General features: G+C 43.0%; 2 protein-coding genes across 5 annotated transcripts; one reads left to right on the top strand and one right to left on the bottom strand.

The window, feature by feature from the left end:
• The first annotated feature begins 8,047 nt into the window (after positions 1–8,047).
• LOC147619647 (uncharacterized) lies at positions 8,048–11,674 on the top strand. Its single transcript, XM_086773332.1, has 2 exons — positions 8,048–11,009; positions 11,100–11,674. Exons 1-2 carry the CDS (start codon positions 8,228–8,230, stop codon positions 11,501–11,503), a joined length of 3,186 nt encoding a protein of 1,061 aa, XP_086629458.1. The 5' UTR covers positions 8,048–8,227; the 3' UTR covers positions 11,504–11,674.
• Positions 11,675–64,517: 52,843 nt separating this feature from the next.
• Positions 64,518–135,586, bottom strand: LOC147619646 (PH, RCC1 and FYVE domains-containing protein 1-like). Of its 4 annotated transcripts, none has more exons than XM_086773329.1 (10): positions 134,420–135,586; positions 133,884–134,312; positions 119,949–120,035; positions 119,706–119,795; positions 119,488–119,568; positions 119,094–119,291; positions 116,726–118,852; positions 81,908–82,054; positions 65,390–65,853; positions 64,518–65,290 (listed from the first exon to the last, which is right to left on the bottom strand). In XM_086773329.1, the coding sequence occupies exons 2-10, from the start codon at positions 133,929–133,931 to the stop codon at positions 65,122–65,124; spliced, it is 3,411 nt and encodes a 1,136-aa protein (XP_086629455.1). In that variant the 5' UTR covers positions 133,932–134,312; positions 134,420–135,586; the 3' UTR covers positions 64,518–65,121. The 4 variants fall into 4 exon arrangements, with proteins under 4 accessions (XP_086629455.1, XP_086629456.1, XP_086629457.1 ...); XM_086773330.1 differs by having other exon boundaries at positions 133,884–134,317; positions 134,420–135,465; XM_086773331.1 differs by lacking the exon at positions 134,420–135,586 and having other exon boundaries at positions 133,884–134,326.
• Positions 135,587–144,179: the final 8,593 nt, after the last annotated feature.

The raw sequence follows: 144,179 nt of genomic DNA, 5'->3' as shown, positions 1-144,179 counted from the left end.
CTGGCCATTCTGGTGCTTGTGGGCGCAAAGGTGGTGAAAATGATACGTGGCCAACAACAATGCCATAGAGGTACTTCCCCCCTTGACCTGTGTACGAAGGTTGCCAAAACTTCACATATAGATACATTTCTCAACCATAGAAATAAAGTGCATAAAGTATGTAAAAACCTCTAACTTTTCTCTCAATGGATACACACCCATGTGTGCCTAGAGTATTTATTAATAAAAGTCACAAAGTAGAGATATCCCCCAATCGATGGTGTCCACATAGAACCACATACATCAATATATATAAGTTATAATTTGTGGACAGCCCTTGCTAATTCATCTTTTGGGAATCATCCCCCAATCGATGGTTTCTGCGTAGGACTTACAATATGTATAATTTGTAATTTGTGGATAGCCCTTGCTAATCCATCTTTTGGGAATCATCCCCCAATCGATGGTGTCCACATAGGACTTATACATCAATATGTATAAGTTGTAATTTCTACTGGACAACCTTTGCTAATCCATATTTTGAGAATCATCTTCCCCAAAATGTGCCCCTCACATACATGTTTGATAGGGGCCTCAAGCTTTCATAACTCTAACACCATCTCGTGCATTTTAACGTGTAATAAATTGCCAAAATTCAAGTGACCAATGCGGGCATGCCATAGCTCCATGTCACTCATAGATGTATGGTAATAATTAAATAAGCATTATGTGCCAATCTTTCATACTTGCCAAACTTGTAAAGCCCATCTCTTAGAGTACCACATATAACCACAAATTTAACCACTAGGCATTCCTTAGCATTGGGGTAGAGACTAATAAGACAACTTCCTTTTAATGCCAGAACAAACAAGACTTCTAAGAGAGTGATTATCCCACCATTTGCAACAGTAATAATGAGCATAAACTTACTAACTTCTTTCACTAGATATGAGGAATCATTTGCACATGTGATTATGTGTCCTTGAGGAATAGACCCAAGGAAGGAAAACAAATCATACTGAGAAATAGTGTGCTTGTTAGCACCACTATTAAAATACCAAACATGCTCATATATCACTGACATATCAGCATACTTGAGAAGTAATGTGCTTGCTTGCTTGCTTGAGAAGACTCAAGGAAGGAAAATAAATCATGCTTAAGAAGTAATGTGCTTGCTAGCACCACTATCAAAATACCAAACATGCTGATATGTCACTGTGACATGCATACATCATAGACAAGGGTTAGTGACTCTTGCTTGAGAAGGCTCAAGGAAGGAAAACAAATCATACTTGAGAAGTAATTTTCTTGCTATAGCACCACTATCAAAATACCAAACATGTTGATATGTCACTGACATGCATAGATCATAGACAAGGGTCGTAATTAATTAAAATGTGAAATGAATGCCCAATCATCATGTGTATAGTTTACTAGACTACTTCTTTTCACTTTGTGTGTGCTGATGCATCAGCCACAGCTATGCCTACCTCTTTCTTTTTCTTCTTCTTCTCTAGTCCTTTTTACATTTATTGATATAATGACATGTCTTTCTTCTTAGGCTTATTAACCCCCCTTCTTGGTATCCTTGCCATAAAATTGGGTTATAATGACATGTCTTTCTTCTTAGGCTTATTAACCCCCCTTCTTGGTATCCTTGCCATAAAACTCGGTTAATTCTACCTTTGGCTTATAGCCACCATGATAAATGGCTTTGCCTTTACCTTTTTGACTGGTGGTGTGAATGCCTGATCTCCCACACATGTACCGCTATAGCTTTGCCGCCGAGACTGTTTTCCTTATTGTAAGAGCACTGCTACAAGAAACTCATTAAACATAAGGGCATTAGGGTTACCCTTTATCATAATCCTCGAGATTGTTTTCCTTATTGTAAGAGCACTGCTACAAGAAACTCATCAAACATAAGGGCATTAGGGTTACCCTTTATCATAATCCAATGTGTGGATGCAAATCCCTAGTAAGAGCACTACTACTAGAAGAAACTCATCAAATGTAAGGGCATTAGGGTTACCCTTTATCATAATCTGATGTGTGGATGCAAATCCCTAGTATGAACCCTGTAAAGCTATAAGACAGTAGACACCAGTGAATTTTATGGGGATAGATCTCATCAATATATGCAAGAGCTGCTCCCTGAGATCTTTAATCTTTGTGAGGACCTCATTAATATCTTCTCCACCCCATGGCCATGGCTCTAAGGGCTACCATTCATCAAGGTACACTACACACCCCCTCATTCAAATGCTTGGACTATAACTTCTCGCATAAGTAGGCCACTCATGCCTCATCACGCACATGGTAAAACACATGAAGAGCATCCCAAGCTTGCTTTACAGTTTTGCATGAGCGAATATATGAGGAATAATTTTTCTTTTTATGGAAAGTGCCACCAATGCATGTGCTAGTGCTTCCCTACCATCCCACTCATGCCTCATCATGCACATGGTAAAACACATGAAGAGCATCCCAAGCTTGCTTTACAGTTTTGCATGAGAGAATGTATGAGGAATAATGCTCCTTTTTATGGAAAGTGCCACCCAATGAATGTGCTAGTGTTTCCCTGCCATCCCACGTGGATTGTTTCATTGTGGGAAATGAAGAGCCAAATGCCACAGTTATATTACATCTAAACTAGTATCACCATTCAAAGTATTTATATTATCATGTGCTGATGAGATAGGGTGAGCTTCAATGACAATAATAACATTTCAAAAGCTCTTTAACAAACTAATCTAGGATGTATCATAGAGAGACACAACGGGTAGTTTGTCCCATTAAGCTTATCCTCAAGAAAAGCATCCTAAATACATAAGTGCTTGCCATTTCAGCAACCTATAAATATAACGAATCTTTGACACAAAATGCAAATATCCCAAATACCTATAGATACTGTCAATTCAAAAAATCTAAATATCCCAGCTACATCTGTAGGTACTATCAATTCACATTGAGTGCGACCAAGATGGCTACTAGTATATTGTTGATGATGATGAAGGAAACCTACAAAGTGTATAAAAAATGATGGAGTGTAGAGTGTAGAAATATTGCTAGTAGCAAGAATGTAAAAATTGATGAAAATGATGACGATGCTATCAAAGATGTTGATAATAAGCTTAAAGATGTGATGTTGATGATGATGTAGCCATGTCTGCATGCCAAATGTTGCCACAGTGCAAAATCCCCAAAATTGAACAAAGACAGTTCAAACTATCACTCCTCTGACATGTCTGTGTAAACCTTGCAACATGCAAATGAGCCTTGAAATGTGCTGAGAACGTCTCAAAATGCATAAAAGTTTTACTAACGTAGTTAATAAAAGTTTTACTAACGTAGTTAACTTCACATTGTAGAGGAGGGTATATCTTCTCCACCTAAGAGGATAGCTCAATCTGAGCAGCTGAAGGAGAAGTTAAAGGGTGAGGGCCAAGAGAACTTGCTCTATTACCAATTGTTGGAGTAAAGACAAAGGAAGCATCACACACATAGAGATGCAACAAGCAAGGAGAGATAGAGAGAAGAATAACACTTAAAGTAGATTGATGAGAATGAGTAAAGAACATGTGAAGTGACATAGTAAGGTCACTTACACACACCCGAGGGAAAAAACCTCCTAAGGAGGGAAAAGTGCCCCTGCCCATTATTGGCCTACATCCACATATCACTACCATATAAATGACTATAAGGTTTTCCAAAATAAGTTTCATGAGTGGATAAGTGAGTGGGTTTGACTAACCACTTAAGGTTCCTTGTGATGGATTAAAAGTATGTTAATCCCATGAGATGTATTTGGCTTGGCAGCAATAAGTTAAATAATATGCTTAAAAATTTCTATTAAGGAATAAACTTGGGAATGTTGTCTACCCTAATGAAGTTGGTAGGGCTACTATGGGTAGTGCCTTTTTGTGTGACTTGGTTTTCACACACCAATGATCCTTACTAGAGAAATAAGCTAGTTGATTTGCCCCCACGAAAAGTGACCTTGGGTAATTTACTCAAGGATTAACAATTAAGAACTCAAGTATGATTGGATCAACTTGGGTATTGAGACTCAAAGGTTTCTACCAAACTATGGGATGTTGAAAGCTATCATCAAGTTTCTACCAAACTATGGGTTGTTGAAAGCTATCATCAAGTTTCTACCAAAATATGGGTTGTTTGAAAGCTATCATCAAGTTTATACCAAACTATGGATTGGAACAACTTGGTATTATGACTCAAAGGTTTCTACCAACCTTGGAATGTTGAAAGATATCATCAAGTTAGATATCATATATTATTGGATTATCTTGGGTATTGTGCCTCAAAGGTTTCTACCAAACTATGGGTTATTGAAAGCTATCATGAAGTTAGAGAGTATGTATGATGACTTGCGAAGTCAAAGAACATGTATGAAAACTTGCAAAGGAGTCAATGATAGATGATTCAAAGCTAGACCTTACACTTTTCATAATTTGGGCTATGCTAATGATTTTGTAAAGCATGATTACACAGTTAACACTGCAACATTGTTGTTGGGTTTGATATCTGTACACATAGACTCCTCAATTATGTAAGGCAACACTTTAAAAAGTAAACTATAAACTTATGATATTGAATGAGGTGTGGATAAATTTGTAGATATCCATCCAATTTACTTCACTCCTTTGGAGATGAGATCTTAAGGGGGGAAGTATTATAACACATAATCAGTTGGTTATTTGAGCTATTTAAGAGTGCTAAACAATTATCCCATATGTGTAAGGAAAAAATAGCATCAAAGTCTTATATAAGCATGAGGAGGGGTCAAAACATGACCTTATGTTGGCTTGGATCTAGATTGGTCACTAATACCTTGTGTTGTGTTGGCTTGGATATAGATTAGCCCTGGATTGTCAAGCTTCTAGGATGGTACTAGACTAGAATGGGACACATGTGGTGGTAGGATGTACGTGAGGTGGTCCAAAGATCACAAGGCCTTATGCTAAGGTGGTGTATTCGTTTATCTCTCCTAAGATCAAGGAGGGTGGCTTCGAGAAGTGATGCTATGGTTGGGAGATGAGTTGTGCTGACTACTTTTTTCTGGCTTTGAGAAGTGATCCTATGGTTGGGAGGTGAGTCCCTACTGACTATTGCCTACTATATACGTGCATGTGTGTGTGTGCTAGGATAATCATAGAACAACACAGCGATATTACACACATACAAGTAGAAGGGTATATTAATTTAAAAAAGTTGCATAATTATATTTACAAGAGGGGTTTTTTAAACCATTAAAAAAAACCATAGGTTTATGAAGAAAAAGGGGTCATTTGATTCACAAAAGTATGTAAGTGTAAGGGGTTTTTTAAATACTCCATGAATGCACGTGATACATAGGATTTCTTCATAGTACACCCTTCAAGTGTGTGTGTGTGTGTGCGTGCGTGCTAGGATAATCACAGGACAATATCATGGAGATATCACATGCATACGAGTATATACACATTTGCATGGAAAACTTTCCATTTTTCTGTTTTATACTCATTAGCTTTGTGGCACACTAATAAGAAACAAAACAAGGATGCATAATAGTTTTGACCCAAAAAACAAGTTTCAAAACTACCATAAGGATATGATGTGTAAATCCTTAACTTGCACAAATCTTTTTGCATCACTCTCTTTTTTAACTACACAAAAAGTTGGCACTATCACATGAGTAGTTTTTGACATGCTTTCTAAAGTCGTAGGTTGATTTGAAACTACCATCTCCCACACCACCACTCATAAAGGACTTATACTATTACTAGTGTTGTTGTTACTATGGCCAACATATCTTCTTTAAAACATGAAACCATGATTTCTTTGTTTTCCTCAAATAATGAAAGTCTCTAGATATGGCTTCACATCAAGGTTTTTGATTTGCTTTTGTAAATGGAAGGCCTTAGTGGTATGCTTTTGGTCAAATCAAAATGAGGTAGCTAGCACATCTTTTTTATAAAACATCTAAAAAGAAATTTGCTTTTTATGAAGTATCGATTTCACACACACACACACACAAACCCACCCCTTTGCATAGAGGGGTGTGTGTGTGTGTGTGTACCATTAGAAGATTGGAATTCACTTGCATTTGTTTTAATGCATAGAAGGTTTGAATTCCCCATAAAAGTTTGAATTCACTTGCATTTGTTTTAATGCATAGAAGGTTTGAATTCCCCATAATCACATTGTTCATGTTTTGCTTATGTGTTGTGGTTGACCAAGTGATTTGTGTATTTAGCCTAGCATTTACCTCACACACGTCTCATGAATGAGCATTTTTTCTTGGATGATAACTAGGTGATAAGTTATAGTAACTTTTCCTTGGATAAAAACTAGGTGATAAGTTATAGTGAGTAATTTTTTAAACCCTTTGCAAAGGATACAACCTATGATTTTGTGAAATATTGCTAATTCTGAGATACATTAAAGAGTCACCTCTTAGAAACTTAAAAGTGCATGCTTTGTCATATATCTAGTACTGAAAGCATAGATACTTGATGGTGGATTCTCTCTTCTATTGTGTAGATGCCCAAATCTTTATTATTCCCATGTGCCTCTACTATCTAGAGTCTCTTCATAGGGATTTGTATATAAATGGGAGGCCTTCAATTAGCATTCTACCACTTTTTAATTTATTGTCACAATAAAAATTAGTTAATTCGTCCTTAGGCTTGCACATTGGTGAGAAGTTAAGTTTTTCTTTAGAATAACAATAATAATAGGTTAAACTATACCTTGGCTCATGTATTAGTAATAAGTTAATAAATTCCTTGGGCTTGTAGAATGGTAGTGAGTGAAGCCATTTCTTGTGTTGACATTGTTGATAAGTTATTACACTCCTTGGGTTTGCACCAATGCTTGAAAGAAAAACCAAATGTATAGTGTTATTTTCTTAGTTGAAATTAGAAAATCCAAGTTGGAATTTAACATAATAGATTCTCCTTTTTTGGGTTTTCAACTAAACAAACATAGGTCTCCCACAACACTAACCTATGGTGCTTTAAAATAAATTTGGTCCACTTTGGCAAGAAAAACAAAATGTTGGTGATAAAGAAGACTTAAAGACAAATGCCACATAGCCAAAGTCCCATAAATCTAGAAAAGATTCCCTACCCTCTTTTCAACATGACTATAAGAATTTTTTAAAAAAACTTTGCAAGTGAAAAAACAACTTGCATCATTCTCTATGACTTGTGTGCTGCACATTCTCAATCAAATGTAACTCTGGGAGTCTACAAGAAGGTGGCCTAAATGATCTTAAACTATTTCTTGGGCTTGATGTAGTGGAGTGCATCCTACATGGTGCCAATGTAACCAACTCTTTTCACATATTGTAGCTTTTGGTATAGTGATAGAGCTTGTGAGGTGATACCTCCACAATTTTAACATTAGTTATTATTATTTTACACATACAGAAGAGATTAATTAAGGGCTTTTACACATTTAATTTACAAAACCTAGGCTCTCATCATGTTTTATGCATGAGTGACTTCATGTCCACAAGCTTGGAACAGGAAGATCTCTGCTAGTTTTTGGGATTTTTTACACTTTTCAACGCAAAACCTGCTTTCATTGCACATTACCCATAGAATCCGAGCTTTTAACGCGTTTTATGCGTGGGCGCAGGAGAGATCTTTCCCAAGTTTGGAATTCTCTTCACTTTTCAACACAGAACCTATTGCTACAAAATGAAGTTTGGTCAAGCTTTTCCTAATTGTGCCAAAATTCTGGGCTTTCTCTCGCACTTAAACGATGGTATGGGGCGACAACCATCTTCGATAGTGGCAAACACTCTAACGAACGATGGTGCGAGTTCGAATCTCCCCCTCCCCTCGTGGCTCCACAAGGATGGGTTGGTGTGAGAAATGACTTTTCGCCAAAAAAAAAAAAAAGAACTTGCAGGGCACAAATTCACTTGCGGCGTGGGAAAGCCCTTGAGTGACGCTGTGGAGATCATAATTCAGTGGCTTTGGATTTCGGAAACGTGTGCAAATGCACAATGTGGTAGTTCGAAGTGTTGTTAAAAGTTGCAACTCGTCGGCAAGACTCCAATCATCCTAAACATCTTTAACGCAGCAGTCGCGCGTCGTTGAAGTGACAACAAAGACTTTGCAGTCTTCGGGCGTCTGGCCCACCACCACCACCGTTCATCTCCCCCCTTCCCCCTCTCTCTCTCTCTGCAACCAAATGCAGTATCGCATTTCTCTCCTTCTACAACACAGTAGCAAACATGTCAATGGTGTCTCCTTGCTTGACTATGCAAGCCCAGATCACACTGTTCCCTTCCCTCCTTTTCCTTCTCCTCTCTCTCGCCAGTCCCACTGTCTCTACCTCTAGTCTAATCAGCTCTGCCGACCAGCAAGCCCACCTCTTGCTAACGTTTAAGGCCAACCTGTCGGATGCGTCTCGCTTGCTCGACAATTGGAAGCTCAGCAACAGTAGCAGCCATGTCGATGAGCTCTCCCCCTGCTCATGGACCGGCATCGTTTGCAGTAACAACAACAGCACTGTGCAAGGCCTCAACTTCTCCAATTTTGGGCTGCAAGGCCCCATCGATTACTCGCTCCTCTGCCGCCTTCCCAATCTCACCTTCATCGACTTCAACTACAACAACTTCGCCGGCACCTTCCCTGAAGCGCTTCTCAATTGCAGTGCGCTGCAAAGTCTGCGCCTGTCCGCGAACCTCTTCGTGGGGAAGCTGCCGGAATCCATCGACCGAATGATCGCCCTGCGCGACCTCGATCTCTCCTTGAACAACTTCTCCGGATCCATCCCGGCATCATTTGGGCGGCTTCCGGAGCTTGTAAATCTGAACCTCGTAAACAATCTCCTGAATGGCACAATCCCCTTCCAGCTGGGCAACCTGAGCAAGCTGCAGACCTTGAGTCTCGCTCACAATCCTTTCGCGGAGGGAATCGTCCCGGCGGAACTCGGAAACCTGACGAAGCTCACCTACTTGTGGTTGGCCGAATGCAACCTTCAGGACACCATCCCAAGTACCCTTGGCAACCTCCTCGACCTCTCCAACCTGGATTTGTCCTACAACATGCTGACAGGAAACATTCCAGCCAGTCTTTCCAATCTCAGGAAGCTGCATCAGCTTGAACTTTACGGTAACCAGCTTGAAGGCCCCATCCCTGAAAACATCGGCAACCTCACTAGGCTTGCCAATCTGGACATTTCAATGAACAAGCTCACAGGGCATCTTCCCCCCAGTATCTCCCAGCTCCAGAAGCTCAGCAGTCTTCATATCTATCAGAACCTTCTTTCTGGCACCTTTCCTGCTGGCCTCGCAACAATTCCTACTCTGGCAGGCATAACCTTCTTCAACAACAGCTTCAACGGAGTGCTGCCTCAGAATTTAGGCCTCGCTTCCAGATTAGTGATGTTCGATGTGTCTGCCAACCATTTCACGGGTCCTTTGCCGCCTCATTTGTGCTCCGGGGGTGCTTTGCAGATTCTGGTTGCCATGTACAACATGCTCGACGGTATCATTCCGGCAACGTACTCCAATTGCCCCAGCATACAACGACTGCGTCTTAACAGCAATCAACTCTCCGGCACAGTGCCTTCAGGTCTGTGGGGTTCCCCTGCTCTCTTCATCCTGCAGCTAGATGACAACAGCTTTGAGGGTGGCATTGCTTCCACCGTTAGCCATGCTCGCAATCTGTCCATTCTAAAACTCGAAAACAACCGCTTCTCCGGCAGCCTGCCGGCAGAAATTGGCAATGCGTGGAACCTCACCGTCATCTCCCTCTCTCAGAATCAGTTCTCCGGCATCATTCCCCCAGAACTTGGCGAGCTACATCATCTCTCTAATCTCTACTTGCAGTCCAACTCTTTCTCTGGCGAGATTCCTGCAGAACTCGCCTCTTGCTCTCAACTGGGCATTCTCAACCTCTCAAACAACCTACTGTCTGGCCCGATCCCCTCCTCATTAGCAAGCCTGTCTGCCATCAACTCTCTCGACTTGTCCCACAACCAGCTCACGGGAGGCATTCCGGCAGGGCTCTCGAAGCTCAGGCTAACCAATTTCAACGTTTCCTACAACCGTCTCTCAGGTCCCGTCCCGTCTGGTTTCGTCGATGGCGCCTTCGACGGAAGTTTTATCGGCAACCAAGACTTGTGCGGCGAGCAGCTGATCAGCATCAGGCCGTGCAATGCTAACAGAAAGGCCCCGTCAAAAGTCCTGCTGCGAGCGTTTCTAGCTGCCACATTTGGGGCAGCTTTCATTCTCCTTCTTGTAGGATTGGTGTGCCTCTACAGATTGCACGGACCACAGATCAAAGGCGTGATTTGGAGCAAGAGCATAAGAAGGTCCTGCGAGCTACAGAGCTCTGCAGCTAATCCATGGAGGCTCACTTCCTTCCACAAGGTGCAATTTGGCGAGCTAGACATTATGAGCGCCCTGGACAACGGAAACATGATTGGCAGTGGAGGTTCCGGCACGGTTTACAAGGCTGTGCTGAGCAACGGCCAGACAGTGGCCGTCAAGAAGCTCCGGACGAGCATCAACGGCGACGACAAGGGGTTCAAAGCGGAGGTCGCAACGCTTGGGAAAATTCGGCACAAGAATATCGTGAAGCTGCTGTGCTGCTGCTCCAACAAGGACACCAAGCTGCTGGTGTACGAATATATGTCCAACGGCAGCCTGGGCGACATGCTACACCAGGCTATTCCGTCTCGTTCTTCCGACAAAGGGCTGAAGTCCGGCTGTGCAGAGAAGGGCAATTCACACGTCACAAATTTAGTCCTGGATTGGCCCAGTCGTTACAAGATTGCCCTAGGTGCAGCGCAGGGCTTAGCATACCTGCATCATGACTGCTCTCCCCCAATAGTTCACCGGGACGTCAAGTCCAACAACATCCTTCTGGATTCCCACTTGAATGCCTACGTTGCTGACTTCGGAGTGGCCAAGGTGATGCACTACCTCGGAGCAGACAATGATCTTATTACGTGCTCTTCTGTCTTCACCGCCCGAGTGGCAGGCTCCTACGGCTATATCGCACCAGGTAAGACGCTCATCAATTGATTTTCCGGTAGTTCGATAAGCATCAAAACCTTCGAGTGAACCGAACAGGGTCTTCTTTGTCTGTCTGCAGAGCACGCCTACACTCCAAAAGTTACGGAGAAGAGCGACATTTACAGCTTTGGAGTGGTGCTGCTGGAGCTGGTGACCGGGAAGAAGCCGGTGGCGCCGGAGGTGTTCGGCGATAACACGGACATCGTGAGGTGGTTGCACAGCAGGTTGTCGGAGGCCGTGGACCCAGCAGAGGTGTTAGACCCGGGGCTCGCAGCGTGCTGGCGAGAGAGCATGGTGATGGTGCTGCGAATAGCCATGCTTTGCACGAGTGCGTTGCCGGTGAGTCGGCCCTCGATGAGGGATGTGGTGGAGATGCTGGTGGAGGCAGATCCCGCGCGTTCTTCCATAAACAAAAGCTACAGTCGCAAAGGCGCTCCGCCTGCCGCCGCAACGAAGCAGCAGCATAATAGCATAATAAGCTAGAAACCAAGAAGAAGTATGCAACACTTCCGCCTCGATCCTCGAACCAAGAAGATACGTAGTAGCTTGTAAAAGAGCACTGCACTGCCTTCAGGCTCCTACACTTGTAATGTTTTTATTGTAAATAATAAAACAATAAACAGGGGCCTACAATGAGTTTAAGAGAGAAAATCAATTACTTAATGAGAGGAAGAGGGAGACTACCAAGATCTAGTGGTGGTGAGGACAAAGTGTGAGCAATCCGCTCGGGAGCGATTATTATTGGGAGTGGATGCGTGGGTGAGTGGCCTTTTACTGCACGCGTGTGGGGTGCATGCCCCCGTACGACGAACAAGTGATGACCAAGGTGTGCATGCACACTGGCGACCCAAATGGAGAAGGCTTGGACGCAGGAGGCAGTAGAATATGCTAGTGATTGGGGGGGATGGAGAACTCTGAGGAAATCAAGCGACTGCGGGAGCAAGATGATGAGGAGAGTGAGAGAAAGAAAGCATTGCCTGATTGGGTGGCGACGAGACTTAGTGTGTGCAGACGTAGCGGGTCCAGATGAGAGAATGCAAGGTATGTATGAAGGTATCCCCAAATCTTGTTAGGAGTCAAGTTGGCCTCTTTTCCATGTTCAATGTGATTGTGTTTTGTTTTGGCAAGCCTCCTTCTAAGGTAGATATTGGTAAGTGGCTCCAAGATGAGATCTTTCACAATAGACTGGTCTCTGAGGTCTTTTACTTATATATATATATATACATATATATATTACATACATACATATATATATATATCTAACTTCGTCCTTAAGAAAACCAGTGAAATTTTTACATATTTAGTTATAAGACTAACTAGTAGCAGGACTTTTGCTAATGAAAGCTTAAAGCTTCAAGCTTCAAGCTTGTCCTTTTTTAAAGCTAGTAGCAGGATTTTCCCTTTTTTAAACCGGTTGAGAAAGGACATGATCTTGTCTCTCTTTCTCTCTCTCACACACACATTGATCTGTGTTTCACACTCTCTCTCTCTCTCTCTCTCTCTCGATCAATCAATCAAAGCAAGTGAATATTCATGGGGGGCCTTGGAGATAAAAGGTCCATTCGGTAGAGGGCTTCAAAGAAGATAGGCATAATGCACGCCTATGCCTATGAAGTGGCATGGATATAGAAGCCAGGAATGTCCAAAGAAAGGCTAGAGAAAGTGATGACGACACCGCACAAAAAGGGTGGTCGAAACCGTGTGTGTGTGGGAAGAAGAGACACTAACTCTTCCTAAAGAGGCTCGGATCTCAAGATCGCGTACATCCTCCTACGAATCTACACGGCTAGCCTCATCCTTCCACTCACTCACTTGACCCCTCCATCGGAAAACCTCTCTTTGTCTGTCGCCGCTCAAATCCAACAACCATCCTTGCGCACCGTTCGCTTCTCTTCTGTCCACATTACCATCTTTGGTAAGAATCTTGGCAAATAGAGTCACAAGCTTCTCTACACACCTCAACCTTTTTAACCCTTGTCCTTCCCCCCACAAGGCTCATCTTTCATGCCCTCTGCCGCGTTAATGTTCATGTAACGGCTCACAAACCACCAAGCCATTTTTTACTATACGTTTCTCTCAATTTTGAATCTATGAGAATTTTGGTCAACACAAATTAAAAATATGTATGGTTTTACTTTTGTCTTTCTCTTTCGAAATTGAGAGAGACTATTCTTTTCGAAGAGTAGAGTCATTTAGTCTCATTAGTAAGCGAGGTGTGGTAAATTCCACTATGGTAGCTAGATTTAGCCCTTGGCTTTGAAGGGCTAAAATCCAAACTTGTCAATGAATAATCAATCTCAAAGCTACCCACCAAAACAAACCCCCCCCCCCCATCCAACCCAAGATCCTCTTATATTAAAAAAAACAACAATTGTAATGTCTCAAACTTGAAAAACATTTCAAATTTAAATATAGCTACATATTTTTCAAAAAGAACTTGAGAAACATTTTTTATCTCAATAGTATTCTCTAAATATGAAAATTAATTTTTTATAAAGAGATAATACTTTTGCAAAAGTTATATGTCCTTTTATATTTAAGAAAAACAATTATAATATTTAAAACTTGAGAAATGTTGTTTTTTTAATGTTTGTCACAAACCACGAGAGAAAAAACAAATTAAAAGATAATTTCTTACAAAAACTATATTTTAAAAATAAAGAAACTATATATATTATTCATTCTCACTCAATCTTTGAGGCCTCCTTTCCTTCAATGACTTCCACATGTCAAATATTCTATCCCAATTTATATCTTCAAGTTTCTCATCGACATAAACATAAGCCTATCCAAGGTCTTCAAGCAAATACAAGGTCTATCATGACTCTCTCTCGCACATGACAGAGCTAGTAGGTAGTAGAAGAACAATTTGCCAAAGCTTAAATAGCGTTAGAAACATCTGTCTCCACACTCTAGTTCATTGCCACATTGAGTGCACGTATCAAAGAGACCTTTGGTTGGATAAGCTTCTAATAAGCTTCCAACAAAGTGTGGTAATTCTCTCACATTCATCTTTATCTACAAGTGCGGATGACCCATTGGTTGTTATGTCAATATGCTCATCTTGAAACTTCAATATCAGTTTCTTTTAATAGATCAGCTATCTAAAAAGTGGATAAGAAATTGAACTTGAAAGTTTGTCCCTTGAGAATACAAAGCCACATTCTTCTCTTTCCAATGTGAAAGAAGAGCAAGCATTATCTTCATTAATGTACTTATTACCTTTCCTCCTCTTGACAACCATTGGACACCATGAATTTACAACACTTGATAGTGCTTTAACTCAAATGCATCAAATGCTTCAAGAAGCTCTTCTCACGTTAAAGGAGACTCTCCCAACCATTCCCTTATCTTGTTGGCAAACTTATCTAAATACACAAACTCAATGAAGTTCTCATAATCATCCTTCACGAGGTTTTCATAATGGGCAATATAATACACACCAACAAGATGTGGGACAAGTCCTTTTATTTTAGCACAATGAAACCTTTGTTTACACCAACCATAGCACTTGTACCATCTGAGGCAAACCCAACCATCTTTTGCTCTTTCAATTGCATATGTTCTAGTAATTGTTTAATTCCCACAAGCATAGGTTGAGTTTTTCCATCATGTATTGAATAAGGTGGAAATATTTAGTTTTACTTTCACCATAGCCACCAGTAGATAGATACGTAATGTATATAATTAGATGTTTTTCATAACTGCGCGTCTATGCTCTCATCTACCATTAAGAGAAATTTGGACTTGCATAATAAAGAAGATATCTTGCCTCAAGGAAATGTCCTAACTATTAAGTTAGTGTAAGATGAGTACTCATTAGATGATGGCATATTTGGTGTGCACATAAATACGTGAATGTGACACATTTCTTTAAATGAATCTAAAGACATATCTTGTTTTACCACAAACTACAAATTTGCATCACACTTACTATGCAACTCTTCTTTGCATCTATAATTAGATCTACATGTTTTTAATAACCTTAGATGTCACTCTTTTTTACCAATTAAGTCTCTCTTCCACCTTTTTGTGTGGTTCAGAATTATGATGTACTTCCAAGGCTTATTTTACTACCCTTGTCCCCAAAAGTAGTGTTCACTTTTAGTTTTGAACACACTTACATTTTATTCATTCACTACCCTCATCATTAATGAGAGCATAAGCCCAAGAAAATGTCATTTTCCAAATAAGAAGAAAGTTTCTTACATAAATATCCCTTCATTTTCTAGCATTTTCTAATTCATTTTCATTTTCATTATTATTATTAACCAAAATTTCATCACCAAAAATAGAATTAAGATCAATGGAAGCTTCCCTTGCAATTTTTGTTGTTGCTCCGAAAGTAGCATGGTTGCCTTTTGTCCTTTTTTTGACCTTCCCATTTTCTTACAAAAATAAATATTTTTTTAGCTTCAAATTTTTAACCATAAATGATTAATTCTTAAAAGATAAAATATATTCATTTAGAAAAACATACTAAGAGAGGCAATATGTGAATCCTCACTTAGGATGCTTGCTACATTGCTATCAAACTCCTTTGTTATTAGGTTTAATAAAAAAAGATTGAGCTTTCTTTGGATAATGCACGTTGGAAGACGAGAAAAATGTAAACCTTGGAAAAACAATTAAACTATCTATTATTGTTTAAGACTTAGATTTTAGTGGCACGAGGTACCTTAGACAAGTGAAGTTTCTTAAAGAAAAAAAACAAACGAAGTATCTTAGCTAAAAACAAAAACCAACGAAGTACGTTAGAATGAAGTTTTTTAAAAGGAAAAAATTAAATGAAGTATCTTAGCTTGAAAAATGGCTTAAGCCCACACTTAACTTGCATGGTGGTGGTGGTGGAAGCTGTAGCTCTAGGTCCTAGGAGTCGACTTGATGTGGTGCTTGAGTGAGGGAGTCACCTGTGGACTCCAGATGACTATAGCCTGTGGACCCGGCACCATCGACTCCTCACTTCAACTGGCTAGCTTGGGGAGGTCTACTATAGAAAAATCGTATACATCACGTGCGTTTAAGCCCTATATATTAAATCCCAAAATCATATAGATAAGGGATTTAATATATAGGGCTTAAACGCACGTGATGTATATGATTTTTATATAGTAGACCTCCCCGAGCTAGCTGGTTCAAGTGAGGAGTCCCACAGGCTACAATTATCTGGAGTCCACACGTGACTCCCTCCATTAGGGGGCATTTGAACATATTTTGGGCCTTTTGCTAATGAAAGTAAATAGGAATAGAAGATTGTGCACATTTGGTCTCCTTTGAATATAGGGAGGGAGACTAGGCTGTAGGGAGGGGGACTAGGCTCTCAGTACTAATAATTACACTTGTCCCTCTAAAAAGGTAGGGGGTTTAGGGTAGGTATGGTCCCACCATTTTTGTGGCTCAAAAAATCCTTAAAATTTTAAAATTTTTGAGATTTCCCCAAAACTCACTTTTCCCCCCAAAAACCCATCTCAAATTTCATTGTAGTCAAAAATTTCATTTTCAATTCCGCTTTTCCTCTTGAGCGTCCAAATTAAACTCGTCCTCCCCCTTCCTCTTCCATCTCTATCTCATTTGCCCAACCCTAATGAAACCATCAAGCCTGAAACCCTAATTTGCATAGCATCTTTGTGTTTTCTTTCTCTATCTCATTTGCCCAACCCTAATCTTACTACTATAGCTTCACAATTGATATGGGTGCACCACGAAGAAGACCAAAAGATGAGATTGAGGAGATCTCACTGTACAATAAGAGGGATGATGATGGTGCTTAGGTGAGAGAGGCATTTCGCAAGGGTGCTTAGGTTTTCCTGCAGCCTACTGCTATTGGTCCACACCGAGTTCGACGATGAGATATGATGAGAGGCATTTTGCAAGGGTGTGGACCAATAGCAGCCTATTGCTATTGGTCCGCACCGAGTTCGACGATGAGATATGATGAAGCTTCATTGGAAGGGTCATTTAGAGGGATTCAAAAAATCAAGCAATGGAGACTTGGTGGCCATTGTACAACATGTGTACACAGCACGAGACATACATCTCCGTAAACAAACTCGATTCCCATGCAACTATAAGTATCATAGGGAAGGAAGGAGGCTTGTGATATTACGATAGCTACATCTTTCATGTTTAATGATCTTATTTTTGGGTTGTAGATATTTTTCCTTCCAACTTGATAGAGGAGCAACCATTACGAAGCCTTACCAAAACATTTCAAGCACTCCATGCAAACATTGGTGAGGCATTGTTTTCTTATAAAACCAGTGTAGACCTTCTTAAGGAAAATATCTTCTTTTATCAGCACTCCTATGTGGTGCCAATGCATGATAGTGGGTTTGGTAAGCTAGATATCATCACATCTCCTCTCCTCTCTTTTGTTGAATGGCCAACTCTTGATGCTTGGACGGTTATGGTTCTGAAATCAAAGATGCTTTTGTGACATACAAGGATCTTTGAAGTTTACAAAGCTGTCTCGATCTATGGATCTCAGTTGGGTATGTCCAATTCATATTTTTTTAAGATGTTCAATCAATTTATTGTTGAAATGTAGAGAGAAAGAGACGAGACAAGAGACACATCATGTACGCTCCCAAAGACTGATTCATATTGAGGACAAGATACATATATATAGGTGAGACCAAGTTAGGTAGAGTGAGCCATATATAGAGCTCCAACACCCCTACTCAAACAAGGGTCTCTAGCTATGGATGAAAAAACCCTTGGGGAGTACAAGGGAAAAACCCAAGCCCCTATACAAATGTGAAAATATGAACCAGAAGTAATGATGTCATGTTGGAGCTCTATATATGGCTCACTCTACCTAACTTGGTCTCACCTATATATATGTATCTTGTCCTCAATATGAATCGGTCTTTGGGAGCGTACATGATGTGTCTCTTGTCTCGTCTCTTTCTCTCTACATTTCAACATGGTATCAGAGCAGAAAGAATGTACCGACGAGCTGCTTTATCACGCCTCTGCCAATCCATATAAGCAAGACGCCATGCATCAAAAACAGGGCCTTCCATGATAAGATTGTCAGAATCCGGAATAGTAGGCTAAGACGGACATAGAGAATCGCCAATAACAACATTTGAAAGCTCATCGCCTTCAAGAATTAACAGCATCTTTGCTTTCCAACCGGGAAACCCTTGGCCTTGAAAAGAAGGAATAGAACGTTGGCCAGAAGGAAAACCATTGACGAGAACAGTCATAGCCATATCTATCTGCGAGAAGACGTATAAGATAAAATCACAAAATCTGCACACCATAGACAAGGACGACCGCAAGAGATAAGAGATGTCAATAAGAAAAGAGTCCTCAAAATAGCGAGACGTGGGACGCAAGATTCATTGATAGACGCTTGATGAAAAAGCTAGATTGGTCGTTTTGCTAAAAATAGCAAAATAATAAGAGACGCTTGACGAAAAAGCTAGATTTGGCGGTTTGCTAAAGACGCTTGACAAAGAAGCTAGATTTGGCAGTTTGCTAAAGACGCTTGACGAAGAAGCTAGATTTGGCGGTTTGCTAAAGACGCTTGACGAAGACGAAACCTATGTGCTCACACAAAGAACCTGTTTGCTTATTCAAAGAACCTGTTTTGCTGTTACAGATGCAGTTTGCCTGAACTGTCATAACTTTTGACTCACAACTCCGTTTAACAAACTTTTTTGATAGGATTCACCAGCACAATATAATCTACGCACCTGCACTGGTTTTGGTTTTAAGGACGCGATTAAGAAACAACTCTAATTACAACAAGTTAAGCTATAAAATCATGTAGATAGCACATAATCAAAGAACAATCTTGTAAGACATGAAATTATAATCATGAATTTAATAAGAAGACATAGATGCTTCCCTTATAGATGCTCTGATACTATGTTGAAATGTAGAGAGAAAGAGACGAGACAAGAGACACATCATGTACGCTCCCAAAGACTGATTCATATTGAGGACAAGATACATATATATAGGTGAGACCAAGTTAGGTAGAGTGAGCCATATATAGAGCTCCAACATTTACTTTCTCACAAACACTTACCATGTTTGTGTGCAAGAAAGTACTAGGTGATGACATGGTTGTCTTGCTTGGAGAGCAGTGGGACATTGTAGAGGGGCAGCATAAGGATGATACATTCAAGTGCAAAATAATAGAGTCCAATGTTACATTTTGGTATCTTAAAGCTCGTGCTACCTTATACACTTGCTTTTATTACGAACGGTGGATGAAGAAAAATAGTAGTTGGGTCCCATTGCAAGCAGATGAATAAGTTGGGTCCCATTGCAAGCAGATGAATAAGTTGGGTCCCATTGCAAGCAGATGAATAAGTTGTTTTGCCTCTTGACATATGCATTAGGTTTCCCAATGGTGTGGTGAAAATTATAAGTGCAAGCAGGCATTGGAGCCTACTAAATATTAGGGAGCACCTCAATATCATGGGAAGTGAAGATATAAGTGGGGAACAGTTCAAGGTGAAGAATAGAAAGATTCAAATGCGAATGGAGTCAAAGACCTTGGTAGATCTGATTGGGAATATGATTGTATAAGCATGACTTAATAAGAAAGCTTTAGAGTTTTTTATGAAGTCTATTTACTCTTTGGATTTTGTAAATGTACGTATGTAATTCATCAATGAAAAGTTTTGTCTTGTAATTGCTGTGTCTTTGTAAATTTTTAGGTTGTTTTTAAGAATTATAATATTCAGACCTCTTTTTATGAATCCCTTTAGAGTTCTAATATTTTCCTTTTAGAGATGTACTCGAGTCATGATATGACAATTATGGCACAATATCTCAAAACCATTACAAACTCAAGTACAAATGTGTTGAGTACATACACATCCACATTTACATCCATGCATCCACATCCACATCCTCATTCACATCCATACATCCACATTCATGCATCCACATCTACATGCATACATCCATACATACCCATCCTCATTCACATCCATACATCCACATTCATGTATCCACATCTACATGCATACATCCATACACACATCCACATTTATATCCATGCATCCACATCCACATCCTCGTTCACATCCATACATCCACATTCATGCATCCACATCCACATCCTCGTTCACATCCATACATCCACATTCATGCATCCACATCTACATGCATACATCCATACATACCCATCCACATTCACATCCATATTCTCACCCTATCACAACCCATATACATCTTATCCCATCACATATACTTCTTAGCTCATCCCATACACATCCTATCACTTCTTAACTCATCTTATCACATCCTAACTCATCTCATATGCATCTTATCACATCTTATCACTTCCCATATCTTTTATGCATACCTCTATGCATGAAATTTAATTATGCTAAAAGTAACACTTTTATAATAAAATAATCATCTTTTATGCATACCTCTATGCATGAAATTCAATTAAACTAAAAGTAACACTTTTATAATTAATATTCATCTCTTATGCATACCTCTATGCATGAAATTCAATTATGCTAACAGTAACACTTTTATAATAAAATAATCATCTCTTATGCATACCTCTATGCATGAAATTCAATTATGCTAAAAGTAACACTTTTATAATAAAATATTCATCTCTTATGCATACCTCTATGCATGAAATTCAATTATGCTAAAAGTAACACTTTTATAATAAAATAATCATCTTTTATGCATACCTCTATGTATGAAATTCAATTATGCTAAAAGTAACACTTTTATAATAAAATATTCATTTCTTATGCATACCTCTATGCATGAAATTCAATTATGCTAAAAGTAAAATATTCATCTCTTATGCATACCTCTATGCATGAAATTCAATTATGCTAAAAGTAAAATATTCATCTCTTATGTATACCTCTATGCATGAATTTCAATTATGCTAAAAGTAACTCTTTTATAATAAAATATTCATCTCTTATGCATACCTCTATACATGAAATTCAATTATGCTAAAAGTAACACTTTTATAATAAAATATTCATCTCTTATGCATACCTCTATGCATGAAATTCAATTATGCTAAAAGTAAAATATTCATCTCTTATGCATACCTCTATGCATGAATTTCAATTATGCTAAAAGTAACTATTTTATAATAAAATATTCATCTCTTATGCATACCTCTATGCATGAAATTTAATTATGCTAAAAGTAAAATATTCATCTCTTATGCATACCTCTATGCATGAAATTCAATTATGCTAAAAGTAAAATATTAATCTCTTATGCATACCTCTATGCATGAATTTCAATTATGCTAAAAGTAACTATTTTATAATAAAATATTCATCTCTTATGCATACCTCTATGCATGAAATTCAATTATGCTAAAAGTAACTCTTTTATAATAAAAGTAACACTTTTATAATAAAATATTAATCTCTTATGCATACCTCTATGCATGAAATTCAATTATGCTAAAAGTAACACTTTTATAATAAAATATTAATCTCTTATGCATACCTCTATGCATGAAATTCAATTATGCTAAAAGTAACACTTTTATAATAAAATATTCATCTCTTATGCATACCTCTATGCATGAAATTCAATTATGCTAAAAGTAACTCTTTTATAATAAAATATTCATCTTTTATGCATACCTCTATGTATGAAATTCAATTATGCTAAAAGTAACTCTTTTATAATAAAATAAAAGATGAATTTTTTTTTACTAATTTCTAAAAATTTTGCCATAACCTCCTTTGTATGGCTGGCCATTTTTTTAATTTTCTACATCTTTAAAACTAATTACAAGTACACCAATATTGAATTTATCTTAAAGTAAATATATTTTTTTCACTTAATTGAGATAAACATTTTAAAAATTTGACATTAATCACTTAACCAGAATGGTTGGTTTTGTTAGAGAAGAGAGGGGAATGCCTTTTGTAATGAGGCCTAACATTATAGAGAGGACATAAAGCATAAAAACCATTTAAAACCATAAAAATCCATAAAATAATTGAAAGAAAGAAGAATCACCAACTTACTAATGACTTTGATAGCTTTCCTTTGGCTTGATGGTTTGAGGGTTCAACTCTTGTTTGGACAAGAGTGGCCACCAATCTTTGGAAGAGGGAAATGTGAAAAACTAATGAATTATTAACAAATTCATAGTTCTTGGCTTGGGTGGAGTAGAGTAACAATGCATTAAGCATTGTTAATTTTCAACAAGGGGGAGGCTTCTATTTATAGGAAAAATTGAGCTCCTAACCAAACAAACTAATTCTAGAATTTTCCAAATCAGTTTGGTTGAATTTGGATTAAATTTGGATCTAGTTTGGTTTCTTTTTGATTCGGTTTGATTCCCTTTTGATTTGGTTTTGTTCAAGAGAGAGGAGAGATAAAAATATCACATTATTTTTGAGTTTAAAACTCATTCAAGTATGTGAAATATGCACCTCCTTTAATGGACTCCCCTTCGTTACATATGTGTCAAAATGGAATGATTATACCCAATATATCTCATATTTTTAATATTGCTCATAGTTCTTTACTAATAAACCTTGTACATTTTCAACTCTTCATCTTATGTGAGCATTTACTCAATTTTGGATACCCAAAATATCTCATATTTTTAATATTGCTTATAGTTTTTTACTAATAAACCTTGTACATTTTCAACTCTTCATCTTATGTGAGCATTTACTCATTTTTGAATACTCAATTTATCTCATTTTTTGACATTACTCATAGTTTTTTACTAATAAACCTTGTACATATTCAACTCTTCATCTTATGTGAGCATTTACTCATTTTTGGGTATCTTCTTTTACAAATTGGATTTATCTCCTCCCGACGCATGGATTGATGTTATTGGCCCATAGGAACCTTAATTGGACCATAATTCAAAAATTTTTGAAAATCTAGACCCTTAGGTTAAGGTCCTTTATACCTATTTCCAATTAATTCTAATTGCACATTGGAAAGTTCTTTTTGAATTTCTGTTTCAGGGGAACTTATTTTAATAAGATGAGATAATTTTTCTATCTAAAATATTCAAAATCTGAATATTCTCTCTCTAAAATATTTTCTCTCTCTAAGTCAAAACATGTAGAGACTAGATCTCTTATATTTCTGAAGAGGGAATTGATTACAGGGGAAGATAGAGGTTGGGGGAGGAATCTTACAAAAATGCTTCTTGCTCGTCGGAGACGAGTCGCGACACTAGTCTTTGGAAAATTTGAGTGGTCCCATACGGTCTATGTTTTTTTCTTTTGTTAAATTTCTTTACGTTACTTTTTGGTGATTGGTGACATTGAAGGGTGTACCCTTCTTTTTATATTTTGTAGGGTCAGCACCTTTGTGGCTGGGAAGGTTAATTTAAAGGTACCCTGGTCGGCACCTTTCTAGCTGGAAAGGTGAATCTTGCAGGAAGGTAGGATTTTTCAAGGTAATGTTTTTACGGGAAGGGTAAAAATTCCCAAGAGGGGCACGTTCTCCTGCACACTGACGTGCTTGCGGACCTCCCGTCAATGCAGGTACGTGTTCTGCAGCGGACGAAAATCCGGGCGGCGTAGCCAGTGGGGCGAGTCCGCCCATGTGCCGTCTTCTGCCGTAGGCTTCAGCCCAATCCACGCATGTCACCCTAGTCCGCCCTCTCTGCAGGTCGCCCATTTCGACCCCCGCCAAGCTCGCCCTACATGTCGGAGGGGGGGCTCGCATTCTCTGAGTAGGAGCACTGTCTCCCATCTATAAAATTTTGAGTGAATTTTTCGAGTTGAACTTAATATATGTTTAAGTAAATCTTTTTATTGACCTTAATAAATCTTTTGTAGCCAATAATCAGACTTCATAAATTAAGTGTAAAAATTTATTTTATATTTTTATTAAGTGTAAATAACTGAGATATTGCTATAAAAACCCAGCAAAAATGTGTTATGCTATAGCTGGATTTGGAAAAAGCCTATGATAGAGATGATAGAGTGCATTGGTTTTTTGTGGTTAGAGTGATGGAGAAGTTAGGGTTTGGACCTAGAATAGTCAATTGTATCTACACTCTCACTTGGAGAAGCCACTCTAATCTTTTGCTAATGGGAGAGTTATTGGTGGTTTTGTTATTGATAGACGTGTTAGGCAAGGATGCCCTCTCTGCCCCTCTTCTGTTTGCCATTACCTCTCACCCATTGATTGTTGCCTTGGAAGATTATTGCTCAATAGGTATTGTTGTTGGGCTAAGATTGAGATTCATTGAACAACTAGTCATTCAATGCTTTGCTGATGACTCTTTGTTGTTTCTGAAGGCTGATAATCCAAATAGGAGACAAGCTCTAAACATTATTTAGGAATTTGCAGATGCTTTTGGTTCAAAGAACAATATCCAGAAGTGTAGGATTATTAGTTTGTCAGAGCATATTAATGATTTTGATTTGCATAGGTGGGGGTGTGAGGTTGTTAAAAGAGGGCAAATTGTGGGAGTTCCTTTTGGGGTTGATGTTACAAATAAGCAGTTGGTGGATTGGGCTTTAGACAAATTTTAGCAAAAATAAAGAAGTGGGAAGGGGTTCGAATTCCTTTTCATGATAGAGTGGTGATTTGTAATACAGTATTGAATGCATATATAATGTTTCTATGCCCTGTGGTTGAGTTTGGTAAAAGTCATTGGAAGAGACTCTTGAGCCTTATAAGGGATTTATGTGGAGAAATGGTAAAGGCTCTAGGAAGGGTATATCTTGGTTGGCCTTATAAGGGATTTGTAATACAGTGCTGAATGCATATATAATGTTTCTATGCCCTGTGGTTGAGTTTGGTAAAAGTCATTGGAAGAGACTCTTGAGCCTTATAAGGGATTTATGTGGAGAAATGGTAAAGGCTCTAGGAAGGGTATATCTTGGTTGGCCTTGGATAAAGTGTCTATGCCAAAGAGTGAAGGGGGGACTAGTATTGTGCATTTATCCACTCAAACTTCAACAAGGGTGACTCCATTTCTTCCAAAATGTCTGTCTCAAGAAGAAACATGGACTGTTATGGTCAGAGAATTGGTGGAGGCCTCTTTGGTTTTATCAAAAGGGACTTGGCAGGGTTTGGGATGGAAGGAAAAATTGTTTTCTTATGCTCCTCTAAAAGTGACTGCTTCTTCCTTTTGCAAGAGGCTTAGCAGTAATTGGAAATATGTGCTGAGGTTAATGGCTTGGGATGGGGGTACAGGGTTTCAGGGAATTCATTATTTAGCTTAAATATTTGGTTGTCTCATAAATATAATCCACCACTAGGCTTGTTGGATATTTATTCTGCAAGGAGGTTGAATAATAGGGGTTTAAGAAGGTTGGTGGATTGTTGGGATGAAACAGGGGTGGGGTGGAAAGAACTTGATCAATTACATCAGGAATATAATTTATCTTCAAGGGAAAAGGATCTCTTGAGATAGGTCATGATTCAGATTCAGGGGGGTGGTTCTCTACTGCCTTTGATGAATCGTGGTGGATCAAGGATTGGGCTTGGGTGAATGGTGCCAAATTGATGAAAGGAACAACTAGGGCTTTGTATGCAAAACTAAGGAAAGGGCATTTGAATGTGGACTATTGTAACAAAATTTGGAAGGTGAGCTGGAGCCCTGGCTGTTGAAAAAAGTAATGGAAAGAACTGTGGGAGTGTCCTATTCATGTTAAGTTTTAGGTGTTCTTGTGGGGAGTCTGCATGTGGGCTCTTTCTATTGGAGTGAAGCTTGTGTAGAAGAACTTCACTAATGGGTGTTGTCCCAGATGTAGTTCTACTTTAGAGGATGACAAACATGCTTTTTGGAACTGCCCAGCCATCAGATGGGCATGAGAAAAAATAATGAAATGGGTGGAACATGGATTAGGGTTTTAGACATAGTGGGGGGACTGGATTCTGGGCAAATGGGATGTTAGTGCTAAGGGTGCAGATTTGCTATTCAATATAATCAGAGCTTGCGGTTTATGGAAAATTTGGATCTCCAGGAATTATATTATGTTTTAGAATGTATTGGAAGTTGGCGTGGATGTGACAGGAATGATGTATATGTGTAGATCTATGATCTCTGTAAACGGGTTAGAGATTGATGGTCTGGATTTGATGTTACAAAGAATGCAGAATGGTATCAACTAACTATTGATCTGGCTTGGATCCCGTCTTGCATACTAGGGAAACCTAATTTGTAGTTGGTTTGATGCAAATTTCTTTAGAGGTGAAGCCCAAGCAAGTGAAGCTTGGTCCCAAGATTAAAAGATGGTACTTGAAAGAGAAGCAGATAGACCATACTTTTTGTGGCTTTCATAGAGAATCCAGTGGGGGATAAGACCCACTATTAAGATCTGGTCAAGGAAGGGTGATCTGGTGGAAGAATAGACTCCTAGAGGGTGCACTACTAAAACATTAATGGAGGCCTCTATTTTGTTGAATTATCATGTGTCTTAGGAACAATCTTCTTTTGTTAATGGAGGAGGATAGATCGAATGTGTTATGTGAATTGCTAAACAAAAGTGATTAGAGATGTAAGGGTAAGGATATGATGTTGACTTTTGGTATTTTGATGTAAAAAGCTTTTTTTTCCTGATTAATATATATATTTACTTGTTCCAAAAAAAGATTTGAGTGGTCCCCATATGGTCTATGTTTTTTTCTTTTATTAAATTTCTTTACGTTACTTTTTTGAAAGGTGACATTGAAGGGTGTACCTTTCTTTTTATATTTTGTAGCGTCAACACCTTTCTGGCTGGGAAGGTTAATTTGGCACCTTCTAGCTGGGAAGGTTATTCTTGCAGGAAGGTAGGATTTTTCAAGGTAATGCTTTTACTACCCTTGTCAGAAGGGTAAAAATACGCTCACGCTCACGCTTCCTCAAAATTCGCACGGGCACTGTTCTCCTGCAAACTTACGTCCCGTCAATGCAGGTACGTGTTCTGCAGTCTGCCAGAGCGGGCGAAAATCCGGGCCGCGAAGCCAGTGGGGCGATTCCGCCCATGTGCCGTCTTCTGCCGTAGGCTTCAGCCCAATCCACGCATGTCACCCTAGTCCGCCCTCTCTGTAGGTCGCCCATCTTGACCCCCGCCAAGCTCGCCCTCCATGTCGGAGGGGGGGCCACGCATTCTATGAGGAGGAGCTCGACGTTCTGGGCGAAGGGAAGCAGGGCCCAGTTCCCTGCCAGCTCCTTGATGTCCTCCCGCCTCTGTCACCCTCACCCCCGCCAAGCTCGCCCTACATGTCGGAGGGGGCACGCGTTCTTTGAGGAGGAGCTCGGCGTTCTGGCCCAGTTAGCGGCCGGCTTGTACTCCACGAGGCCCTGCGGAGAAGGGCGTCGGCACGAGTGCGCCGGGGGGTCTTGCTGTATGATACGCCAACAACCAGGGCAACCACAGTGTCGTCCTTGTGAGGACGAAGAGGTGCGTAGATAATTAATAGATGATTAGTAGATAATATAGGAAGAGAGAAGATAATAGGCAGTGTCGATAGCAATGAAGCAATCACAAGACAGTGATAGCAATGAAGCAAAGTTTTGACTTTTGCGGTTTCTTCCGAGCGAAACGCAGTTACGCGAAAAAAAAACAGAGAGCCGTTGACGCCGGTTTGCTGGCAATGGTTTGCTGCTGCTCGCGACGGCCTGAGCTCCTTCTCTCTCGCCCCTCTGCAAGTGCTGCCCTGCCCAGAGGCTTGCAGCCCCTGTGTGCTTCCTGCCTTACTTTCCACAGTCTCCCCCCTCCCCCCCCAGGTGCATGGGCACCGAGTGGAGGGGAGCCCCTACACTGCTCAGAGAATAGGGATCCAGCTCTGGGAGTAAGGCTTCTCAGCCTGCAAAGTTCACTCAAGCTGCCTTTCAGCAGTTCTTACAATGGCCCCCCAGCCATGGATGGCAACAGAGAAACCATGCTGAAGTATGAGTAGGTGTTAGAAGACTTCATGGACACCAAAAAACAGCTAGAAGATTCCACAGCCCGAGTGGAAGAGCTAAATCTGATGTTGTTGCAAAAATAAGTCGAAGAAGAGGCTCAAATCAACAAGCAAGCTCCAGCTAAGGTAATGGACACATCAGGTAAACCCCCTTTCACTAATCCTATAGTTTGTCTTCCTCCTGAGCTGGTTCATTCGTTGGAAACTCATTACACAGCCCGTTGTTTAGTTGGATTAATGTTTGGGCCAAGACCACCAGTAGATTTCCTTAGGGGGTGGATCAAAGATAACTGGATTTCCATTGGTATCGAGATTGAGATCATCCAAGCCCTCCCAAATGGATACTACCTCTTTCTATTCAAGGACCCAAATATGGCCCTTAAGGTCCTAGGTTCAGGGCAATGGATGTATAGGAACATCCCATTCTGTTTTTTCAGTTGGTCAAAGAACTTTAACCCTCAAGGTCCTAAACCCTCGGCTTACTCGGTGTGGGTGGAGTTTCCTAACATGCCCTTCTACTTGTACCCGTGGCTAAAAAAAATTCTCTCCCCTATAGGAAAAGTGCTAGGCATGAGACCCAAGAATGATTACAACCCGGCTTGGCATCCTCAGGTCCTTGTGGAAGTGGATCTAGATAGACCCCTTATTGATGAGATTGAAATCAATTGCGGTGAGTACAACATCCAGCAAAGCATCCTATACAAACACCTACCCAACGGATGCTTCCATTGTGGAAAGCAAGGACATGTTATCAGAGAGTGTCCTTCAAAATACCCCAATTTGAATGCCACTAGTGTCCCTAATCTTCCCCTAGCCATCAACCAAGCTCAGCATACTGGAATGAATAAAAATACTACGATGCCTTCTCCCCTTGTTTCCTCTACATCAAAAGAAAAGGAAGAAAAGTTTACTGTGTCCAATAGGAAGAAGACCTTTAGACAGAATAGGGCGGGAAACCAGGGGACATTTGCCAACTCCTTTGCCTTATTAGATAGCATATCTGACCCGGATGATTCGGTTGGCTCCCAAGAGATTAGTCAATCCACGCCATTGGATAGATCTAGAATTCTGGCCGAAACTAATCAAATGGACCATGACCAAGTGTTCTTGCCTCGCACTATGACAGCTGGCCCATTGGGAGATGAGCAAGATAGGGTTGAGTAGTCTTTGTCTGATACAGAAAATGGCTTGTCCAAAGAAATGGAGATAGTCAAGGAATTGAAAAGAATGCATGCTCAGGGATTTGGAGGAGTGGCTGTGGGGATATATGTGGACCATCAGAATGATCTGAAAGACGTGAGGATTGATACGTTTGATCAATGGGCTGCATTTGAAATGACAACCTTCTCCTTCATTGGGATTTATGCAAGAGGTCCTTAGGTGAGCAGAATCAGAACTTGGGGTACTCTGAGAAGCGTCCCGGATCCTATCATTCTAATGGGAGACTTCAATATGGTAGAATCCAGAAATGACAGATTAAGAGGGCTGGGACAAGTCATTAAAGGGGTTGAGCTCCTAGCTTAGCAGCGCACTGCGGATCACTTTGAGCTATGTGACGTGGGGAATAGGGGAGACTTCACGTGGCAAAACTATGCCCATGGGGAATTGACCAAGAAAGCAAGATTGGATAGAGGATACATTAGCAAAACACTCGGGAACTCCTACATCAGATGTGAATGTAGAACTAACATTTCTACTTGCCTCTCTGATCATTACCCCGTGATATTAGTGTTGGACAACCATGACAAAAAGGTCTCTAATCAATGGTTCCACACGGATCCTGCCCTATTCAAAATGCCTATTGTTCAGGAGGAAGTCAAAAGAATCTGGACTGAATTCTTCAGCTGTGGCATTACCCTGGCGAGGGCTTGGAGTCTGGCCATCAAATCCACCCAAGCTCTTTTGATCTGCATTAGGAAAGAGGTAACCAGAATAAGGAAAAACAGAAGAAATCTGCTATATCTGAAACTAAAAGAACTGGAAACTGCAGCCAATAAGGAAGATGCGGATATTCAAGAAGCCGTTCTTGGCACAAGGGCTGAAATTAGGAGAGAAGAGGAGGTAACCCAGAAGCAGGCCCTTCTTTTCTTTAGAGATTGGTGGGTTGGAAAAGCTGACCTTCCCACACCTGAGATGTTCAAAATGCTAAAAGTTAAACAATGTAAGGATTGAATTCCTACACTGCATGATCCCAACTATCTGGATAGCACCTCTGAGGAAGGGAAAAGATCAAGAGTCTTCCAGTACTTTAACAATATATTTAGTAAAGGAGGAGGGGTGACCAATGACCAACTCAAATGCATAGCTCTCATAGGGCAGGCCAGGAAGCCAACCATACCTGACACACTTGCTAAAGAGCTAGAAAACAATATCTCCAAGGAAGAGATTGGCAAGGCCATAGACTGCCTAAAGGTGAGGAAAAGCCTGGGGATTGATGGCATGCCCGTTGAATTCTACAAGATGTTCAAGGATCTCTTGCTGTCTCCCTTACTGGCGGTGTGGCGGCAGGAGGCTGTCTCTTTCGGGGCGTTGCCTCGCCCGATCAATGAAGGATGGATAAAACTTATCCATAAGAAAGGGGAGAAGAATGAATTGAGCAATTGGAGACCAATTACCATGTTAAACTGTGCCTACAAAATATTTGCCAAGGCCCTTGCGCAGCTGAGACTGTCTAGTCATCTAAAGAATTGGATCAGACAGGAGCAGAAGGGATTCATCAAAGGAAGGTACATTCTGGATGCCATTATCACCTTGTGGGAGGGTATGGAGTATGCAAAAGAATCTGAACAGGACTACATCTTCTTCAAAATTGACTTTGACAAAGCCTATGATAGGCTCGATTGGCATTATGTTCTAGAATCCCTTAAACACATGGGTGCAGGTCAGTACTTCATCCAGATGGTGAGTACTCTTTTTGGGAATGCTACGGCTAGGGTGAACGTCAATGGTGTGCTCTCTGATGCGTTCTCCCTGACCAAATCTATCAGACAAGGCTGCCCACTAGCACCCCTCCTCTATGCTATTGCTGTAGATGGTCTGAACTGGCTGATTAAAGATAGGATGGACAAAGGGGAAATGATTGGTATCTCTCTGCCCAACAATAAACAGCTATGCACCCAAATGTTTGCTGATGATACTAATGCCATGGTTGCCAATACTAAGATAAGCATAAAGTGCTTTTGGGAGTGCTTGGACATTTACTGCAGGGCTTCTGGATCAGTCATTAACCATAAAAAAACAGGTATCAGGTCCCTTATTGACAAGCTGCCTGATTGGCTGATTCAAGCTGGCTGCAAAGTCCTGGAAGAGGGAGTAATTTTCAGATTATCAGGTCCCTTATTGACAAGCTGGCTGCAAAGTCCTGGAAGAGGGAGTAATTTTTAGATTATTGGGCATTCCCATGGGATTCAAGGTCACCCTAAAGCAAAGATGTGGTGCTCCTGCACCTGCAAACCCTAATCGAAAGTCACCTCTGAGGGGGTTTGTTGGAAGAAACTCAGAGATAGGTCGAGCAAGTCATGGAAGAGGGCAATATGTAGGAGGGTATCTCCTTGGTAGTAGGAGGGCTGCCAGAAAGAGTGCTTTGCCTGTGCCCAAAGCTTCGGTCTCTCTCAATGATAGTGATGGTCAAGAAAGCTGGGACCTCAGACTAGAAGGTACCCTTTTTGGAAATGAAAGGCAACAACAGGAGGTTTTTGGTGGGTTTGGAAATAAAGGTTCATCCATGGCAGGTCAGGAATTAGAACACAAGCACACCCTAGACCGTAATGATGATGAGTTCTCGTTGATCACTAGGAAGCTGGAACAATTCCAACTTAAACAATTCCCCAAATGGAAGAGGCTCCCCCCGCTCACAATTATGGCGAGCAAATACTTGGTGAAACCGGCTGGCAGCCAATTGGTCCATTCCCTTTGGTCCGCCTAGTATGCTATCAAGACTGACCTTATCCTGTCTAAGAAGCCTAGCTACACATAGGGGGTACACGGGAGAGACTCTATCTGGTGGCCAAGCATTCCCCTCCCCCCAAATGATAATGCCCAAGCTGAAGCGGCTTTGAGATTGCATAGGAAAGGAATATGCTGTTGGTGGGATATTTGGGACAAAGACATCAATGCTTGGATGTCCAGAGCTGATCTGATCAGAGATTATAATGTCTCATATGCAGAATTAGACCTTTAAATTGGGATAAGAATCAGATCATGGCACCAATCGAACACTTGGCTGCTTTCGATTAAAGATATGCCAGCGCACAAAGCTTTCCAATGGAAGAATCAAAAAGGACTTCTCCCTATTCCTCCCAAACAGAGGTCGGATCCTATCCATTGTACACTAAACAAGATATGGGGAATCCTTTTGGACAGAGCGCAATGGTATTTTCTGTTTGACAAGCTATGGAATAAGTATGTGGAACCAAAAAAAGCATGCCTAGCTTGGTTGGTCATCTGCAAAGCTATTTGGACCTAGCTTAAAGCCTTCAGACTTAACATAGGGGATGGGAAGCAAGGAGGTGGAGGATGACCTGCACATTTTCATGCATTGCCCTATTGCAAAGGAATGTTTCGAGTCATTGGCCAAATGCATTCAGCTATGGAATGGCTACACCCTTGGCTGGAAAAACTTGTTACTTGGAGAAGGCATCGGGTGGAACTATGGGCTGTCCTGAGAACCGAAATGTTATGGTGCTTATGGTTAAATAGACTTGATTCCATTTTTAATAGCATGCATACTAACAATTTCAGGCCAAAAGAGAACTTGATTCATGTAGGTGAAAGATGCATACAAAGAAGGTTGAAAGACATGGACTCCAAGCTTCATCGGCTCTGCTGTGCAGAAAAAAGCTAAAAGAAAACAAGTGGATCAGATAACACAGTAAATTCAAGAATTGTGGAAGATGAGAGAGGCCGTCATCTCTAAGGATGTGTTGCTCATCAAAGCACTCTATGCCTTTTGAAAGGCACACTCATGAAAAGAGGGAAAAGCTGGTGTCACAGCTAGAGAAACTGATCAATTAAGTCAAAGGCAAGCTTAGGGCTTGCGGAACTGTATGTCATGTGCATAGTCACTGGTCTCATTAGAGTTCTCAACATGTTGTAACCTGTCTCTTTCTAACTTCTTAATATAAACAGCCAATTTTTTGAAAAAAAGATAATAGGCAGTGTCTCCCATCTGCAAAATAAAATTTTGAGTGAATTTTTCGAGTTGAACTTAATATAAATTTAAGTAAATTTTTTTAATTGACCTTAATGAATCTTCTGTAGCCAATAATTAGACCTCATAAATTAAGGGTAAATATTTATTTTATATATCTTATTTATAAATTTAATGTTCTTTACATAAAGAGATGAAATGATTTTAAGAGTTTCTGAATATTTTTCTTTCAATGAAAGTGATATACATTACTTGCATTAATTTGGGAAATCGCCATGTGGCTACCATGTGGGAGCTCCTCGAGAAGGTTGACGAGCAGCATCATGAGCTTTGTGCATTGCTGCTTCGTCACGTCGAAATGGTCTTCTTTCATCCCCTTTGTCGTCGTTGTCTCTTTCCGTCAAGGCAAAGCGTCGCATTGTGACAATGTGCCGATTCTTCCTTCCCTTATAAATCTATGCCCTCCTTCCTTTGTAAAACTCTGTTCGTTAGGTTCCGTTGTCTCATTTCAGCAAAGACCTTCTTACTCGCCATTCTTTTCTCTCTCTGTCTGTCGATCCCAACACAGCTCTGTGGAGGGTTTGCCTGGTAGCCTTTTTAAAGCTTCGAGGTTGTATGAACCATGAAATAAGCGTTGGAAGCGTGAAACCTAAGGCCATCACATCGTCGTCTAGGCCTGCACCATTTTGATGCTCGGCAATACGAAACGCAAGAGCTCCATTTTCCCAAATGGCTAGAGAGAGAGAGACAGAGAGAGAGAGAGAGAGAGAGAGAGAGAGAGAGAGTAGAATTACTTTTTTAAAAATAATTTTCATTTTGTTTTAAATAAAAACATTGAAAACAGTATAAATGAGAGAGAGAGAGAGAGAGAGAGTAATGTTTTTTAATTTTGTTTTAAATGGGAAAAATATTTTGTTTGTTTTTTTGTTTTGAAAGCTAGAGACATAGAGAGAGCTCCACCCACTTCCGATCGCCACAACATGTACATCATGTAGTACTATATTCCAATGTATTTCTAGGGCATGTTGGAGAGAGAGAGAGAGAGAGAGAGAGAGAGAGACACTAGAATTAGTTGTCTATAAAATATTTTTCATTCTATTTTGAAATAGAAAAATAAAAAAAAGCCTTTTTCACGGGGGGAATGAGAGAGAGAGAGAGAGAGAGAGAGAGAGAGAGAGAGAAATTAGTTTTTTTAAAATGTTTTTCATTTTGTTTAAATGGAAAATATAAGAAAGAGTCTAAATGAGAGAGAGAGAGAGAGAGAGAGAGAGAGGGAAGAGTAGAATTAGTTTTTTTAAATGTTTTAAATTTTATTTTAAATGAAAAAAATGATTTGTTTTGTTTGCCCGAGAGAGAGAGAGAGAGAGAGAGAGAGAGAGAGAGAGAGAGAGAGAGAGGGGGAGAGGGAGAGAGAAGAATTAGTTTTTATAATTTGAGTGAATTTTTTTAGTTAAACATAAAATTATAAATAAATCTTCTATAACCAATAATTAGATTTTATAAAAGGTAAAGATTGTGTTATCAAAGGTTCTTTGGAAGTGGAGACTAAGGGCATTGGTATAGTCGCTTCAAAGTCTCAACGTGGGATGATAGGAGGAATGTATTGTACACTCAAGCAATTGTGTGTGCATATAGGCGTGTTGTTTTTTTAAGAGTAAGAAAAGCTACAAGGTCGACAAACTACATTTTGTACATTTTCAAAGATGAAGGAGAAGGTTATTCCAACTTCAGAGAGCTTAGTTCATTTAATCAACAATACGAACAGTCGTGTATCTAATGTGGAGGGGGTTTTAGGTGACCTTGATAACCACTTGACAAATGAATGTGGTGAAAGTAGCATTGTGAGAAATTCAATCGCTACTATTGTAACCTCCACAAAGAGATTGTTGAAATTCATGTTTTGGTTTAGTAGAGGAATGGGGGTTTTGTAGTGTTAGTTGTCGAAAGACACTATTGCTATTATAAAGGGCAACGAGATAAGTTAGGAGCTAGGGAGAAAAACATTTAAGTCTTAAAGTGTCTTTAAATAGACTTGGGACTCTAATCACAAAAATGCATTATAGTGTGTATTTCCACCCAAAGCCTTAATACCCACATCATGTGAGTTAACCAATGTGAAATACTTGAAGGTTAAGATAAATATTAAGAAACCAAGCCCATTAGAAAACCCAAATCTTACTATTATGCATATGCTAAAGGGTTTGAACTTTCAGAATTTGTATGCAACAATATGCACTTGTATGAGGAGGGAGACTTCTAGAGTTCTTGCATAATCATAACGGGGAGGTTCTTTTCTGCTGCATGATTATTTAACCAAGATTTTGTAAATCAATAGGCAGTGCCCTTGAGCTATAAGCCAAGCAATAAGACCTTTCTCAATAGATTGTAAGGGTCACACTGATAAGTTTGACAGGAAAGGCTTTCACACTTGGAAAACCAAGGTGAAGTTTGTACTAATGAACAAGGGACTCTAGAACAGAGCCAATGGGAAAGATAAGAAGTTAACAACCAGGTGGGAAAGTGAAAATTTATGGCTCACTAAAAATGAAAAAGCATTTGCAATAATAACCCTAGGTTTGAGTGACACATACATATATCACATCACTAAGGCTAAGAGTGCACATGAGGCTTAAAACAACCTTGACAACATTTTTGGGGCAAAAGGGAAACATTCAAAGATAAGAGTAAAAATCCATTTATATGATCTTAAAATGAAACCATCTGATAGCCTCCTAGAGCACATTAATTACATAAAGAGCCTCATGGCTCAACTTACAATTATTGGTGCACCATTGGAAGATGCCATAGCGGTACTTCTTGGAAGACACCATAGTGGTACTTCTCAAAAGTATGCCCAATGAGGAATATTCACATCTTGTGTCTCTTTTAAAAAACTTACCAAAACCTAAGCTTGATGGTGTGGAGACAACATTACTTGAAGAGTACAAGAGGTTGCAAGAGAGCAAATAATAATCCACAACTTTGATGAGGCACTCTACACAAAGAAGAAGTTCTTCACCAAAGGCACCTCTAGAAAGAACTTCAATAAGGGCTACATCGACTGAAACAGGAAGACTGTGGGTTTTGTGGAAAGAATAGCCACACTGAAGAACATTGCTTCTTAAAGAACAAGGTTCAAGCTCTCCTTGTAGGAGAAGAAGAAGAAGCTGATGAAGACCATGAGAAGGTGGCCTCACATGAGGCAAATTTCATTGAAATGATTGGACTTTCTAAGCACTAGTGACAATGGCCCTCAACATTGGCTACCCCATAGTGTGGGACCTCACTTTGTTTATTTTGTACTAGGAGGAAACATACTACTTTCACTCCCATAGTGTGGAACTTGGGTAGCTAACCACTAGGCATAGGAATATTTGTTAAGGCGGGATTTGTTGGGACATTATTCAGCAAAGGTTCCTAGCCTTACATGTGATTAAGGGCCATTGTCTAAGGTTATAACTCTTGTAAAATTATCTCATAATTGTAGGTGCCTTATGCAAGTGGGTTCATGGAGATTCTCATGCGTATATTCTAGCTTATAAGGTTAACTAACATCCTAAATCAAAGGAGGATCATGTGGGAGATGGATGACCTCATCTATATGATGTGTTAGCTTTGTAACCTCAACCTATTTAAGAGGAATTTCATGAATGCGAATTGATCTCGAGTTTATTTCTTTCATCTTGCTTTATCAATTATGTGATTAAGCTCTTATTAATCTAATCATACTTATTTATGATATGCTTGAAGCTATGGTGATTATCATCTTTAACACACCCTAGATATAACTTTGTTATTGCTTCATAATCAATAGAAAGTTAAAGTATGCAAAAGTATCCCGTTCTGTAGAAATTATGGTAGCATCAAAGGTGCTTTAATGCATCCTCTTTAAACAATTTCTTTAAATGCTATAAGGATAAGATATGCCAAATTGCTCAAGAGAGAAGTAATCTTAAGAGAAAAATTGCATGTGTTTTGTCGAGAAAATATTATCAATACAAGGGGCTAGCTCTAGATAATGTTTCTTACTAATGTTAATGCATGGGAGTTATACTAGGAATATTGGGGATAGGGCATCAAGGTGTTATCAAGGATTCAAAACTTCTCTTTATAATTGATTATAAGCTCCACTTTACACACAGAATTGGGTTACATTCAATAGACGTTGTTGGGATTAATATATATCTTATTTATCAATTGATTATTAGGATTCATATTTATCGATTGCATTACATTGAATAGATGTTGTTGGGCTTAGTATATCTCTTATTATCAATTGATTATTCCCTTTTACACATAGAATTATGTTACATTGAATAGATGCTATTGGGCTTAATATATCTCTTATTTATCAATACTTCATTTTTACACCTTGGGTGGCCAATATCTCATAATGTACAACTTTTATAGTGCCTTTTCATGACACTTATTAATGTACTCAATTGGAGGAGCATACTTGTTAATCCAAAATAGGATTAACGTCCCCCCTACCTGCTGATGCAGGTTCTGTCCTTTAGAACCTGTTACCAAGGTCGAAAGACCTGGTCACCGAACTCATGACGATAAAAGTTTTGGCATGATTGAAGCTTTTTGAGGTGTGATCGCCAGAACCTTGTGTCCACCATGTCCTCAAATATGACATGCATGGAAGACATCGTAGGCGATGATAGTACATCATCATGCCCCTGTCAGATGGACCTTGATTCATGTCAAATTGTAATTGTTCAGCTTCATATCCATCATATGGCTCTTTGGGTTGATCAATCAGGACCACGAGCAATTTTAAGAATCTAACACTGGCCACTATTGCTAGGGTCGAGATACGATGCCATGCATGTATCCAAGTTAGCATCTGTTTTCTTTGCTCCCTTATGTTTGTAAAGGTTGCTGGCATGAAGATTGGGAAGTTATAACAGACATGTGAGTTGCGCTACTTGGTCTCTTGAAACTCCAACGGAGTCCATCTTCTCTTTAGTGGCATGTACGATGGGTCAACTCGTTGAGTTGGTGGCGCACACATATAGACATGGTTGGATTTTGGAATTGTTAAGAATTCCTTTCTCCAATTTGGCTGTATTCCAAAATCCTCTAACTTGGGATGTGAATCATTTGTGATGATTGTTGCATAGCCCCCTCATGTGTGGAATGGGTGAGCTTTCCTCCACCTACGAAAGCAATAAATGATCATGAATGTAACTACTCAGATTTCTAGCAGGTCGGCCAATTATGGATTGGCTAATTTTGTTCATAGTGCCACGTTAGACCACAATGTACCCTCTCGAGCCAAAGGTAGTAGTTCTTCTAAATCTGGGGGTGAGGTGCTCGTAGAGGGTACGGTACATAATGTTGTTTTGTTGGCATGACCTCAGAGTAGGTCTCGGGTAGAATCCTTCGAGTCGGCTCAAATGGTGTTATTTGCATTAACACCTTGAACATTAGCTTTGGCTTTAGTAGTGGATTGCCAGCTCGAATGAGGCCTTCATACTCTGCACTAGACAATGACTCCAAAATTGTATCATCAGTAAAGCTTCAATATTCTTGGGGGAGAGTATGGTGTACCTCCTGAGTTTTCCATGGGGGAGACGGGTGAGGTGCCAGTATCTCCTCAGGGGCGAGATGGTTAGTGGGAAAATCTATATGTTGAGGAATGAGAGTAGAAATGATGCAGTTGGCTTGAGACTTTTAGTAGGCGGGGCATCAGGATATGGATTAAGTAGTTTACTAGCAACATTAGAATATATTGGGTAAGTGGAGATGGAAGATGAAGTTGGTATCTCTTCCTGGCCATGGCCTGAGCTGGGGGGTGGGTGGCTAGGTTTGTGGGATTTCATAAAATCTCATAGTTTAGGGATATCCTCAGGACATGTTAGGATATTCAATATGGGGCATCAGGATATGGATTAAGTAGTTTACTAGCAACATTAGAATATATTGGGTAAGTGGAGATGGAAGATGAAGTTGGTATCTCTTCCTGGCCATGGCCTGAGCTGGGGGGTGGGTGGCTAGGTTTATGGGATTTCATAAAATCTCATAGTTTAGGGATATCCTCAGGACATGTTAGGATATTCAATATGGCCTGAGCTGGATGGCCTGAGCTGGGGGGTGGGTGGCTAGGTTTGTGGGATTTCATAAAATCTCATAGTTTAGGGATATCCTCAGGACATTTTAGGATATTCAATATGGGTGGCTAGGTTTGTGGGATTTCATAAAATCTCATAGTTTAGGGATATCCTCAGGACATGTTAGGATATTCAATATGGGTGGTATCAAAAGTGTAAAGGACATTGCTTAACATGGATTCTAAATGTTTTTAGATATTATGGTATAGTTTTAGAATATCGAAGGGCGATATAAAAGAAGACTCAGATAAGTTTAAGTGCTGGTGAGTATTGTAGACTTCTAGCCACCCATGGCTTATAATCCATTGATAACTTAGTGCTACCACCTCGTAGTTGGCTGGTGTTTCGAGATATTATCTGGAACAAACATGTCTAATTTTTTGACACTGTTATCCAGGATTTCAGAGTTTCGTAGTACCCGAAACCAACTATGAAGGTTTAACACAATAGGGTGCAATGGATAAAAGTAAATATCCTGTGGATTAGTTAATACTATATCTCCCCGCAAAATTCCCATTATGATAGTGGGGTCAGCATCATGCTCAGTATTTTGCTTAATGAGGGTTAGTTCACCTAGGCCTAGGTCCTCAGACAGATTTATATCATATTGAAGCAAGGAGAGGGTTAGTGTAGACAAAAATAGAGTAAGGAGTTTGAGGAGGGGCACGAGGGGTTACTGGCAAACTAACCTATCTCCGAGGCTCGCTCAAGACCTATCTCCGAGGCTCGCTCAAGGAGTAGGCACATTCCATACATAGGCTCTTGTCTTTGACTGTGGTCCTGTATGGCCAATTGGTGTTCCAATTCTTGTAGATGGGAGTCATTAGCTGAGGAGGTTTGATATGGCTGTTTCACGGACCATCTGTGCAGCATCCAACTCCTCGAAGCGCCTCGTTGCTTCCTCCTGTTGGGCACGTCTGGCGATAGCCTCTCTTTCTTGAGCTTCTGTGATTCTCTTTTGGCAGTCATTCTTTGACTGTCTTGTAACTGTTGGGTGACTTGTTCCATTGCCTCTTGGTGTGCTATCACCATTCTTTGCATCTCAACTTGATTGGCACTAATGGTATCATTAAGGGCTCTCACCTTCTCTGCATGTACCTTGTTTGTCTGTTCCCTTGTTGTTGCAAGTGAGTAGCCCCGCTTTCTGCTTCCTACAGACTTAAGGATAACTGCTGGATCTATCTTTGTAGCTCCTCTCCTTTGGCCAGGGACGTATGCTGGAGCTCTTGTACACCTACTGGGCATGAATGGCTATTAGCTCGTGGTTGTGGGTAACTTCCTTCTGGAGTTGCTCCTTAGCCTGCTATAGCTTCACCTTAAGATCCGTATTCTATTTAATTCTTTGGACAATAGTTTGGCTGAGAACCAAATTATTGTTTTCTAGTGCTTTGTACACCTGGCCTCTTGCTCCTTGATGGCCTTTAAACTCTTCATGATTACATTTCGATGTGTGGCCTCTGTTGCTGTCAAGTGTTCTTTTAAGGTTTGTACTTGTGTGTTGGACTCTTGAACTTGCTTCCAAAGTGTAGCATTATGATCATGAAGCATATGTGTAGTGAGGAGATGGCAGCGCCATACTCGTTTCTCTTGCTCCCAAAGTGTTGTACTTGTGCCTGCTGCCCCTTCTAGTCCAACATGCGGTAGGTTCAGTAGCCCATTCAAGCCTTCCATAGTTTCTTGCATGAACTATTTATAGTCTATATTCTGTAAGAATGACAGTTGTGGTATTCTTTCTTCATCCTCCAGACGCCTTCTTTTGCTTGGACTGGATGTATCTTCATCTCTTGGTCTTTTCCCTGTATCAAGTGGCATTGCTATTTCAAGCTCTTGAGATTCTTCAGCTGGCACTGCTTTTGTTGCTGTCTCTGTAGGTGTGTCTGTCATAGTAGAATCCTTGAGCGGAGACAGGTTTTTGAATATTAGTTGAGTTAGGCCTTGAGGAGGATTCATCTACTATGTACATTTTTGTGTGGCCTCATTGACAGTGGGTTCTTGCAGTTCCGATATACTTCCTGGTATGATTTAATCTCTTGTGAGAGCTAAGCCTCAATCGGTTGTGTTTCCTCAGCCACGTCTGGAATGATGCCCCTCATCTTTCTTTCCTTTTTCTTTTTTCTTCCTTTCTTGATCTTCTTCATTATGGCTTTTGTTTTCTTGAGGATAGCTTGCCCCTCTTGCATCTCTGTAGTAGTCAGCACTGGTTGCTCCGGAAGGAGTGCCAATTGCATCTGCTCTCCTGGTTCGGGCTCTGGAAGGGTCCTCTACACCACATGGTTTAGGAATTGTGTCATGAGGTATGGGTTGCATATCTTGGATTGATGGGCTTTGAGATAGTTCTCCATTTCCCGGTGTATGTAGTATGCCCAGTCCTCCTCCTTCTCTTCATGCACTTTTGTGATTCTGTTCAGTGGTACCTTGTTGTGGTAGTCCACTGGCTTCACCTGCATGATTAAAGACATTGCCTTGCATGCCTTCTCTTTTGCTTCATCTCTGATGTTCTCATATTCAGCTCCATTGGAATTATAGGCGCTCTTCTTTAGCATAGCATCCAGGGGCATCTTGTCAAAGGCATGGGCGTGTATCTTGACTGGTGGTGGGAGCTGTAGAGCTTCACGGATTAGATCTTCCGTGATCAGGACCTGCTCTGTTGTGCCATTGGCCTTCGTTTTACTGTACCTTGCTTGGTGGCTTCGTCATATGTTTTGATGTACTCGACACAAATCTCTCTGTCGATATTCTTAGGAAGAATTTGTTCCATTCTGCCGAGGCCCCCACCTCCAGTTTGTCCTTTGCTTCTGCCTCTTCCAAAATTTGGAGGCACTCTAGGTTGTGGTACTGTAGTGCCACCTTTCCATGTGCCATATGGATCTCCTTTGCTGATGATGGAACCATGGAAGGCTTGGGAATATGGGCCCATGTAATTCATCTTTGGTCCCCGTGTTGGCCTCTTCTTCTGGCTCACCGGGGAGCCCATAGCACTGGCCTGTGTTACCACGGGGGTCTCTGCGGCTTCGGGGTCCAAGGTCGACATGTGTACATGTAAAGAAGATCAGTCTCTAGACTGGTGGGGTAGGTACCACTCCCTGTTTTTTTTAATGAATGGCAAGAAGGTTAATCGTGATGAGAAGGGTGTTAGTGGTGTGAGCAATAAACAAGGTGTGTTAGTTGAAGAGGTCTATTATATAGCGTGAAGGTGAAGGTGCTCAAACCGTGAAAGTGCAGGTGTCGTTGAGGAGTAATCTTGTGAGTCGGGGAAAACCCGTGAGATGGATTTTTGTGATAAGGAAATCGGTGAGAGTTAACAGCGTGAAAGTTAAAAGCGTGAAGTGGATGTCCGTGAGATGGAAATCCGTGAGAGTTAATAGCGTGTGTTGAAATATACAAGTGAATAGGGTGTGTGCGGGAACAAGCCCTTGGCAAGAGGCTGTAAAAGAGAATCTGTAAATGTGAGAGAAGCTGTGAAAAGGTGAGAAGTATCTACTAGGAGAGAATAAAGTGTAGCATGAGGAGATTTAGGAGGTGTAGAGATATTCTGGGAAGAGGTGGAGAGAATCAAGCAAAAGAGGTGGAGTGAATCAAGGAGAAATTAGTGGAATTGGATGCTTGGATGTAAACTCTATAAATTGAGGCATTGGCCTAATGAGAATTTGCTGGTTTTTGATTACCCATGCTTACATTAAGCTATCAGTTAATTGCTCACTAATCACGTCTTAATTATCATCTAATCTCTTTGTTAATGATGTTGATTCTAGCATTTGATCCACCATAGCTCATCAAATTGCTGCAAATTTAACATGTTATCAGAGCCTACCTAGCCTAGAATCCATAGCTGCCATGACAAGAAGACTGAAGACAAGAGAAGATGTGAGGCTCCAAGAAGTGAGGAGCCATGTGAAAATCTCAGAGAGAGAGAGAGAGAGAGAGAGAGAGAGAGAGAGAGAAAACCCACAACCCAATGTAACCTGCCCCAACAGAGTAATACCACCTCTGAGCCACCGATGATGTAGGCCATGTGGTAAATGTATGTGTGAGCACTTTAGTCAAGGTCGCGGGCACTTGTAGTAGCCTTGGACACATAGAGAGAGAGAGTGTGTCAAGGACTATGAGTTTAGGGACTTGAGGCACTGGTCGTGGACTATCAAGTATGTAAGAGGGAAACTTGGTATACGGTCCAGGTGTGCTAGGATTATTCACTTGAGGGGAGGTGTGCTAGGCACTAGTCGCAGACTATCAAGTAAGAAGGAAACTTGGTATAGGGTCCAAGTGTGCTAGGACTATTCACTTGAGGGGAGGTGTTGAAATATACAAGTGAATAGGGTGTGTGCGAGAATAAGCCCTTGGTAAGAGGCTGTAAAAGAGAATTTGTAAATGTGAGAGAAGCTGTGAAAAGGTGAGAAGTATCTACTAGGAGAGAATAAAGGGTAGGATGAGGAGATTTAGCAGGTGTGGAGATATTCTGGGAAGAGGTGGAGAGAATCAAGCAAAACAGGTGGAGTGAATCAAGGAGAAATCAGTGGGATTGGATGCTTGGATGTAAACTCTATAAATTGAGGCACTGGCCTAATGAGAATTTGCTGGTTTTTGATTACCCATGCCTACACCATGTCCCTTTACTGAACTTCTTTTTTTCTCTCTTCAAGGTCCTTGTCTAGCTCCTTGATCGAAGTGGTTACTGGTATTGTTTTGGCGATATTTAACCCTTTTTTTGAGTTGTCTTCTTCCTCCACATCAATGTTTGTGCAGTTTGAGCATTGGTTTTGATTGAGTTGATTCCGCATGCTTTTACTACCCTTTCCTTTGTATTCGGGGGTGTTCGCAATGGTGGTCATTGTTGCGTACCTTGTGACTTAGGATGCTTTTTACATAGGGATTGCAGAATTGCTACCTTTTTTGCTTCATGAGTTGATGTCACTGTGTTTGGTGTTGTTATCTCCTCAATCATGGCTTGCTTTCCTATATTTATTTCACGTTGTGAAGAGATAAGATTTCACGTCGTGAACTAAAAATTAGTTCACACCGTGAAGGGTTCTAAAAATGGTTCACGCCATGAAGTGTTCTGAAATAGTTCACGTCATGAACGATTTTTTGCACGTTCATGGTTCTTAATTTTGTCAGACCTTGTGGACAGTCAAAGTGTCAGGATAAGGCTACCTATTTTTAGCAAGGTTATCCATGAATTGTGGTATTAATCGTGGTGTTGATGCCGGGATTGGTTCACGACATGAAATTGTAAAAAATAGTTCACGTCGTGAATAATTTTCGTGCAGCGTGCAGTTTCACGACGTGGGAAATTCCCACGTCGACTAATGTGATTCTGGGTGAAAAATACTTATCCAACTATTTCCAAAATGATTGTGGCATGCCTAAGGAGTGTAATATGATTTCAAGGAATAGTCAATGGCTCTTTTTTAAATTTTTTTTATGAATTTTTGAAAAGAAGAAAAAACAGGACACCCACCTGCTCGTTCACGTGGATGATTCCAGTGATGCAAATATCAAAATTAACTAGAAAAAACAGTGAAGCTCTCTTCCAAGACCACTCCACCACACAAATACACAATAAACACAACCAATTTCTCATGATTTTTTAACTTTCACACAAACCTTATCCATTCATTTCCTACACAATGCACTACTATAATGCAAAGGCAATCATGAATCTTATGCAATGGGAGCCGAAACTCCAAGAGGAAAGAATAAACAAAGGTGTTTCCCCAGCAGTGGTGCCAAAAATGTTATGGGCTACCACACCTCCAAAAGGGAACTTAATGCATTCACCTAAAGGAAGAGCAATAGAACACAACTATCATAGGTCACTTACCAATGCTTTGAACTTGAGTCCCTTGAGGCCTCCAAGCTCACTTGTTAAGTTCCACCTCCATGTTGTCACCATAGAGTCACTCGCACCGTCACATAAGGCAATCACTCTCTCTCACTCTCCCACAAAAGCATGAAACATACAAGCATAGAAGAGGCACAAATGCTAGAATGCTCTCTCTCACAAGCATAGAAGAGGCACAAATGCTAGAATACTCTCTGTCAATCTCAAGACACAAAGAAGAGCTCTCAATAGCACACAGGGGGATTGTGTCTTTTCATTTATGAGAAAATGCCTTATATACATTTGGCCCTTATTCACACTTGGGCACCCAAAACTTACTTAACTAAGGCCTTGGGTGGCCAATATCTCATAATGTACAACTTTTATAGTGCCTTTTCATGAGACTTATTAATGTCCTCAATTGGAGGAGCATACCTTTTAATCTAAAATGGGATTAACAATCATGTGGCTCAATAAGCTTGCTCGTAGCTCTTCAAAGCATGTCTATTTCAAGAGCGATCTTTTATAAAGGAGGTACGCTATGTGTTTTGTAGAAATGGTAAGTTTAGGTTCTTCAAGGCATCCAAACAATTTTCCTGAATGCTATATGGGGTAAGAGACGCCAAATCAACCCAAGAGAAAATCGATCTTAAGAGAACAAATGCATGTGTTTCTTGAGAAATTATTTCTCATTACTTGCATGTAGCTCTATATGATGTTTCTTGCACAACATTGGTAATGTGTTGATCTATGGGAGTGCATACATTGTAAAACCTTTGGTTACGACACACCCCAATGTCTCTATTCATCTACAATTACCTCAAAACCTCAACCTCAACCTCAACCTCCCACACCCCAAATGAACACAATTCAAAGGGTTGAAACTGCTCAAGAAACAATTCCATGAACTAGCGCTATAGTGCTTCTATTGTCATGGATTGCATAAAGTGGCAGGCTACACAGTTTGGAATACTTCCATGCCCACAGTCCTGACACTTTGCAACCCATATGTGAAGATAAGGCATCGATCACATATTCCAAGATTTCCCGAGGGGCGATTCGCTTCAATGCAACCTGTCTCGTAGAATACAACTCTTAACATCTTGAGTGTGCAAAACGGGCAATTGTTCATGGTACCCTTGAATGTGCTTACACACTTACAAGCCAAGGCACGAGAAATAGTATAAAAGAATACGTAAAGTACACACTTAGAAATGGGTAGAAGAGCATGTTTTAAAACAGAAACCAAAAGAGGACCCAAATCCTTCTAAACCCAAGAAAAACAAGGGCCAACAAACTGTAAACCAAGGTTAAAATAAAGGACAAGAGAAAGGAGCCTGTGGGAGGACCTAATTCCAAAAGAGAAAGGAGCTTGTTGAGGACCTAATCCCAAAAGAGCCAAAAGCTACACATGATGTGAATGCATCCACCTCAAAGGCTACCCCTGAACCCACAAAACCCACATGTGCAACACATGATACAAGAGTCCGAAACCAAGTTCGTTCTCATCACATGGGCAAACATAATGAAAACCTGATGATCCAAGAAAAGTCAAAAGATGAAATAAGTTTTAGTATGTCACTTAGTGAGAGGACAAAACAAGTTCTGACTCGTCACTCGGTGCACCTCCCAGTCCAATCAAGAAACTAGAACCCACCCAACCACCCCATATAAAAAATTATGATCACATGACATATGCAGAACGCAAAAAGCAAGCTCAACAGAGTATGCTTTAGCATTGTTGAGTGTCATATAGGATCACGGTTGTGATTGAACCTCATAATGTCAAACCTAAGAAAGCAACCAAAATATAAAAACCGGAGGAGTATCACTTCCCCTTTCAAGAGGAAGACATACTCTCTACCAAAATAAACTCATCAAGCCAAGAAGAGTCATCAGAGGAAGATTGTATGAATAATGCAATTTCAAAAGCACGTGAGGATTTTGATAAATCCCCTTACAAAATTAAATCAGCCTCTCAAATCCTCATTCTCAAATCCTCATTTGAAGGAGTGCTCTTCTCTCGTGTGGTGAAGTTAGCATAGCTTTAGCCCTTGCACCTTTAAAGATTAACCATGAGTTATACCAAGATATGAAGAGCTACATAGAATAGGACTCTACAACTTTGTAAGTTTCCAAACAAACCTCAGTTAAAGTGGTCAATGGACCCAAGGCACCATTGTACACATTGGGCACTCTTGAAAAAGCTGAGAGCCAAGAAGAGGATGAAAATTCATGGGAATATGAATCCGAAAAATGGGATCTGAAGCTGAAATATAAACTAAAACATCCATGGTTCCACTTGAGGATTCTATCATGGTATGGTTAGATTTCTTTGTGCGAAATAACATTAAGTGCAAACGTGCATTGATTAGCCCTCTAATAGTAAGTCATAACCTTGTGACAATAGATACTTGGGTATCATTGGGCCAACCCACAATCATCCCTAAAGGAAATTCTTTTACGAAAGGTGCTAATGGAGAAACCATTGAAGTTCCAGGTTGCTTTAGCTATGCTACTCAAAAAATTGGTCAATTTTTGGAATTTGACTTCCATGCAATCCCAAATTCCCTTGAATATGATGTTATCCTTGGTGGAACTTGGGTATGTGACTTGTGGTATTCAATTTGATGAATTCATGCAAACAGTCACCTTGAACACTTCTGTAGGCATTGTGAAATTGCTCTCATAGGGGGAGGAGACCTTGGAGGAGCTGAAACTCCCAACATATCTTACTCAGAGTATCCCAAGGGTTATAGTTGGATTTGAACTTTACAATAAAATCAACACACTTCAAGCACAGCTTTATCCACAACGAGAACCTCCGATCATCTCTAATCATCGATAATGTTCCAATCATCGGATTTCACCTTCTCCAATAAGCAATTCTTCCTAGAGTTCTATCCACATCCCATTTCACCTTCTCCAATTAGTGATTACCCCTAGAGTTCAATCAGCATTCAATCCTCCCATCGAAGTCTCCAATTGGTGGCAATCTGCGTGATATTTTCTAGTAGCTTTCTAGAGAGTTCAATAATAGTAACTACTGCTAACATCAGTTCAAGCTTTCTTTTGGCATCTTTCCTTCTCAAATTCGCAAGCAGTTAGGTATGGCCAACAACTTTGCAAACGATTTATTTGGTATTTTTTCTAAAGAGGATAAATTAGATGGGTTAAATTATTCCCAATGAAGTTTCATGGTTGGAAATGTCCTTATTGCCAAGGTCTTATGGGGTCATGTCAGTGTGACAACCTCGGCCCTAGCACAATTACTCCTACTACTCCTTAGAGAAGTTAGGGTCAATAGACCCAGCATCAAGTTCCTCAAATTATTACTGATCAAAGAAGATGGGTTAAATTATTCCCAATGAAGTTTCATGGTTGGAAATGTCCTTATTGCCAAGGTCTTATGGGGTCATGTCAGTGTGACAACCTCGGCCCTAGCACAATTACTCCTACTACTCAGAGAAGTTAGGGTCAATAGACCTAGCATCAAGTTCCTCAAATTATTACTGATCAAAGAAGATGAGATTCACATGATGCTTAAGCTTTGGCATTGATTACCTTTTCAGTTAAAAGAACTATTATTCCGCACATTTACTCTTGTAAAACATCCATGTTTGCTTGGAATACTCTAGAAATTATGTATCAAAAGCAAAAAATGATGCAAGGATAGCCTTTCTCAGAAGGCAACTTGATAAAGAAAATATTCAAAAGAGGGTCCATTAACAAAATAATAGGATTTGAGAGAGAAACTTCTCAATGTTGGTGGTCATTCCTAAAAAGGATCTAATTAATATCACCCTTAACTATCTAGGTTTCAATAGTTCCCTTCGTCTTTCTTTAAGAGGCAATGTAGCCCTCTTACCTATAAGGATCTTGTAAGCTTACTGTTGGCACGAGGAACAATCTCTAGAAAGAATGTCTCTGAGAGTTTTAGCAGTGATCAAGCTCTAGCACCCAAGGATAAAGGTAAGAAATTTCAGTGGAAGACTAATTCCAACAAAACTTATGACGCTAAGGGTAATTCCGAATAGCCAAAGAAGGTTACTCCTTCAGTTTTTTGTTATTAGGAATTTTAAGGGAGTGAAAGAAAGCTAGTAGAAGAAAGACTTTACTAATTAAGTGTACCAACATGGGTGTTATCAACTTGTAAGGCTCCATAAGAGGGGTTAGAAAAACTTAAATTCTTCCAACCCAAAGCAATGGAAGAAGTAATAAGAATAGTTAATATCCCATGCCACCAAGAAAGTGAAAGCCTAGCTGGAGTAGAAGGAAAAATAAAAAATTATTCACAAGATCATTCATAATGTACCATATAAGATGATCAAGACAAATAATGGTTGTCGAGATCATCTTTGAGAGTTTCTTTTTAGAATTTTTGAAATGACATTTAATGTAGGGTTTACATGTATTCCAACAAGTTTTAAGATAGTTAGGGTCCCTAGCGGAATCAAGATTGTATTCCAACAATAGCTCGAAACACCAGTTCCATTGATAATTCCATCAATTACCCATTGATCAAAAAATACGACTAGCTTACTCAAAAAGACCGTAGTTTGGTCTTAAGATTATTAGGGTCCCTAGGGGCACCGAGATTAGGGCCCTTATAGTGTAAAAACATATATATACTTTTAGTATTAGATTGTTTCAAATGGTCAACATTTTTAAGGGTGAAAAAACTGAGCTCGAAGTCCAAGTTGGAACTAAGGAAGTGAGGCACCTTTACAACATGATCTTTACATTGCATATATAATATCTTCTAAAGAGAATCCATATATTAGTCCAAGAGAGGTAGTGGTAAAAGAGGCGGGTTGGCTCATTATCTCAGGGTTCTAAAGTTGATGATTCAGCCTCAAGGAGTCTAACTCAAGATGTGTATGTGGTAACAAAAAAATGAAGGAAAAAAGTCATTAGATGCGATTGGGGGTTATTTGTAGAAGATATTATGGAAAGAGGCAGTTAAGTGGGCTACAACAAGTTTGGCTTCTGCAATAACACATTCAAGGTCCATAAGAAGATTCAGAACAAAAAGATGCTTAGGACATGGAAAGTTAAAGAACTGATAATGAAGATTTAGAATTTTAAAGATCTTGACCATCCATAGTATCCAAGGAGACAATTTGATCTAGAGCAGAGAAGAAGGGCAAGAGTTTACGCACTTACACCGTCATTTTATGACATAATGTTACCAACTCCTTGTCCCTTCTTGAGCATGGTGGGTCATTTTCTTGACAACTTAGCTAGCGATTAGCTCACTTGCCTATAGTACCCATGCAATATCACGCACTTAGTCCATTGCCTTGTACACCAAAGAAGGCATATATAATAGAATCAAACTGTGAGGATAATGAACTTAGTGACACTGAGTCTAACCCAGCATGAGTTATGGCTATCTGATTTGATGACCTGTTGTGATGATGAATTTTGAGATTTGTTATTAAGGTCCATAGGAAGCACAAAGGGAATTTCTCAATATTACAAGTACAATTCGACAAGACCGACTTCCCAACCATATAACCAACCAGGTGTATTCTAAACCCATCCTCAAATAACACTATTGTTTTCATTTTTAATCTTTTTTATAATTCTCCATTCAATGTTTGTTTGAGTGCTTGCTTTTATGATTTTGTGACTGGTCTATTACTTTTCTAGTTATTACTTGGATAACCATTAAGGATTTGGTCCAACAAGAAACAGATAATGTGAGCACTATGAACAACAGCAAGGGACAAGTTGTCAATGTCCATTGAATGCCAATACATCTTAAAAATAACTTGTATCAATGGTCAAGCTGACAAGGTGAGATCAACAAATGGAAATGGGCTGATAGAACAAATCTACAAGTGGGGGTAGCAAGGTATACATCCAACCAGACTATGAGAGTATAAGGCAACCTCTTAGCATGGCAATGTAAAAGATGTGTAATCCCACACAGATTGAGGTAGAGGAACCCTGAAATAATACCATTGATAGTCCGACCATTTCATGTAACCACGAGAAATTTAGCTCTCCCCACCGAGTTATATGTGATCTCCAAGTGAAAACTTGGAAATGGACGACTTTGTAGCTATACCTATAGCAAAAAAAAGTTGAGCGACATTGGTTGCCAAGTACATGTATCTATGTCACATACGCTGATAACAAAATCTCCGTGCTTGTATGATTTCAGCAATGCCAAACCATATCTCTATGTGGGAATAGATGTGGGTGTCCACTCACATGTATACATGGAATCTATAAGTTTCATCAACCTTGGAGAAAGATAACAACAAAAGCCAATCATTAACCAAATTAGTGGTTAGGGTAAAGTAGAGGCATGGAGATATGGTCAATGATGTGAGAAAAATATGGGTGTATCATCATGGCATGAACAAGGTGTCAACACGTGAATGTAGGATACAATAAGGATGTTAGAAATTAATACTCCACCCTCGTCATTGTGAAACAGGGTGACTAAACATGTTGCTCTATTTTGTAAGGTCATCTTCATGAGGAGTATATGTTATGTTGAGCATGCCTAGGAGCCCGTAATAGTGCATGTATAGAAACTCGGGTTGGCCATAGGTGGTTGGATGGCTAGGAGATGTCTTATGTAGAGTATTATGTATTCTTGACACCTTGCCATGTAGGATGCATGTAAGTGTAGGTTGATAGATTACATTATAGGGTAGAAGGAGACCTTCTACCCTATAATGTAATTATAGGGTAGATTACATTATAGGGTAGAAGGAGACCTTCTCGAGACACCTTGTTGACAATTTGTGGGACCCAAAATGAGCGCCAAAATGACCTCATAAGGGCTTGCAAGTTGCACCAAGACCCATGGACTTATGTGCAGTCTAATAATGTTTCAATAAAGTGATATGGTCAGTTTGGTCCATTTGGACCAATTGTAGGGTGGACATGACCACCAAGGCTGACAATATGACCAACTTTGGGTAGTATATATATATAGTTTCCTTTGGTGGCCCTTTATCATATTGAGATCATGTTGTTTAGATCTATCTTTACTATGCTAGTGTATGACATCCTCTATCTAACCCTATTGGATTCCTTATTCTTCTTTTCCTTTTTCAAAGTTGAAAGCAATTTTCAATTGCATGGCTAGGCTTCTTGTAATAATAGCAGCCCTTTAAAAAAATCACAATCCTATAATTATTTTGCCAAGAACTCCGATCATAAGAGATAATGGAGAGGCAAATGTTCTCACTAGTGCTTCTTCTGGAATGGTCAAGAAATTGACTAGACTATGTAATTTTGTAGATGTAAAATGGCTATGCCCTATCTCTCTATCGCCCAATGGAATGAAATCTTTAGTAACTTCTAGGGTTTCCACTCAAAGATATATCCACATCACTTTTATTAATAAATTGTTTATACTAGAAGATATATCTATATTACTTTTATTAATAAATTGTTTGAATGAAATCTTTGGTAACTTTTAGAGTTGTATTGGAATAAAATATTCACATCATTTTTATTAATAAAATGTTTGATTTTATAAAACTATTTTTTGTGATGTTATTTTGATATTTGAACCTATTAAGATTTATGAGTTTGAATGAAATCTTTGGTAACTTTTAGAGTTGTATTGGAATAAAATATTCACATCATTTTTATTAATAAAATGTTTGATTTTATAAAACTATTTTTTGTGATGTTATTTTGATATTTGAACCTATTAAGATTTATGAGTTTAACACTTTGAAATGTATTGATTCCTTGAAACATTATGTTTATAAACCTAATGAGGTGCCCTTAGGCCACTTTGACCTTTCATACCCTTGCATTCACTTTTATGGTTCAAACCATTTCAAAGGCATATTGATCCCTTTGGGGAACATGTCCTTACCATTGAGACTTCCATATGCTAACCACAAATTCACCACTACCAACTAGATTTGGGAAATAGGTATTAATACAATTCGTTTGCATATCACTTTTATTTGGGGAAAACCTAAGCTTTGGAGTCCTTCCTCCTCACATAGTAGATGATTTCTAGAAGTCCATATTTCCCACATCATAATACATCTTATCATACCAAAAAGGATATTGCATTCCTTATTAGAAGATCCACACTCAAGGAGCTAGTGTTACCATGTGGCTCTATATCCTATAGTAAAAAAGGCTTATTTACTAACTAGAACCCAAATTTTCCTAAGCGCCGTTGAGAGTCGGAAATTTCCTTGGGGGCTACCCTCACTTGAGAAAACTCTAAAATGCGTAAAACTTGGATATTTGAAGTTTTCGTAAAAGTGGTTGATTTGTATAATCACCTTCAATGATACATGTATACTTACACATACAAACAATAATCTTGAAAGTTCCAAGTTCAGTTTTTAAGGGGGATCTAAATAATTAAATGAGGGATTCTCTAGAGGGAATTTGTGAAGCATCATATAATGTATATATATAAATATTTATAATGTGTGTGTGTGTATACATACACATGTATGTATGTATATACATACACACACACACTTGTAGATGTATATACATACATATATACATACGTGTGTATAGAAGTCCATATTTCCCACATCATAATAGATCTTATCATACCAAAAAGGATATTGCATTCCTTGTAGAAGATCCACACTTAAGGAGCCAGTGTGACATGTGGCTCTATATCCTATAGTAAAAAAGGCTCATTTACTAACTTGGACCAGATTTTCCTAAGTGCTGTTAAGAGTTGGAAATTTCCTCGGGGGCTACCCTTACTTGAGAAAACTCTAAAGTGTGTAAAACTTGGATATTTTAAGTCTCCATAAAAGTGGTTAATTTGTATAATCACCTTCAATGATATATGTATACTTACTTGCACACACAAACAATAATCTTGACAGTTCCAAGTTCAGTTTTTAAGGGGGACCTACACAATTAAATGAAGAATTCTCTAGAGGGAATTTGTGAAGCATCATATAATGTATATATATAAATATGTATAATGTGTGTGTGTATGTGTGTATACATACACACACACATGTAGATATATATCTATAATGTATATACATACATATATACATACGTGTGTATGGAAGTCCATATTTCCCACATCATAATACATCTTATCATACCAAAAAGGATATTGCATTCCTTAGAACATCCACACTCAAGGAGCGAGTGTGATCATGTGGCTTTATATCCTATAGTAAAAAAGTCTCATTTACTAACTGGAACCCAGATTTTCCTAAGCACTACTAAGAGTTGGAAATTTCCTCGAGGGACTACCCTTACTTGAGAAAACTCTAAAGTGTGTAAAACTTAGATATTTGAAGTCTCCATTAAAGTGGTTGATTCGTATAATCACCTTCAATGATACATGTATACTTACTTGCACACACACACAATAATCTTAAAAGTTCCAAGTTCAATTTTTAAGGGGGATCTAAACAATTAAATGAATGATTCTCTAGAGGGAATTTGTGAAGCATCATATAATGTATATATATAAATATGTATAATGTGTGTGTGTGTGTGTATGTGTGTATATACATACACATGTATGCATGTATATACATACATATACATACACATGTATGTATGTATATACATACGCGTGCGCGCGCGCACACACACACACACACACGTAGATATATATCTATAATGTATATACATACCTACGTATGTACGTATGTATGTACATGCACACACATATATGTATGTATGTATACATACATAAATACATATATGTTCGTATACAAACATACATACATAAATACATACATGTTCGTATACAAACATACATACCTATATACCTATGTGCACATGTGTATGTATGTATACATACACGTACGTACATATGTACACACACACACACATACATACATAGATACATATATACACATACATAATTTTTTTCAGTAATGATTACACATGCACACATGCATGCACATGCGCGGGTGCATACACGCACACACACATATACATACATACATACATACATACGTACGTATACACACACACACACACACACACACACACACACACACACATAGGTATGTAGTAGTACATACATATATATGTATGTACTACATACATACATACATACATACATACATACATACACACACTTTTTTTTTGGGTAATATCCAGTGCAGTATATTTAGATGCTCATAAATTTACATGATGGGAGGTCTCTGAAATGGAGAGGATCCCAAAGATCAGAAACATAAAAAGAAAAGCTCTATGCAAGAAGCATCCATATCACCCTCATGGCAGGCATCATATAAGGATTGCCACAATGAGGCTCGGAAAGATTCATATGACTTGTGAATCTGCCGACCCAAGTATGCCAAATTATGCTCACTCCAGATTGTCCAAAGAGCCCAATATCTCACCCAAGAGAGAAATAGTGAGTATTGAGACAAAGACCTCATAAATCTGCCACCAAAGAGCCAGAAATGTTTCCCAAATCCGTGACTCGGGAAACGGAGCCGAAGATAATTTGAAATTCTCCTGAGGAGGATCCTAGAACACGGGCAGTGCCAAAGCAAATGAAGAACAGTCTCTGAAGGAGCCTAACATCTTAAACATGTGGATGGTGCAATGCGACAGTTAGCAAGTGTGACCCCCACTGACAATGTGCCTATCATACATCTCCAAAGAAAAAGTCTTTGTTTCAATGGCATTTTACACTTCCATATCATCCCAAGATTCTTCCGCCACCACCGTGAGAGGGGCTTCCTTATGTGCCACAGAGAATTAGCATGTTGCTGAATCCATGGAGCAGGCTGAAGAAGCCTGTAAGCTTTGATGGAGGTTAAGGTGGGAAGAGGAACAGGATGAGTGCATGTAGCAGAGGGTTGCAATTGCCAATCCGTAAGCCTGTCTGTGTCAGCCACAGGAGGAACAGGTAGAAAAGGATGTAATAAATCAGCAATTTTCTTCCATATAGACCTATGATACATTCCCAATGCATAGGAAGCAGTGGCCCGAGGAAAAGATAAGACATAGTCCTGATCATCTACCACATCATGTATGTATCTAATTCCCAATTTCATGAGATTGTATGCCGCCCGAACAGGTTCCTGTAAAGCGAGTGGAATGTCAAAGATGGCACTCCAATGAATACTTTCTTTCCTCATTGAGTTTGTCCCCGAGCAATTATCAGGAGCCCATTTGACCTTAGAAAGTACTTGTTTCCAGTCAAGTATCAGAGCAGTAGAGAAAGGACAGCCATGTATCTTCCCTACAAATCTCCCAATGACAACCTCCCAAATCAGTAATCCAATGACCATAATAAGCACAAGTCATGTTGACACACATGGATGCTAGCATACAAGTCCATGGCTGTTGCTGGCGGAAAAAAGTATGCAGCATAGTCGCCTCCCTTGCAAGTACATGATATCTTATATTGAGGACATTAAGTCCACCATGCATCCTAGGAGAGCACACCGTTTCCATCTTCATCAGTCTCAATGCTTTCACAGCAGTTTTTGTCCTCCGTAACATCTCCATAGCTTGAGACATAAAGGCTGAAATATCCCTGGAGGACCAATGCAGCAAAGGCAAATAGAACTGGACATAGGACATTATAATGGACTGTACTATTCTGAGCCTGACATGAAGAGGCCAAGTAGAAATCTTCCAGTATTCCAGTTTATGTTGAAGTCTTTGGAAGATCCATTTTAGCTGTTGCTTCCTGGTGATATGCCATCCTATGGGATATCCCAAATGCCTGACTACATCTTTGGAATGCACCACCTAACCCGGCCAAAGAATAGAATGCCAGTCACATTGTTTCAGGGGAAGTAATTTAGATTTGTCAAAATTGACATGCAATCCCGCTGCCAAGCCATACAATGAAAGAGTGGTCATAAGCATTTGAACTTCCTGGGAAGAATTCTGTGGCATAAAGAAGGAATCATCAGCATATGCTTGTGCCAAAAAAGATGCAACTCCAGGGATTTTAAGACCAGTCATCTATCCTGTGTTTGTAAGATGATCAAGATACATTAAAAGGGGATGGGTCGCAATGGCATATAAGAGAGCACTAAGAGGACAGCCCTGTCTAACTAATCGACCCAATGTCCGTTGACCGAGACAGATGACCCCCAAGAATGCACTGAGAAATAGAGCCAGAATAAAGCCAGTAAACTGCATTTGCTATCTTGAAACCAAAGCTCAACTTGGTCATGATTTGAGAGATAAAATCCCATTGAACAGTGTCAAATGCCTTAGCAATATCCACCTGCAATATAAGCACATCTTGATGCGAAGACTTAGCATATTCAATTGCAGTCAAGGCATTGGATATATTGTCATGGATTTGTCTTCGCAGTTGTCTTCGCGGCACAAACCCATACTGATGAGGATGAAGTCCTGCATCCAGTATCTTGTGAAGCCTATGCACAATCATTTTGGTAATGAGTTTGTAAACTACAGGCATCAAAGTAATAGGCCTCCAATCTGACATATGGTCACACAGATGTTTTTTGGGCACAAGTTTGACTATGCCATGCTTCCAAGAGTGCGGCAACTGATTTTCTTGCCAGGCAACATTGATCATTTGCAAGAGGACTTCTTTCAAATCATCCCAAAAAGAAATATAAAATTCCACCGTAAGGCCATCCCAGCCAGGGGACTTGTATTTGCTAAGGTGGAACAATGCATTATCAAGTTCTGTGTCAGTAAAAGGTCTCTCCAAGGTAAGAGCTTCATCCATTTCCACTATTCCAGAAACATATTGGAGAAATTCAGTCCTAGCCTCAGTCATTTGATTTGATGGGGAACTAGGATCGGAGAATAATTTTTGGAAATAATTCTAGCATTCATCTTGGAGATCAGAGAAAGAGTGTGTCCAAGAGCCATCTAGCTTCCTTACCCTTAGGCATAAGTTTTTCTTTCGAGTAGCATGCAAGCCCTGAAAAAAGGCTTTTGATGAGCAGCCCTTATCCATGAGGGGCTTCATTCTTGCCCTAATCTGCCATTTGTGCAATTTCCTCTGATCATTAACAGTCAATTTAAACTGAGCATGTGAAAGGGAATCCTTTTCTGAATTAGAGAGAGGCCTTAACTGAGAAAATTCAGTCAATTGTTGTGCTGTCCTTTTTGCCCATTTAACCTCATTCCTCCATTCAGTCATATGCCAGTTGCCATACTCCCTAATGACATTCTGCATACGAGGAGACAAAGCTGTCCCAAGCATAATTCATGTTCTCTTGGGCATGCAAAGGCAAGGGATGAATTGCAAGTCTGATCATTTGCTGGAAATAGTGATGTCAGAAATAAGCCTGATTAACATGCAATAATCTACTGGAGAGGGGTGGCAAATCATCCAGAGGCATGCCAAGCTGCAAATTCATCCACAATGGGGCATGATCTGACAAGCCCAATGAGATTTCTATAAGGAGAAGAGGGCTAAAATCTGCAAATTGTTGAGGGTAAAACAAATACCATCTATCAAGCCTTGCCTAGTATGTAGTAAGTGCATTATGATAAAAAGTATATCCAGGCACTGACCCTTGGAGAAGCACCCATAAATCTTCAGCCTGCACAGAAAGAAGCATGCTGTCCCATTTCTGCCTTTCCAATGATAGCATATGAGATCTTGAAGTGGTGTTATCTCTTGGCAGAGGGGAATTATTAAAATCTCCACAGATGAATGCATTGGATCTCCATGGACATCTGCATAAAGAATCCCATAATGAAGCCCTCATGGCAGAGGTTTGGGAAGCATAGACTGATGCAAACTCAAGAATATCACCATTGACATTACATTGTATGACCATCCATCTGCCACTGCTGTCATTGAAGGCTAAAAGAGGCTCCAGCTCATGTCTAACCAGTATGCATACACCTGAGTAGGTAGTGGTACCAGCATAATATATATCATAACCGCCAAAATAAACATGATGACCAACCATGGAGTGTTGATTATGTTCTTGCAAACAAACAATATCTGGTTGCATTTTATGTACATAATTCCATAAAAGCCTCCACTTTGAGACATTGCAGAGGCTCTGTACATTGTAGGTAAAGCACTTAAGTGTTTGAGGCATGAAAGAGGTATATACAGCAAAGTATCAGATATAAAAACAAGACATCAGAGAGGCAAAGCCTCTGCCTGCATGGGCTGCATTCCATCATGACCCATAAAGACATAGCATTATCCCCTTCTTCTGAATCACATATGGGGATGCCCTTCTTCAAAACCCCCACCCAATTTTGAAGGACAGGAGCTGAAGTAGAAGCCTGCCCTGGTAAGGGAGAAGAAGCATCCCATTGAGACGAGATTGAAGGGGGCGTTGCTTCAATACAACCACCTTCTTAGGTTGTTGAAAACCATCGTGATCAATCCCCGCAGATTCCTTCATCTTCTCTTTTCCTTTATCTTTTCCTTTTCTAGCAAGTGGCTGCACCTGATTGATTGGTTTGGCATTCTTTGCTCCATTTCTATTTGATGTCTTAGCTTGCAAATTCTCATTCTTTTCTTGTGTCTGGGGCGGCAAGGCATTGGGAGGGGGCTGATGCAGAACCATTGGGCATTCAGAGGCTAGATGCCCAAACTTGTGGTAGGCAAAACAAGGTCCTGCAAACTTGTGGTAGGCAAAACAAGCTCCTGCAAACACACCCCACTTCAATTCAAAATACTTTTTTCCCAATTGCACTCCCTCAACTTCCACTGCAAAGGAGGGGTAGGTGTATCAGTGTCCCAGAGAATGTAGAACCTGTTACGGTTTCCCATGGGGCGTGGAGGACAAATGACTTGTCCCAAAGAAGTAGCCAGGCCAGACAACTCTTCACGCATATAGTCCGGGAAGTTAACAACCTCAACCCATACTGGACAATGATGTCGTATAAGACTTTGATAATCCTTGTTTGGGGACCAGGGCATAGCATGTACCATCTGCTTCCCATAAAACAAGGGAGAGAATTCAAGAAGCCTCTGCTTGCACGAAGCATCTGATAAATGCACCTCATAAAAGCCTCTGGAAGCAAAATACACTCCCTCTACAAAGCATCCTCCAAGGATGGACTTAATCCACTGCGTGACATCACTGGCCGCTGGGATTCTTCCTGGAAAGAAAATTATAACTGCAGTTTGAGACAACTTCTTAAGAGGATTCACGAGGGACGGCAATTTCAATTTGTACATGACCTTTGGAACCGGTTGCCCCATTCCTGTCGTGACTGCTAAAAGTCATCCTTAAGGGTGTCAAAGACGTACTGAGCTTCCATAGTAAGTTCATCATCTTGTGATGCAGGCTCTGATAGGCGGCGCTTAGCATCTGTAGGTCTTTCTTTTCGAGCATATGTACAAAAATCCAAACCTGAAGCCATGATTGAAATACGACTCTCTCTCTCTCACACACACACACACATGCACACACACACTCACACACACGCAGAAGAGAGGGAAAAGGCAAAAAGAAAAGAAGGGTTGGATTTGCAGTTCACACAGTCAAATCAGGACACACACACATGAGTACGCAGGCAAGCAGCGGGCAGGTGAGAAGCGGGCAGGTTGCAAGACAGAAGCGAGCAGGTTGCAGGCCAGAAGCGAACAGGTTGTAAGACAGAAGCGAGCAGGTCGTAGGTCTCCGCCACACACACACACACACACTACACACACACACACATATGTGTGTGTGTGTGTGGATGTATGTATGTATGTATGTAGTAGTACATACATATATATGTATGTACTACTACATACATATATATGTATGTAGTATTTACTACTACATACATATATATGTATGTAGTAGTACATACATATATATGTATTTACTACTACATACATATATGTATGTATGTATGTATGTATGTATGTATGTAGTAGTACATACATATATATGTATGTACTACTACATACATATATATATGTATGTATGTATGTAGTAGATACATACATACATACATACATATATATATGTATGTATGTATGTATGTATCTACTACATACATACATACATATATATATGTATGTATATGTATGTACTACTACATACATACATACATACATACATACATATATATATATGTATGTATGATCGGTTATGACTCAATGCACTAAGGTGGCAAGGCCACATGATGTCGCCATGTGAGTGTCACCCAAGTAGCCCCTTCCCATTTCAAATGCCATCCTAAGCATGTCTTCTGCATATTCATGTGGCGGTGGAACATAAGGAATTAGTTACACAAAACCCTCTATCTTAGGGTTTGGGAATTCTTGCCCCATGGGGTTGGGTTTTGTGGTTTCCAATCTCACGTCCTCCTACGATGGCCTAGCTTTGAAGTTGCTGGCTTGCTGGCTGAGGATATGTTTTATGAATGCCTTGTGGATCCCTTTGGTTTGAGGTAGTCATGGACATTGGCTCGTTACCCTTCCCCGTGCTCCCTATTCCTTGTTCGAACAGAGAAGATTATGAACTTGGTTCCGTGGGTGAAGACGCTTCTATAATGAGTTTCTGTGAAAAGTGAGACTCTTGCTTACGCTCTGCGTGTGCTTGTTGCTGTGTGTTTTGATGGACACTTGTCCCTAATTGTATACAACAAAGGATGTTCTGATTGTCGTATAACTGTGGTTATTGGGTTGCTTATTGGTCATGGTCACTGTGGGTGTCTATGGTTTGACCACTTCTTAAGGGACCGAACCTTGGGGTGCTCGGTCCTGCTTCCACTCCTTCACTAGAGCTTTGTCCAAAGATAGGGCAGATTAGTGCTCTTTTCATGAAATTTATAACTGTGTTTACAAAGTGAGTTGGTGAACCTCGGGCTCGGAGGATGTTTGTGGCTCCTGTTTCTAGGTGTCTTATTGTTTATCCATTCATGTTTATGCTTAGTTGGCTCATCTCATCCCAAAGCTTCTTGCTAAGGAGTTTTTACCTACTTAATAGGGAAGCGCTATGTTGATTGTTGGTTGTTTGAGACCGAAGACTGGTAGGCTTGAGAAAGTCTGGTTTGATGTACTATAATCGATTGTATTGTGGTTTCCAATAATTAGTTTGAAATTGATTTCACTAATTTCAGACACATCTGTTCTTCTTAATCTATATAAAAAATGATTTCACTGTTTTTAGATACATGTGTTTTGCTCAACCTATACAAAAAATGTTTTTCTTTATTTTGAGTTTTTTTTGGGTGTTTTGAACCTCTTTTTTGTTTTGTTTTGCTGGGTTCACGTCTCAAGGTTCACGTCTTTAGACTCACTTGTCGAGGCTTATGACTATAGGTTCACGCCTTTTGTGTATAAACTAGACTCACTTACTTTGTTTTTATGAAATAGGCCTCCTTGGGACACGAACTTTGAAGAAATGGTACTTTGATTCCAAAATACTTTTTCTTAGAATTTGCAGTTGATAAAGATTGTATGATAGAAAAATCCTCCAAGGACATGAGTAGGATGTCCTTTAAGGCAATAATAATTGGGCACGGTACCTCTAGACTCATGTCTCACATGTCTAGACTCACATCTTTTTGTATGGGATCGTGCGTGGGCTCATGTCTCCACCTAAGAGTTGGTTGGGCTCATCACCTCACCCAAGAGCATGTCCCCACCCAAGAACTGGTTGGGCTCATCACCTCACCCAAGAGCATGTCCCCACCCAAGAACTGGTTTGGCTTTGTTTTTGGTGTTTTTTGGACTTGATAGGTAGTGATTAATGGTTCTAATCCTAGTTAATGTTTGCTATGCAAGTAATTAAGTATTTTTTGATGGAATTACATGCTTCCAGATACCAATTCAAATAATGCATGAAAAAATACAAAAAATTATGAAATTCATAAACTCAATTGACAATCCCACTCTAATCCACCCTATTGGAGCTTAATGCTTATGTTTTCGGAGTGGATTCCACTTCTAACACAATGAAATCTAAAGCTGTTTTTTTGGCTTAAAGCAATGAAATCTAAGCCTCTTGGGCCCCAATTTTATGCAAACCTCCAATGAAATTAGGGTTTTGCCCTTCCAATAAATGAAACTAGAAGGTCCTAATGCAAATAAACTCAAAATTAAAATAAAAAACGACTAAACACATTCAATGACTCCAAAACTAGATGTTTTTTGGAGTGTGACCTTCTACTCAACACCGGGCAATATTAGGTGATCCTAATAGCTTAAAATGGATGGATGGATGGAGCTAAGTCCTACACTAGTCCCCGACAACGGCTCCAAATATGTTCAAGTCAAGAGCTTACCTTAGCCTTGCCGAAGCATGTATCGTTGGGCCTTGCTGAAGCATGTGTCGTCGGGCCTTGCCTTCGAGCTGCAAATATGGCTTTTTGATGTGGGTTCGCTAGCTTCGTCACGTCCTCACACCAAAATGCTCCCGTGGGTCGATGGGATGAAGGGAGAGGTCTCTTTGCCTAGATGGAGGCAAATAGAGATGACAGTTCTCTCTCACAAAATGTTGGGAAAGAAGAAGCTAATGGAAGGGAAAAAACTAGTCAAGCAAGCATCCATTTGGCATGCATGAATCCACTGGCATACAAGCAAGCAAGAGTAGAGAAGAGAAAAGCTCACAAGTATTGTAGTGCAAGAGAATAATTGTGTATTGCTTATTGTAAAAAATGACTTATATATAGTTTTCACACTAGGCTAGTCAAACTTAAAAATGGTCCATCCTCTATTACTAATCTTAAGTAAATATATACATGAAGTCCTTAGACTTTCCCTATTCAACATTAAGCACAATGTAAGGTTACTTCATAGGTTTCAATGTAGCCTTACAAAGAGTAAGTTTCCATTTGAGCGGGTGAGATGGCAAAACACCTTACAGTAGGCCAAGCAGGTGAAACCATGTTAACCTGCAGAGTGGTCAACACTAGTGCTTTGATGAATCGAACTTGCATTTGTTTTTGTAGAACTATCTGCATTTTTCGTCACTAAAAATCAACTAATGCCCAAGTTTGGTAGTTGTAACTCTCCTACTGACCTGGTCTTTTAGGAGGAAAAAAAGAAGTGCTTGCTTTTTTAGCCTTATGATTTTCCAAATAACAATACAAGCGTTCTCTCATGTGAGATAAAGCTCTTGAGCTATATTGAAATAACATAGGGATCACTTTTCCATTTAACTTTTATATGTGCATGATTGGGATATGACTACAAAGAAATGTAAATTGAAATATGCACTAGTATAGCAAGAGAAATGTGTGTACAGACCCCCATCCAAGAAACAAAATCATATCTTTGGATGTGGTGGAGAGGGGGGGGCATGGGATGCGTGGGGGGTCCTCAGCCTCTGTTCCTTTTGCTTGTTATATTTAGTCCATGATCAATAAAGAAGTTGCTCCACTTCTTCTTTACTGATGAGGTGGGTTTGCTTTCTCTCACCCCAATGGCATGCATTATGAAGCATAGCGAAGGGCTTGCATAAGCCAAATCAACTGTGTGAACTAACGTTGAAACTTTTCAGTGAGGTAGTCTTTCAATGACAAGCCCATTAACAGAGAGCAAACAGAAGAAGCTATGAAGCCCTTCATCTACAGCATGCGTCTCTTTCTTTGGTTCTTTATGACCTGAAGAGCACCTCCCAACAAGCAAACGAATCACCTCTTGTTGAAATCATCTCCAAATAAATCAGATGTATAACAATGTCATCCTGGATGCAATTCCTTTGCATAGATCTTGAAGTGATAAAGATCTTTCACAAAGTACATTATTGAAACCTGATAAGATTGTATTAGGTATAACTGTATGTAGGATGTGTAAACACACCAAGTACAATGTAATTGGTGAGAAAATTTTTTGCTGATGGCAACCCTATCAAAAGGCTGAGCTTGAACTGAAGGATTGCTTTGCTATACATACTTTTATACTGTGCACTCATATTTCTTGGGGTCAACTGTCGTATACAATTACGGACATTACAGAATGCCTTTGGTTGTCTAGGATTATTGTTACACAAGGAGAGAGCTCCTGGGTTTCTTAAAAAATGTCACTGTAAAATAAGGATGAATGAGGATGTTGGCCATGCAAAGGCTGGTGCTCATTTGCCCATCATAGCCCCACTCAGCCGAGCTGTGAGGGCTTAAAAACACTGGTGGGTTTTGATTCTGTATAGCATGTAGAAGCTTCTTCACTTGCAAGATGCTAATGCAGTATCAAATCGTTATTGTGATCATTCTCTACCCAATGATGTTTGCCATCCTGAGGTGGGTCACTTTTGGCATTTAGACTTGGTGATTCTCTTGAAATTGTGGCACACTAAATGACTCTGGTAGGGTCAGAAACTGGTTCATCCTCTCCCAAGCTTGATGGTACAGAAGACCCCATGGCTGACCTCTCAACAACTCGCACATTATAGTGCTCATGAACCCTTGCCTTATTCTCTTGCCACCATAGCTCTGCTTGCTTTTCGCTGAAGCGTTTTCGACTGAAAAGTATCATGCCACCAGCTATTAGTAACTGCAATACACTCACATTGTCACTTTTATTTTGAGATATTATACAGGCCATTGAGTGACATGATTACCTGAATCTTACACGCTTGAGATCTCTCCCACCACCTGGCAAAGATACAAGTGTAATGTATACACCCTGTTCATCCTGCTCAACCCATTCTACTCCCGGTTCGCATTCACTCTCTGCTGGAATGGAGTTCCCAGTTCTTGATCGGTCTTCGTTTCTGAGATGAGTATCCAAACTATCATTTGATAACCTGTTTGGGATTGAAGTTGCAACCCCTCTTCCATAGCCATGAATTGGTCCATCGTTGACAAAAAATGGAGTGGTGCCATTGACCATAGTATTTGAAACGGCTGGAGCATCTTTATAAGTTTGATGCAGATTAGTTCCATTGATATGTGGTGATGTCAATCCATAAGGAGTTGACAAAGGCCGTGCCACAGTTGGAGCATCTGTGTGAAAACTTGATACTGTTGCTGGTCTGCTATAACGATACAATTCGCCAGGCAATCGCTCTGTCATACCCTTGAGCTGCTTGTTAAAAAGAACATCATTAGATTCACATGTCACATGAATACATGGAATTCTTTGTTTGAACATTTGTTAAAATTTTGCAAGATGGTACTAAATTATTTGCTGTAAAAGACTTTGTCAGACACTGTAGGTAATATGAGACACTTTTTAGTTCGTACACGCAGGTTGAGGTGTTTAAGCCTTCTTTTCTAAAGCAAACCTTTTAAACAGTTAAAAGAACAATTTCTGATCTGGTGGTGAACTCCTCTTCAGCAATGAAACCCAGAAGTTTGAGCATTGTTATGACAGAGTCCATGGTGTGCCTCACAACATGTACCTGCTCTAGTTTCAATGATCTATCATGGAAAGATTGTTATTTAGAGCCTCACATAAAGCTTCAATTATTATCATCTTTCTTGTTTTTTGCAATATACTTCATATGTCATTAAGTAGGAATACACAAAAAAATTTACATTAACATGACTTACAAACGAGCTGAGCAGCTTTGGTGTACTTTTCATTTGAAAGTAGACCATGTATTGCTTCTCAACAGATACATTGGACTAAAGCAGTTGATTTTATTTGAAAATCATGCAAAGGGAGAGTGCAGAAAACCTCCTAAGGAACTTAGGATCACAACACAAGACTAAGTATTTATTCAATTTTAGTCCCAACCAAGCCGGGAAGAAGCTAGAGCTATACAAAACGTAAAATTTTGGAGAAAGGAAGGAAGATAGAAAATTGTATTAAAACTGCAGTTGTTTTTTTGTTTTGTTTTTGTTTTGGGGGGAGGAAGAATGGTCCATGTGACCAAAAATTACACATACTACTGAGTAGTAGTGTTGTGGTAGTTAGATAAAAAGGCATCTCCAAATCCTAAACATCAAAAGCAGAATAAAAATTCTCCCTTGGAATGAGGGGATTGTTCATCCATCAGAGACTGGTAGAGTTACTTAGTCATTTCACAATCTCCTCTGGAAACTCAACTAGGGGTCCTGGTGCCATTGAGCATGTTTCAACTCTCATCACGATGCTTACCGAGAAGCTTGACAGGGGGACCCCTTTGCCGCCGGCCGGGCCTTGTCCTTCCCGTTGTCACTGTGGGCACCTAGAGGCAGCTAGTCATCTTAAACTCGCAATGAGAGTGTCTTGTAGTTGTGGCTGCTCTACTCATTTGGTCTTTTGTTGAGCAACTCTAATGTACGTCCTTGACCAGCCTATTTTTGAACAAGAAATTTTGTCAATTTTTGTGCAACTTTGTTTTGCTACCAATGCTTATATCTTCTGAGATCCTCTTTTTAATTGGTGATTTGGCCTTCTTGCAAAGCAACCTTGAATTTCAGTTTGTTATAAATTTCATTTGGCTGCCCATTTTGTTGTTTACTTATTTTTGTGCCATTTTCTTTTAGTTCAAAAGAGAAATCCTTCATATCTCCCTTAAACCAATGACCATTCCTTATATGTTCTAGAAGCACAAAATCTGTACACTCTGTTTGCAAATTCCCATGAATTAATTCAGATTTAAGTTGGCTGGGAGAACGGCTGATTTGTCAGGAGAAAGTGCAACTAGATGCAATCTGTCCACCACAGCAAAGCCCCAAATTGGCATTCCCAAAAAACCTGCCTTTCGTGTGATGCTCGGCTTTCCCCAGGGTTGCCAACATTACCACGTACTAGTTTTTTGTTTTCTCCACCATTAGAATGGCACAAAGAGTCATGATAGACATACCATGCACCCGAGTCAGCTGTAAAGGTGGTTGGTTACTGCTGAAAATGATGAAATGCTTCCGGCCAGGCTGCACGTTCAGAACTTTGAATTGGGGACCATGTCATGCTTCAGAGATTGGGTGGTGCCACTTACTACCATGACAGCATGAAGCTGGCAGGCCTCCCAAGCCTTACTGCCAAAGAAAATTTAGCACCAGTTTGCCCTTGGCACACTAGGAGTACACACATGCAACCAAAGACCCAGTATCAGTCACCATGTCCCGTTTGGTGGTACCCATGGATGAGCTATCGCAGGTGGCCATAGAGATATGGACCTTGGACAGGCAGCACCTCGAAAAGATTCTTAATAGCATATGTTAATGGGCGATTCCCATTGGTTTTTGGTGAAACATGGCAAGTTGCTATGAAAGGTGGGCATCGGGCTACGCCAAATGTTGAATACAAAGCTTCACAAGATGGGTGGATTTTTTTTGTAAAACAAGCTCCATCATATGGCGTAAACCACACCATCCTTCCTCCTTTGAACTCCTTAGCTTTGTGCTCATGAATTGTCTTGCTGCAAGGAGATTCCATCAATTTAAGGTTTTGGTTTACATCAGCATTCGTATCCGTATCGATCACTGTGGCGTACTGATTGAGCGATGACGTAATGACCTCAGGATCCCCAAAAAGTACCGAGAGCTTTGGATGCGAATGGCTTACCGACCCCAGCCCCTCCTCCTCTGCACCTTTTTGCCTTCTTTCCCTGGACCTCCACCTTCCTCTTCGTTGCCGTCCCCGCCCCCCTTATGCTTCCGGACTCCTTGCTCTTCATCCCTCTCCTTCCACCGGTGCGACCCTTTTGCACCCCTCCCCTTAGAGCTTGCCATCGCCCCTCCTTGCCCCTTCGAGGGTCCCCGTGGTCTTCCTGCATGTGCCCCCTGTTGCCTCTATGCCCCCTCCCATTCCCACGCTCCATGCTTCTCTCCAGCCCTCCCTCTTCTGTCGCCGCCCGTTTCCCTTTGAGCACAGTTTTTGCTTCCAGGCTGTTCTTCATCGGCAAGAGTAGGTGCTTCTGGTCTTCACCTTCCTGGAAGACTCCAAGGCAGCTGCTCCGTCATTCTCTGGCCGAGGCCGCTGTCCCTTGCCTATTTTCAGAGGCATACCTCCAGCTCTTAGCTTTGACAGTATCTTCCCTTGTGGCCTCTTCTTTGGTTTGCAAGATCATAGGGAGCCACCCTACGTGCGGACAAATCCAGGATTTGCTCCAAGCAGCCCTCATTGGCGAGCCCGGCAAAATCACCAGTATCCATTTTCTTGGGCTTGGTTACTCTCATGTGGAATTTGATTCACACGCAGAAGCTGATTGTGTGATGCAACAAAGTCCTGTTGCGATTCGCAGTCAGGCGTTCTTCGTGAGATGGTACCATGGTTTTGACCCTACATCCGATCCTTGGCAGGTGTATCTGGCTTCCCCATGACGGTCTTCTTTCTCGGCTCTCCGGAAGGAGTATCACCCACCACTGATTCGATCGATTGGACGATCGGGCAAGTTTTGGAGTCCCCACATACGACCACATCAGTGGTGGCCAGGACAATGGACATCCCATCCATCAGAGCCTGAATTGCTTCCCTGGAGGATTTCTTGCAGGTTATTGTGCTCCCAAACCTCCAGGGCGACCCGATTCTTTAGTAGGTAGTGTACGCAGGCCTCCCCGGCCAGAGCTTCATTTGCAGGTAGATGGGCCACCTTGCTCTATCTTGCTCTCCGTGTCAAGCTCACAAAGGATGCCCCTTGGACCTCCGCCCAAGGCCTCAGCAAGCGTGACCGGCGAGAGCAGAGGAATCAGGGCCTCATGCCAGGGTGGAGTTACCTGACCAGCCAACCCTTGCCACCCAGCCTCCCTCTCAAGCTTAGCAGGAGGAGGGCACTAGCTGTAGGCAGTTAGTCTGTCGCCCTAGACAGTGCCGCTGCAAGCCTCCCCACGAGCACCGCTGGCCAAATTGCGATTCACCATGCAAGTGTCCCCCTCGAGGTAACGGTGCCACTGGCAAGCGTTATGAGCATTTAGTTCTTGACCAAGAGATGGACGACGTGCCGACACCGCCCAAGAGATTCCTACAGATCTTGGCTTGTCCCTTGAGGTTCCGGAGCCAGTAGTCCCCCCCCCCGCCCTTGTGATCTCCCCTCCCTCTATTGAGATCCACCCCTCCCCCCCCTTCCTCCATAGTGGTTCCTCCCCCCATCAACAAAGGCCTCCTCATCTTCTTTCCCCCACAACACCCCCCCCCTCCCCCTTCCTCAGCCTCCCCTATACATTCCTGTCACCCACCTACCGCCCGACCCCCTCCAGAGTCATCACCTGGCCTGGCTAGCCATGGATACACCAGCTCACCGATCCTGTGGGAGATGACTATTGCAGCCTCCTCGATGGATGCCCTTCCGCCCGAGTTAACCCCCCCCCCCCCCCCCCCCCCAAAAAAAAAAAAAAAGTAAATAAAAGTAAATAATAAAAATCATGGGGGCACCTGCTGACTATGGCCTCCTCAGATGCCTTCTTGTTGAGGCCGGAGAGTTCTCAGAGAAAGCGGTGTCACGCTGCATCTGCATGGTCTTGCACCATACTTGGGGCAGTGGAGAGGTGGTTCTCTACTTCCCACTCAGCGTCGTTCCTAGCAGGGAGTGGGATTGCGAGTCTGCCTCCTTCGCCATACACTCCTAGGCGATCTCCCTAGCTCAGCACTTGGGAGATAGCCGTCTAGTCGACATCGTCACCCAGTTTTGGGCCTTGGCCCACATGGAGCTAGCAGGCTCCTGCCTCCGATGTCAGGATGGAAACATTGACGCCCAGAGCTTGGAGATGATATATTGTATGTGTTCCTCCACATGGCAGCTCCACATGGTAGTCACTGTTCCTTTGAGGCCCTTCCTTCGATTGCTTTATTTTGCAACAGATGGAGCATAGAGTAGGTGTACTGCAGGGTAGTGCAGAGTGGAGCTTTATGGAGGACAAGGTTAAGGATCACTTGGCCCACATTCGGCCCTGGATAGACTATGATCTCCCTCCAAACCGACCCCAAAGACCCTCTGTGGAGAGGGTGTCTTGAGCAGGTCCCACTCCTCACATCCTTAGTTATGCGGATTATCTCTTGGAATGTCCATGGGATTGGGGGTCCCCGCTTTCACCGTAGAGGAAGACAGCTTCTTTAGGAGCTTCAGAAAGCTTTTGTTCCTGCACAGGAACATCACCTTTTGGCAGGGCGTATGTGCAAATGTGGGAAGATTTTGCCAATATGCAGCCATACATTTTGGTCTCTTGCTATTGGCCCTCAGGGGAACCAAGAAGGGATGTGCAGTTCGGTCAGTGAGCAATTGCTTCCGTTGGTGCTGGATTCAAGCTTCATTCTTCAGGGAAGGGTGCAGTGGATTATAGTCAAGGTTGGGGAGGACCATGTGGGTTTCCTCAACATTTATGCCCCCAATATAAGGTGGCGAGGCATACAAAGTTTTGGGCCCACTATCATCAACCGCGCACGGCCGGCGAGCTCCCTGAACCTGAATTGCTTCCTTCCTCCTTCGCTGCGCCCCTCATTCCTCCTTCACTGCGCCCCTCTTCCTCTTCTTCCTTGTTTCCTTCCTATCGCTTCCTTCTTCCATCGCTGCGCCCCTCTTCCTCCATCGCTGCCTGCTGCTTCGCCCCCCTTCCTCCTCCACCTCCCCTCCTTGCCTTTGCCCGCCCATTTCGCCTCTAATCGCCTCCCCTCCTTCCTCCGCCTCTTCCCTCAGCGCAGCGCTGCTGTGCTGCCCCTCCCCCGCCCCTCTTCGCCTTTGTGTCCAGCCTCTCCCCCTTTCTTCCCCTTTTTACAGTTCATTTTTCCTCCTTCCTTTCCTTTCCTCCGCCTCGTCGCCTTCCACTTCCCCTTGGTTTGGATTGCTCATCATCCGGGTTCAAGTCGGCCTTTTTCTTCGATTAGCATCATGGCTAATCATTCTCCCTCGGCCGGGCGAACCATTGTTTTCTCCGAAGCCGAGCTCGCCGTCCTCTACGCCGAAATAGAGAATGACTCCAAAACGACCCTCATTGCCAGAATCTTTGGATCTCACCCGTCCCGTCTCCAGGCTCGGGATTGGGTCCTGGTGGCTCTGCCCTCCGACCTCGCTCTACACTTTCGAGATGTCAGGTTGCTTGGAAGAGGTTTCTTCCAAGTGGATTTTGACTTTGAGTACGTAGCCTCAGAGGTTTTGAAGGGCAGCCCTTTGCCATTGAGCCCAAGGAAGATATTCTTTCTTCCCTACTCCAGCTATTTTGACCCTGTTGAGGAAGACCGGAACCGTTTCCCGATTACTCTCAGATTTCCAGGTCTTCCGCGTGCATATTGGCCTATGTTAGAGGCCATCGGGTCTGCCTTTGGGCTTGTTCTTCAAGTGCCCCCCCTTCACGCCTTGCCGACATCTTCTGCCCAGGTGGTCACTGCCTCGGCGGATGCTGTCCCCAGGGTCATGGTTCTTGCCCGTGACATTGAGCTCTTTGAGGACTATGTTTTGCTTCTAGGCCCTTGTGGCCCTTTGAAGCAACGTATGGAGATTGCACGTAAATCCGATCAGTGCCGGGTTTGTCACCAACAGGGTCACTTTGCTCGAGATTGTCCTCGGGCTCGAGGTCGCAGGAGGCCTCGTAAGCGTGCTCTCGGGCGCCACCTCCCTTGGTTCCTTCCCGTCCTTCAGTCCGCTAGGTGTGGCGTGTTGTCTCTCACACCCGTCCCCCTGGTGCGATTGATGGGAAGGCTTCCTCGGATCACGTACATATAGATGATGTTTCTGGTCAGAGGGATGTGTCAGCTGATGCATCTTTGCAGAGAGATGATATTTCAGATCAGGATGATCTTGTGGAGTCCTCTCTACTTGGAGGGGGTGATATGCAGGATGTTCAGCACAATGGGGATCATGTATTGTAGGATTTTCAGCATGATGCCATTGCCCTTGATGCCCCGCAGGGTGAACAGGTTTCTCGTACATATGCAGGCACGGTGCAGGGCCTCGGACAAGGGCATGTCAGTGGACTTTGCCCTGTGGATTTTCCCGTCCTCCAGCATTATGAGAGGTGTCCTCAGGCTGCCCATCGTCTTCTCAGATCGGGGGGTCAAACCCTCTTCTCTTCCATGAGAATTGTCTCATGGAATGTTCAGGGCCTTGGAGGGCTTCCCACCCGTGGTAGGAAGCGCCTTCTGAAGGACCAGCTTCACCTTGCTGTTACAGGAGGGTCTATGGATGTACTTTTGTTGCAGGAACACAAATTGGATAGATCTCAGTGTGGCAAAACTAGTACGATGCTTTCTGGCCACACCTTCTGGTCCTTGGCAGTTGGGACTAGAGGGAGTGTTTGTATTTCGGTGGCTTCATCTATTATACCTCATGTTATTGGGCACGGTGTTATCGTCCCTGCTAGAGCGCAATGGATCTTGATCATGCATAAGGGTCAGAAATTGGGAATCTTGAATATCTATGCACCTAACGTGAGAGGTGAAAGGGTGGCCTTTTGGGACACCATTACAAATGTCATTCCCTAAGTTGATCATTGGATAGTGGGAGGGGATTTTAATATGGTTGAGTAACCTTCTGACAAGAAGGGTGGACGCGAAGGGCGTTTACACCCTTTGGAGCGAGCCTCATGGGAGAGGTTCACGCTTTCCTTTTTTGGCAGGGATTGCTAGACTGAGGATGACTTCCAGAGAGAAGGCCAAATTCCTTATCTTTCTCTTGGCATAACCGCAGGAGCGGGGATGAGAGCATCTTTGCACGTCTAGACAGGTTAATCCTTGGATAGAGGAGGCACCATTGCTATTATGCCTAGCACCACCAAATTTGATCATTGCCTCATCGTTTTGTGTCTCGGGGAGCCTGGGGCTCGCTTGGCCTCTCCCCGTATCCATATCCCTGACTCTCTTTATCTAGATGCTGACATTTCCCTTGAGATCAGAGAGATATGGAGATCTTGTGACGGTCCTGATCCTCGTCATAATATTGCGCTAGCTCTTGAGAGGACTAGCCATCATTATCATAGCATTGCCTTGTCTAAGAAGCAGGAGGCTCTAGACAAGGAGAGAGCTATTAGGCATAGGATTGCTGCTCTTCAGAGGGAACATGAAAAGCATCCACATGCGACTTGGATTACAGACCTCTTGACCACAGTTAGAGCAGAGCTGCAGTTGGCCATGGACATGAGGGCTGAGTTCGCCTTTCATGCGAATGAGGCCTTTTGGACTCAGATGGGTGGCAGATGCAACAAAGAGTTTTTTTCAGCACACAGGCCTTCCCATAGCAGGGACTCTGTGAGGTACTTGCAGGATTCATAGGGTGAGGTTCACATTGAGCTTGATAAGGTGAGGGATATTGCTTCAGAATTTTATCGGTCTTTGTTGATTGCAGAGGTGCCCTCCCCTCAGAGAGATGTGGCACGGCAGAAAGTTTTGAAGTGCATGCCTAGGCTCATTACAGATGCTAAGTGTTCTTCCCTGGATGCCCCTTTCTTGAAGGATGAATTCCTTCACGCTCTGCATGCTCTTTCCAGTGGTTCATGCCCCGGGGATGATGGTCTTTCTCCCGCCTTCTTTATTCTTTTTTGGGATCATATTGGAGATGCTATCACTGTTGCCCTTCAGGAAATGTGGGTGTCGGGTATGATGCCTCCATACCTCATGGAGGGACTGATTCACCTTATCCCCAAGAGTGGGGACAAGACTGACATCAAGCAATGGAGGCCCATCACCCTCCTTGGTTCTGCATATAAAATCTTAGCTAAAGCCTTGAGTATAAGGTTGCAGCCGATTCTCCAAAGGACTATCCATGATACCCAGAATGGGTTCCTCCAAGGAAGGAGTATATTTGATAACATCTTTTCTTTCTGGGAAGCTGTCAAGTGCGCAAAGGCTAGTCAGCAGCCTCTTGCCATTCTTTTGCTTGATTTTGAAAAAGCTTATGACAGAGTGGATTGGGGTTTTTTGGAGGGCACTATGGCACACATGGGGTTTTCCCAAAACTGGATAAGAGGTGTGTCTTGCCTATACAGGGAGGCTCATAGCACTATTTTAGCCTGTGGGGGGCGTGGTGAGCGTTTTCAGATTTCCCGTTCAGTGAGGCACGGCTGTTCCCTCGCCCCTTTACTGTACCTCATTGTAGCTGAGGCTATGAGTAGGTTTCTTCGGGCTGCCCCTGGTGTTGTGGGTCTCAGGCTGCCTTTATGTACGCAGGAAGAGTTATTGGACTCAGAGTTATTGGACTCTGAGTTAGCAGATGACACGGCGTTGTTCCTTGAGGCTTCACATGCTTGTTTATAAGCTTTCCGGATAGCCTTGGAAGCCTTTTTTTTGGCAGCAGGAGCTACTATCAGTTGGCATAAGTCAGTTGGTTTTTGGATCAGTGATTCTCCTCTTGCAGATTGGGGTACAGATGTTGGTTTTACATGGATTGAGAGAGGATGCTCTGCTAGATACCTTGGTTGTGAGGTGGGTGTTGACATCTCCCCTGCACAACAGTTTGCTCCAGTGCTCTTAAGCATTAAAAGCAAACTTCATCACTGGAGTAGGAGGAAGCTCGACTTGGCCTCTAGAGCTTTGGTGGTTAACCAAGTTTTGCTAGCCACGACTTGGTTTATCGCTTCGTGCTGGATTTTTCATAAGGGCTGCATTGGACAGCTTCGTCGCCTTATTCGGAACTTTCTTTGGTCAGGGCTTGATGGAAATGCACACACCAAGGCTAGAGTTGCTTGGGAAACCATTGTCAGGCCTAAGCACGAAGGGGGATTGAATATCATTGACCCCGAGGTGCAATGTAAGGCTTTGCTGTGTAAGCTGGTTGTTAGGGGCTTTCTTCCAGGCTCTGAGCCATGGAAGGACTTTCTCATGCAGCAGATCATGAAGTGTGTCCCTATTCGCGGAGGTGACTGGACTCTCAGCTCACGCTTTATTTTCTCGGATGCAGTTCACTGCTCCCCTTCATCCCCCCTGGTTAGGTCCCTCCTACGGGCCTGGGACTACCTGAAAAGTTTTTTGGTGCACATCCCCCCGCGTTCAGCAGAGGAAGTTAACCGGCAGCCCATTTTGTGGAATGATTTGATCTTAGACGTGCATGGTAGGCCTCTTGGGGCAGCTATGCATATTCTTTGGGCTGGATGGGAGATGCTTTGCCCCACAGTGTTGGCTTGGAAGAGGTTTCAGAGCCTCACCGAGGTACAGAGATTGGATCTCACGCAGCATTTGAGAGGCTTTAGTTGGAGGCTTGCACAGATTGACGCCACCATTCCCAACCACTGGATTACTGGATCTTTCTTGGAAGACCGTCATCATTTTTGGTTTGGGGTTTTTTCTGGGATAGGTGTTCCTCTTCAGGTTATGGGTCTCCCCTTGCCTAGGGAGGATGATGTACCGGTCTTTTTTTCTGTACAGGATGGATGGCAGTTGGAGAGATGTGACGTGCAGGACCGTATTGAGGCCCCCCCTGATTCGTCCAGTCAGAGTTGTTGGCAGGTTAGGGGAGCATGTCTTTGTTGAACCCCCCACCCCCCCCCCCCACCCCCGGGATGATCAGAGAGAGTGTTAGCCTTTGGTTGTATGGTGAGTGGGGGTGGAAGGATGCTTGTAACCCCTTGAAAAGCATGCCTTTTTTCAATTATACGATGCCGAATGCCAGACATCTTATCTTGGGACACATTCAGAGTGTCCCTACTCTTAGACCCCATTGGGAATCTTACGGCATTTCGATTGACATTCAGAGGGTTTTTTGGCGGAGATTGTAGCATTCTTATAGGAAGCCACAGATTTCCTCCTTTATCTCAGTTTCTCTTCATGGTGGTCTGGCCACCAATCAGTGGAGGTCAGTTACTGGTGCTTGCCTAGCATGCCCTAGATGTGCAGGAGTTTCGGAGTTAGTTTACCATTGGTTATGGGAATGCAGGGAAGCACAAAGGGTTTGGTCTGTGATTGCACACCTCTTTGGTAGGATTAAGAGGGATGCTATCATTTCTTTTGGTTCTATTATTTGGTTGACACAGTCTGGGCCACAGTTGAGAGTCGAGGGGACTGACAGGAGCTTGGCCATTATGGTTAGGTAAGGAGTTGCTCGGCAGTGTTGTCTTCAGGATTTGCCACTTTCACACTTTGTCCCTCCGGCACAGAGGTTAGACAGTTCTTGGGAGATTATTGCTAGCATCTCAGCCTGGAATATCTGGAAGGCTAGATGCATCGAGGCTATTGAGGGTACTCCTGTTCTTGTTTCTCAGTGTCTTTGCAGGATTTGGAGTGTTATTCACACCATCATGGCTACCTGGGCCAGAATCCAGGGATCTTCGAGGGCTGCGCGGCCAGTTTATGAGAGAGTGGGACATTGGTATCTTTTTCACGTCCTCATTCGGGACACTATTGGCAGCACAGGGCTCCTGATTGGTTGAGATCTCCACCTTTCTTGGTGTGAAATCTCCATTTTGTAAAATTTTTTCATACTTAATAGAAGTCTCCTTTCTGGAGAAGAAAAACGTTTTGGGCCCAAGTGAGACAAGCACTTTCCCAGGTAGATTTTTGGTTTACAGGTGGAGATTTTAACATGCCGACACCTTGTGGCACAGGACTTACGTCTACGCCAAGGATCATGTGGACTAGCACCTCATGGTAGGGGGACTGATGTCTACACCAAGGCAAGTAGGCTGGGTATGAGAGGCTAGGGATTTGGTCTGCGCCCATATCTAGATTATGGTATTTCAGTTGGCCTGGGACCGTGATGTCTATGCCTGGAATGACCGCCTAAATGAAAGGGAGACTGTCCAATACACTCTTATGCATGGCATACTTGCATGCCTGGAATTATTTTCACGTTAAATGCTTTACTGCTTGTAAGATTTGTGTGTCGAATTTACGGATAGGAGATGCCCTCTTGTTAACCATGCGTGTGTTTGTTATGACCTTGCTTGTCAAGTGGTAGGTGTGAATCTAAACTCTTTGTTTAAACTTACTTGAGTTTTAGCTCACTTTGTTGTTTTGAAGGTCCACACTTCATTAAAGTACGGCCGGACGACTTCTAAGTGAGTTTGGGCATCCACACTTCATTAAAGAGTGGGCGGACAGGTTATAAGTGAGTTTGGGCACTTGTTGGATGGCGGTTGGCCATAAAATAGGCACTCTTTTAAATAAAAGAGTGTGGACAGCTTAATGGGCACCCTCTCCATTTATGGGAGAGCCCTTGTTGAGGTGGCCCAATGAGTCCATATAGATACTTTTTGGCATGGTTTCTTGCTTCTCCAACTCTTGGATCAGCTGACAAATGAGTGCTACACTGCTGTCCATCCCTTGTGGGTCTTTTTCAGATGCTCTCTCTTGGATATGTACCTGTTGAAAATGCTTTGGAGCATTTCTATTGTCGACAATTTGATCAAAAACTGATTTCTTCTCTCAAAATTTAGCAAATTCAGTGGTAAGAGCTTCAAGTTCTCGTTATCTACTCTACATCCGCGTGCTTAACCATTAAGGTCTTCTATGTCTCGGCTTTGCACACACATGCTTGTTTATGGATGCTAGTGTAGCATAGTTGCTTGTGGCAAGACATTGGGGATTGGGGAGTGAGGTTCTTCATGACAAAAGCTGTGGAATCAACCCCGAATTTGACAAAACATGTTTGCAAAATGTTTTCATTGCATGGATGTCATTGGAAATTTGGCATGTGATGCCCATGAAGCTTGTATCTTGAGGAAGATTAGCTTGCCTTATTCATGTTTGATGACTGCTCTACTGACAACTTCCTCTCCACCCAAATGGCTGCCGCCTTGGGGATTCAAGAGGGAGACATGGGACCTGAAATATATACATATTCAGCCTTTGTTGGGAAGGATGTGAAGGCCACTCCTCTTATTGGAAAGCTGCGAATTCACATCCAGGGTTACCTCGACCATGAGAACTTCCTTATTGCACCCCTCAATGGATGTGATGTATTGCTTGGCAAACCATGGCATGCTCGCCTTGAACCCCGCAAGAACTACAAGACAAACAATATGGTTCTCTCTAATACCCTTTTCCATAGCCACAGCACACACGCACTCTCTCTTTATAAAGCAAGGCAGCACGCTAGACAGGGTGCTAGGCCAATCTAAAATGAAAATCCTGGTAGCTTCAGTGGCAGTCTTCATGACCCTAACCATGGCGCTATTTTTGCCACTACACGATCGGCTAATTGTGCCTCTAACTCGCAAATACACAGGCCATCACTTGGGCATCACGCTCCTACAAAGGATGGGAATAGGTATCGTGATTGGGGTGGTGGGCATGATCACAGCCGCCATAATAGAGAAAAAAACGCTAAATGCAACGACATCTAACGGGCTTATTTTCCCCATTGATGCTGTCATACGAACCTCAGTGATTTTGTAGGCACCGATGGTGAGGGGTTGGCCATTGGGGAGACATTGATGGTGGGTGGGAAAGGGAGTGCATCGACACATACGTGCATGCTGAGCCGGAGCCTCTAACAACAAGCGAGCTTCGCCCACACCCCTGCTTGTGCGAAACACTAGTAATGTGTCCATGCCATTGGGAAGCAGGCCGCGTCGACGCGGGCTGCTTCCCAATTTATTTGGGCTAGTGTAGGGCGTACACGTAATTATATACATATATATCAAAACCATTGTATAGTCCCACATAAATGCACATGGGGTCATCTCTATCTCATTATTTCAATGAAGATGAGAACAAGAAAGCTGTGTGGAAGGGGTGCATGAAGTTTTTGTAGGCCCACTTGTCCATTAAAAAAATTAACTATTTTCACTCGTTATTAGTCCCTATTATGTTTAAAAAAATTGCCTGGAAACCCAATGAACGACGACTTCCTCCTTGTAATTGTCCTCTAGGGGTGGTTGTCGTCAACACCTTCGCTAATTAATTCAGTTGATGTTGATGATGGTGTTGATGACCCATCACCATTATATTCAGTGCTTCTTGATGCACTTGAGGTTGATGATTCATCCTCCTACAAATTATTGCCGCTAGGCATCGCGACTGGGTTTGGGTTCTTTGAATGGGTTCGTGCGGTTTGTCCGATTTTTCTCCCGCCATCAACAAAAGCCTCCTCCCTCCTCGAGCTCTTCTCCCCCCTTGGTTTCTTGCCCCCCTGCCACCCCGGATACACTGGTTCAAAAATCCTATGGAGATAACTATTGCAGCCTCCCTGATGGTTTCTCTTCCCCCCCCCCCCCCCCCCCCCCCCCAAAAAAAAAAAAAAACCCTCATGGGGGCGCTTGAGTATGGCCTCCTTAGATGCCTTCCTATTGAGGCACCACTCCGTGTCTGCATGGTCTTCCACCATACCGGGGGCATGTGGAGCAGTGGTCCTCTATTTCCCTCTCAGCGTCGCTCCTAGCAGGGAGTGTGCCATACACTCCCAGGCGATCTCCCTAGCTCAGCACCTGGAGATTGCCATCTAGTCGACATCCTCACCCACTTTTGGGCCCTGGCCCATGTGGAGCTAGCAGGCTCTTGCCTCCGATGTCAGGATGGAGACATTGACGCCCCGAGCTTGGAGATGATATATTGTATGTGTCCTCCACATGGCAGGCACTGTCCCTGTCAGGCCCTTCCTTCGATTGCTTTATTTTGCAACAAATGGAGCACAGAGCAGGTGTATTGCAGGGCCAGAGCGGAGTGGAGCTTTATGGAGGACAAGGTCAAGGATCACTTGGCCCACATCCAGCCCCGGTCAGACTGTGATTATTCCCCCTCCAAACCGACCCTCCGTGGAGAGGGTGCCTTGAGCAGGTCCCGCTCCTCCCATTCTGGGCATAGTCGGCCAGCAGCAACAAGCTGAGTTGCCCGTATAAATGATGTGCATCCTTGCCTAGAGCCCCATATCATTATTGCTTGCACTCCAGAAGCTGAACACATGGGTGGATGCAGCCTTCAGCCATAAATGCAAGCAACCAGAGGTCGATAACAGCCCCAAAGCAGTGTTAAAAGAGACAAATGCAGGTACTCTGCCTGTGTGGGAGAAAAACACATATCAATAGTGCTGCCAGCAGGTGTTGTACAGAGCGACCGGCATTCAGCCTGCAGCCACAACAGATGTACGTGGTCATGGTCAGTACAGTCAAGGGGATTCAGCCCTACAGTCAGTCCTTTGCATTCATACAGCAATAAAGCAAATACACCAAACGGGGTGGGGTTCTTATGAGGGTTATTGGGACCCAATCATATGTACTTTTCTCTGTGTGTGTCTCTCTCTCTACACTCCATCTGCTTACAAAATTTCAGTTTTGTGAAGTGTTCTCTCCTAATCAAGTGAAAGGTTCCATTAAGCTTCCACATGTAACAGCACAGCTTGCTACATCACTTGTATAGTCGATTGTATGTATTTTTGAAATACACATGCTCCAAGTCCAGGAGATGCTCCGGCGATATAGAGATGCCCACACAGCATATGTGGACATTGATGCCCTTTACACAGTTCCTGAGGATGATGATAAAACCTCTCCACCAGCCACCCTAGCTTGATGTTCCTTGGAACTTGGGTCATCGTGCTATTGTATTCCTGAGGATGCTACTTGTATTTGTAGCTAGTAGTCTTTTTCCAATGTTTTGTTTTTCTGTTTTACCAGGATCAGTGTAACACTTGGATACTTTGTAACACCTTTTTTGTCTCATAGACCCTAGTGGTCTTTTGAAGGTGTTAATAAAAGTTTCTTTCTTTCTTTCTTTCTCAAAGCCAAAGTGTAAATAGCCTTACAGCCCAACACAAGATCTTGAGAAGAACTAGCAAGAGGACAAGTAAGAGGCCATGGTGCAGAAAAACTCGGTTAAATCCTTCGTGAAGAGCTTGGCTGAACTCTTGAAAAGAGGTCTCATACCAAATCTGCTCTAGGACTGGTGCAAACTGCTATGAAAGGATGGTTTATGTTCCCACCTGACTGCCCATATACCTAGGCATAATGCTCTTTGATATCCAAGCCTTCTGTGAATGTCCAGATTTGCAATTGATTTCTGCTCCTGCCACCAGGCATAAGGTATTTCAACAACATGAAGATGTGGGCAGTCATGCCAGGAAGCTCAGACCCACCCTATTTACATGCCAATGAGCAGCCTTGAACTGCATAGATGTTGAGAGAGACTCCAATAAAGTCAGTTGTAAGAATCCACACCCAATTGCAATAGCTCATTGATAATGGATTGCGAAGGTAAAGGGGCACGGATTTCCACTTGCACTCATGTCCTAGCTCTACAACATTAAGAAGCACTGGACCAAAAATTAACCATCACCATCCTAAGGTGCCCATACTACAAGTACTAGCAAATTGGTGAGCATATAACCATTTTATGTAAAACATGGAGAGAAAATAACCTGTGCTGTTAGTGACTTGATCACATCCTTTGCAGCTTTGCACTTTGCTGACTCCTCTCCAGCTATATTGATGGCTTCTTGTAGTTGTTTTGCTGAATGTTTCAACTCTGCATCTTGAAGCTGGCAACGGCGTGTGAGATTCTCCACCTGACAGAGAACCAAGAAACTTGAACAATGCTATACTGTAAAGCAGAGACATCACATTAAGAAGTACTAAGATGTCAACTTAAAATGCTTGCTTTCTTCTCTAGCCATGCCTCCACCAAGCTCACTCAGAAAATTATTCTTATCCCCACACTCCTTTCTACTCACCTAAGCAGCTTAATTCACTATTTTTTATCAAACATTTGATGTAAGAAAACGCATCTTATTTTTGAAAATCACCATATCTTTTGGGAAATAAAAATGGACTTTCTTTCTCAATACAGAAAACGGATAAATCCCTTTGTCCCTCGTTTTGTCTTCTCTCACTTCCCTTTGGCCGTCCAAAGTCTCAAAGCCACAGGAACTCCTGCCTTTTTGTGTACCATATGTTTGCAACATCTTAGAAATATATCAAAGGCCTACTAGCTTCAGACTAACCATATAGCCATGCTGTACACAATCGCAATAAAATCTTCTCCGCCGTAGCCTGGATATTTAGTTTCCTCGGGAGGAACTTCATGCCCATGCTTTCTTGATTTTCTCTAGTATACTGTTTGCCAAATGAGTATCCATAGGCCCTACCTAACCGCATGTAAAGTCTTAAAAATTGAGCTAGGCCTCTTTTTATTCTTCACTTAACCTGACTTCAGATAATCCCAACCTAGCTGTCATCGTTATTGCTCTAGGCTTACCACCTCATCTACACATCAGTCGAGGGTTCTGGTAATTGCAGACATTATAGCATTACCTTGACCTAAAAATATGTTTATCCTACTCAAATTTGTCAATAAATTATATGATTTCTAACAAATTAAACTTTCCTCTCGTCCATCCTTCTACTTCACTATATACTTTCCTCTTGTGCTTTTCTCAAGCCCTACTTCAATTTATGCTGCCTGAATTCCAAAAATGATCGTGAGAGGACTAGAAGCATAATTAGATCTTTTCTTTTAAGAAATATTACACTATACTAAATTATGAGATACTATAAAAGACCTCAACAAATGCCCACAGTACCATCAGCTGACAGCCACCAGCCCTAGCAGTACTGAACACCCAGACTGATAGAAGGTTTCAACCCCACCTACAGGAGCAGCTGACAAAACTCCTATATCTACAATTATCAAAATAGCTTCTGAGATGAGGTAAAGACCTGGCACCAGACATACATCCTAACACAGGGCTGCCTCAGAACTCCCAAATGTAGCTCAACTCTAGCTGTCTGCAGATTTCTTCCAAATAGGAGGAAGCAACATGACTGGATTGAACATCCTCACAGCACTGTAGTTAAAGGTCTTTACAGTTACAATAGCAAAGGATTTTTGTAGTATTCCATGTTTACTTTCTTCCAAACAAGTAGAACAGATGCTGAAAGTCGCATCTTTTAAACAAGGTCTTTGTGTACAACCTTTTTTTTCCTGGGGAAAACATCCTTCTATTAGTTAACAAAAAACCAGCCTTGAAGGGCTAAATACAACCACGAAAGGCTAGATACAAACTCGCCTCCATGTACGGGGTGGGGATCAAAGAATCAAGAGGTGGAGAAAGATGCACTTCTCATCCAGTTGGCTGCTCTATGAGGAGAAGGCTATCTCATACATGGGGAAGTGGGGGCGGGGGGGAGACCCCTACTAGACATGTATGTGAGGGGTGTATTCTTGGTAAAATGAATCGTGCATCATTTCCAAAGGATGGATCTGTGAGAGCTGTTAAGAAATTATAGCTTATACATAGTGATGTATGTGGTCCTATGAGGACACCATCTATTGGGGGATATCTATACTTTGTCACTTTTATTGATGATTACTCCAGATATAGCTGGGTGTATCCATTAAAGCAAAAGTCATAGGTTTTTATGTCCTTTAAGCACTTCGTATCCATGGCTGAAAATGCATGTGAATGTAAAGTTGGCACCCTTCGTTCAGATTGAGGGGGGGAGTATATTTCCAAGGAATTTCATGCATATATAGTTGAAAAAGGCATAAGGCATCAATGTAGAGTGCCATACACATCTCAGTATAATGGTGTGATTGAGAGGAAGAACAAGTCTCTCATGGGAGATGGCATGATGTATGGTGAAAGCCCAAGATTTACCTCATGGTTTTTTGGTTAGAGGCAACTATGTGCGCAAACTATGTGTTGAACAAATGCCCTACCAAGGCCTTGCAATCTAAAACTCCTTATGAAGCTTGGCATGGCAGGAAGCCTTCTGTGGCTCATTTGCGTATTTTTGGTTATCTTGCTTATGCTCTTGTGCATGAGCAACAACGCAGTAAGCTTGATGATAAGGCAGTTAAATGCATATTTGTGGGATACAGTTCAGAAATCACAACGGATTTTAGTAAGTAGAGATATTGTTTGTATCGAAAGCTCAGTTCAGCCCATGCTTTCATGCAAAAAACATTAGAATGTATGCTCACAGGACATGTTTGATTCGCTCCTACCTTTGTTTAATGGAGGGCAGCCATAATATGTAGAACAATGAAATGCTCAACCAAGTGCTGAAATTCAGCCTTTGTGCAGGTGTAAAATCAGCCTTTTGATGAGGCAATTATTGAGGATGTAGTGGATGAGGAGAGAGCAGCCATAGAAGAATCTAGGCATATGCCAAAATGGCTTGTGCAGACATTAAGGGATAGCAAGTTGGAGCTCCTTTACCTAGCAGAACTCATGCAGGTTCTCATCATGCAGAATATTCTCATGTGGATCATGTGCTCATTTCTACTGTATGTAATGAGGAGAAACCTGTTTCCTTTGAGGAAACACAGGATGATGATCATTGGATGTATGCTATGCAGGATGAGTATAACTCTATACTCAAGAATGACACCTGGTATTTGACAGATCTACCTCATGGTGGCAAGGCGGCCATTGGTACTAAGTGGGTTTATAAGTTAAAACGCAAAGCAGATGGTAGCATTGATCGCTACAAGGCCATAATTGTTGCAAAGGGGTATGCCCATCAAAAGGGCAGTGATTATGATGAGACCTTTGCACCCACATCTCGTATGACTACCATTAGGTGTATCACTGCTTTGGCAGCACATCATGGGTGGAATGTACATTAGTTGGACATTAAGACTGCATTATTGAATGGTGATTTACATGAGGAGGTGTATGTATCACAGCCTCCTGGTTTTGATGGGAAAGGGGATCACTAAAAGCATGCAGCTGTGACTCACCCCCCTTTGGATAAAACAATCCAAAATACTGAGTGCCCTGCAAATAGCAAAAAACCTGCTTGACAGCCTGCCAATGCTTCATACTACCTCGGCTACTAGTCAAAATGGGGTACATGAGTACATGGATACATGAATATGGGGGAGTCCAAAAGTGACAGTGAGTACAACAGTATATGGCTGGAGTGGTAATCATCCTAGGAGCTCTAGCATGGGTCTCTGCTGGATGGCCTGGATATCTGCCATAGTGAGATGCCTGGTCGGACGAGCCTGATGCCTCGCAATGATGCTCTCAATCCTCCGGTGTAGGCACCGTCTCCGATGTGAGGACCCACGAGCCCTCGGGCGTTTGGATCTGCTCTCTCAACTAGAGTCCCACGGGGTGCCCACTGCTGGGCTGTCGGCTGTGTGTCCTCCCGGGTAGTCCCTCTAAAGAAGTCAGTAATCTGTCTCTGTGTGGACTCCCTGCCAGTCGGGCGTCTGCTCCTGATAATGGACTCTCTGAGCCTGCGGATCTCCAGGAGATAAAAACCTAAGTATCGCTGATCACATTAGTCCATGACTCTAGCCAGTGGTCCAAATCCCTCTCTGAAAGGCAATGGTCGCGCCCTCGAATCTCATAATATGTTGTGCAGCGACAGATGTAGTGCTCCTCCGTCTCTGGCTCTATCCAACAAATCTAACAAATCCTGTCCCTGGAGGTATGTCTCTAAATCTGCCTTTCTCTATCTCTAACTGATGTGAAGAGGTGCGGATCTGTCCAATGGCGCACCTCAATCCATGAGACAGATGGGTATCCATGTAGCTCGGTCTACGTATAAAGCCATCCTCAGTGGTGCGGAGAAGATGGTCTCTATAGAAAGCCATCTTCGTCCCCAACTCCTGTGAGGGCTCTAGCCATGTCCTCCTAGTGTCCAACTGAATGAGGTCCTGTCTGATGACTCTACTAATCTCAGAATGTGTCAAGGTGAGGGAGGGTGCCTCCAGAGAGTACTGGAAGGGTGGAAATCTGTCTAAACTGAACCCGTGGAGGTCAAACCAGGATGCTATCTGCGCTAAAGCAAGTTGTGCATACCGGTGTCGGGGAAGCTCCCATGTGCTATGAATGAAGGACACTGATCTGGTAAGAGCCTCGACTACGATCGGTGGTGCTCCCATCTTGGCTCTAATAATCTCATGGGGTACCGAGGCCTTAGCCCAAATCATCCTGGAGATGATGGACACAAGTGGTCTCTCCATCGATCTCCATCCATCGTATGTGTGTCCTGATCGACTATGACGATCTAGGCTAGGCCCCCAGATCTATACTCCATATAGCATAGCCGATGTGACCAGTGTGTCAAAAAGCCACAGCTTAGTGCGTGGCTCTTGAAACTGTACCTGGTGAGCACATCCTCTCTAAACCTCCTAGTGCTGCATATCCTCTAGTCAATTTGGCCTCTGCTGCCCCCCTCATGGAAAATGTGGGCCTACTGAACACCACTCCAAGATATGTGTATGAGTCAACATACTCCACTGTATCCTGCCCATATGTGAAAATAGGCGCAGATCTCCAAACCCACTAAGCTGTAGTGTTAAACACCATAACCTTGGTCTTACCAAGGTTAACTGAGAGCCCACTGTCTTGTGCATAAGCATGTAAAGTATCCAAGTGCCTCTGCATACCCTCTGGTGAGTCTGCTATAAGCACAATATCATCAGCATATAAGAGCAGGGGTATCCAAGTGCCAGCCAACTAGGCTCCTCTGTCCCCTCGTGTCCCAATATAATCAGAGATCTCATCAATGTATAGTCCAAATAGAGTCGGAGAGAGCGGTAGCCCTATTTCACCCCTATAGAGGAGTGCACTGGCTGGGAGAGACCCTCTGAAGTCCGCACCTGCCCAACTACTGTCTCATAAAGTGCCATAATACCCCAAATGAGCTCACATGGAACCCCCAAGTCTTGCAGCCTGCGCATCAACCTAGCTCTGGGCAAAGAGAGAGAGAGAGAGAGAGAGAGAGAGAGAGAGAGAGAGAGAGAGAGAGAGAGAGAAATGAAATGTTATATTAACGTCTTCAAAAGGCCAAAGTGACCTATGAGACCAAGTTACAACTATGTGACATCTGATACACTGTCTGGAAAAGAAAAGAAAGAACTGAAGGTAAGTATCTAGCCCTACAATACATCAGTAGGGAGCATCCGGAAGCAGCAACTAGGGAGACTGGGAAGCTACTGCTACGAGTCAAAATGGGGTACATGACTACATGGATACATGAATACATGAATACATGAATATGGGGGAGTACAAAAGTGACAATGAGTACAACAGTATATGGCTAGAGTCGTAATCATCCTAGGAGCTCTAGCATGGGTCTTTGCCGGATGGCCTGGATATCTGCCATAGTGAGATGCCTGGTCGGACGAGCCCAATGCCTCGCAATGATGCTTTGAATTCTCTAGTGTAGGCACCGTCTCCGATGTGAGGATCTGCGAACCCTGGGGCGTCTGGATCTGCCCAACTGGATAGCTCTCTCAACTAGAGTCCCACGGGGTTGCCACTACTGGGATGTCGGCTGTGTGTCCTCCCCGGTAGTCCCTCTAAAGAAGTCAGTAATCTATCTCTGTGTGGACTCCCTGCCAGTCGGGCGTCTGCTCCTGATAATGGATTCTCTGAGCCTGCAGATCTCCAGAAGATAAAAACCCAAGCACCGCTGATCACAATAGTCCATGACTGTAGCCAGTGGTCCAAATCCCTCTCTAAAAAGGCAATGGTAGCGCCCTCGAATCTCATAATATGCTGTGCAGCGACAGATGTAGTGCTCCTCCGTCTCTGGCTCTATCCAACAAATGTGACAAATCTTGTCCCCTGGAGGTATGCCTCTAAATCTGCCTGTCTCTATCTCTAACTGATGTGAAGAGGTGCGGATGTGCCCAATGGCGCACCTCAATCCATGAGACAGATGGGTATCCATGTAGCTCGGTCTAAGTATAAAGCCATCCTCAGTGGTGCGGAGAAGATGGTCTCTATAGAAAGCCATTTTCGTCCCCAACTCCTATGAGGGCTCTAGCCATGTCTCCCTAGTGTCCAACTGAATGAGGTCCTGTCTGATGACTCTACTAATCTCAGGATGTGTCAAGGTGAGAGAGGGTGCCTCCAAAGAGTACTGGAAGGGTGAAAGTCTGTCTAAACTGAACCCGTGGAGCTCAAACCAGGATGCTATCTGTGCATACCAACATGAAGTGTCTCCCTCCATGGCTAGCTGATGAGAGGACTCTAAAGCAAGTCGTGCATACCGGTGTCGGGGAAGCTCCCAGGTGCTATGAATGAAGGACACTGATCTGGCAAGAGCCTCGACTACGATCGGTGGTGCTCCCATCTCGGCTTTGATAATCTCATGGGGTACCGAGGCCTTAGCCCGAATCATCCTGGAGATCATGGACACAAGTGGTCTCTCCAACGATCTCCATCCATCAAATGTGCGTCCTGATCGACTGTGACGATCTAGGCTAGGCCCCCATATCTGTACTCCATATAGCATAGCCGATGTGACCAGTGTGTCAAAAAGCCACAGCTTAGTGCGTGGCTCCTGAAACTATACCCGTGAGCACATCCTCTCTAGACCTCCTAGTGCTGCATCTAGTCAATCTAGCCTCTGCTGCTCCCCTCATGGAAAATGTGGGCCCAGTGAACACCACTCCAAGATATGTGTATGAGTCAACATACTCCACTCTCTCCTGCCCATATGTGAAAATAGGCGCTGATCTCCAGACCCACTGAGCTGTAAACACCATAACCTTGGTCTTACCAAGGTTAACTGAGAGCCCACTGTCCTGTGCATAAGCATGTAAAGTATCCAAGTGCTTCTGCATACCCTCTGGTGAGTCTGCTATAAGCACAAAGAGAGAGAGAAAGAAAGAAAGTTGTATTAATGTCTTCAAAAAGCCAAAATGACCTATGAGACCAAAAGGTTACATCATACCCATGAGGTACATAATCGTGGGTACAAAATAGTAATACAGAAAGATAACAAAAATCTAGAACTTTAAAATCTGATCTAGGTACATGAGCAGAGAGCTCTCATATCACCCTAATACATCCCTCATGGGCCGCTGTGAAATGGTGCTCAAAGTGGTAAAACTGAGCTGGCGCGAGAAGGTCCTACGATGATGGGAGATGATGGCCTGGATCTTCCTGTGGTGGCGTGGCCGTGGGCAAGGGCCATGGGGTCTGGGGCGTTGAGCTATGCATAAGAGAGAGAGAGAGAAATGAAATGATATATTAACGTCCTCAGAAGGCCAAAATGACCTATGAGACCAAAAAGGTTACAACAATTGGTGGATCTGATACGATGTCTGTGTAAGAAAAGCTAAAACAACTAAACAATTAGGATAACATCTGGGAAGGAAAACTCTAGCAACAAAGGTAAGCATCATATACATCACTATCCAAAGATGTCTCTCATCGGTCGATGGCGGATATCCTCAATGTCCTCCATGGTGAGTACTCTGACTGGACGTCTCCCATGCCGTGCTAGTATGGTCCTGATTCTCTGTTGTAGTCTCCGCCGGTGTCGGGATGGGCCTCTCATCTTGGGGCGCCTGGACCGCCCCAGCTCTATAGCCCGATCAATCACTGTACCTCTCGTGCAGCTATACTCTGGGGCTAGCTGCAATCCCTGCTGGCCTGACTGCTCAATCTCTGGTCGAAAGAAGTCTGTAATCTGCCTCTGTAGGTGTCTCTCCCTCTCTGATCCCCTCCCTCTCAAGAGACCCTCTCTATGTCTACGCAGCTCCAGCAAGTATAATCCGAGGCATCTTTGATCCTGGTATCTCATGACTCTGGAAAGTGGTCCGAAACCCTCTCTGAACAGGCAGTGAAAACGGCCTCGTATCTCATAATATACTGGACAGTGACATATGTAATGTAACTTTGTCTCTCGCTCCATCTGGCACAACTGACCCAATGAGAGAAAGAAAGAAAGAAAGAAAGATTTTATTAACGTCTTCCAAAAGACCGAACTCGGCCTATGAGACAAATAGAGAGAGAGAGAGAGAGAGAGAGAGAGAGAGAGAGAGTCATTACTTCGGACAGTCACCTTGTGATATTCCATTTCCTTAGATGGACAGGACTTTGGCATATTTGGACTACACGGAATGGGTTCATCTTTGATTCCTTGTCTGGAATACATAGGCACATTCTACGTATCCGTGGTTTGCTGCTTTGGCAGTTTTCTTCTCTTCTCTCAGCTCAGCTACTGGATGCAGATGTTATTTCGTTATAGTCTACGGCGGCTCGGCTGGCTCATCCTTGATGCTTTTATCTGGGATGCTTATTTGGCTAGGAGGCTTTCTTATTAGTGTACAGGTTTGCATGGTCATGATGCTTTAGAGGATCTAATGTGGGGGTTTTTTTTGGGGCCATAGGTTCTGTGTGAGCCATGTGGCTGATGTACATTTTACATATAATATAAAACACCATTTCACGAAAGAGAGAGAGAGAGAGAGAGAGAGAGAGAGAGAGAGAGAGAGAGAAAGATTTTATTACCGAACTCGGCCTATGAGACAAATCAGTGTACCTGTGTGGGGTATCCTCTGTCATCCCAACAAAATGAAAAAGTACTGAACTAAAAAGCTGAATCTGGGTGTGCAATAAGTACAATGAGTGGGGAGGTGATGGAGCTCTACTACTAGGAGAATGCAAAGCTATATGCATGGAGTATACAATCATGATATGCAACCTAGCTAGCTCCATCCTGTACCATATTGGGGGTATAGAATGGTATACATCAATGAAGGGGGTGTCCACAGCTCCCTGAAGAACATGCCTAGGTCTGCTCTGAAGAAGCGAGCCAGTCGCTCTGCACCCTCTCTGTGAAACTGAGCTCTGATCTTTGTCATCTCTCTCTGGTATAGGCGTGGTGTCCAAAAGCCACGTGTCCTCGGTCTCCTGCGGGCTCTGAGTGTGTCTCTACTCTCTAGAGAGTAATTCCCTGCTGTGTAGGGGCTGGGAGTGGGGTGGATCTCTAAAAAAATGTAGTAATCTGTGTCTGTCGTCCCCCCTCTGGAGCTGTCTGAGCCTGTAATGATGTCTCTCTGTGACGCTCTATGTCTAGAATGAATCTCCCTAGTATGTGCTGGTCTGCTGCCTCAAAGATCTGGCATAGGGAATGTGGCTCTCTGAATAAAATGGGATCTCTCTCTCTTATGGCTGTATAAGCTCTGCATCTGCATACATAATGCTCCTCACTCTCCACCTCCTCTCTGCACAATCTACATACCCTCTCCTCTCGAGGGATCCGTGCTGCTCTGCCAGTCTCGATCTCCAATCGATGTGATGAGACTCTAAGTTGACCAATAGCTACTCGCGAGCGGTGTGGTAAAAAGCCCTCCATGTATCTAGGCCTCTCTATAAATCCATCATCAGTGATACTCATGAAGTGATCTCTATAGTATAGCATCTTCGGTGGAAGAGGCTGTGTAGGCGATATCCATGTCTCTCGTGTATAGAGCTGCCATAGGTCCTGTCTCAATATTCTGTTCCTCTCACTATGAGAGAGACGGATATGTGGTGCATCCCTCTCATACTGGAATGGTGGTGGATGATCCATGTCTAGGCCATGCTGTGAGAACCAATGTGTGACCTGTGCATACCATGATCCTCTATCTCCTGCCTCAGCCAGTTGTCTAGATGCCTCAAAAGCTCTGTATGACAATCTGTCCTGTGGCATCTCTTTCAATCTGTCTAGCAGGCATATAGTTTGGAATATGGCCTCCATCATCATAGGAGGCGCAGCAAACTCTGCTCGGATAATGTCATGAGGTGCTGACGGTTTGTTGCGTATCATGCGTGCCATCATGAGGGCCTGTGGTCTCTCTATCTGTGTCCACCAATGGGTAGCAAGGCCTGACGCCCATACCGCTGCTCCATACATCACTGCCGGTGTGACTAATGTGTCAAATAGCCACCCCTTCGTTCGGGGCTCCTGAAAATGCGCCTGGTGGCACTGTTTCTCTAGCATAGCCAATGCTGCATATCCCCGTGTCAATCTAGCTCTGGCTGCTGAACCCATGGTGAAGCGCGTGGCTGCTGCAGCGAAGGTAACCCTAGGTACACGTATAATGTCACCACCTCCACCTAGCGTCCTGCGAGAGTGAATGTCAGCTGACTCCTGCCTTGTCTCGATGTATGAAAGACCATAACCTTGGGTTTCCCAAGGTTCACAATAAGACCCCTCTGTGTGCAGAAATCATCGAGTGCATGTAGATGTTGTTGTAGACCTCCTGGAGACTCAGACACTAATACTATATCATCAGCATAAAGCATAATATGTACTGAGGTACCTGCTAGATCAACTCCATCTCCGCCTCCCCGTGTAATGAAGTCAGCCACCTCATCAATGTATAACCCAAATAGCGTGGGGAAAGTGGGCATCCTTGCTTCACACCAATGGTGCTAGCAATAGTCTCGGACATATCTCCTGGGCATCTGACTTGCCCAAAAACCTGCTCATATAATGCATAGATGTCCCATGTCATATCTGCTGGTATGCCAAGAGACTGCAGGCGCTGAAAGAGCCTCTCTCGTGGTACTGTGTCAAATGCCTTGCGGAAATCCACAAAGCAGCAATAGAGCTTTCTCTTCCTCACTCTGGCCTGATCAATCATACATCTCAAAGTGAATACATGGTCAGTGGTAGAGAAAGCTCTCCTGAAGCCTGCCTGCCCTGATGAGCGTAAACCTGTTCACTCAGCATATAAGCTAAGCTCTTGCTCCAACACTGCACTATAGAGTTTGGCCAACAAGTGGCCAACCATAACCGTCCTGTAGTTGCTCGGATCGAGCATATCCCCTATTTTGTGGATCAGCACAATGGTGTGCATCGTCCACTCCGCATAGTCAAACCCTCTGCTAGTGCCCTGTTAAACAGGTGTGCAAGAAAAGGAGCCAAAGAATCTACTGCATATATGACATGCTCACCCTGTAGGCCTATATGGTCGGCAGCCCGTCCATGCTATAGGCGGCGGATAGCTTCCTTTACCATCGAGTGAGTAAAGAAGCTAGCTGTGGTAGGTCGAGGCTCCTGTGTGGCTGAGGTATAGGTGGCTGCTGTGGGGCGTGGTATAGGTCCTCTGCATATGTGTGCCATGTCTATGGTTCTACAATGGGTGTCGGTGTCCGGGGCTCTCTGAAGTGCCGCCATGAGATAGGGCTATCTCTACTCATGAAGAAATGGAAGATCTCTAGCTCCTGTATCTCTGCAAAGGCCCGCCTTTTGCGGCGAGTAAGTCTCCTCATCTCTCTCCTTGACTCCTGCTCTGTGATGGCTCCCAAGGCTCTCTGTATGCGGAGCCGTGAGTATAGGGTTGTGCGCTCGTCATCATACCATTTGTTTTGGAGGCAGTCCCAGATCTCGCAGGCTCTCCTGAGTGGACACGATGTGGGAAGCTCTGTAATGCAGCCGTGTGTAGGAGTGATGCCAGCTGAGCTGTAATGGTATCCATAGGTGCCAGGGGATTAGGAGCCCATCCTCTACTCTACGAGTGTATATGTCTGCCATGTCATGTGTGAAGTAGATGGTAGTGTGTGGCGTCAGTATGTGGGGGATTGGTGATACTGGTGATCCGGCTAGTGAAAATGCCAAGTATGTATGATCTGCCCCAATAGAACGAGGTGGGATGGAGAATGAGGTGACAAGCTGTGATGTCTCCAAAGACCCCATAATGTAGTCTACCACCGTGCCTCCGGTCCGTGTACGACCTCGATGTGGGAAGCATGTCAACCCTCCTAATCCCGACCACTGTAGCATCATGTTATAAATAACGAGATGATGCCTGGCTCCCAACTCTAGTAAGTGGCTCCCATAATGTCCTCTGTCTGGTCCTGTGGCTGAGGTATAGGTGGCTGCTGTGGGGCGTGGTATAGGCCCTCTGCATATGTGTGACATGTCTGTGGGTCTGCAATGGGTGTCGGTGTCCAGGGCTCTCTGAAGTGCCACCATGAGATAAGGCTATATCTACTCATGAAGAAATGGAAGATCTCCAGCTCCTGTATCTCTGAAAAGGCCCGCCTTTTGCGGCGAGTAAGTCTCCTCATCTCTCTTCTCGACTCCTGCTTCTGACTGATGCACCAACTATGCTCTTCTCGCAACCGCCTGACTGATGCATCAACTATGCTCTGATAAAGCGTCGCCTGCAACTGAAGATGCGCCGCCTGCAATTGTTCAAGACTGAACAGGACTGTAGCTGCCTGTACTTGTCCGTACAGGTCAGCAATACCCTACTGTACCAGTCCGTACAGTTTCTGCACCTGCAGCTGCTGCCTGTATGATGCACCTCCACCTGTACCAGCTGTACGGGTCTGCAATGTACCCGACTGTACCAGCTGGACAAGAGTTATCCTTGTCGCCTGCACCTGTCCATACAGATATTCTCCTACAGCCCCTGTGCCGTACAGGTCTGCACCTGCACCACAGCAGTCGCCTGAACCTGCAGCAGCCGTACCACTGTACCTGCTGTGACCAGCTCTATACGGGCAGCCTCCACCAGCGCTGTACGCCCTGCAACCACCTGGTCTGTACGGCCAGGTTCTGTACGGCCTACTCTTCACACAGCCAAAAACCAGCAGCTACTCTCCCTGCAGCTAGCTTCCACGATTGCTCCAAAAGCAAGAGAGAGAGAGCGATGAGAGAGGCGTGTAACTCCCAAAAGTGGAGTTGCCCCCCTTCTAATAATATCCTAGGCTCCTTTTTTTTAATGTTCATTAAAGTTCCTAAGGGCCACTTATGCCTAGGAGCCACCCAGGGTTAAAACATTAAAAATATTAATGTCCTTGGTCCCCCTTCACATTTGAAGATGTCCACCATATTTCTATTTGTCCACGAACCCAAATGTGAATCATTAAATATTTATTTTGCTCACCAACCACCATGCCCACACTTGTGCTGTTCCACTTTCACAGGGTCATGACATATCCCCCTCTTGAAAAATGGCAAGCGTCCTCGATTGCAATCTGGTGATACAGCAAAATATCCAAAGTGAAATGTACAATATGGCAAGATCAGCGTCCCAATCTCTCTAAGCCATGCATATGTAACAACATTCACTGCAAACCAATGGTGTAGTAGTAGTCCAAGTTGTATAACACTGTGAACCATACACAACCACAACATCCAATGTGACTAGTACACATATATCATAGAAGTCCCATAAACAGATGTACTGTCAGCCATCAGTACCTTCGGGTGAGACAAAAACTGCACCAAGCGACCTCTAGATGTCATCTGAGCCTGTCTGTATCAAGGGAGTGGAGGTGCTACCCCCCTCTTGAGCATCAGGCAATGCTCCAGACCCATGCTGTTCTGAACCTGAATGAGCCGAACAAGAGTCGGCTCCAACTCAAAGGCGTCGCGATAAAGCTGCAAAACCTGAGGTGAATCTGTTAAGTCACCTTCCTCCATCCACTTCGCATCCATCGGTGAATAGTTCTTGAACTTCACAAGATAGCGACGGGAAACTTTACCTCGTACCTTTCTTTCCTTATGTGCCAGTATCTGCTCTGGAATAAGAACCTCATCAAGTTCCTCAACTTCCGGCTGAGCCTCGTCTGATACATCCTCAGGCACATCCCCACGGAAAGGTCTAAGTAGACTCACATGAAATGCATTGTGAATCCTCCAGTGATCTGGTAGCTTCAAGCGATAGGCCACCTCACCAATCTTTTCCAATACCTGTCCATAATAGCGCATGCTCAACTTAGGGAATAAGCGCTCTTTACCCTTCATCTTCTTGAGCCTAGCTTTTTCAAATCGCAAAAGAACCCAATCACCCAATGCAAACTCGCACGTCTTCGACACTCTGCTGCTTTCTTTTGCTTTTGCTGAGTATTCTGGAGTGCCAACTTAACTCTCCGATAAGCTTCATCCATGTTTTCCACATACTGATCAGCCTCAAAGATCTTATCCTTTGTGTGCAAAATAGGTGGTACCTTCTTCCCTCCTTCCACAATCTCAAAAGGCGCCTTGCCCGTCGAGGTATGGACGGTGTTGTTATAAGCAAACTCCACCAAAGGAAGATACTTTTCCCATTGTTGCTTGTGCTCTGACACATAACACTTGAGAAGATCTAACACTGTAGAATTAGCCTCTTCCGATTGACCATCTGTTTGTGGATGAAATGAAGATGAAAACTTGAGAGTTGTACCCATGTTGTCAAACAACCCTCTCCAGAATAAAGTCGTCATCCGTGGATCACGGTCACTAATGATAGACGAAGGCAAGCCATGATACTTGAAGATGTTCGCCATGAACAACTTCACCATATCAACTTTGATTGTCTTATGCACGGGAATGAAATGAGCCTGCTTACTGAACCTGCATATGATAGTCCAAATGTCATCATTCCCCGTTTGTGTACGTGGAAGATCAAATATAAAATCCATGGCAATGCTCTCCCATGGTCTATCTGGAATAGGTAAAGGCTGAAGTAACCTTGGTGTCTTTTGACGGTCAAACTTCACCTTCTGACAAACGATGCATTGCCTAACAAAAGCATCAACATCTCTTCTCAAGGTTGGCCAATAAAAGAAAGTCTCAACTGCTTTTACCGTGGCGTCAATACCGCGATGACTTGCATATGGTGGAGCATGACTTTCAATCATAACCTTGAATCGCAATTGCCTGGTAACACACAGTCTACCATGCATCAACAAAAACCCATCTCTGAGAGTATAATGATCATGCCGCTGACCCTCAGACATCTGATCATACAACCTTGCAAAGTCCTCATCATGGGCATACTGCTCTTTCATCTCATCAAGCTCATGATGATAAGCAAGTGAAACTGCTGAGACCTGTGGCTTGTGTGACAAAGCATTTGCCACAACATTCTTTTTGCCTTTCACATGCACAATCTGGAAGTGGAACATAGACAAAAAGTTGGCCCATTGCATATGCTTCTCAGAAAGCTTAGTTTGCGTGAGGAAATAACGCAAGGTCTGATGATCTGTCTGCACAGTGAAATCAGCCCCAAGCAAATAGTGTTTCCATGTAGAAAGAGCATGAATTACAGCCAAAATCTCTTTCTCATAAACCTGTAAATGCTTCTTGGCATGCTGCAATATTCGACTCTCATAGGCTATCACATGTCCTTCCTGCATGAGAACTGCCCCAATGCTGTTTCCACATGCATCACACTAGACAACAAAAGCCTTTCGGAGGTCCGGTAATACCAATACTGGATCCGAAGTAAGCTTTTCTTTAAGCTTTGTAAAGGCTGTGATTTCTTGATCAGCCCATCTAAACGGAGTTGCCTTCTTTGTTAAGGCATGAAGAGGCGAAGCAATTTCAGCAAAATACCGTACGTACCGCCTGTAATAGGAACACAATCCCAAAAAGCTGCGTACATCATGCACGGTTCTCAAATCTGGCCAATTAAGAATTGCTTCCACCTTCGATGTAGCACCTGTGTCAAAGAAAATCAAGGCATTTTGATCTCTCACTTTGCCCCATGCCCTGCACATGAAACCGGCCTCTGGTATGAACCAAAGTGCGGTGGACTAGCAGTCACCCTTCCACTTGTAGTCTAGATTTGAAAACCAAAATAGATTGGAGCTAAAGTGCCCAAATCTGAAAACAAAGCGACACCTGTTGGCCTTAAAGCTTGGCGTCCCTTGCGATATTTCTTTATTCAATTTCAAAAGTATGAAAGGCTGAGTACAACAAAATCAGCCAAGAGATTACACCTGTATGTCCAATCTGACAGCCCACAATACCTCTTAGCACAGAGGATTCACACACACAGATCTGTGTCTCAAAGCAACACTCTGTGCCTCCTTCTGATCAGCCAAGACCATTAAGCAGGGCAGCCATGAGCATACATCTAGCATATCTCAAGCACATGATTCAACATCTCAGCTCATACATACATTCACTGTTCAACCTCTGTCTCCACCCTTTTCAATCTGCCATACCCCTCCTCTCACAAGGGGCCAGATAGCTCAAATCTGCAACAGACATAAAGCAATAGAAAGAGAGATAGATGAACAGATGCATAGCTTACCAAAATCAGCTCGTGGATCTGCACCGGAGGAAGTAACGGTACAATCTGTACTTGCAGACACTTGTTTCAACAACCCTGCTTCACACGTGTGAGTGTACTTGTCTGTACCTTCCTCTCTGCATCCACTTCAATGCTGTACCTGCAACCCTTTGATGCTGCACCGACGGTACCAAGAAAACTCTGCCTGTACCAAGGAGAGCGCCGCCTGTACCAAGGAGAGCGCCGCCTGCAGCTGTACGGCTCTGTCTGTACCAGAAAGTACGCCGCCTGCAGCTGTACTGATGCGCCTACTCATACTGTACCCGATTGTACCTGATGGTACAGTTCTGTACCTGCTGTACAGCCACCTGTCAGCAGTCGTATAGGTGACTGTACCTGCTGTATGGCTTGTACCAGCAACTGCAGCCGCCGCCCACTCTCACAGTGCAGAATTCTGTCAGCGCAGCCTGTACCTGCAGTCGTACAGTTGTACTTGCAGTCGTACAGATGTGTACGGGTGCTGTACGGCCTGTTCTAGCACACAGAAATCAGCAGCCAGAAATCTGCAGCCGACTAGTCCCCCTTGCTTTCCACGCTTCCTTCTTGCACGTATGCTTCACGTTTTCCAAAAAGAAGAGAGAGAGAGAAAAGAGAGAGGCATACACTCCAAAAGTGGAGTTGCCCCCTCCCCATATTAATCCTAGGGCCCCAACTTTAATAGTTATTAAAGTTCCCTAGCGGCCACTAAGGCCTAGGGGCAACCATTCATAAAACATTAAAATACTAATGTTCTAGTTCCCCCCTTCACACCTAGGGATGTCCACACATCATTAACTATGTCCGGGCACCCCACATGTGAATCATTTGATATTTTGACTCAGCAACCACCATGCCCACACTTGTGCTGTTCCATTTTCACAGGGCCATGACATACCCCCCTCTTGAAAAATGGCAAGCGTCCTCGATTGCATTTTGGTGAAACAGCAAAATATCCAAAGTGAAATATACAATATGGCAAGATCAGCGTCCCAATCTCTCTCAGCCATGCACATGTATCAACATTCACTTCAAACCAATGGCATAGTAATAGTCCAAGTTGTATACCACTGTGAACCATACATATCCACAAAATCCCATGTTTACACATATATCATAGAAGTCCCATAAACAGATGTACTGTCAGCCTCAATACCCTCAGGTGGAATAAAAACTGCACCAAGCGACCTCTAGATGTCATCTGAGCCTGTCTGTATCAAGGGACCCTCCTCTTGAGCATCAAGTAATGCTCTAGACCCATGCTCTGCTGAACCTGAATGAGCCACAACAAGAGTCGGCTCTAACTCAAAGGCATCGAGATAAAGCTGCAAAACCTAAGGTGAATCTGTTAAGTCACCTTCCTCCATCCACTTCTCATCCATCGGTGAATAGTTCTTGAACTTCACAAGATAGCAAGACGGGAAACTTTACCTCGTACCTTTCTTTCCTTATGTGCCAGTATCTGCTCTGGAATAAGAACCTCATCAAGTTCCTCAACTTCCGGCTGAGCCTCATCTGATACATCCTCAGGCACATCCCCACGGAAAGGTCTAAGGAGACTCACGTGAAAAGCATTGTGAATCCTCCAGTGATCTGGTAGCTTCAAGCGATAGGCTACCTCACCAATCTTTTCACATACCTGAAAAGGCCCATAATAACGCATGCTCAACTTAGAGAATAAGCGCTCTTTACCCTTCATCTTCTTGAGTCTAGCCTTTTCAAAGCGCAAAAGAACCCAATCACCCAATGCAAACTCTAAAGCACATCTATGACGGTCTACGGCTTTCTTTTGCTTCTGCTGAGTTTTCTGGAGTGCCAACTTAACTCTCCGATAAGGCTGTAATTTCTCGATCAGCCCATCTAAACGGAGTTGCCTTCTTTGTCAAAGCATGAAGAGGCGAAGCAATTTCAGCAAAGTACCGTATGTAACGCCTGTAATAGGAACACAATCCTAGAAAGCTGCGTACATCATGCACGGTCCTCAAATCTGGCCAATTAAGAATTGCTTCCACCTTTCCTGGATCCATACGGACTCCATGCTTAGACACAATATGCCCCAAGAAATGTATCTCTTGCAAAAAGAACTCACTCTTTTTGCCATTAACAACCAGCCTATGGTTTCTGAGTTCTGCAAACACAATGGCCAAATGCCTTCTATGCTCTTCCTCAGTTTGTGAATGCACAATCATATCATCAAAGAATGTGCCCACAAACTCTCTATGAGGCCTGAATATCCTGTCCATCATTCTGTTAAATGTGGCAGGTGCATTTGTCAAACCAAAGGGCATAACCAAAAACTCATACAACCCAAACGTGGTTCGGAATGCTGCCTTATGCACATCCTCGGGTCTAATACGTATCTGATGATACCCGCTTTTCAAGTCAATGCGACTAAAGACTGTGGAGCCTTGTAAGCGGTCCAAAATGTCATCGATCCTCGGTATGGGGAATCGATTCTTGATGGTATTCTTGTTCAGTGCCCTGTAATCAATACACATGCGCCAAGAACCATCCTTCTTTTGCACTAAGAGTACAGGTGAGCAAAAGGGTGATGAGCTAGGCTGTATCAACCCTTTTTTCAAAAGCTCCTGCACCTGACTCATAATCTCTTCCTGTTGGGCTGCACTAACACGGTACGGCGGTCTATTCCGTGGAGTACTACCAGGAATTAGATCAATGGCATGATCTTCTGGCCTCTCAGGAGGAATTTCTCCTGGCAATGACTCGGAAAAACAATCTTGAAACCCACATAAGAAATCAGTCCTGTCCTTATCTAACATAGACAAATTAGCCGTAGACTCATCATCTTGTGCATCCTTTACATAAATCAAGTACGCGGAAAGATGCTTTTTCATTACTGATGAAATCGCCGAAGTGGATACAATAGGAACAAATTCCCCTTTGAGTTTTACATCCAATACATGTTCTTTCCCTCTATGAGTCGGAGTGATTTTCCTATTGTATGTATCCACCACCGCATGTACTCTGTGGCACCATGGCATCCCCAACAAAACATCACAGCCATCCAAAGGCATAATGAAGAACTCTTCGCTGTCCACATAACCCTGCAAATGAAGCCTGAGCTTCCCAATGATAGGAGTAACGGGTTCTGCATACCCCCTGGACAAGCCATATTAGCCTCATGTAACGGCCCCTTCTCCTCTGCACGAATCCCCAATCGGCCAGCCAAATCTGGTGAAATAAAGTTGGCTCTAGCACCTGTGTCAAAGAATATCAAGGCATTCTGATCTCTCACTTTGCTCCATGCCCTGCACAACTCTGTCGCTTCACCACCTGGCTGTTCCCCCACAAGATCAGGAACTAACCCCGCAGAAGGTTTTGGTTTCTTTAACTTGGGCTCTCCTTTATTGTCAGAGTCCTTTTGGGACTTTCTCTTGGGACAATTGAATGACATATGTCCCTCTTCTGTACAGTAAAAACATTTCCGAGCATCTCTCAAAGCTTGTCTTTCCTGAGAAGTTCTCTTGGGCATTGGCAACTTCTTATACTTCGTCTCTGAAGACCCTTTAGCATCACGTGAAGCATGCCCAGATTTTTCAGCTTTCTTGCTCAAGTTCTTACTGCCTTTAAACCCAGATGATCCTCCAGTGATAAGTAACGCATTAGCTGTCATAGCATTTTCAATCATCTGTGACATGTTCGTTAATCTTGTCTTGATACAATAATCTCGCACCTCTTTGGGCAGCCCACAACAATACTTCTCTACCTGCTCAGACAAAGGCACTGCACGGTAAGAAGTCACTGGGAGTAAAGCTTCCCAAAACTTCTTGTTATAATCCTCCAAATTTTCACACTTTGAAGCATCCAACTTGTGCCATGCAGTCATAACATCCACCTCAAATGTAGATGTGAGCCATACGGAAGAGAAAACCTGTTTAAATTGTACCAAAGTGGTGGGTGCTATGCCCTGCAAAAGAAGAGTAGACCACCACTGCAAAGCATTGCCCTTGAGAAAAGTGGCAGCTTTCCTCACCTTAGAGGACTCTGTGTAATTCCCACCAGAAAAAGCAACATCAAACAGCTGTAAAAAGGCAAGTGCTTTCAATTTATCTTTGGCTCCACTGAATGTATCAAACTTCACTGCAGCTCCTCCTTCCTTGTAATCCTTCGCCTTTCCCATAGGCGTTAGATTATCATATGGAAGTGGCTTTGCAAGATTGCTGCCCCCAACATTCATGCCCATCATTGGGTCCACATTACCCATTCCCACACCTGGCATGCCATACATTCCAGCCATGTTTCCAAACATAAAATTGTGCATACCTAGCTACATACCACCAAACATATTGCCTTGCATTCCAGGTTGCATGCCCCCAAACATATTTCCTTGCATACCGGACTGCATACCACCATACATATTCCCCTGCATACCAGGCTGAAAATTAGCTCCAAAAGGCCCGTGCATACCCATGCCTCCCTGAGGATAACCCCCAGTCATAGATTGGAACACCGAGCCACCACCAAAATAACCTGGATGCATATTCTGCTGAGAAATTGATGGCTGTCCAAAGAAGGAACTCTGTGAGTTTGCTCCATAAGCATGCTGCATGTTCGGAAACTGGCCAAAAGATGGATCCTGTGGGATGGCACCACTATGACCCTGAGGAAGGCTCTTAGAACAAACCTTCTTCTTCTTCTTTTCAGGCTCTGTACGGAAATTCAGCAAATCTCTCACTCTGAGTGAGCTGCATAAATACATCCATAACACTAGCCAAACGATCTTTGAACCGAGCATCATCATCCTCTTTACCAAGTACATCTTCTGGCTGTGCTACATCCTCATAAGGCTCATCATCTGCAGCCTGTTCTCCTGCAAAAATATCCTCACATACATTCCTCTCAGGAGAAGTCTCTTGCTCTTCCTCTTCATGATAGAAGTACTCATCCTCTATATCAGACATGCTTGCTGAATTTTTCAGCGATGACTTTCCTCGAGGCAACCACGAGCTCACCCCCTTCAGAAAGTTGATGATTGGTCCCGGCAACGGAACCTTGAAACCGGCCTCTGGTATGAACCAAAGTGCGGTGGACTAGCAGTCACCCTTCCCCTTGTAGTCTAGATTTGAAAACCAAAATAGATTGGACCTAAAGTGCCCAAATCTGAAAACAAAGCGACACCTATTGGCCCCAAAGCTTGGCGCCCCTTGAGGTATTTCTTTATTCAATTTCAAAAGTATGAAAGGCTGAGTACAACAAAATCAGCCAAGAGATTACACCTGTATGTCCAATCTGACAGCCCACAATACCTCTTGGCACAGAGGATTCACACACACAGATCTGTGTCTCAAAGCAACACTGTGCCTCCCTCTGATCAGCCAAGACCATTAAGTAGGGCAGCCATGAGCATACATCTGGCATATCTCAAGCACATGATTCAACATCTCAGCTCATACATACATTCACTGTTCAACCTCTGTCTCCACCCTTTTCAATCTGCCATACCCCTCCTCTCACAAGGGGCCAGATAGCTCAAATCTGCAACAGACATAAAGCAATAGAAAGAGAGATAGATGAACAGATGCATAGCTTACCAAAATCAGCTCGTGGATCTGCACCGGAGGAAGTAACGGTACAATCTGTACTTGCAGACACTTGTTTCAACAACCCTCTGCTTCACACGTGTGAGTGTACTTGTCTTTACCTTCCTCTCTGCATCCACTTCAATGCTGTACCTGCAGCCCTTTGATGCTGCACCGACGGTACCAAGAAAACTCCGCCTGTACCAAGGACAGAGCCGCCTGCGGCTGTACGGCTCTGTCTGTACCAGAAAGTACGCCGCCTGCAGCTGTACTGATGCGCCTGCTCCTGCTGTACCCGACTGTACCTGATGGTACAGTTCTGTACCTGATGGTACAGTTCTGTACCTGCTGTACAGCCACCTGTCAGCAGTCGTATAGGTGACTGTACTTGTTGTACGGCTTGTACCAGCAACTGCAGCCGCCGCCCACTCACACAGTGCAGAATTCTGTCAGCGCAGCCTGTACCTGCAGTCGTACAGTTGTACCTGCAGTCGTACAGATGTGTACGGGTGCTGTACGGCCTGTTCTAGCACACAGAAATCAGCAGCCAGAAATCTGCACAACAACCGACTAGTCCCCCTTGCTTTCCACGCTTCCTTCTTGCACGTATGCTTCACGTTTTCCAAAAAGAAGAGAGAGAGAGAGAAAAGAGAGAGGCATACACTCCAAAAGTGGAGTTGCCCCCTCCCCATATTAATCCTAGGGCTAGGGGCCACTAAGGCCTAGGGGCAACCATTCATAAAACATTAAAATACTAATGTTCTAGTTCCCCCCTTCACACCTAGGGATGTCCACACATCATTAACTCTGTCCGGGCACCCCACATGTGAATCATTTGATATTTTGACTCAACAACCACCATGCCCACCCTTGTGCTGTTCCATTTTCACAGGGCCATGACAGCACAACTCAATCATTTCACCACTTGGCTGTTCCCCAACAAGATCAGGAACTAACCCTGCAGAAGGTTTTGGTTTCTTTGACTTGGGCTCCCCTTTAGTGTCAGAGTCCTTTTGGGACTTATGCTTGGGACAATTAATAGACATATGTCCCTCCTCTGTACAGTAAAAACATTTCCGAGCATCCATCAAAGCCTGTCTCTTCTATGGAGTTCTCTTGGGCATTGGTAACTTCTTATACCGCTTCTCTGTAGACCCTTTTGCATCACGCGAAGCATGCCCTGACTTTTCAGATTTCTTGCTTGAGTTTTTACTTCCTTTAAATCTAGATGAGACCCCAGTGAGTAACGCATTTGCTGTCATAGCATTCTCTATCATCTCTGACATATTTGTTACTCGAGTCTTTATGCAATAGTCACGCACTTCCTTGGGCAGCCCACAACAATACTTCTCCACCTGCTCAGACAAAGGCACTGCACGATAAGAAGTAACTGGGACTAAAGCTTCCCAAAACTTCTTATTATAATCTTCAAGATTTTCACACTTTGATGCATCCAACTTGTGCCATGCTGTCATTACATCCACCTCAAAAGTAGATGTGAGCCATACGGAAGAGAACACTTGCTTAAACTGTACCCAAGTGGATGGTGCTATGCCCTGTAAAAGAAGAGTGGACCACCACTGCAATGCATTACCCTTGAGAAAAGTCGTAGCTTTTCTCACTTTAGAGGACTCCGTGTAATTACCACCAGAAAAAGCAGCATCAAACTGCTGTAAAAAGGTAAGTGCCTTTAGCTTATCTTTGGCCCCACTGAATATGTCAAATTTCACAGTAGCTCCCCCTTCCTTATAATCCTTCGCCTTACCCATAGGCGTTAGATTATCGTAAGAAGGAAGTGGCTTCACAAGATTACTACCCCCAGCATTCATGCCCATCATAGGGTCAACATTACCAATTCCCACACCTGGCATGCCATACATTCCAGCCATGTTTCCAAACATACCATTATGCATACCGGGCTGCATGCCCCCATACATATTTCCTTGCATTCCAGGTTGCATGCCCCCAAACATGTTTCCTTGCATTCCAGACTGCATACCACCATACATATTCCCTTGCATACTAGGCTGAAAATTAGCTCCAAAAGTCCCTGGAATACCCATGCCTCCCTGAGGGTAACCCCCAGTCATAGATTGGAACACAGAGCCACCACCAAAATAACCTGGATGCATAGACTGCTGAGGAATAGATGGCTGTCCGAAAAAGGAACTCTGTGAGTTAGCACCAAAAGTATGTTGCATGTTCGGAAACTGTCCAAAGGCTGGATCCTGTGGGAAGGCACCACTGTTGCCCTGAGGTGGGTTCTTAGAACGCACTTTCTTCTTCTTTTCAGGCTCAGAACGGGATCTCATAAATTCAGCAAACTTCTCACTTTGAGTGAGCTGCATAAACACATCCATTACACCTGCCAAACGATTTTTAAACTGAGCATCATCTTCCTCTTTACTAGGCATATCTTCTGGCTGTGTTACATCCTCATATTGTGCATCATCTGTAGCCTGTTCTCCTGCAAGAATATCCTCAGATTCATTTCTCTCAAGAGAAGTCTCTTGCTCTTCCTCTTCATCACATAAAAATATTCGTCTTCTGTGTCTGACATGTTGCTGAATTTTTCAGCAATGACTTTTCTCGAGTCAACCACGGGCTCATCCCCTTAAGAAAGTTGATGATGGGTCCCGGCAACGGAACCTTAAAACCGGCCTCTGGTAGAAACCAAAGTGCGGTAGACTAGCAGTCACCCTTCCACTTGTAGTCCAAATAAATAACAAAATTAACAGGAGCTAGAATGCTCCAAAACTGAAAAGAAATCGACACCTGTTGGCCCCAAAGCTTGGCGCCCCTTTCGGTATTTCTTTATTCAAATTCAAAGAAATGTATAACTGAGTACAACAAAGCCAGTCCAGGAGAATAAACCTGTATGTCCAATCTGGCAGCCCTCAAAACCTCTTAGCATAGAGGATTCACACACAGATCTGTGTCCCACAAAAGCAACACACTGTGCTTTCCTCTAATCAATCAAGACAATTGAGCAGGGCAGCCTTGAGCACACATCTGGCTGTTCCATGAACATGGTTTCAACTCAGTTCATATACACACCCACTGTCCAATCTCTGTTTCCACCCTTCAAACTGCCATACCCTTCCTCTCACAAAGGGCCAGATGAAATAACTCTGCACAGCAGACATAGCCAGTGGAAAGAAAGAAAGATTGACAAGTTCAGAGCTTACCAACTTCAATGCGTGGTTCTGCACCAGAGGGACTAGTCGTACCAGTCTGTACTTGCAACAACCTGTTTGTACTTTTCTCCCTGCAACCGCCTGACTAATGCACCAACTATGCTCTTCTCCCTGCAACCGCCTGACTGATGCACCAACTATGCTCTAATAAAGCGTTGCCTGCAACTGAAGATGCGCCACCTGCAAAACTGTTCAGGATTGTAGCTGCCTATGATGCACCTCCGCCTGTACCAGCTGTACGGGTCTGCAATGTACCCGACTGTACCAGCTGGACAGAGTTATCCTTGTCGCCTGCACCTGTCCGTACAGATATTCGCCTGCAGCCCCTGTGCCATACAGGTCTGCACCTGCACCATAGCAGTCGCCTGAACCTGCAGCAGCCGTACCACTGTACCTGCTATCACCAGCTCTGTACGGGCAGCCTCCACCAGCGCTGTACGGCCTGCAACCACCTGGTCTGTACGGCCTGCTCTTCACACAGCCAAAAACCAGTAGCTACTCTCCCTGCAGCTAGCTTCCACGATTGCTCCAAAAGCAAGAGAGAGAGAGATGAGAGTGGCTTGTAACTCCCAAAAGTGGAGTTGCCCCCCTTCCAATAATATCCTAGGCCCCTTTTTTTTAATGTTCACTAAAGTTCCTAAGGGCCACTTATGCCTAGGGGCCACCCAAGGTTAAAACATTAAAAATATTAATGTCCTTGGTCCCCCTTCACATTTGAAGATGTCCACCATATTTCTATTTGTCCAGGAACCCAAATGTGAATCATTAAATATTTATTTTGCTCACCAACCACCATGCCCACACTTGTGCTGTTCCACTTTCACAGGGTCATGACAATAGCCCACTTGCCTGCTATACGGGCCTCATGAACAGTCACCATCGCCTCACGCCGGTGTGCCACCTGTGCTGGAGTGAGATCATCTCCCACGTACACCTGTGTGTCCTTGCAGCCCGCCTGTCTAAGAGGGCCTGTCTGTTGGTGGCATTAGGGAATCTAATGATGAGGGGTCGCTCTCGTGTCATATCCCTTCCTGCCCTTCATGTATATGCAAAGGGGGGGGGGGCGGTCCCGTCCACTCCTAGCATTTAGCAGTGTCATGGCATCCTCCTTTGGGGAAGCCCCCGCCTGTAGCCCCCGTACTCGCACATGGAGGGCCCTATACTTCCTGTGTTTCTCCGCCTAGAGAGTCTCATGTATGATGCTCTGTGGGGGTTTGTGCTTCTTCACCACCTCTACCCAACCTTTCTTAGTGGTTTGTAGTTCTTCCCGCAGTCTGAGAGAGAGAGAGAAAGAAAGAAAGAAAGAAAGAAAGTTGTATTAACATCTTCAAAAGGACAAAATGACCTATGAGAGTAGCATCGTCTCCAAGTAGATGGTATACCACTCTCCAAAATATCAAGCATGGGGCTACTGAGTATAGCCAAGAGAGAAAGAAAGAAAGAAAGAAAGATTTTATTAACGTCTTCCAAAAGACCGAACTTGGCCTATGAGACAAATCAGTGTACCTCTGTGGGGTATCCTCTGTCATCCCAACAAAATGAGAAAGTACTGAACTAAAAAGCTGAATCTGGGTGTGCAATAAGTACAATGAGTGGGGGAGGGGATGGAGCTCTACTACTAGGAGAATGGAAAGCTATATGCATGGAGTATCCATGCAACCTAGCTAGCTCCAGCCTCTGTACCATACTGAGGGTATAGAATGGTATACATCAATGAAGGGGGTGTCCACAGCTCCCTGAAGAACATGCCTGGGTCTGCTCTGAAGTGAGCCAGTCGCTCCGCACCCTCTCTGTGAAACTGAGCTCTAATCTCTGTCATCTCTCTCTGGTATAGGCGTGGTGTCCGAAAGCCAGGTGTCCTCTGTCTCCTGCGAGCTCAGAGTGTCTTTGCTCTCTGGAGAGTAATTCCCTGTTGTGTAGGGGCTGGGAGTGGGGTGGATCTCTGAAAAAATGTAGTAATCTGTGTCTATCGTCCCCCCTCTGGAGCTGTCTGAGCCTATAATGATGTCTCTCTGTGACGCTGTTTGTCTAGAATGAATCTCCCCAGTATGCGCTGGTTTGCTGTCTCAAACATCTGGCATAGAGAGTGTGGCTCTCTGAATAAAATGGGATATCTCTCTCTGATGGCTGTATATGCTTTGCATGTGCATACATAATGCTCCTCACTCTCCACCTCCTCTCCGCACAATCTGCATACCCTCTCCTCTCGGGGGATCCGTGCTGCTTTGCCAGTCTCGATCTCCAATCGATGTGATGAGACTCTAAGTTGACCAATAGCTACTCGCGAGCGGTGTGGTAAAAAGCCCTCCATGTATCTAGGCCTCTCTATAAATCCATCATCAGTGATACTCATGAAGTGATCTCTATAGTACAGCATCTTCGGTGGAAGAGGCTGTGTAGGCGATATCCATGTATCTCGTGTATAGAGCTGCCATAGGTCCTGTCTCAATACTCTGTTCCTCTCACTATGAGAGAGATGGATATGTGGTGCATCCCTGTCATACTGGAATGGTGGTAGATGATCCATGTCTAGGCCATGCTGTGAGAACCAATGTGTGACCTGTGCATACCATGATCCTCTGTCTCCTGCCTCAGCCAGCTGTCTAGATGCCTCAAAAGCTCTGTGACAATCTGTCCTGTGGCATCTCTTTCAATCTGTCTAGCAGGCATATAGTTTGGAATATGGCCTCCATCATCATAGGAGGCGCAACAAACTCTGCTCGGATAATGTCATGAGGTACTGACGGTTTGTTGCATATCATGCGTGCCATCATGAGGGCCTGTGGTCTCTCTATCTGTGTCCACCAATGGGTAGCAAGGCCTAGCGCCCATACCGCTGCTCCATACATCACTGCCGGTGTGACTAATGTGTCAAATAGCCACCCCTTCGTTCGGGGCTCCTGAAAATGCGCCTGGTGGCACTGTTTCTCTAGCATAGCCAATGCTGCATATCCCCGTGTCAATCTAGCTCTGGCTGCTGAACCCATGGTGAAGCGCGTGGCTGCTGCAGAGAAGGTAACCCTAGGTACACGTATGATGTCACCACCTCCACCTAGCGTCCTGCGAGAGTGAATGTGAGCTGACTCCTGCCTTGTCTCGATGTATGAAAGACCATAACCTTGGGTTTCCCAAGGTTCACAGTAAGACCCCTCTGTGTGCAGAAATCATGGAGTGCATGTAGATGTTGTTGTAGACCTCCTGGAGACTCAGACACTAATACAATATCATCAGCATAAAGCATAATATGTACTGAGGTACCTGCTAGATCAACTCCATCTCCGCCTCCCCGTGTAATGAAGTCAGCCACCTCATCAATGTATAACCCAAATAGCGTGGGGAAAGTGGGCATCCTTGCTTCACACCAATGGTGCTAGCAATAGTCTCGGACATATCTCCTGGGCATCTGACTTGCCCAAAAACCTACTCATATAATGCATAGATGCCCCATGGCATACCAGCAGGCGCTGAAAGAGCCTCTCTCGTGGTACTGTGTCAAATGCCTTGCGGAAATCCACAAAGCAGTAATAGAGCTTTCTCTTCCTCACTCTGGCCTGATCAATCATACATCTCAAAGTGAATACATGGTCAGTGGTAGAGAAAGCTCTCCTGAAGCCTGCCTGCCCTGAAGCTCTTGCTCCAACACAGCACCATAGAGTTTGGCCAACACGTGGCCAACCATAACCGTCCTGTAGTAGTTGCTCGGATCGAGCATATCCCCTATTTTGTGGATCGGCACAATGGTGTGCATCGTCCACTCCGCAGGCAAACCCTCTGCTAGTGCCCTGTTACACAGGTGTGCAAGAAAAGGAGCCAAAGAATCTACTGCATATATGAGATGCTCACCCTGTAGGCCCATATGGTCGGCAGCCCGTCCATGCTATAGGCGGCGGATAGCTTCCTTTACCATCGAGTGAGTAAAGAAGCTAGCTGTGCTAGGTCGAGGCTCCTGTGGCTGAGGTATAGGTGGCTGCTGTGGGGCGTGGTATAGGTCCTCTGCATATGTGTGCCATGTCTATGGGTCTACAATGGGTGTCGGTGTCCGGGGCTCTCTGAAGTGCCGCCATGAGATAGGGCTATCTCTACTCATGAAGAAATGGAAGATCTCTAGCTCCTGTATCTCTGCAAAGGCCCGCCTTTTGCGGCGAGTAAGTCTCCTCATCTCTCTCCTTGACTCCTACTCTGTGATGGCTCCCAAGGCTCTCTGTATGCGGAGCCGTGAGTATAGGGTTGTGCGCTCGTCATCATAACATTTGTTTTGGGGGCAGTCCCTAATCTCGCAGGCTCTCCTGAGTGGACACGATGTGGGAAGCTCTGTAATGCAGCCGTGTGTAGGAGTGATGCCAGCTGAGCTGTAATGGTATCCATAGGTGCCAGTTGATCCATGAGTAGGAGCCCATACTCTACTCTACCAGTGTATATGTCTGCCATGTCATGTGTGAAGTAGATGGTAGTGTGTGGCGTCAGTATGTGGGGGGCTGGTGATACTTGTGATCCGGCTAGTGAAAATGCCAAGTATGTATGATCTGCCCCAATAGAACGAGGTGGGATGGAGAATGAGGTGACAAGCTATGATGTCTCCAAAGACCCCATAATGTAGTCTACCACCGTGCCTCCGGTCCGTGTACGACCTCCATGTGGGAAGCATGTCAACCCTCCTAATCCCGGCCACTGTAGCATCATGTTATAAATAACGAGACGATGCCTGGCTCCCAACTCTAGTAAGTGGTCCCCATAATGTCCTCTATCTGGTCCAGTGTCCTCTCATGCCCGACTAGCCCCTATCTTCTCTGGATACACAGGGTGGAGGATCTCCATGTCATTATAGTCATACACCTCACACTGTCTGCTCTGTGTGGGCATTGAAGTCACCCGTAAGAAATACTTCCCCTAGTGTAGAATAATGCATAATCTCCTCTGACAGACAAGTGTATGGCGAGGCTCCTGTCTCCTCCTCCTGTGGCATGTCCTCTGTAATGACATACGAGGATCCTGATGGAGAAAAGTTAACATAGGGCTATGTATATAACCCTGTCCTGTGAGACCTGTAAGCTGATCCACATGTATCTGGCCTCTGGATCTTGTGCTACCACTCTCACTCTCCCCTGTAGCTCCCGTCTGAATAAAACTGCTACTCCCCCCGACCTCTCGAGGTACCCTGGCGTGTGGTCCTCTTGTATGCTGACTCCCACTGGAATCCCTCTACTCGAGGTATGTTGAGATATCGAGCTCTAGTGAGGCGGTGGACACTGATGACCCGCCTGACACTGATGACCCGCCTGGGGGATAGGCCCCGCACTTACACCACTGGCATGGTTGGTGAGATCTTGGGTGATATACGGCCAGTGGGATGACAGGCTGTGTGACAGCCATTCTAGAGACTGGCATAGTTATAGCGCCAGCTCATTTAGTCGGGTTCACACTATAGAGAACCCGTGTATGTATTTGGTTGAGTACCTTTCATATTGTGTGTACTCTTATTCTTGTATATGGTGTGTTGAGTGTTGAGTAGAGAAGAAGAAGATTTTCAGCCTCTCACCTTGTGTGTTCTCTATTAGGGTTTTGTGAGTGTGTGTGTGTGCTTGCAAGAGCTCAAGCTCTCCTCCCCCCTGCATCTTTTCATGGTATCAGAGCCTGGTTCGTGCTAAGGGCTGAGCTGCAAGCAAGAGAACCACAGGAAGCGGTACGAGGGTAAGAGCTTCAACTACTCTTCCCTATTGTGTTGGTGACTACACCCTTGTCGGGAGCTGTACGGGAGGCACCGGCAAACGGTCTCTGATTGAGGAGCTTTCTTCGCGGGAGCAAAGCTACAGGGCAACTATATAGTCCTTTGGACTGTTATTTTCGGGCCGAAAACGCGTTTCGGGCGCGTCTGGACCTCCGTTTTTCAGAAAGCAGGCGATTTCGAGCACTGCGGGTAAGTCATCGATTCTTTGCAGAACTCTGTTTTAAGAACTGCAGGAAGACAGATTGACTGTGCAGACACTGTGGGTGCTGCAAAGAGGTCTACAGTTGCCATTGGGTGTATGTATGCACATTGAGGTCACTGGTTGTGACATTTGAGTGGACTGCAGTACCGCTGTGCAGAAAATACAGCATTTGTGCAGGAAAAACCAGAGTGCAGTTTCTGGTAAAATTGTGTGTTTGGCAAGATGTCTAATGATGGCATAACACAGATTGTGGCTGAGAAGCTGGACAAGAATAACTTCCATGCTTGGAGGTTCAGGTTGACGAATTTCCTGATGGGAAAAGGCTATTGGGACTACATAGAAGGTGAGCATGAAGAGGCACCGGAGATACCGGATATAAATCCGACTGCTGCAGATGTGAAAGAGTTTAAAGACTGGAACCAAGGAGCCAGGAAGGTTATGTATTGGCTTTCCATCAGTATACAGGACACCATGATTGGGCACATTCAGGATGCCAAGTCCCCCAAGGAGGCATGGGACACCTTGGTAAAGCTTTATGAAACAAATACCAAGGCACGGAAGATACAGTTGAAGAATGAACTTCATACTGTGGAGAAAAAGAGCGTGTCTGTGAATGACTATGCGCTGAAGATAAAGGGTATTGTGGAATCCCTTGCATCTATTGGTGTGTCAGTAGATGATGATGACAAGGTGGAAGTCTGTCTACGTGGTCTCGGGCCACAATACAAGGCGTTTAAGACGTCTATTCAGACTCGGGAAAACATTCCCAACTTTACAGATTTGGTGTCTATGCTGATTATCGAAGAGAAGAACTTGGGTGAAGACCAACAGTCCTCACAAAGTAAAAACAGTTCAGAGCAACAGGCTTTCTACACGAGTTCAGGAAGAGGACGAGGTAGAGGAGGCCGTGGACGCGGTCAAGGAGGTGGCCGAACAGGTAATCAGAATTATGGCCAGCAGCAGCAGCAACAACAACAGTCCCAGAATCAACAACAACAACAACACGCAGGTGGAAGAGGCAAATTCAGAGGCAGGGGGAGTCAAAGAGGCCGTGGAAATTGGCAAAGGCAATACAATGATGCACGTGAATGCTATTATTGTGGTAAGACTGGACATGTGCAGGCAGAATGTTATAAGAAGCAGGCTGACATGCAAAATGGGAAAGTGCAGCAAAACAACTATGCATCCTCAAGCAGAAATAATGAGGATAATGAAAGGTTGTTTGTGATGCAGCATGTCGTGAATGCCATGTCTGAAAATGTTGATGCAGCACAAAAAGATAATGTATGGTATGTGGATTCAGGTGCTTCGAACCACATGACGAGTCATGGGGAGTGGTTCAAGGAGATGAAAAACCCGGAAAGACCAGGTTTTGTGGAAACAGGGGATGACACTGCTCATCCAATTGCCCACGTTGGAGATGTGCCATTGTCCATGCAGGATGGCAAAGTGAAGTACCTTGCAGATGTACTTCATGTACCGAACATAACAAAGAATCTGGTTTCAGTTGGCCAGATGATTGAGCAGGGTTTGCAGGTTCGGTTTAACCCTGATGGGTGTTATGTTGAAGATTTCAAAGACAAGTGCAGGTTGGTTGCAAAAGGCAACAGAGTGGGCAGAATGTTTACGTTGGATGTAGACATGCCTGAAATGAGTGCTGCGATGTTTGCAAATGGTTCAGGAGTTGTTGCAGACACAGACATATGGCATAAAAGAATTGGACATGTAAATGTGCAGAGATTGAAGTCTATGCAGACAAAAGGAATTGTGACAGGGCTGCCAAAATTTAAAGTGGAAGGTATGCAGAAAATATGTGAAGCATGCCAATTTGGGAAGCAAACAAAGCATGTGTTTCCACGTAACAGATATGTGAGCAGAAATGCACTAGATGTTGTGCATTCAGATGTATGGGGTCCTACGAAGACCGTGTCTATGGGAGGCTGCAGGTACTATGTCACTTTCATTGATGACCACACAAGAAAAGTGTGGGTATATTTCATGAAGGAGAAGAGTGAGGTGTTCACTCACTTTCAGAATTTCAGAGTTTTGGTTGAAAAGCAAACAGGGAAATATGTAAAGTGCCTAAGGTCAGATGGAGGGGGAGAGTACTTCTCCAATGAGTTCTCTGAATTCTTGAAGAAGAATGGTATTCGGAGACAGTTCACATGCAGATATACTCCGCAGCAAAATGGAGTTGCTGAGCGGAAAAACAGGCACATTGCTGAGATTGCGCGAGCATTGATGGAAGAGAAGAATATGCCGCATTGCTATTGGGCTGAGGCTGTTTCTACAGCAGTATACATCATGAACAGGACTCCAACTGCAGCCATACATGATGTAACTCCAGAGGAGAGGTTTACTGGCAGAAAACCAAATTTGTCTCATCTGAAAGTTTTTGGATGCATTGCATATGTGCATGTGCCAGATGAGCTGAGAGAGATGGATATGTGGTGCATCCCTGTCATACTGGAATGGTGGTAGATGATCCATGTCTAGGCCATGCTGTGAGAACCAATGTGTGACCTGTGCATACCATGATCCTCTGTCTCCTGCCTCAGCCAGCTGTCTAGATGCCTCAAAAGCTCTGTGACAATCTGTCCTGTGGCATCTCTTTCAATCTGTCTAGCAGGCATATAGTTTGGAATATGGCCTCCATCATCATAGGAGGCGCAACAAACTCTGCTCGGATAATGTCATGAGGTACTGACGGTTTGTTGCATATCATGCGTGCCATCATGAGGGCCTGTGGTCTCTCTATCTGTGTCCACCAATGGGTAGCAAGGCCTAGCGCCCATACCGCTGCTCCATACATCACTGCCGGTGTGACTAATGTGTCAAATAGCCACCCCTTCGTTCGGGGCTCCTGAAAATGCGCCTGGTGGCACTGTTTCTCTAGCATAGCCAATGCTGCATATCCCCGTGTCAATCTAGCTCTGGCTGCTGAACCCATGGTGAAGCGCGTGGCTGCTGCAGAGAAGGTAACCCTAGGTACACGTATGATGTCACCACCTCCACCTAGCGTCCTGCGAGAGTGAATGTGAGCTGACTCCTGCCTTGTCTCGATGTATGAAAGACCATAACCTTGGGTTTCCCAAGGTTCACAGTAAGACCCCTCTGTGTGCAGAAATCATGGAGTGCATGTAGATGTTGTTGTAGACCTCCTGGAGACTCAGACACTAATACAATATCATCAGCATAAAGCATAATATGTACTGAGGTACCTGCTAGATCAACTCCATCTCCGCCTCCCCGTGTAATGAAGTCAGCCACCTCATCAATGTATAACCCAAATAGCGTGGGGAAAGTGGGCATCCTTGCTTCACACCAATGGTGCTAGCAATAGTCTCGGACATATCTCCTGGGCATCTGACTTGCCCAAAAACCTACTCATATAATGCATAGATGCCCCATGGCATACCAGCAGGCGCTGAAAGAGCCTCTCTCGTGGTACTGTGTCAAATGCCTTGCGGAAATCCACAAAGCAGTAATAGAGCTTTCTCTTCCTCACTCTGGCCTGATCAATCATACATCTCAAAGTGAATACATGGTCAGTGGTAGAGAAAGCTCTCCTGAAGCCTGCCTGCCCTGAAGCTCTTGCTCCAACACAGCACCATAGAGTTTGGCCAACACGTGGCCAACCATAGGAAAGGGGCTGCTAGCCAAAGCCTGAGAAGTAGAATGTATGCTCCTAAATAAACAAGTGCAATGAGTTTGGCTGGATGACAGTTAGTGTCCTTGGCAATGAAAAAAAGAGAAGCAGCTTGCAAAGGTCTCTTACCTGTGTCCTTAACATCAAAATCTCTTGTGCAAGACTTTCATTTGTCCTTTTCATATCATCTTCAACAATTTTTGGCGAGGCAAGGCCCATCAAAGTTGGAGTTGGTGTGGTTGAACGAGGAGGACTCGGCCTTCTTGAAGGTATGGGAGAGGTGGCTCTTGAAACTATTCTCGACTGTGGGACTGAAGCAGAAATTAGCCTTCTGGAGGGCCCAAAAGCTGGATATTGAGATGATCCATTTCTAACAGGTGAAACACGGCTACTTGACGACTCAGACCTCCTGTTCCGTTTTGAGTATGATTTGAATTCATTGAGCTTGAACTGTTCAAGAGCCGTTAGCTTAGAAAGCGCTGGTTGAGACCTAGGCACTTTTGAATCCCACTTCTCTTGTCTTTCTTTGTTATCAACTGGAGGTCTTGTATTGCCCAATCTTTTGTTTCCTAAACCTGAAAAGGTTGGGCTAGTTTCGGCTGCTTTTTTCAACTTTATATAGCATGGATCACAAACACGGTAGGGTTTGTTGGGATTTGGAGCCATGGATGCCTTTAATGCCTTTTTGGAGCTGCAAGAATGACAAAATACAAGACCACAATTGTAGCAATTATGGCGCTTTCTAGTAAATCCAAAGGGCTGTCTACAGCCTGAGCATATAGAATGGTCAGCTCCTGATACCCACTTATGGAGGCAGATGGCTGCAGTAAAGTTAGAACCACAGGCAATACTGTTTACTTGCTTGTCTTTCAATGTCTCAACTAATGTTGGAACTTTCCTGTCTTCAAAATCTCCATGCCCCAGTCTACCATTGGCTCCGTTCCCCCAAGTATATACCTCAGTTTTTGAAGTCAAAACTGCCACGTGGAATGCACCAGAGGCAACCTCCTTTACAAATGCTTCACGAAGTTTACCCTCCACACGTCCAGGGACCTTTCCATCTGCATGAGGATCTCCTAACTGTCCATAAACTGTGCTACCCATTGTGAAAACCTGCCCTGAAATGGTGAGTGCCACAGTTAGACTATGTCCACAAGCCACCCGGCAAAAATTGTGCTCTACAAGAGCTGCTATACAGGTTGGAACCAGTTTTTGTTCTTTGTCCCCATGGCCAAGCCGACCTTTGTCACCATCGCCCCAGGTGAAAAGTTTTCCAGATGAACAGATACTAGCACTACCTGATCCCACCATCACTTCTACCACGGCTGCTGAATGCCAAACGCCACAAGATACCATGACAGTTTTCAATCCCTTCAAAGATTCTACTTCTCTAGGAAGAGGTGTGCTGTTCTTGTCACCGTGACCAAGCACTCCAAAAGTGCCATCACCAAAAGTGAAAAGCTGCCCTGAAGAAGTAACCAATGCTGTGTGCCAAGGACCACAAGAAACTGATGCAACACGCAACCCCTCAAGTGGACCATTTACTCTTTTAGGTATCCAGTGGCTCACATCATTACCATGGCCTAAAAGTCCAACATTATGAGTACCATCGCCCCATGTGAAAAGTTCACCAGAGGGGGTCACGGCACAGGAATGATACTCACCACAAGCAGTAAGTTTTACATTGGTGTTTGCAAGCGCCTCAACAAGCTGAGGATGTGAAACATCAGCATCAACTCCATGTCCAAGTCGCCCTCCAGATTCTTCACCCCAGCAAAAGACCTCACCTTGCTTAGTAACCAAAGTAGCATGCCTATCACCACAAGCCACATGCTGCACATCTAATACAACTGTTGACTCCATAGCCTTGGGCAAAACTGCATCAATTTTCGCTCCTAGTGCTTGGCCCACTCTATAGATGCCACCACCTAGTATCCCATCTCCAATTCCTTCTCCCCACATGTAGACATCCCCTAAGGCATCTGCATCATCTTGTCCTGAACCTTGACTTGACGAACTTACAGCGCTTGACATGCTAACTCTGAAAACATCAAGCGATGCTCCACGCATTTGTGAATGCAGGCTATCTGAGCCTATGTCAGAACCAATGGAGTGCACAGACCCACCAACAGAATTCGATTCAAAGAAAGTCTTTGAGCTTGTAGGGCGTAAATCCTCCTCCAAAAAAGGCTTTCCCAAACCATGACGAGGAGGGGAACCATATGGACTTGGGCTACATTGTGTTTCTCCAACATCCTGCAATAAAAGCAAAATGTAACTTAAAAGTCTTGTATGCACTCAGATAAATGCGCCATAGCCATACCAATTAAATCTATGCAGCAATGATAAAAGTCATTGTGAAGACAGACATGTTTGCAAAACTGCAATCCTGCAGATACCCTCTCAAATTTCCGTATCTAATTTAAACATAATACAAAAGCTTGTACACAATCTATAGGCCTTACAGCATACATGAAACTCACAGAACTAAGTTGACCTGATTCAAGCTTTCAGTGCTTCCAAAAGGAGAACTCAAAGGGGAGTTTTTTCTAGTGTGTCCGACTGGGCTATTGGCATCAGAGGATGCTGCTCCATCACTTTTTGCATCAAACTTCCACTTCCTATTCTGGCCTCCAGAGATACGTGCCCTCAGCCCAGTAAACCACACTTCTGCTTCTTCTTTGTCTTTGCATATCTGTTGGTAAAACCAAAAACATACAATTTAACTACAAGCTGCAAATTGCTTCTAAGTAAAGCACAGGTCTTTGCATATCTGTCAAAGTACATGAATCTTAGAAGGCTTGGTTCCTTATGGTTCCTTATGGTTCCTTATTTAGAACATTATAAGGAAAGACCACATTGAGAAAACTCTCTCGAAGAAAAATCCATACCACATCAAGGGAGCGATCTTCACAAATCAATGAGAAGGACTGGTACTCTTTCTCAGGACGTGGATACCGCTGGAAAGTGGCCTACATAATTGGTGGTCACAAATATTGACTTTTACACAGTGCATGGTTTGCATGTAACATCACAAATGGACTCTCAAAATTATGAATAAATTCATCCTACAGTCACAAAAAGATGAAAAATACCCTATTATACTCACAGTTCGTTGCCCTGGTACAATCCTAGACACTGAGCTCAGCCTGAGTTGTTTCTCTTCTTTCCCAGAGTACCAAATCAAGGATGCCTCATCCTGAAATACAACTCGGGTTTTAAATTGGAGAGCTTAACTAGAACAATCCAACCTAAAGCAGGCCAGTGTTTAACGACGTGCATCTAAGCCATGGTGCATTGATACTCTTTTTTAGAAACAAGTAACCACAAAATTCTCATATCTCATACTCACATTTGAAAGTCTGAATGGACAAAATTTTGGCTTCCCTCTGCGTCCATACTTCAGCAAGGAAGCTCCTTTTTTCAAAGCAGTTACCGCCTTCCCATGCACAACAAACCAAAACGTCAGCAAAGCTAGGTCAACATAGGGAATAGGAATTTCAAAAAGCAGTGCACAAAATGTCAGATTCAGAATAACAATATCACTGGATTGGTCTCTCATGCAAAAACAAACTTGCAAGTGAATCCTTCTATTTGCACACCTCAGTGACATCTCAGCCACACATGTGATAATCCATGTGCTTCTGGACCCATATGAGCCTCCATGTGACACACATCACTGCTTACATCACACATTCACCTTTTGACTCTTTCATATTAGGAGCCTTACAAACAACCTTTGATCCATACAACATTAGATCTCAACAGCACACACACACAAATACAAGGAAATGTGCTCCCTCAATCTAGACATGATAATCAGATGAATTTCTCAACACACAATAAAATGCCTCAATATCATTAAAGTGGTAGAAATGGATGATCAGTATGAGCAGATATAAATATAAGACAAGCTTTTTTAAGAAAAAATAAGCATCAGGTGAACAGCCAGGTCTATAACACAGGACACATACATGCAAACAAAAAAACCTTCTAAAATTACATAATACTTTGAGATATGTATAAAGCACCAACATCACAAGGACAAGAATTGAAAGCCTCACTTACTAACCACCACCATCCCACAACATGATGATCTTACTACAAGTTCACTTGCTGGCCTTAAACTACTTGGAAACTATCTCGATTTAATAAGTATACAAGCAGTCCATTCATATTGTCACATTGATAAATATTAAGCAAACTATTAGATGTAGTTCAAACAAAGTTCATAGTTACCAGGAAATGTCATTTACTATTTTCTTAGGTGTGTCTTTTGTTTGCTATGCTTTTTCAGGGAGAAAAAGCATGGTTTGTATAACAAAACATGTAGTCCATGTCGGAATATGCAGCGGATATGAGACAAACAACTGAGAGCACAACGTAGCAAGACACCACGATGAAGATGAGCAAACGCAAGAGAACCACCAGCCTGAAAACGCAGGACTGTGTGAAGAAGAGCAAACGCAGGACTGTGTGAAGAAGAGCAAACGCAGAAGAGAGAGAGAGAAGCTGTATGAACTCTGCTCTATATACAAGATCCAGTATAATGTGGGAGGTGGGGACAAGGGTGGCATTTATACCACCCTACAGCACTAGTCAGCCAGCTCTTTTCAGCCGACAGGCTGCCAGGGTGTCCATGACTGGCAAATAGCCAGTCGGCCTACACAACAGTAGTCGGCCACCACAAATAGAGTCCGCCAGCGTAACTAGCCCTCCTCGACCCAAAAAAATGGGAAAAATACATGGAAAAGTAAGGGGAAAATGGAGAAACACCTAATGGGCGGCACACCCACAACAGAGGCCCTAGTGTGTAAATGTACAGACACGAGATGACTACTAACACCCCCTCTCACCTCCTGGATGTGGAACCAACCCCAGTGAGCTGGAGTACTGCCGGAGCATAGCTTGAGGTAGAGACTTCGTGAAGAGGTCAGCTGCATTGTCCTCCGTCAAACAAAACTCTAGCAAGATGTCATTAGCAAAAAACTTCTCACGAACAAAGTGACTCTGGATGACCGTGGGCTCCTCCTGTGAAAACCCAATCTCGCCAAGTAACCTCTGCAACCGCGCCACCTCGCAAGCAGCACCACAAGCAGCCCGATACTCTGTCTCTGTAGATGACAAGTCAATAGTTGGCTGCCTCAAGCTGCTCCATGAAACAGCTCTTGAGCTGAGGGTAAAACAATAGCTTGATGTAAATCTCCTCGTGTCTAGATCTCCTCCGAAACTTGAGTCACTCCAACCGTGGATTCTGACTCCATCCGTCGTTCCCCCTCTAGTATCATAGAAGAGTCCAAGATCCTTCGTACGCTATAGATACCGCAAGATCCGCAATCCTGCATCCCAATGAGTCTTCAAAGGCGTCTGCATGAATGAGCTCAACAGCCCCACTGGGAAGCTCAAGTCCAATCTGGTGTTCAGCAACCAAATCAATGAACCAAACCGCTTCCGAAACAAAGAGGTATCAACCTGCTCACAAGGATCATCAACTGTAACTTTGGTATGCTAAGTCCTGGGAAATTGCTGAAGACCATACAAGGCCTTCCGGAACCTGTAAACCACCCCCTCTGAACCCGGAACCTCAAAGCCAGATGGCTGATCAACAGACACCTCCTCCTGCAAGTCACCATCTCTGCCACTTGCTTGGCTTTCCTACAAGTCCCCTGGGAAAGAGCTTCCTCAACTGCAGGAGGCTCTTTGTCCCCACTGATACGAGACATCAGAGCATATTTTCGCTTGTAAAGGCTCCTCTGACTGACGAATGCAAGGATTGGAGTGTTCCTGCCTGCTGCCATCATTTGACAAGCCATCCACCATCTCGTCCTGGAAAGCCTGCCGCAACGTATCCACATTCAAGTGGCCATGACGAAACTGCCACACATCACCTAACTGAGAACCTGTAAGAGAAAGTGCTCAGAGTTTGTAAATCCCATTCACTCCGCCTCCCGATACAACCTGGCATGCCTGGAGAGTAACAAAATGCTCCTCAAACTCCACCCGTACACTAGTCTTGCAAACCTCATGCACTGACAACAGATGAAAACCAAGAGATGGGACAAAAAGAACCTGGGAGGAATGCTTCCCCCCTTTGCCATCGGGAACGATCTCTAACCTGCCCTCGCTTTCTATGAATAGGTATAGTGGACTCATCACCAATCAGGATGTGACCTGCGTGCCTTTGAAGATCCTGTAATAACTCCTGTGAAGGAGTCATGTGCCTAGAAGCACCACTATCAAGAATCCATTCCCGAGTGTCCTGCAAGCTCTCCAATGTCTCCAACCTTCAAGCTACCTGGGGCTCTGATACCATGTCCGAAATCGCAATGGATATGAGACAAACAACTAAGAGCACAACGTAGCAAGACACCACGATGAAGATGAGCAAATGCAAGAGAACCACCAGCCTGAAAACGCAGGACTGTGTGAAGAAGAGCAAACGTAGAAGAGAGAGAGAGAAGCTGTATGAACTCTGCTCTATATACAAGATCTGGTACAATGTGGGAGGTGGGGGCAAAGGTGATATTTATACCACGCTACAGCACCAGTCGGCTAGCTCTAAATCAGCCGACAGGCTGCTAGGGTGTCCACGACTGGCAAATAGATAGTCGGGGCCTGCACAACAGCAGTTAGCTATGACACATACAGCAGTCCGCCACCACCGATAGAGTCAACCAGTGCAGACATCCATCTACGACCCAGAAAAATGGAAAAAATCAATGGAAAAATAAGGGAAAAATGGAGAAACACCTAATGGGTGGGCACACCCACAACAGAGGCCCTAGTGTGTAATTTACAGATAGGAGATGACTGCTAATAGTCCACTCATGCCCGCCATCTCACCTGCCCGCCTTCCCCTCCAGCCTTCCACTATGCCCTCTGCAGTAAACCTGCCTTCACCTTCCTCCTTCCCCTCTTTGCTACACACTCCTCTTACACCCCCCTTGTCTTTGTTTTTTCCACTTTCCAGCCCTTCTTTCTACCACTTCCGCTTCGTTGCTTTAGCAAGCATACAAAAAACTCCTACTGTGTTCAAGTTAGCCGCCCGTCCCTTGTTTGGCATTATGGCTTCTGCCCAAGCCAATCCTTCTCCACTTCCACAAGCCGTGAGAACTATCAATTTTTCACAAGACGAGCTTCTCATTCTCCAAAGCAACATCAACAAAATGAAGAAAAGACCACTCTCATTGGGAGAGTCTACTTCTCTCATCTTGCCTGCTTGCAAGTTAGAAATTGTCTTTTGGCAGCCCTCTCTTCAGAGCTGGCAGCCTGGCTGTGCACTTTCTTGATGCACATTTACTTGGATGAGGGTTCTTCCAAGTTGGCTTCAACTCCCCAGAAGTGTCACATGCACACTCTTCCGAGGGGTGACCTGGACATGCTTATTTCTTGCAGCTGCCTAAAGGGCAAAGTTAGAGGAAGATTATGGGCAGTTTGGAGCCAATTCCGCAGCCCTATAGGTGCCCAGAGGTGCCCAAGACATGCACCAATTGTTGGGACATTATGAGCACAATATGAACACATTTTATGACATTTTTGACATTTTTGACAACTTTTTGTGGCCTGCCAACCTGATTACGACTTGCTATCAAATCCCTATATAGAGGCAAGTCTGATCATTTCTATTCATTAAAAGATAGAGATTGTAGAGCCGAAGTCCAAGGGCATGTAGTCTAACAGTTTGAATCAGCCAAGTACATCTCCAAATCAGCGTTTTCCATTAAAGGACAGTAAGCATAAGTTCATTCATAGCATTCATAGTCTAGATCTACATTGGATCTATGACAATCATTGTAATTTCTCATTCATTCAGTAATATATAGTAGGAGTAGGTTCGGTAAAGAGTCTCTCTCTTCTCCTTCTCTCTACTTCTCTATGTCATGAGCATGTGATTAGCGTTAATCTTTATTGCTTTGTGTTAACCATCATTAAGCACGCTTCCACATAGTAGTCATGCTACATTGGTATCAGAGCATCTAGGCCAATCCTAGGTAGGAGTTCTGCATGCTGAATTAGGGTTTGTGTTTTAGTGTTTGCAAGAAAAATTAGGGTTTGCGTTTTTGCATCAAATCAACCTTTTTGCATCAGTTTTTTGCTCAAATTCAGCATAGTCTAGTACAACAAAGTCTAGATTTCAGCCTAGTATGGTTCTAGGGAGTCTACGATGCATGTAGAAGCCTAGATTAGGGTTTGTGGGCTGATTTCTACAAAAAAACAGCAAGCAACTCTTCATGGATTATTTCCAAGACTTACTCCACAAAGTTGGCATGAAGTATCTTGAGTTTGAGGTATGGTTACACAAGGCTCAAATTTCTTGGATGCATGAATGGAGAAGCAAGGAATCATAATGGATATTATGTTGATTGGTTGCGAGGAAAGGTTGGTAGCATACCAACCATTCCTCGCATACCAACAAGAGATTCAAGCAAGAAGGGCAACGAGTACAGTGGTGAGTCCACCCATGGAGGAAGCGCAAGAAGAGGGAATGCAAGAGCATGCCGTACAACTCTCAAGAGATGGAAGTAGCATCAAAGATAGAGTTCCCAAGAAAGGAGCAGACTCCAAAGGATGGTCCTGAGGTGCAAACATTGCCAGTTTCCAAGTTGACAACCGCACAGACCATGGACAAGGCAAACAAACAAGGATTCACAAGAGGTTCAAACTCAGCAAGAGGAATTTTCCAAGGATACCATAGAGCTTCCAAGACTGGAAGTGGATCAGGAAACAATTTCCTCAAGTAGGAGTGTAGACCAGTGGAAGATCTTGAGCAGGTGCTGATGTCAGTGGCAAAAGAGTCAATGGAGGTACCATATCCCAAGGTAAATCTCTCTATTGAGGAGGATGAGGTTTTAGCATATCCAACGTTTCTCTCCAAATCCATTGAGGAGGATTAGTGGAGTGCTAAAGTAGTTTCCAAAGTTTCCATGGAGTCTACCTTGTCAGCAGAACATCCAGAGGTAGAGGGACTAGTTCCAGTGCCCGCAGTTCCCGTCCTGAGGTGCAAACATTGCCAGTTTCCAAGTTGACAACCGCACAGACCATGGACAAGGCAAACAAACAAGGATTCACAAGAGGTTCAAACTCAGCAAGAGGAATTTTCCAAGGATACCATAGAGCTTCCAAGACTGGAAGTGGATCAGGAAACAATTTCCTCAAGTAGGAGTGTAGACCAGTGGAAGATCTTGAGCAGGTGCTGATGTCAGTGGCAAAAGAGTCAATGGAGGTACCATATCCCAAGGTAAATCTCTCTATTGAGGAGGATGAGGTTTTAGCATATCCAACGTTTCTCTCCAAATCCATTGAGGAGGATTAGTGGAGTGCTAAAGTAGTTTCCAAAGTTTCCATGGAGTCTACCTTGTCAGCAGAACATCCAGAGGTAGAGGGACTAGTTCCAGTGCCCGCAGTTCCCGAGGAGACAGTGACAAAGACTTCCAAGAAGCAAGCAGTTTTGGTAGCCGTGCTACCTACGCTAGTTTTGAAGATAGTGTATGTGCCTCCACAGCACCAAAGTTCAAGCATTCTTGAGGACCCTTACCAGAGAGGAGCAAAGGCGCATCATGTACACCCCTGCTCCAAGTTACGTAGGAGGAAATGGCATGTGCACACTCTTTCAAGGTGTGATGTGGACATGCTTATTTCTTGCAGCTGCCTAAAGGGCAAAGTTAGAGGAATGTTATGGGCAGTTTGGAGCCAATTTGGCAGCCCTATAGGTGCCTGGAGGTGCCCAAGACATGCACCAATGGTTGGGACATATTATGAGCACAATACGAACACATTTTATGACATTTTTGATGACTTTTTGTGGCCTAAAAGGGGCTGGCCGAACTGATTACGACTTGCTATCAAATCCCCATATAAAGGCATTTCTATTCATTAAAAGACATAGCTTGTAGAGCCAAAGTCCAAGGGCATGCAGCCTACAGTTTGGATCAGCCAAGTACATCTCCAAATCAGCGTTTTCCATTAAAGGACAATAAGCATAAGTTCATTCATAGCATTCATAGTCTAGATCTACATTGGATCTATGACAATCATTGTAATTACTCATTCATTCAGTAATATATAGTAGGAGTAAGTTAGGTAAAGAGTCTCTCTCTTCTTCTCCTCTCTACTTCTCTATGTCATGAGCATGTGATTAGCATTTATCTTTATTACTTTGCATTAATCATCATTAAGCACGCTTCTGCATAGTAGTCATGCTACAGGAAGCCACATCTCAGGTACTTGCAAGCAGCACTTTTTCCCTTGGCCAGTAGAAAATATTCTTCTTGGAGTCAATAGATTTGTTGAGGGCAAAGCGGGAAAAAACTGCATATTTCCCAATTTTCTCTCTCTCTCTCTTGCAAGCCGGCAGGTTGGACTGTGTGGCTACGCAGGTCTGCATGGGTAGGCCGGCGACTGCAGGATAGGAAGCGCACATGTGGGCTGCTGTTGTGCGCGCCTCCGTGCTGCTCTCGGCTGCTGTTGTGGCGGCTCTGTGAGGATTGTACAGCCGAGCAGGGCTACTGTTGATGCTCCTGCTGCTGTTGTACTACAGTGATGTTGTTTTCAAACCATGGGGGACCGGTGGTGGTGGCCTTATTCCCCAAACCTTCTTGATGCAGGAGATTAGAGATAGGCTTTTCTCTTTCTCTCTCTCATCGTGGATTGCAGGCCCTGTTGAAGAGATTTGGATACAGAGATCAAGCTACATATACACGGGATGATGTTCACGGAAGAGGTGTGTTGTTCCTCTTCATCTTGAACTTATGTGTATTCAGGGGTTGCTTGGCACGTCCTCTATCTTTCTCTCTCTGGGTTATGGAAAAAGCACAGGGTATTGCTATGGAAAACAACCCTGGTTTTGGCACCATGATTGGATGGTGTATCTGTGGTTTTCAAGAGGAAACAGGACTTTGGTTTCGAGGAAACAGGCCTATGGTTTATGGGATACAGGTCTTTGGTTTATCGGATACAGGTCTTTGGTTTCATGTGGAAAACATGTCTTTGGATTCATGTGAACAGGTTGTAGCTTTTCTCGAGGTTACATGCAAGCTGTGGCTAGAGGGAGGGACATGTGATATGGTACAGCCCTACTGCTGTTTGGGAAAAGGTTTGAAGGATCCATGGTTGAGATGGAGAAGACCTTTGGAAAGCAGGGAGGTGTTGTACAGGTGTGCCTTCTCTATGGTATGTTGTGCTGTAATAACGAGAGTTCTCATTTGGAAGTCCTAGGTGAAACTATAAGGGATCCTCTTGGTGGAGGATTCTACAAGTTGTACTTTGTACTCAAATTTAATCAAGTAAAGAAATACCGCTAGGGGCGCCGCTGCATTTTGGGGCCAATCGGTGTCCGTGTACTGTTCGCAGGAGCACTCTAGCTCCCCCTGTTTGTTCTCCTTTTCCAGGTTCTCGAAGGTGTTGAAGTGTTTTGTGTGCGAGTGTTCGTTTCACCGCTCATCAAGTTTTTGAAGGCCGGTTTCACTCATGCGTAGGCCACTTCATCTGAGGATCAGTCAGCTTTTTACTTTCAAAAGCAACTAGTCTACCATCCTGGAACAACACAGCTCCAATAGCAAACTCACTGGCATCCGTTTCAACCACAAATGGTTTACTTGGATCCACAATCTGTAACATAGGAGAAGTGGTTGCTTGATGTTTCAATTCATTAAAGCATCCATCCAACTCCTCAGCCCACTCAACAGGCGTATACTTATTGTACTTGCCTTTCTCCACCCCTTTTGAAAGATTCGAAAGAGGCAAAGCAATCTTTGCATGATTCCAAATAAAAGTTTGGAAGAAATTGACAAATCCTAAAAAGGATTTGACTGGGGTAATAGTCTTTAGGATTGGCCATTCACTGACCTTCCTGATCTTCTCATAATCAATGTGGGCACCATTAATAGTAATAACGTGTCCAAGGTATGTCAACTCTTGTTGAAGAAATCGCATGTTTCTCAAGGGTTTTACTATACACGAGGATATCATCTAAAAAGACAATCACAAACTTTCCTAGATATGGACGAAATAAATCATTCATCATTTGCTAGAAAGTTGCTGGTGCATTCGTGAGTCCAAACGATAAAACCAAGAACTCATAATGCCCATATCTAGTCCTAGACCTAGTTATCATCCTCAAATATCCTACTTTCATGATAACCTGTCCTTAGGTCAATCTTCGTGAAGTATCGTGCTCCACAAAGCGGATCAATTAGGTCATCCATCCTTGGCAAAGGATATTTATCCTTAACAGTAAACTTGTTAAGACCCTTGTAATCAACACACATTCTCTTGATCTTACCTTTCTTAAAAGAACAAACGCACCCCACGGCAAACAAGCGCACCCACGACAACTTACTAGGTCTTAAGTGCCCCATATGGAGGTATTCCGGAAGTTGTCTGGCAATTTCATCCTCCTCAATCTGGCTTAACCTATAAGGCTGTCTAAATACTTACTGAGCCCCAAATAATAGCTCAATCTTATGGTCTACACCCCTTCTTGGAGGTAAACCTAGAGGTAGTTCTTTTGGAAACACATCTGAAAATTCAAACAATCTCTTGAAAGAGTTTTCCCTCAGGGAGAATCCACGCTCCGAAGGTCCACTCCCTTCCAAGCGTGCCATATCAATAGCACCGGGGCTTGAACTAGTCTGCTGGACTCCCACAACCAATCTCTCAAGAAATTGAGGAAAATAGCTAGAATAGAAAGAACTCTTTGAATCAAGAAACGCTTCAAATTTATTCTTTAAAGAAGATACACAAATACCAGCACTACACTGCACTTCATTCTTTAAACCACAATAAAAAATATCACATTCATTATTGTTGAGCATCTCTTGTTTCCAAAGCAGAACATACATGACTATCATTATTAATTACATTTGATACACCAATACTAGTTGCTCATTGGACTAGATAAATCACCGACCAAGGAAAACTTCTCCATATTATGTTCAAAAGTGATTACATAACGTACATAGTCAATATTTACAATGGGACTTTTGTGGAAAAACCACTCTTTTCCCAGTAATACATCTATGCTGTCAAGGTGCATAACAAAGAAAGAAAGGTCTTCTTCATAATCTTGGATCTTCAAGGTGACCCGAGGAACCTTCCTTTGCTAACACTAGGACACGCCTTAAGCCAGATTGACCACACAGTGGTGGTCACTTGACACCACTAGGATATGTAATCTTTGGACAAGAGAAGCATCAATAAAGTTGTGAGTACTACCATGATCAAATAAAACATGTACAAGGAATCCCATAACTTCACCCGTCATCCGGATAAGGTCATGTGGACCAAACACCCCCATGTTAAAATGACAATTCTCACAACTATTATTGAAAGAATAAACATCAATAGAATGAATAAGTGATTACCTGGAACAGTACCCGTCTGTACCAAATGAGCATGTACTGGTGGTTGTATCGCTTTGCCACCACCTCCATCTGACATCACCACCCGGAGGTTTTTTATTGAATGGACAGTTACAAGCATAGTGGCCTTGTTTGTGACATTTGGAACATACCCCCTTGCGAGCATCACGGGTTGTGGTAAAATCAGATTGAGGCCTCCTACCAACAAGAGACCTCGCTTTAGATTGCTCTACAGATGAGACCTGCACAAAAGGCTGCCTGCTAGGCCTTGAAGAGGCTGTTGCGGCTAGGTGGTTTCTCTTCCCTTTCCTTTTCTTCTTTATTGCACTTCTCTGGTCAGAAGGACTTGCAGTGTCCTACCTTGCAGCTGCAACTGTATCATCATAGATACGTGCAAAGTGCAATGCATCCTCAAAGAACTTGATTACATTCCGTCTTACCTCATTTTGATAATCATGGGGTTTATAAAGCTTGAGGAAAGAACATACGGACGTAACGATTTGGGAGATCCAAGAACTTAGCTAGCTCTCGAAACTCCGGAATGAAAGCCTCAAAAAGCTCCCTGCCAACTGTATCTTCTAAAGTCGGCGAAAGTCTACAGTTTCATCAGGTTCTTTGATAAAAGTCTCCAAGAACATAATCTTGAAGTTTTCCCAGGTCCTAGGAGCTTTGAGTTTCGATTTGATATCTTGCCACCAAAAGAAGGTACGACCTCTTAAAAACATTTCTACTGCTGTTATTTTAGCTCCTCAGGGCAACAAACAATAGCGAAATGTGTCCCCCAAAACGACTCACCCAAGCTCTCACAAAGTCTAGATGACGCTCCTTTTTCTCCCCAAAAAACAACTCTGGAGTAAAAGGAGGATACGACCCAAAAGTACCTGATGGTCCAGCCTATGAAGCGGTCCATCGTTGTTCACTTTGTGCCACTCGGGTTTGTAGATTCTAAACGTGTTGCAATAAAAGGAGTAAAAGGAGGATACGTCCCAAAAGTACCTAATGGTCCAGCCTATGGGGCAGTCCATCGTTGTTCACTTTGTGCCACTCGGGTCTGTAGATCCTGAACGTGTTAGAATAAATTCCGAAGCTCGTTCGGATCGATAAGGACCATCTGTGGTTGCAGCTGGGTAGAACCCTCTGCACCCACTGTAACATGAGAAACTGTTGGAAGAGGATCACTAGTGTCCTGTCCCATTGCAGCAGGTCTACGACCAAATTGGTCAGAAGGAGAAGCTTCCATGTTTTCTGACAAACATTTTCAAAAGTTTAGCTTTGGTTTAAGTGTAGATCATCTTCCTTTAACTAACAAAGATTTAGTTTTCTTCATAATTTTTATGCATGAAATTTTTGGAAAAATTCTGATATAATTTCCTCATATTTCCAACCATAACGATATTTTCAAAAATTATCAAACCCATGAGCTTCTACTGGCACAAACCAAACCATAGGTGAAGCTGATCACCGTCAACAAAAAATAAGAAAAAGTTTATATCTCAGACAAATGTAGAACAAGTAATCCTTTTCTCACAGGATTAGTCAGGCTCTGATATAACAGAGCCCAACTAATCCTTTTCAAATTTAACACTCACATAAGCAAGAAAGCATTTCTTTCAAGGATTACTCGGGCTCTGATAGCAAATGAAACACACCAGCATAAGGTTCCACTTACTTGTGTGCTAGCCCAAGACCGACTCTCACTATTTACCATGCTAGAAGCTTATCCATTACTCAGCACCGCGGCATATCATCATAATATCACAAAACCATAAAGAGAAATTATAAGGGTTTGGCTAGCACTCGCCACCCAAACATAGGCTCCAATCCACATGTGGTGGTAAGCCACCCACCGAGATAGACACTGGCACGACCCTAGCAAGCACGTGCCCACAAAGCATGCGCATCCCATACCACACGCACCCCCAGCAATCACGGCTGCTGGCACTGGCACTGCCCAGCAGTGGGCTAACCACTAGCTGGGACCCTTAAGATGCCCCAGTCCCAAGGTCGAGTTCCACATTATAGCCACTTGACCAATTCACACTGCTATAAGAACTGTCCAGACAGCCTTTTCTAACACTAGCCACGTTATGTCCACACAACACGAGCCATAACATGCATTGTGCCCCATTGTGAGCCCTAGTGTAGGGACATGTCAGGCCAAGCCTCCATGCAGTTTTCTGTGCATGAGCCCCGCATGGTTTTGTAACACCTGCTTGGAGTTAAGGTGTTCACAGATGTCTGGCACCTTATTAGGCCAAGTGCCGGTGGGCACCAAACATCGGTCTAGATCATGTAGGAGGCAGGATTCCCAAATCAGGTCCAGACACTCCTAGACATGTCCAGCAGGCCGCCAGACAAGCTGGGCAGAAGTCTGGACAAGCCAGAAGAAACTGGACAGGTCTAGGCAGAGGCAGGGCAGGCATGGGAAAGCATGTCAGGCAGCCCTAAAATGCAGATATCCCTATAAATAGGCCCTCCTCTCTTTCACGGTTCACATTTGCCATAGAGGATTTCATGTTGTGGCAGATGCTCTTAATCAAAAACTACACCTGGTGGCTACATCAACGTCTTTGCAGCAACAAGAATCCAACCATGCACGGGAGGTTTGGGCATCTGGACATCAGAGTCGAGAGGCTGGGTATGGACAGGCTGGCAGCACACCCCAGACAAGTTAATATTACTTTTTTAAAAGCCCAACCTGGTTGTATGCAACCACCCTGACCAGTAACTAGGGGCTATGTTTTTTTGAGGATCGAATGATCAGTAGCAGCATGCTTCAAAAGGCAAGCTGGGCTCAGTTCAGTGAGCATTTGTCTTCCTCCAAAGCAGGACCTTGAGATTTGCTGTTTCCAGCCTGTACAGTAGTTGCAGTGAGTTGTATACGCTAGTAGAACATTTCTCCTTCCTTACTCTATGGTATCAATCAGTAGTTTAAGGCGTCTGTTGGGTTTTGACTATGGTTTGTGCATGTCTTCCAGTATCATCTCTGTTCTAGCTCAAATCTAAAGTGCAAAAAGCCTTACAGCTAGTATGAACCCGTCCATTTAATACATGTCCAACCTCCCATCCTGCTAATGCCGGTAAGTGCAGCTGGCCCACCACTGCAAGTATGAAAAAACTTTTGGTACAATTATCTAACATATTTTGGTCAACCAACAACCCCTAGAGAAGGTTGTCTGCCTTTACTCGTTCCTTTGTTGCAAGTCCTGCAGCATGTGAATGCGTTCAAGAGAGGAATTGTTTTCAAAACATTTTCAGATTTTCAACTTTGTCAATTCTTCCTACATAGAAATTAGGATGCTGGTGTCATAAGATACGAGTCTTTCCACAGAGCTTGTGATGCTGACAATGATAATATCAGTGCACGTGTAGATGTCCTTAAAAGCTATCTAAGATGCCTCAGTTGCACCTGGATTGTCCTGTTTATTTGGAGTTTGTTAACGCTGCGCTTCTATGACTGGGGTCCTCTGTTGTTGTGACACTTTTGTCAAGGATGCATCTCGTTGTTCCTCTTCGGCATGTTCATACATAGATCCAGCCTGTTGTGAGCATGACTGTGAAATGGTGTCTTTCTCTTGCTAATGGACGTCGGGATTTTAGGTAAATGTTCTGAAAGAAGGTTTAACAAACAGAGTCTGCCGGGTTTTGGCTGTGTCTAGGCTGGGAATTTGGAGCAGGTTCTGTTTTGTGGGACCTCAGCCAATCGAAGTTTTGTGGATCCTCCTAGAACGAGAGGTTCTTTCAGCTGAGCTTATCCTATGATATGGGCCTAGCCTACATTGTTCCGAAGACACAGAACACTGGCAAATTGGGGAGAAAAAAAATCCATTTTCATAAGCAAATATGAGAAGAGGCCCTAACTATATAGATCAATACATTGTTGTATCATTGCTGCTTAGAGAGCTTTGTTAGATCTCAGAGTTTCGCACCTGTTCAACATCACGCTCCACTGGAGCATTGCGCGATGGGTCTGCCATTGATGAATTCACAGAGCTTAAGGCACCTTAGCTTGTTGAGCGATCTTTTCATTTACCCGGATGGCCCTTTCTGCTGCCTGCGGAAGACTCCTTGGAAGCGCATACCTAAGAAGGCCGCCGATCCGCCCCCACCCCCCGCAAAAAAATCAAGGCCACCAAGAGGATTATGAGCGTCAGGGGAACAGGAAAGCCGTTGGAGCTGGAAGACATGGGCAGTCGAGGGAAGAGATTGGCAGTCCAGGGAATCCCCGCCAATTTCTTGGCAGCTTCAATCTGTCTTCTTTCTGGGATTGGCTTGTGCACGAGTGCGCCCAATTCTCATATCTCTGTTGCGCAGCATGCATGTGAGCGATTCTGAAGTTGGACCTGGCTTTGCGAGTGCTGGGCTAGTAAACAATACGCGAGGCCCAAAACCGTTATATATATGCTGTTAAGGAAAAACCAAAGAAAAAAAAAAGAAAAATGAACAGAAATCACGAGGATCGCACCGACAGAGGATGATCGGTGGCGCTTGCAGGAATGGCAATGCGCTTTCCTCAAATGGTAACAGTGTTAGGGGGGGATTCTTCACGCCGGAAAGGAGGTGGGGCTCAACTCTGCGGTACCAACAGGGAGGAGGAAGGTAGGGGCCGCCGTTGCGAGAAGAGAAAGAGGGGGGGGGGGGGGGGGGGGCGGAACGCGTGCGTTTGTTTTCGCAGAGGAAGAAAAGGGCGATCTGGTGAAGCTTGTGACGGAGGCAGGACAGTTTTCATAAATGTGCAGGACTTGGGAGCTAGGGTAGACAGGCTCTAGCTAGCTAGCAGAGTAGACTGTGCAGTGTGGACTCATGGAGTTATGCGCGGTTGGAGAGGATGGGCATGGCAAAGGGCATGATGGGCATAAGTGAGAAAGGCAGAAATGTACTTTTTCTGTTATTCTTTATTGCAGAAAGCCATGCCGGACGGTGAGTGAGAGAGAGAATTGACTAGAGCTAAGAGAAGCACTCAGAGAGAGCCTATGCCCTAGAGACTAGAGCACAGAGAGACACAGAGGACTCAGGAGTCACCTCAAGCACAAAGTTCAAACCCTCATGATGATGCAAGGAGGTCAGAGGCAGCATCATAAAGATGATGATGATGATGAAGATGATGATGAAGACCTTTCTTCTTCTTCTTCTTCTTCTTCTTCCTCTATAGGGCCTACGGAAACTGTGAGAGATGGAAGAAAAGGCTGAAGCTGAAAGCACAAGCTTTCTAGCAGCCCCTTTTCCTGCTGGTTTTCTTTGCCTGATTGAATGCGATCGATGGGATGAAGATGGATCTTGCTCCTTTTGCTATGATCCTATGTGCTGTTGCGCTCTCGTGTCATGGGGGCATGAGAGAGTTGAAGGAGATACAGGGCCCCTGGTCAGCACCATGCGCACACTCTCACACCTCGTTTTGCGTCCTGCTATTCTGGGGGACGCCAAAATCTTTGCTCGAAAAGTCTGACAGAAAGAGGGAGTAACGAGATGCTCTTGTCGGGAGCAGCCTGCGGGGGCTCTCTAACATCAAGGAAGCCTCGAGGCAGGGGCGATGAGGAGGAGGAAGGATGGTGTCTGTAGGCTGTCACCATCTGGTGTGCAGTGCACTACATGGTGAGGAGATTCCAGCAGTCAATGAGGGGAGACATTGAATACAGAAAGGGGCCACCACTGCCCAGATGCTCTGCAAGGTATTTTGGTGAAGATGATGATGCTCTCTCTCTCTCTCTATCTCTAGACTCTCTCTCTATACACACACACACACTCTCTCTCTCTCTCTCTCTCTCTCTCTCTCTCCCCCCCCCCACACACACACACACACACTCACTCTCTCTCTCTCTCTCTCTCTCTCTCTCTCTTTCCTGCAGCTTTACGCCTGGATTGTCCTCCTACATGCACCCCCCCCTCTCTCCCTTCACATCTCACCCACCACTTACTGGAGTATACCTCCCCACCGGTTTTGACCCCCCCCCCACCACCGACCACTTCTGCAGAGTTCTGAGAGTGACCCTCATGATGCCTGGATGGCCATTGCCTTGACAACATGTCGGCTTCCTGCCGTCACCATGCGTCATGTGCACTTCTGAAAGCTCTGCCCTCACCTTACCCTGTCTAACTTTAAACTAGTAACTACCTCATTAGCTCTGCATATTATTTAGGTGCATGTCCAATCTTAGAGCCTTCGCACATGTGACATTTTGTGCGGTATTCCTGTACTATTTAGCATTAATACATGTACTCTTTTAGCATAAATATTTCATTCATGTACTATTTTAGCATGGGCACATAGAGATGGACGAGGGAGACTCCTCATCCACGAGCTTTGGCCCCCATTCATCCCTCCCAAAACACAAGATTCTTCCCCCTTTTTTCCTCGAGTACACACAAGGTCTCATCAATATTTTGAGAGATGGACGAGCGAGACTCCCAAACTCCCCTGTCCACGAGCTTGGTTGGGGGAGATCTCTTCCAAAAAGCGAGATTCCTTTCGCTTTTTACCGGGTCCACCATCGACCCCGAAATGTGTAAAGGCCCTCAGATTGCCCACCCAATTTGATGGCTTTTACACAATTGCCTATTTTTTTACTTGCAACATTTTCAACACCTAACCCCCATTGCTACTCCACACAAAATTCAACTACTATCTTGTACATGATTGAACAAATTATCACATAAGAACCGTTTCTAACAATTATGCCTTGATTTTGGATTTCCAATCAACGGTTGTATGCTTCAGCTAGCCCCATTTACGTAGAAGCAGTTTTCGAGACAAGGATGGAACTTGATTTTCGAGTCCATCATACTTGCCAAATTTATGTCTTTCATATGTGCATGGAAACAAAGTGTATAGGCAACTTTTTAGCTAACCACTTTTTTTTTTGTCCCATATGTCGAACTCAGATTCCTCCACCCCTACCATCAGACTACTCGCCAAAATTGTTTGTTCAAGCCATTCAAATTCTTGCATATCCAAAGATTGGGCATGTGTAGTGTGTAACTCCTTGCTAGATTAGGCACTTTTTGAAGTGTCGTCCATTATTGGGCATACACCAATATGTTGCACAATGGGAAAAAGTTTTTGACGTGTCACTTAAGGTCAATAATCATCGTGTCTTTACAAAATCAAGGAGCTTTATCAAATGTGCAAACAACATCAAGGGAAAAGGCTGCTTGGAGCCTCATTATAGTGGAGCGGTGTTTTTGGCAATGTGTTGTATGGTGGCATGGCATTGAGAGATAGGCACCATAGAACTCTCCTTATTTCTCACATGCCACTCATCAAGTCTTTCACATTTCCATTACTGAAGCAACACAATTTTGGAACCAAAGGTTTAAGGGACCATGTGAACAAGCTTATCCCATTAAATATCTCCCGATCGTATCTCACCCAAGTTATACAATTGGTTAACTAAAGAATTGATTGAAACTTTATTAAGTATATAATTGTACTAGTTTGTTTCAAATGTAGCACCATCAAAATATTGTTCATGCTTTATGCCATGCACCTTCATAGGGAAGTGTGATCCCTCTTGTCTCTTTACCATGTGCTAGTCACTACATCCTATAGGCATCCAAACTACAAGTGCTAAGTTTTAAGGCCAAAGAGCCTAGGTCAAGGGTTTGTCCCACAATTCATTCAAGCTATTAATGGAATGCCATATGTAGTAACTTTGAAGGCTACAACGATCCAAGTGCATGCCAACTAAATCATAAAACAAGCAACTAGATTGTTAACACGATACTCGTGAAATACAAAACCGTGGCTCACTACAAAAGAAATGCAAAAATCTTAGTGTTGCTTCCAACTCACCAACCTATATTTCATCAAATGCCTGACATTAATTTTTTCAAGGTTTGATTTTGGAGGACGAAATTATTGATATCATTGGGTTAGGGATGTGACATTCCTAAACTTTTTATCTTATGGGAAAACAAGAGGTAGATTATGACATTTGAGAGTGATATATTGGGAAATTGGGAGGAGCGTAGGATAAGAAGAGGGGCAAGAAAGGATTATGATGGTCAAAATTTAACTCTTTTATTGAAAGGGTCCCCACAAAGCAAAAACTAGCCAAGAAAATTAACTTATTATGGAAATATAATGTTTTGATAGAGAAATTACATAGCGATCACTATTGATGCTCAATAATAATATCTAGAGACAAAGCATACCTACTAAAAGACTATAGTACTATTGAGTGGCTGCTATTAATTGTATTGTTCTTCTTTTTATAACTGTTTATTAGAATTTTTGGTTGACACTTCCAAGCCATCAAGAAGAATGACAAGAAGTAACCATTGACTTTTTTTAAATTATTAAAACCATTTTTCATACAAAACATAATCTAAATTTATTACTCCCCATTGAATGAAACCTATATTATGTTAACATGCACGTTGCTTCCTCGTATACCATCAAGAAGAATGACAAGAAAAAACCATTGACTTATATATATATATGACATAATCCAAATATACTGCTCCCCATTGAATGAAACCTATATTATGTCAACATGCACATTGCTTCCTCGTATTCTCACAAGTTAATGTGTGAAATGAAGCTATTATAGAATTCTTACTTGGTGAATAAAATGGTGGGCTGAACCCTTTAATGTCCATTTCCTTTATTTGAGAAACTTGCAAGAGAATCAAGAGCTTTCATATCGGCGCATTCAAAAAGGTGAGTACTTCAAATTGAAAAGTTTAAGCACGATACAAAAGGCTCAAAATTCATGTGGGTAGTTCCAAGGGTATGCAACACATGTGCAAGTAGAATTTCTCATCAATTAAAGACCCTTAAAAAAGTATGTACAAGTAGCAATGTTATGGGTTTGCTTTATACTTCACTCACATGTAGCATTATTATTACTTTATAACACACTTTGGAATTAAGGACAATAATAAAAAGGTGAACTTAAATTGCATAATATAATGATTACCTAGTCTTAACCATGCAAGTGGCAACATATTTCTAGTTTTTAGCCTTTGGATAGCTATTGCCTAGTCTTAAGCATGCAAGTGGTAACATACTTTTAATAAACTTAGATCATGAACTTGTTTCTGTAATTTAATATATAGCTACCTTGCTAGGTACCTTTTTATCACCTTGAAGAGTAGTATCTCGCTTTGATATAAACCATATCTAGCACATTAGATATCCAACACATTATCCATCACATTAGATATGCTTACACCATATCTGGCACATTATCCATCACATTACATATGCTTACACCATATCTCGCACATTGGATATGCCCACCTTTACTTGCCCATTTTCAATCATGTGATGCATTATTATATTAAACACTTTAAACCTTTGCATACTCTCTTATTGCTTAGCTTAGCCACATGATATTTAACCAGAATCTATTTGAAGTATAAGCAAACTTTCATGTAGGATGAGATCTTGATTTGTCAAGAGTGGGCATTATTTGGCACAAAATCTCTCTCTCTCTCTCATTGTGTGTTTTGTGTGTGTGTGTGTGTGTGTGTGTGTGTGAGAGAGAGAGAGAGAGAGAGAGAGAGACAGAGAGAGAGAGAGAGAGAGAGAGAGAGAGAGAGAGAGCTCTCATTGTGTGTTTTATGTGTGTGTGTTTGTGTGTGTGTGTGTGTGTGTGTGTTTGTGTGTGTGTGTGTGTGTGTGTGTGTGTGTGTGTGTGTGTGTGTGTGATAAATTTATGAGCATATAAATATACTGCACTGGATATTACCCAAAAAAAAAGTGTGTGTGTGTGTGTGTGTGTGTGTGTGTGTGTGTGTGTGTGAGAGAGAGAGAGAGAGAGAGAGAGAGAGAGAGAGAGATCATATGTACAATGTGGATCATGCTATTACATGAGTATTGTGTGTGTGTGTGTGTGTGTGTGTGAGAGAGAGAGAGAGAGAGATCATCATATGTACAATGTGGATCATGCTATTACATGAGTATTGTGAATGTGTGTAGGCAACAAAACTCACAAAGACAACCTTGTCATAAAATTGTATAAGGAATGGTTGAAGAAGAGACTAAACATAAAAAATGGAAACAATTTAGAGTATGATAGAGGGACATGTTTATGGAAGGATGGTGAACTAAAACAAAAATTAAATGATCATTGAGAACCAACGAGTGAAGTTGGTTTACAAGCTTAAATGCCAACAGGGAATAAGTCAACAAATGAGGTTGTGAAGGAGTTAGTGTTGAAATTTGTGGTCAGCAAATGAAGTGGAGGAGTTAGTGTTAAAATTTGTGGTGATGAACACTACTGATTGAGAGGGAGTGTAGTCCTTGTTTTGGATGGATGTGCATAAGCTTTAAGGTTAATGTGATTATAGTTGGTCAAAAGATTATCTATGAAATCTTATAGTTGGTAAATATAAAGGGACGAATAAAGGATGAAAATTTATGGATGAGAGTGGCAACATTGATGATGAATTGGGGTTGGTGTCATGGTAGCCACATTAGAGGTGTATTTGGCACATCATATGTGTCACTTTTTGCATTAGGCTAGATGCCTATAAAAGTGGTTATACTTAGACTCATATTTGTGTGAAGGTTTTCAATCGAATAGGAAAATTTGTTTGAGATTATCTGAAGAGATTAAATTAGTGTTCACTGCCTATATTTTCAGCAATGGATTTATTATAAATATTTGATCATCCCTAGCTCTAGAAATTAAGTTGGTATGAGAGCTTGTTTGGTATGATTCTAGGATAGGATCTTAGTTGTTATCCTAGTTTAAGCTTATGTCATTTGGTCAATTTAAGTAAAGCTTAGTATGCGAGCACATGTATGCATGCACTCTCTCTCTCTCCCTAAGCTTATGTCATTTGGTCAATTTAAGTAAAGCTTAGTATGCGAGCACATGTGTGCATGCTCTCTCTCTCTCTCTCTCTATCTCAAAGAGCTACAGTTGGGTTCTAATTTCTGCTATGAAAATTTGTAATGCATACCCAAACCCCATCTTCTTTGAGCCTATGGGAAATATAACACCTGCCCCTCAGGGGTTATGACATCTTGAATAGTACATTTTCCTTTAGTAGACAATGGGGTATCAAAAGCTCTACTCCAATGTATATTTTCATATCTTAATGAATTCCCTGTCTATGGAGGCCTTCCAGACTAATGTATATATTGGCTAACTTTTTCCAAATTAGCAACCAATTTGCTTGTGTATGGATAGCCAAGAATCTTACCATGCACATATCCAAATAATATATCCCAATGTTGTAGTTGCCATTTACCAAATGAGCATGTTTGAAACTTTGTACATATTGTTGCTACCATAAGTGCCCAAGGCTATTCTTGTGCAAGAAAAGTATCTAGCAATGTTGCTTTTCTTGTCAATACATGATAATTTAGCATATTCTATTTCCACATAAATATTATATATATGATCTATGATTTGTCGTGTAGGGACAAAGCCATATTGAGCCAGATGTAAGCCCCTATTCAAGATCATTTTGATCCTAGCAATGATCATTTTAGTGATTAATTTATAGATCACAGACATTAATGTAATAGGGCACCAATTAAAAATATTTGGATACATTTATTTTTTTGGCACCAGTTTTTTATGTTACGAAAATCACTCCCGATATTGGGAATTACATTTCTTATTTGATATTGGGGATGCTCGTGTGTGGTGTGCCAGTGGTTATAAGTGGTTTGATACTATGGTTTCCTCTAGAGAATAATTCCCACATACGACATGTCACTAAATCAGTGTGATCAACATTTAAACCATACAAACAGTCCAATTTGGCATGGTACTCAAAAGAAGCATGATAAAATGTGTAACCTTTTTCTGTATGGACAAGTTTCTTTTCAGATATCCATTGCATTCAAATGATGCAGTACATTTGTCCATGATGCAGTTACAATCATATGTGAGTGTTACCGCCCGTAAGTATTGGCATCACACACGGTGGGAAAAATTATTAGTCCCCACATAGAAATGCATTTGTTAGCCCTAGATCCTATAAAAGTTTGTGCCAAAGAATAGCTCTTTGGACTGAAACCGCGAGGGAGAATAAACCGATGTGCAAATTCATAAACTTGCCACTGAACATGCATTGCACAATGATCAAATGGCCAAATGGATCATTATAGGCCACTTTTGGATGTAATACATGTCTAACTAGTACACAAACTCCATAAAAAGTATTCAAACTTGCATAATATATATCATAGTCATGGAAAAACCAGTTTGCCCATCTAGAGCATGCTGATCATGTTCTTGCAAACATACCATATTTGGTTTCATTCTGTACATATAGTTTTAAACTAATCTCCAAATTCATAAACTTAGTCATTGAACATACACTGCACAATGATCAGATGTCCACCATCTGGATCATTATAGGCCACTATAGGATGAAATACTTGTCTGAATAGTACACAACTCAGCTAGCTAGAAGTAATGTCCTCCAGCTGTAAGTAGTCATGGAGGGATTGTTGCAATTCATCTTAAAGTAAGCATATGCCTCTAGAGGCTTCTACCCAAACATAGCATTATTTCTCATCTTCCATATTGTCCATAGAGTCCAATATCTAGTCCATAGAAAGAAAACATTAAAATCAAGAGAGTTGGGCACACTAGTCCCAAATATCCAGAGATACTTTCGATATTGCATGCCTTGAGATCAGCCAATCATCGAAGAAACTCCCTTGTCTCCAAACACTGCATAACAGATGTGGTACATTTTTCAAGTGAGCTCCATATTTGCTGCTGCACGAAGGTGGCTCCACCTATCCCTCTTCTAGAGCAAGCATGTCCACAAAAGGGAGGACACTCACTAAACAATGCCAAAAAAACAATCTTTGCTTTAAAGACAGCTTACATTTCGATATACTTTGGAGGTATTTTTTGCACCATCTTTCGCTCTTTTGCATACCCCATAAAGTGTTTCCATGTGCGTGAATCCAAGGTGGAAGAAGTAAATGATTATACATGCTAGCTGCACTTATCTTATCTAAATTTAATCCCCGAGCATTGTTGGGTTTCCCTTTCAGTTTCCAAGCATGCATCCTATCATTTTCAACCAGTGGAGGCAATGGTTCATATGGCTGCAATAACCTTTTAATATTTCTCCAAATTGGTCTATGATGCAAACCCAAGTTATGTTTACAGCATGCCCGCATAAAGAATAGCACATTCCTTGTATCATCCACATCATCTTGTAGCTTGCGTATACCCAAGGATGCCAAAAATCATGCTTTACATGGCTCTTGCTTGGCTAGTGGTTTTGAAAACAAAGAGAACTAGAGTAGACTTTCCAATCGCATAGAGTTACCAATTTCAAAATCATGTCCCACCCATTTTAGGTCTCTCTATGTCGTCTTCCAATCTTGCACCATTCTTGTAGTATATGGATATCCCACAATGTGGCCCTCAAAATGGTCTAACACCACTTCCCAGTGTGAATTCACCCAAATTCCATAAGCCATAGTTTTCATGCTTGTACACATAGCTGTAAGCATGATTACCCAAGGTTGCTCTTGCTGAAACAAGACTAGAATCATGGTAGCCTTTTGAGCCAAAACATGGTACTAAATGTTAAGAATATTCAAAGCACCATTTTGGTGAAACACAATTACATCGTAATAGGCTTAAGGCTTTTTTATTTGTCTTGGTCTTCCACAACAATTCCAAAGCTTCAGACATGAAAGTGTGCAAATCTTTCTTTCTCCAAACAAGTAGTGGCAAATGGAATTGAACATAGGCAATGATCATTGCTTGTACAATGCATAATCTCACATGAAAGGGCCATGCAGATAGCTTCCAATAAGCAAGTTTCATTTTGAGCCTTTGCATACTTCATTGTCTCAGCCATCATATCCCATCCCAGTGGGGTAACCAAGATGCTTAACAATTTGATTTGGCTAAACTATTTGACCTAGCCATAGAAGTCAATGCTATAGAATCAACTTTGACTTCTCAAAATTTATACAAAGTCCCGTAGCATTACCAAACAACTCTAAGACACTCATGATGCATGTGAGATGAGTTGGGTCATTTTTAGGCATGAAGAAAGAGACATTTGTATAGGACTATGCCACAAAGTGAGTTCCATATTTCTACAAGCCATGAAGCTATCCTGTCTATGTCAATTTGTCAATGTACAAGAGCAAAGGATGCATATAGTAACGTATTCAGAGGGAAACCTTGTCTTACTGATCTTTTGAACGTCCAATGTCTGGAGAGATCCTTACCTAGAATACATTGGGTAGTGCTATCCCTATATGACCAATAGATTACATGCTA

This window comes from Cibotium barometz, chromosome 33, assembly GCF_041138505.1.
Source record: "Cibotium barometz isolate CiBa-2024 chromosome 33, ASM4113850v1, whole genome shotgun sequence".
Lineage (NCBI taxonomy): Eukaryota > Viridiplantae > Streptophyta > Polypodiopsida > Cyatheales > Cibotiaceae > Cibotium > Cibotium barometz.
Note: the sequence above shows the minus strand (reverse complement) of the source record. Positions and strands in the feature narration are given on the sequence as shown.

Coding starts and splice junctions, on each gene's coding strand:
- LOC147619646 (XM_086773328.1), bottom strand. CDS start 130,026: ATGGAGGTGGTGGCAAAGCGATACAACCACCAGTACATGCTCATTTGG. Junction 82,055..116,725: donor TTTTGATGTTAAGGACACAG/GTAAGAGACCTT, acceptor GTTCTCTGTCAG/GTGGAGAATCTCACACGCCG. Junction 65,854..81,907: donor TCAAGTCACTAACAGCACAG/GTTATTTTCTCT, acceptor TTTAACAAGCAG/CTCAAGGGTATGACAGAGCG.
- LOC147619647 (XM_086773332.1), top strand. CDS start 8,228: ATGTCAATGGTGTCTCCTTGCTTGACTATGCAAGCCCAGATCACACTG. Junction 11,010..11,099: donor CTACGGCTATATCGCACCAG/GTAAGACGCTCA, acceptor GTCTGTCTGCAG/AGCACGCCTACACTCCAAAA.